The 141,929-nt window shown below is 39.0% G+C and overlaps 12 protein-coding genes across 35 annotated transcripts in view; 9 read left to right on the plus strand and 3 right to left on the minus strand.

The window, feature by feature from the left end:
• Positions 1–17,542: 17,542 nt before the first annotated feature.
• Positions 17,543–23,219, plus strand: tas1r3 (taste receptor, type 1, member 3; the record flags this gene model as incomplete). Its single annotated transcript, XM_079483812.1, has 9 exons — positions 17,543–17,547; positions 17,631–17,834; positions 17,988–18,288; positions 18,387–18,743; positions 20,409–20,834; positions 20,915–21,118; positions 21,511–21,631; positions 22,130–22,500; positions 22,614–23,219. 9 exons carry the CDS (start codon positions 17,543–17,545, stop codon positions 23,217–23,219), a joined length of 2,595 nt encoding a protein of 864 aa, XP_079339938.1.
• A 722-nt stretch (positions 23,220–23,941) lies between these two features.
• Positions 23,942–30,311, plus strand: odad1 (outer dynein arm docking complex subunit 1). Of its 3 annotated transcripts, none has more exons than XM_079482741.1 (15): positions 23,942–24,067; positions 25,137–25,223; positions 25,315–25,414; positions 25,568–25,748; positions 26,580–26,702; positions 27,017–27,130; positions 27,213–27,259; positions 27,366–27,541; positions 27,800–27,928; positions 28,423–28,505; positions 28,677–28,845; positions 29,051–29,214; positions 29,315–29,418; positions 29,677–29,767; positions 29,840–30,307. In XM_079482741.1, exons 2-15 carry the CDS (start codon positions 25,160–25,162, stop codon positions 29,933–29,935), a joined length of 1,641 nt encoding a protein of 546 aa, XP_079338867.1. In that variant the 5' UTR covers positions 23,942–24,067; positions 25,137–25,159; the 3' UTR covers positions 29,936–30,307. The 3 variants fall into 3 exon arrangements, with proteins under 3 accessions (XP_079338867.1, XP_079338869.1, XP_079338868.1); XM_079482743.1 differs by lacking the exon at positions 23,942–24,067 and adding an exon at positions 24,696–24,727 and having other exon boundaries at positions 29,840–30,305; XM_079482742.1 differs by lacking the exon at positions 23,942–24,067 and adding an exon at positions 24,702–24,752 and having other exon boundaries at positions 29,840–30,311.
• An 8,793-nt stretch (positions 30,312–39,104) lies between these two features.
• Positions 39,105–42,256, plus strand: LOC306909643 (uncharacterized protein). Of its 3 annotated transcripts, none has more exons than XM_079483596.1 (5): positions 39,105–39,394; positions 40,600–40,698; positions 41,004–41,067; positions 41,161–41,249; positions 41,364–42,256. In XM_079483596.1, exons 1-5 carry the CDS (start codon positions 39,344–39,346, stop codon positions 41,433–41,435), a joined length of 375 nt encoding a protein of 124 aa, XP_079339722.1. In that variant the 5' UTR covers positions 39,105–39,343; the 3' UTR covers positions 41,436–42,256. The 3 variants fall into 3 exon arrangements, with proteins under 3 accessions (XP_079339722.1, XP_079339721.1, XP_079339723.1); XM_079483595.1 differs by having other exon boundaries at positions 39,202–39,394; positions 41,158–41,249; XM_079483597.1 differs by having other exon boundaries at positions 39,205–39,394; positions 41,164–41,249.
• Positions 42,257–42,681: 425 nt separating this feature from the next.
• slc45a1 (solute carrier family 45 member 1) lies at positions 42,682–52,082 on the minus strand. Of its 2 annotated transcripts, XM_079483594.1 has the most exons (10): positions 51,878–52,082; positions 50,833–51,277; positions 50,569–50,661; positions 49,505–49,729; positions 48,454–49,349; positions 46,193–46,346; positions 45,547–45,723; positions 45,266–45,471; positions 44,295–44,520; positions 42,682–42,983 (listed from the first exon to the last, which is right to left on the minus strand). In XM_079483594.1, exons 2-10 carry the CDS (start codon positions 51,254–51,256, stop codon positions 42,955–42,957), a joined length of 2,430 nt encoding a protein of 809 aa, XP_079339720.1. In that variant the 5' UTR covers positions 51,257–51,277; positions 51,878–52,082; the 3' UTR covers positions 42,682–42,954. The 2 variants fall into 2 exon arrangements, with proteins under 2 accessions (XP_079339720.1, XP_079339719.1); XM_079483593.1 differs by lacking the exon at positions 42,682–42,983 and having other exon boundaries at positions 43,376–44,520.
• Positions 52,083–54,165: 2,083 nt separating this feature from the next.
• Positions 54,166–59,104, plus strand: prxl2b (peroxiredoxin like 2B). Its single transcript, XM_079482738.1, has 7 exons — positions 54,166–54,305; positions 54,733–54,937; positions 55,588–55,639; positions 55,845–55,908; positions 56,094–56,169; positions 56,623–56,741; positions 58,641–59,104. The coding sequence occupies exons 1-7, from the start codon at positions 54,243–54,245 to the stop codon at positions 58,665–58,667; spliced, it is 606 nt and encodes a 201-aa protein (XP_079338864.1). The 5' UTR covers positions 54,166–54,242; the 3' UTR covers positions 58,668–59,104.
• Positions 59,105–62,122: 3,018 nt separating this feature from the next.
• mmel1 (membrane metallo-endopeptidase-like 1) lies at positions 62,123–80,980 on the minus strand. Its single transcript, XM_079483360.1, has 24 exons — positions 80,825–80,980; positions 72,632–72,796; positions 72,428–72,457; positions 72,064–72,126; positions 71,813–71,974; positions 71,240–71,320; positions 70,922–71,017; positions 69,960–70,078; positions 69,757–69,822; positions 69,541–69,675; positions 69,148–69,237; positions 68,700–68,836; positions 68,383–68,476; positions 68,052–68,180; positions 67,475–67,573; positions 67,049–67,132; positions 66,812–66,915; positions 66,672–66,730; positions 64,931–65,050; positions 64,598–64,731; positions 64,317–64,382; positions 64,068–64,163; positions 63,520–63,596; positions 62,123–62,521 (listed from the first exon to the last, which is right to left on the minus strand). The coding sequence occupies exons 2-24, from the start codon at positions 72,786–72,788 to the stop codon at positions 62,422–62,424; spliced, it is 2,298 nt and encodes a 765-aa protein (XP_079339486.1). The 5' UTR covers positions 72,789–72,796; positions 80,825–80,980; the 3' UTR covers positions 62,123–62,421.
• Positions 79,466–84,679, plus strand: miip (migration and invasion inhibitory protein). Of its 2 annotated transcripts, none has more exons than XM_079483361.1 (9): positions 79,466–79,963; positions 80,752–80,936; positions 81,259–81,322; positions 81,446–81,557; positions 81,740–81,816; positions 82,172–82,298; positions 82,494–82,590; positions 82,811–82,936; positions 84,380–84,679. In XM_079483361.1, the coding sequence occupies exons 1-9, from the start codon at positions 79,714–79,716 to the stop codon at positions 84,515–84,517; spliced, it is 1,176 nt and encodes a 391-aa protein (XP_079339487.1). In that variant the 5' UTR covers positions 79,466–79,713; the 3' UTR covers positions 84,518–84,679. The 2 variants fall into 2 exon arrangements, with proteins under 2 accessions (XP_079339487.1, XP_079339488.1); XM_079483362.1 differs by having other exon boundaries at positions 79,466–79,951.
• Positions 84,680–84,913: 234 nt separating this feature from the next.
• On the plus strand, positions 84,914–92,427 carry LOC306909717 (uncharacterized protein). 4 transcript variants are annotated; one of them, XM_079483720.1, is made up of 9 exons: positions 84,914–84,991; positions 86,587–86,623; positions 87,660–87,746; positions 88,085–88,274; positions 88,620–89,074; positions 89,303–89,455; positions 89,855–89,874; positions 90,317–90,470; positions 90,803–92,274. In XM_079483720.1, the coding sequence occupies exons 1-9, from the start codon at positions 84,941–84,943 to the stop codon at positions 90,898–90,900; spliced, it is 1,245 nt and encodes a 414-aa protein (XP_079339846.1). In that variant the 5' UTR covers positions 84,914–84,940; the 3' UTR covers positions 90,901–92,274. The 4 variants fall into 4 exon arrangements, with proteins under 4 accessions (XP_079339846.1, XP_079339847.1, XP_079339845.1 ...); XM_079483721.1 differs by having other exon boundaries at positions 84,920–84,991; positions 86,587–86,669; positions 91,382–92,427; XM_079483719.1 differs by having other exon boundaries at positions 84,921–84,991; positions 91,382–92,427.
• A 240-nt stretch (positions 92,428–92,667) lies between these two features.
• tnfrsf1b (tumor necrosis factor receptor superfamily, member 1B) lies at positions 92,668–99,370 on the plus strand. Its single transcript, XM_079483723.1, has 9 exons — positions 92,668–92,854; positions 95,262–95,361; positions 95,520–95,645; positions 96,150–96,314; positions 96,405–96,495; positions 96,584–96,852; positions 97,038–97,115; positions 97,259–97,293; positions 97,927–99,370. The coding sequence occupies exons 1-9, from the start codon at positions 92,795–92,797 to the stop codon at positions 98,335–98,337; spliced, it is 1,335 nt and encodes a 444-aa protein (XP_079339849.1). The 5' UTR covers positions 92,668–92,794; the 3' UTR covers positions 98,338–99,370.
• Positions 99,371–103,584: 4,214 nt separating this feature from the next.
• Positions 103,585–128,783, plus strand: trim62.1 (tripartite motif containing 62, tandem duplicate 1). Of its 6 annotated transcripts, none has more exons than XM_079482508.1 (7): positions 103,585–103,677; positions 104,536–104,972; positions 119,671–119,766; positions 122,589–122,845; positions 123,517–123,632; positions 126,551–126,946; positions 127,974–128,783. In XM_079482508.1, exons 2-7 carry the CDS (start codon positions 104,565–104,567, stop codon positions 128,033–128,035), a joined length of 1,335 nt encoding a protein of 444 aa, XP_079338634.1. In that variant the 5' UTR covers positions 103,585–103,677; positions 104,536–104,564; the 3' UTR covers positions 128,036–128,783. The 6 variants fall into 6 exon arrangements, with proteins under 6 accessions (XP_079338634.1, XP_079338632.1, XP_079338633.1 ...); XM_079482507.1 differs by having other exon boundaries at positions 103,604–103,770; XM_079482503.1 differs by lacking the exon at positions 127,974–128,783 and adding an exon at positions 122,970–123,014 and having other exon boundaries at positions 103,604–103,770; positions 126,551–127,301.
• A 1-nt stretch (position 128,784) lies between these two features.
• LOC306909109 (uncharacterized protein) lies at positions 128,785–133,886 on the minus strand. Its single transcript, XM_079482509.1, has 3 exons — positions 133,463–133,886; positions 131,891–132,048; positions 128,785–131,796 (listed from the first exon to the last, which is right to left on the minus strand). The coding sequence occupies exons 2-3, from the start codon at positions 132,039–132,041 to the stop codon at positions 130,748–130,750; spliced, it is 1,200 nt and encodes a 399-aa protein (XP_079338635.1). The 5' UTR covers positions 132,042–132,048; positions 133,463–133,886; the 3' UTR covers positions 128,785–130,747.
• Positions 133,887–134,371: 485 nt separating this feature from the next.
• Positions 134,372–141,929, plus strand: part of znf362a (zinc finger protein 362a) — a 9,867-nt gene continuing 2,309 nt past the window's right edge. Inside the window, exons 1-7 of one of the 10 annotated variants that reach the window (XM_079482902.1) lie at positions 134,585–134,704; positions 137,239–137,302; positions 137,386–137,632; positions 137,718–137,843; positions 138,444–138,500; positions 139,376–139,706; positions 140,002–140,226. In XM_079482902.1, coding sequence (XP_079339028.1) covers positions 137,240–137,302; positions 137,386–137,632; positions 137,718–137,843; positions 138,444–138,500; positions 139,376–139,706; positions 140,002–140,226 — 1,049 coding nt within the window. In that variant the 5' untranslated portion in view covers positions 134,585–134,704; position 137,239. Of the gene's footprint in view, positions 135,411–137,238; positions 137,303–137,385; positions 137,633–137,717; positions 137,844–138,443; positions 138,501–139,375; positions 139,713–140,001; positions 140,227–141,929 lie in introns of all 10 variants that reach the window. The other 9 variants (XM_079482897.1, XM_079482901.1, XM_079482899.1 and 6 more) reach the window with 9 other exon arrangements.

Below are 141,929 nucleotides of genomic sequence, written 5' to 3' on the forward strand. Positions count from 1 at the left end.
CAGTCTGTCTGTCCCACATACGATCAAGACCTATAGTTTAAAAGAGACCGCCATAAAAAGTCTCACCGCAGAAGACATCCTGGCCCCTGGATCGAGCACATCTTCCTTCCCTGCAAGATATGATAACGGCATAAGCCAAAACACATTCGTGGGCCGCTTCTCAATTAAGACGTATTGTGACAACATACAAAAATAAGGGCTTTGGGCGTCTGTGTCAAATGGCACGCTAACAAGTCACACAAACCTGAAGACTCGGAAGCTAAGGGCAATTCTAGAGGCTCGTACTTATGGCACTTGCAGAACCAGCTTTGTCGGATGTGTCTGTGTCTTTTCCCCTGTCGCTGTGGGTGAGGTTTGACTGAATCTTGGCTGTTGTTGCAAAAATGGTTTTCGCTGCAGGAAACATGTTCAACGCAATGCACCTGCATTATTACTCACTTTACATAATCGTTGCATTTGCAATCATCCATCACTGATCGCTGGATAATTTATTACCGAGTATATTAGCGTAAAAACGTAATGTTCCCGATTAAGTATGCGCTTGGATGGGTTTTCGTACTTTAATATTTGCGGAGCTGTTAATATTTAGCTCTTGCACCCGGTTACACTTTGCAAGCGTTTATTCTGTAAATGTGTGTGTGTTTGTGTACATGCACGTCTCTCAAGGTGGGTGTGTTTGCATGTGCCTTCTGTGCATATGTGTGCATGCCCTGTTACCCAGTCCTGTCAAAACAGATTAAGACTTTTAAATCCAGATAATTTCTCCAGATTTGTCAGATTCAAGAGATCGTGAGCGGAGATAAGTGCGTGTGTGTGTGTGAGAGAGACAGAGAGAGAAAGAGAGAGAGAGAGCAAAAAAAAGAAAGACAAAATGGTCAAACTGGAAAGTCAGGACTTATGAAAGCAAGAAAAAATGTATGACTGCAAGGATCTGATGAAAAATGAACAGGACGTACCCTTCCTGCAATCTACAGACAGTATCGCTTCTCAGCATATCGAAGAACTATACTTCAAAAGTCTCCTGTTACTGTGTTATTGATCTATGACCCTTCATGACTTCCTACTGTCCAGTCACATCGTGGACATCTCCGGACAGACTTCAAGTGTCAACAGGTCACATTCCTGGAAACTCGTAGCATTCTTCCACAGGGATGTGTTGTGTGGAGTGTACAGCAGGGCTGTATGTGCAATCGATGTGTGACCGTGTGCGTTGCGTGCATATGTGTGAATGTCAACACGTGTTAAAAGTGCCGTTTTTGGTGAACAACATTCCTGCAGAGAGGCAAAAGCCAGCAGTGCATGTAGTTACAGCGCATGCAGCACGGTTCAGACGCGTCATGAATCATTCTAGTTTTCTTTGCACGTTAAACAGACTAATCCTAGCTATACTTGCTTATGTGGCAGACTGGGAAATTCTGGATTTAGTACAATACAGCAGTGTAAAGTGTCTAAACCAGGGCTTTCAAACCAACCGAACAATTAATTTCTATGACTTTTTCTGTCATTCCTGATTAATAGAATTTGATACAGACTGTCCACTTTAGAGACGAGCATTTAGAGACGAGCAAAATAAATTGATTCACTTGTAGGATCTCAAATAATATTTTAAGGCTCGCAACTTTTACCCAATAAAATCTTCTGGAGCTAGAAAGGTGTATCTTTATAATAAAGAAATCAAGAAATAACTTTTTGTTGTTTTAATTAGTTTGTGCTTGTTTTGTCTTAACTTGTAAGTTTGTTAATGCCACCAGTTGAGACTATTCATTTCTAGAAATGAGGCTTGATATTACAATATAAACAAATATAACAACATGGAATATCCAGGGTTTCTATGACAACAAATCAAGTATCTGAATAGGTTGCATAACAAAACATCCTTCAATCAAAGACAAATTGAATCAAAGTGACATCACTGAAACACTTTGGCCCGGTTTCACAGACAAGGCTTAAAGCTGGTCCCAGATGAAAATGAATATGTGATCTGTCTTGACTGAATATAACTTGCCCAGAAATATCGTAAAATATATCAGTGCCATTGTTTTTTCTCGACATGCACACCGGTAATTATTCTTCGAATGCATTTTTATAAAAGCAACATAAATATCTTGATTTAACTAAGGCATCGTCCTGGCTTAAGCTAAGCCTTGTCTGCTCTTTCATTCTGACATCTCCCCAAATCAAAGCATACAATGAAATATCTTTTAGTCATATCTCGTGCGTTTGTCACACAGGTGTAGCCATCACGCTGGGGCGGCACTGTCATAGTTTTCTGCGGTGCAATCTTAAATTACAATGTGAGAAGGAGGAGCTCTCTAATGGGCTCGATCCTCAGAGATAAAGGGTTTCCCCGGCAAGCAGCAGATGAGCCGGTTCTGAGATTTTTAAGGTGGAGCACAGAGCTGGCGAAGCCCCGGCCGGGCCAGGGAGGAGAAGGTCGACGGCCGGAGCTTTTGTTTAGACAACAGAGCAGGCGAGCCCAGGTAATCCAGACTTGAGCACGCGAACACATGGAAGCACAGAGCTATGCGAGCCGGTTTGCAAACTGCATGCGGCTGTGGCCGACGTTTTAGACATGCGAGGGCGTGGCGCTGTACAGCTTGTCTCTTTCAATGGGCCACTTGGGCAATGCTTATGTCATTTCCAGTGTTTGCCACCCTCGAAAAAATAAACAATGATAAAACAGAAAGGTTGATTTTAAGATAAACATTATGGGGAGGGTGCCAGACTGAATACGTCACGTGATGACTCATGTTTAGACTGATGCTCAAATTCAGCACAGCGTTAAAGTGCCATTTCCAGAAAACAGCAGACAGTTACGGGAAATCTAGCACACTGCAATAAGTGAGTTTATGGGGATAAACTGAATCAGCAACGGTCACATTCCATTTTGACCACCGTGATGCCGTACATAGCCACACGCTGCTGTAAACACAAGCATGACCAATATTATTTCTCACCGTCCTGTGTACAACTTTATGCAAAGTTTGTGTTTGGACATCGAGTTTAGATAAGCAAGAATAAAAATCTATTTTGTCTCGGACCACCTAACACGTATCAGTACACACCTTAGCAATGCATAGCAACACTGTGCATAAGAAATATTATTTATAATATATAATAATATACCATATGTCTTCATCATTGTTATTTTTATTTATTTTTAGGTCCTTGTTTGGGCAAAAACACATAAAATAGCAAATACCCATTCTGAAACCTTAATGCTTTTGTGCAAAACCAACATGTTAACAGAACCTTTTTTCACAGCCGTCATTATTTGTGTTAATCCTGGAGGGGAAAAAAAGAATTCAAAGAGAAACCCTAAAGGAAGTGTTCATCACCAGCACTGCTGGGAAAGCCCTTCCTTCATGTTTTAAAACCCCCGGTCTAACACCTTCATGTCTGGATTAGAGGGAAGAGATTGTGACACACTAATGCCAATGGAATCCACTTGAGTCACATCCATACATGCAAGTGTCAGGATGTGCGAGAAGTGACTATGTTTTGTACTATGCTAATGCTGAAACGGAGCATCTCAGGACAAGAGGGTTCCGGTAAGATTTCCAAACGGATCATCAACAGACCAGAGAGAAAAGTGGCCCAGTCCCAGGGGCTGTAATACCAAACATATGCACCCCAGAATGTGCAAGAATCTCTAGCTACATTTACTTACGTGTACTTGTTTGCCCCTCAACTTTGGTGAGGTTTCTTTAATGTTTCTCTCTGTCTCATATGTTTCCCCAAAGGTTTTTTTAAAGAAAAAGAAGATAGTATAAATACTGGATAGTGGATAGCACAGCTCAGATCGTTTGGTTTTACTTTATATCGCAGACCTTGGTAGCTTGTCTTTCAGAATCAAAGCAGTTTGATACATTGTTATCTTCTGAAACTCTAGAGGACACATAAGAAAGAAAAGTCACACATGATACTCCTAGACAGCAATAAATGGAGGGTAAATGGTAACTTTTTTTCTCTGGTCCTGAGATAGACTCAGAAGACATAATCAAAAGACATATATTTCCACTAGAGTTTCAGAAACGATCTCAACAATGTCAGAAAATGATGTCTGGAAAGTCAAGAGTTTTATAGTATGAACTTTTTAGATTCTTTGCAGAGATCCGGAAGCACAACTTAACCCTGTTGTTGCCGTCTATATTTTATAACTCTTAATATTGATAAAAATTTGCTATATCTATTCCAATTTTTCCTATACACACAAAATGAATGTTGCCATATATCACTAAAAGTGGTTCTTTCCTCGTAATCATAGGTGAACCACTTTTAGTTCTTTATAGCACCATATCTTGGTGCTTCAGTGGTTCTTCAGAGGTTCTTTGGGGTGACCGAATAGTTTCCGTATAAAGAACCTGTTAAACCCCTGTATGGCTCTTTAGCGGTTCTGTATATCACCCCAGTCCTTCCAAAGAACCTCTGAAGCACCAACATATGGTTCTATAAAGCACTTAATGTGGTTCCCCTATGATTACGAGTCAAGAACCACTTTTAGTGATATATAGCACAATTTGTTTTTAGAGCGTATGAGAAACATTGAGAAAAAACATCTGACAAATGCTAATACTTAAAAGAAAAGCACAAATAAGAACTCCATCAAACCTCGAGCTAAAAAGAGAAATCTGAAGTACATCAGTTCCCTCCAGCATCTGTTTGAAACCAAATAAATACAGTAATTCAGACAATGCCTTTCCCAACATCCGAAGCCCAACAGACCTTAGAAATACAGATTCCCTTGGCCGGGATCATCATTGATCATTTATAGATGACAAGCTTTCCTGGCATGCGATGAATCAAGCTGTCCCGCGCAACATATTTCAAAGACACAGACTGTTTACTCATTGACTCTCAGCTGTAGTATTTACTAAAACACTTTCTCCAGCGGTTGTGTTATGTCAATGATTCAGGTGATTGAGCTCATTCTGAAACCTTACAAATCGGCAATTCATCGCAAATACATGCACGTGTGCCAACACATACACAACTAACACTGCGTCAACGTCGTGACAAACTCCCATGCAATTTTAATGCGATCGGGATGGCTGAACTGCAAATTACATCATCGTTATTGTCGATTAACTCCTTAATGCCCATGAATACATAGGCTACTTTTTGTCCCCTATAAATGTAAGTTTTCTTCTATCCGCTGATCTTGAGTGTGTGTGTGTGGTTTGTGTGTGTTTGAAGTCTGTCTGTCTCCTTGACATTGCTCCGGGCAGTGGGCGTGGCTTTGGCAGAGGTGTGATTAGCTCTGGCTGACTCAGGTACAGGTGTTTTGAAAGTAGAGGGACGCACCTGTAACATCTTCCTGCTTATTTTAGCTTCAGAGTGCCAGTCAGCTTAATCCTTCACACGCAAACCTCTAACGTGACCTAAACACACACACGCACACATGCACAAACACACATTCGCACAATAGTGAATGGAGTGGACAATAAGACCAAAATCTCATATCATGATACAAGTAATTTTTGCTTGCACTTTATTTTACAGTACGTGTACCTATTGTGTACTTACAGTGTACTTACCTAAGAAAGGAGTATAAGGTAACTACATGGTATAAGTTTAGGTTCAGGGCTAGTACCTAGTTATTATAGGTATTATATTTACTGTAATAAGTACACAGTATATACATGTGAAACAGCACTTTAAAATAAAGCGCTATTGTAATTTTATATCATGGTAAAGATAACAAAAAATTATACTGATATTACTTTCATTTGTGCAACATTCATTGTGTTCAAATTTGTAGATTTATTGTAGTAAAATGAATATTATAAAATCTAAATTAGGTCTAAATTCGGATTGTATGAGCCAAAACAGACAAACATAATCAAAGTAGTTGAATTCTAAAGGTGATGTGTATAAAATGCTATTACTTTTACATCTATTTTCAAGTTCTTTCTCACATGACTGCAAGTTTCTTTATAATTTACGCACGTAAAAAAAAAGATAGTTGCACAGATACTGTATATCTACTGTGGTATTAAAATTGTCTCTGGTACTGATCATCAACACAAACACATCTTTTCTGAGATATCTTAACTTAACGGCAGCTCATTTCAAAGTATAAACCGAGGTTACGGCCGTCGACTCGCTGGCCGAATGACGCTTGTATCATTTTGGCACGGACAACCTGTGAAGTGACATTGAGTGCTATTGTGATCGGCACACAAGTCATGTGGAATTTCCTGTAAGATGGCCATTGTGACGTAAAACGCCTGGAGAGTCAAAAGAACCTGATTGAGTCATCTGGCACTACAAAGTGAAGGGAGGTAAACCGGAGGAGAGACTATTGTTTGAGAAGCGTGCCCGGCTAGTTTGTTTGAAATGTTTGCTGATATTTATCTGTAGTCAATCGAATCATTCATTCACGTTCAGACGTGCATAAACATTCATATCCTAAACATTTCACATACTGAAACTAATATTATTCATGTTAAATAGGAGAATTTGAAGGCCATTACTGGTTATTTGTCGGTATGAAAAGCGTTTTATGTTCCTATAAAATTAAAATAATACAGGTTTAAATTACTTTTTTTGTAAAATGACTTCTCTAAAACACTTTCTTAAAAAAAGTCACAATTTGACACTATATCTTTTCAAACTAACCTCCATGTTTCAGTTCATTTGCCTTCACCTCTGTCTGCTTTCCTCAATCCCTCTCATCCTCCTTCAGCTCTACACGGTTAAAGATAATAATAAGAGTGATGTCATCACTGCTGCAGTCAATGGCCTTTTATTTACAGGGTTTGTGTGCAATAAAGTGAACTGGATTTTCATAAACCTTTTCTGAAAATAGTCAGATTTAGAACATTCAGTCGTGACCAAGAAGCTGCTCTCATGAATCTTAAAGGGAAAGTTCAAACAAAAAAATTATAATCGTACTTATACTGTCCTTCAGAACACAAAAGAATATATTTTGAAGAACATTGATAACAATTAACATTGACTTTTTCTACCACAAATCCCCAGAGACATTTCTCAAAATATCTTCTTTGTGGTCCACAGTTTTGATCCACATGAGGGTGATTTCTTTGGATAAACTATCACTTTAAAGGGATACTTCAAGTGGTGCCTTATTAAATTAGCCTCAGAGGTTCTTCTGAAGACCCTTAGGAGAAACAAAACAGACATACATGAGACAGATATAAAGCTATAAAATAAGCTTTAGCAAGCCGTTCTCGACAGAATTTGATTAGACATGTTAAATCAATGGTTTGTACAATTTGTGATTATATTATATTTGAAACTAGGATTACTCAAAAGTCTCCTGCCATGTCTAAAATGATAATTCAGTACCTTATTAAAACTTCTGTACAGTTATTTAAATATTCTTCTTCTGTGACAACTATACATTGTGCAATTGGGGGATTATCTACAAAGTCAAATACTCTATAATAAATCTATCAAAACTGCTCAAAATACAAACAGAACCTTGTTATTCCAATGTGGCGAATTGCGAAATTAAAGAGATTGTGATTTGTCTCGAGTAGAATCCAAAGGGAAGTTTCCAACATATTCCTCCAAAATAAATGAAACCCTGGCTTATCATTGCACTGAAATTAAAGGGAAAGTTGACCCAAAATGTACTCACCCTCTTCCACAGAACACAAAAGAAGAAAAGCTGGTACCCGAACAGCACTGACACCCATTCACTTCTATTGTATGGACACAAACCAATGCAAGTGAATGGGGGTCATACGGGTTTGAAATGACAAGAGGGGGAGGTGAGTAAAGGACAGAATTTTCATTTTGGGGTGAAATATTTCTTCAAGCTTATAAGAAATTCACAAATTCAATTTCCGAACTATTTCCAAACGACCCAAAAGCGTGATTTCATGTCATCAGTTTTTGAGTCAAATTAAATCAGACAGTAGCACGAAATCACGCCCACTCTCGTGCTACAATTATTCTTTTCAGTAAAATGAGAATATAATTTCTCCATCCATCATAACGGATGCGCCCACACATATGACAAATGACTAACCGCTCACCTGGAGACGGTATAATTAAAATCTATTGGATGCATCTGAGTGGGTATGAGCCATAGAGGGTCTTATGACTCATGACCGGTCACAAATTATCCTGAATGAATGGAAGAGTGGAGAAATCAAATCCAGACCTGCGCTGGGAATCTCATAAAGCCTGGGGTGAATGGTGTTCCGGAATGATTGTTGCTAAAAAAAGCAACACATTACATATTCAGTTTCAACGGTGCAGGTGAGAACCTGGAGGAAGAGATTGTGTGAGATACACAGGGTGAAAATTACTTTCTTCAGGCGGAAACTGGACTTGTCAGGACGGTGGTGAGCATGAACGGAGGACCCAGGTGCAGACAAGGGGCTAAGGGGAGACATTTAATTATAAAAGTAAAACAAAAACCAACGAGGGGGTGAAATCACAAACATGACAGATAAACAGGAACAGGACTAAACTAGACAGGACTAAAGATAACATTGACATAGAATACAACTAAATGGACTGGACTGGACTTTTTCGGGTCTGCATGTGTTTTATTTTTCATTTATTTTCTGAATTTATTTGACATGAACCAAACTAACCAGCGAGTAAGATTAATCACAAAATTGTAAGGCTGAACAATATAGAAGAAAAATGCGATATGCAATGAATTCCTAAAAATGCAATACGTGATATGACAATGCCTTAAGGTTGAACATTTTCATCCAACGTACATTCACATTATTTCTGAAGCATACACATATACTTTGCAGTATTTTAAAATATTTTGGAGCCCCTCCATTCTTTCTTTTCTTTTCTTTGTGTGCTTGATTACATCATCTTAATGTTACACCTGAAATTGTGTATTACTGGCGCTTCTCATTGCTTTACTCTGACGAATCAATTGATGTTTTCTCAACTGTAAGTCGCGTTGGATAAAAGCGTCTGCCAAATGAATGAAATCCAAATGGCTTCACTTCATCTCAGAGCTCACTGTAGATCTCTCCTGTCCTGAAAGCTTTTTCTAGAGAAAAATGAATGAGGATTTTACTTTGGGACCCTAACTGTCATGCTTAATGTGCCACGAAAGAAAAAGAAAAGAGAAAGAAATGCATTAAACTGACTGATGTAGAAGAAAAGTCTGACTCACTTAAATGCTTACATAACCCCATAATTACCCTCACGCACACACATTTCATATATCCTTTGGCTTCACCTGTGCTGAGTACAGTTCTGAATTCACCTAGAACGTTTTGAACCGGTTTACCCAAAGGCTGCTCCAGTTTCCTTCAGCTGAATTAAGTAGTGTTCTCTGCATTACACATTTCCAAGAATAACTATGGGGGTCCATGCAATATCTTTCATACCTCTTGTTTTTTAACCTTGGTACAAGAATTGTTTATATAATATAGTAGATGCAAGACAGATTACTCATTGTGTCTGCTTAGGGCAAATATTTCTAAAATGATAGCATATACTTACAACTAGAGATTTTGACTCCCTAAACATTAAACTTGTCTGTACAGTTAAGGTAAATGCACATACATACATAATTTTAGCATGTACTGATTTTCTAGCCACGGTTCCAAAAGCAGCGTCAGGCTGTGTTGACAATATACCGTAAAATATTTTTTTCCTGTAAAATTATATGATGTAAGGATATAATAAATAGTTTTCCCTGAATTTCTTGTAAAATTGTTGTCTTTTTCTGTCTTTTTATATTTTTTTAACTATTTAAATAACTATAACAAAAACAGACATTTTCTGGCAGCTTGGGCGCCAGAAATAAACTGCAAATTAACAATAAACTGCAAATCGTTTTCCCCCTGTAAAATGGCATCCCTTTCTTTTTCATGTAAATTTGCGGTCTTTTTCTGTAATTTTACGTTTGTTTTAATGCATTTGAGAAAATCAAATACAAATTCTGTGAAAAACTGTACAGTTTCTTTTTTTTACATTTGAAGTGGAAATCATACAAAAACTAACAGAAAAACTGATGTTTTTTCAGCGTGGAAACACCCTGGCAACACTATAGCTCAAAGAACTCCCTAGCAAGTGGCAACATGCTCAACACAAAAACAACATGAAAACCACCCGGAGCATCACATCACCTGAGCATCATCGTTTCAACTTTTACTGAAACTGTAAATAACATTAGAATATAAAGTATACCTCATTGAAACACCAAACATCAGAGTTTACCATTCAACCTAATGTAACTTTAAATAATGCATTAGAAACAATGACAGCATTAAAATCTTTCACACATGGTAATTTGTAACTAGAACCGAGCCTGCTGGAGGTCTCTAATAGTCAGTTAAGACACGGAGGAACCTAATGATTTATTATTTTACGGTAGGTAGCAGCTGAATTATGTTACAGCCGCTTATAATGTATGCTTCATTGCGTCTGAAAACAATATCAAATGAGCAAGGCAGAATTCATTCATGTGTGAGGGCTCAATGGTAAGCTCAGTGCAGTTTCTATGTATACTGTATGTGCTCGAGTGTTTTTGAGCGCATGAGTTTTGAGATTCTTGTTGCAGGCTTAAAATGAGCATCTCCATTTCTATTTTTGTAGGCGACAATTGAGTGTTTAACTCTGAGCTCTACTGGAAACGCTGAATAATTATAACAGGGTGAACCTGGTTCAGACCTCCAGAAAATAAACACACGCTTCACATGTTCCCTCTTTCTTTCTCTCTCTCTCTCTCAGAAACACAGTCTCTTTCTTAAAAGCTGAATGTACAGATCGCCCCTGCTGGCTTCTTTCGGGTGTTGCATTATTAAAGTTGGCCGTTTTGCAGCTGTGTGTTGATTTTTACTTTGCAGAGCTGAAATAGTATAACAATAAAGCATTGTTGCGTATTTATAATCAATATGACTCATGTTCTTGCACTCTGCATAAACTGTCAAAATAAACAACACTACAAGTCACAACAAAGCTGAAATGAACACGGTTGGCACTGTCCGAGAGGGGGACCGACTCGCAGGTTATTCACTTTACGGGGTAAACAAAATTTGTTCCTGCACTTTGGGTTTTATGAAGTGCCTCCGGCTCGCTGTTTCTGAGTATCTGTTAATTTTTTATTTCATTAACGTTCATGCTCCTGTGAGCTTTTATCTGTGTGTGTGTCGGAGGACTAATTCAAAAGATGTCTGATAGACTGGTAGATAAAACATGATATAGTGTTAAATAAGAATATGTCATATCATGTGTTGTGTGTGTGTGTTTTTTATGTATTATTGTATCAGTTCGGAGTCAAAACACATTGTTTAAGCTGTCGAAGTCCTCTGCAGATTTCCTTATTAAGGACAATAAAGTATGTTTCATTTAAATGTGGTGTGTTTCACGAATGAGCATGTTAATGTTTAGTTGTGTTTGAGCCAATGATTATCCATGTGTGCATATGACACACATTCACAATGTGCATACAGTTACATACAGCGCATGTGAACCAGAAGAACAGGTCGGACAGCTGTAGATAAAGGGGGAGAACAGGAAGAGAGGATGAGTTGTGTGTGTGACAGGTTTGGCCCAGTCATACAGTCATCATTAACACACACTGTCATGAGTTCATCTGCAATAACACACACACACACAAAATCATAATGAACACGCATGGTCATGAGTACTCCAATGCACACACACATAGGAGTTTTCTTGCAATAACACACATACTTTTTCTGTCATTCATTCTCCTGCAAAACAGACACACACACAACCTTCACACATTGTCATACATTGGGTTTTCTTACAATAACACACACACACAGTCATGGGCTCTCTTGCAATAACACACACACACACACAAGCATCGACACACACCTTTGTGGATTCTTTGACAATCTCTCTCACACACACACGTTACACAACGCAACACTCATGAACAGGCTCTGTCATGGCCTGTTTCACAATCACACGCACCCACACACACACACACACACACAAGCACACACACCTTAAATTACAGATTAAAATATGACATGCATTAATGCAGGTGTCAAATAGTCACTGAAAAGTTAGTGACGTACAGCAAATTAATTTTATAAACTACTTGAACCTGAATGCCCCTTACCAAATAGAACCTGCTAAATTGAACAATACTAATTTCGCATGCATTCATATTTGCAATCTTATCTCAGACCTCACCGGTGATGCAGCAGGGGAACTTGCTCCTTATAGGGACAGCTCACCCAAAACCTCATTACTTACTTTTACGTTACAAACCCACCGGACTTTCACTCCACGTTGGAACAAAAAAGTGAACTACTAAAGAATGGTTATGAAGTCCTGGTGGATATTTTCATATAATGAAAGTGAAAGAGAACCGGGGCTGTCAAACTCTAGAAGAAGGAAAAAGAAACCATGACAGTACCACACTGTCACGGTATCATAAAAGCTGTCTTGTGTTCTGTAGACATACAATAGCTTTGTGTTCGGCAGCGGGGAAGATTGTAGTCAATGACAATTGAGTTAAATTTCTCTCGAAGCTTTTGTGTGGCTCGGAATGGATATGCGATGAGAGGGATGGAAGAAAAGGGGAGTGTTCGGGAAACCTGTTTGGAAAGTCTCAGCCACAAAAGACACGCCCACAAGCTGCACACAGACTGGCCACCAGACCCATTCAAAAACCTCTCATCTGATTGGCTGACAACCTGATGCATACATTTTTGTTTTAAATAACCCATTGTGGAAACCAATTCACATTTTAAGGGTCCAGACAGTCAATCGTTTTCTGACTGGTTCACATATAAACCTTTACTTCACTCCAGTGACAAAAATGTATTTATGAACAAATACTGTAGAGTCTAGTTTTTCTTAAGTAGGCTAAAGGAGGAGCGTATTTAGGGAGAAAAGCTTTCAGCAAAGCAAGAAGTTGAGCGGCGAGCGAGAGAGTCTAGTTAATCATTTGTCACTGGCCGTGCTGGATCTAGCCAGCGTGTTGACAACGGGCCCAGTGTTCTCTGAGTATACTGATGGAGATTAGAGACGGACCAATACAACCATTCACGGGGGAGACAGAGAGAGTGAGCCAGCGAGAACGAGAGAGAGAGAGAGAGAGAGAGAGAGAGCACGAAAAATGAAGGATTTGGTGACTTATAACAAATGGAGGGTCAGCAAAAAAACAAGACATTGAGTCCAAATAGAACATCAAGATGTAAGATCTTTCATCAGGAGACACACCAGGGATCAACACTTCCCCAAAAGTTCACACACAGTCTCAGAATTGCATCGGTGCCCATTTTAGCATCTTAAACTGATGCTTTCGGGATGCTTTTAAGCTGCAAACCCAACCGGGACATTCTTTCGCAAGCAGTAAAATCTCAGTCACCGAGAAACAAACCCAACGCACATGTTGACAGAGTAATTGTCTGCTGATAACCGCTTACATCACTGTTCCCTGAAAACAGGTACATTTATACATAACATCAGCTGTCCAAACACGCTTTGGCTACAGTGTGTACCCATCCATGGACTCGAGGTCATCCGTGTCCACCCACACACACATCCTCTCGATGCGTGCCGCCATACATGTGTGCATCTGTCACCAATGCCATGAATCAGATAACAACAATGAACTTACAATGACCTCATTAAACTTTGTTACTTTGTGTGTTTTGTTTGTTTACTTGAGCTGAATGTATCAGTATGCTGTTAACCGGTTGTTACATTATGCAAACAGGGCACATCAGGACACCTGCGTTGAAGCATCCTCTACCCACATTCTCCACATGTTGATTTGTAGGCACATTCCTGCCACCTAGTGGCTGTCTTTAGGCAAATAAAGAAAAATGTGTTACTGGTGTGACATGTTGTGGATCATGAAAACATGATCAAATCTTATAAATAAAGAATGAAATTCACTCACCCTCTTGTCATTTCAACACACAGAGCATTTACTTATGTTAACATACTTGTGTTTTTAAAAACGCATTAGTAAATGCTGAAATCGACATGACCTAAGATTAATAAATGCTGTAAAAGTATTGTTTGTTAATGCATGAATTTATGTTAACAAACTAGTTTCTGTTTATTCAATACCATGTTTACATCAACAAAGATCTCTGTTGCTAAAATATAAATAGTGTATTAAAAGCTCAAGGAAAGCCCTGGTTTGTATGCGGTCAAGCTGTGATGCATAATGATGAAACATCTGGCCTGGTAACTAAAAGGCTGTTGGCAAATTGGAAAACCATGACCTGGTTTCACAGACCCAACAGAATGATTCGATCAACATTCTTTCTTTCCTTTGTTTATGGTTTTCCATAAAGGAGGGCAGGAGGGATTAAAAGGTCTCTTTTGTTTACATAAACCAGGCAAAATAGCAATGAGTCGGTGGCAAGCGAGATAAAAGGGAAGGAAATTATCATGCAATCATTTTCCATGTATGTGTTATGTCCGATATGTAAAGCACTTTAGTCAACGACTGTTGTTTTTAAATGTGCAATACAAATAAATTAAGTGAGATATTTTTTATTTATTTTAATCTAAAAACTTTGTTGAACTGTATGTGTGTTTATAGTAGTGTTTATTGTATGGGGAATACTCTCACATCCCTGCAGGCTGAACACGTAATACGCATGCGTATGACGTCATCGTTTTTGGAAAACGCCGCCTTCAGAGTTTACACGGAAACAATAATGCCATCGTTTTCAAAAAACGTGCATTTTGACACTCGTTTTCAAAAGTTTGTGTTTTCAGTCCCCCAAAACCCCGTTCGTGTAAAGGAACGGCCAAAACACTTAGTTAAGAGTCTTTAGTTAAAAATGTCTTGTGTAAACATCCTCAATAGAAAAGTGGAGAGGTGGTGGAGGGAGTAAAGATAAGGAAATGACCAGAGCTGAGTTCAAACCAGAGCACCTTGCACGTGTTGATGCACGTGGACTATCCATTTATCAAATAATGTAGTACACAAAGCATGCAACTGACCTCAAAGCTAACAGAACACAAATCTGCCACAAACTTCTGTTTGCTGTCCCTTTTACTGTAAGTGACCTAACAGTTCCCATATTCCAAGATTGCTTGTCTAGATACCGTCCTACTTTCACTGAGCAAACAGAAACAGTTCAGTCTTAAGAGCTGTCACATTAAAACGATAACGATAACTATTAACTTAATTATTTATGAGTCAGCCAGCTGGCAAAATATATGCTTTACATTACGGACACCTTCAGCCTTTTACAGAGCATCCAGCCTTTGCTGTCATAAAGTTGAGAAAAGACGTTCAGGAATTAAAACGAAAGCATCAGCAGCAGGTCATCTCTTCATTTTAGTGGCTGGGAATACTGCAGCGCACAGGATTAAAAGAACATATCATTGTTATCGTCCGCTGGTGTGGACGCAAATATAGTTATAGTTACAGTTATCGTGATGATGTGACTTCCATATCATTTCATAAAAAACATTTCCATGCACAGAACAAAGCAGACGTGCAGAATTATAGTAGCTTGGATGTATTCACACTCACATACCCAAACCTACGCACACATGCATGTCCACTCCTACGCATGCAGGCAGCATCATCCACCTGCATGCTCAAAACACACACACACGCATCAAACAAATACGTGCTGCTTCCTTTGCAAGTGTACGGCGTAAATCCCCATACAGACAAAAGAACCCGTATGTTGACCTCCACATCTGATTATCAGAGCCAAAGCAATGATGTGGGTTTATCATGCACTAGTGAGTCTAGTTCAACAAAAGCAACGTTGATTTAAATACTGCCAATTTTAGCAGCTAATAAATGTCACCATATATCTTTTTTGTGATCAGCACTACTAATATTTATTCATGATATTTGACTAAAGTCTGGGTGGTGGGTCATTCAATCTTTACACTTTGGGAACTTTGACAGCTTTTACCAAGTCTCCTTGGACATTCAGTGTTTGACGTAGTCAACAAAAAACACAGTGCCGCCGCCTTCCCTTTGAAACTTTTTTTGCCATCCTGACCACGCATGATTACATGGTTGGATGCTTGTTATTATTTGCATTAAAAAAAAAATTGCGAGCCCCACGAGACCCTCGGACCTGTTACACAATCCTACGTTAAAAAGCGATGCTGTAGTTGCACAACTTTCTTTTCAGAAAGCAAATTAAGTAAGCAAAGGACACAGAAGACAAGAACAAAGTTCTAAAGTATTTACCATTTGACATCCAGATCTCCAGGCAGATATAAAGAAGAATTCTTGATCTGTTTCCCAGTCCATGATGGAAGACGAGGTTCTTCGTTTAAAACGTTGTTTTGACCTGCTGGTCACAGATATAATTATTACAATCAAGCAGCTGAATGTAATATTTCTAAGACGGATGGAAATCTAATATCTACTTGCATTCTAAAATGTGAGCTTTGCTTTATTTTATGCAAACAGTTTTTATACGATTTATACTGAAGTAATTCTTTATATCCAGCAGAACCTTCAAATGTTTCATAATTTACAGTAAAATAAAAATGTGTGCATTTTGTTGGTTTTAGTCATTCTTTTAAATGAAAACAATCCTGAGAAAAAACTACACCAAACAAAATGACAGATCAACAAAAATGAAATATGTTTCTATGGGTGTAGCTCCCAATGTATTCAAAGCACTTGTAAACATGCGGTAAGGACAGAAGTTCATCTTACGTTCAAATTAAAGACAGTCAAAATGCAATGCAAATATTTGACCAACAGTTTTGACATTTTACATCTGATGTTATACTTATGCAAAGTAAACTTAACCCCATATAATAGAGTATGTGTCAACCTGCAACACATAAACACATACAGTAAAATATTTGATCATATTACGAGTATAATATAAGTATATACAATAATATATATGAAACGATTAAAATATAATGAACAAATATATATTTTTTAATATTTATTAAAGTGGGTTGGTCATATATAACTATTTGAAATCATAGTATAACTTTACACTGTGTATATTTTTGCCCTGTTGATTTTCTTTTATGTGTAATTCCCTATCATCCTCAGCTAGACCAAAGTTCATCATGAGACACTTAAAGCCATAAACAAATCCTATGTAAAGTAAACAGGGTCTCTATAAATGCATTATGTAACCTGCCACATTTCCATTGAAACATCTTGAGCATACACTGTGTGTTCAATTTAAGTGTTTAAATGGAAAAATAACATTCCGATGGAGGCTGACTAAAAATAAAACACTTGGACGCTGGTTGTTTGCACAAATAATACAGTTCTAACAAATGCATATATCAACCTGTTTATTAATATCTCAACATATTTCATAAGAATTACGTACGTTAATACTTTTTATTAGTTTTACCCTGTGAATTATCAATTTACGCAATTCAAGACGTGCATGAGCATTGAGGTGAAGCCAGCACATTTTCATGAGTAGCCTGAATGGAATTTACTGTACACCCATAATTTACATGGCTGGTACATGAAAGTTAATCTCACAGGGGTAGGGTTGGGTTTTGATTCACGTACATGCGGCGAATGGTGACCGTCGAACCATTCTTCTCACTATCGGCTTCCAGAATCACACTGAAAAACGACACGTCAAAACAGACACGCTAATATTTCAACTGGTATTACATGAGGTGAGTCTAACTCTTTCACTTTCATTTATTAAATATCAAACATTGAATATAAGTGACTTATTTATAATTTTGTGATCGTTCAGCGGGATGGCTATGGAGGGGACGGTTATGGTGCTCTGTGTAATTCTGGGATCTGGCATCGGTGTAAATCCACCGTGGTTCGAGAACATCACAACGGGTCTTTTCAAATCTCCTGGAGATATTCTCATCGGAGGAATTTTCCCAATTAATGAACTTACCAGCAACTTGAGCGAACGGGTGAAGCCAGATGATATTCACTGCAACAGGTAAAATAGAAGAAGAATCAAATGATGCTTTCATGCCATGTCGTAGTCACAGTAATGACAATCCCTGATGTTCCACTCGGACTAGGAATGAGATTACAAGTTTTGTCCACTTGCCTTTCGCTGTAAATCTGCATGCATTTTCCCTTTTTGCAGGATCAACTCTTACGGTCTTTCCATTTCATTGGTAATGAAATACTGCGTGGATGAGATCAATGCTAAACAGGATCTTCTACCTGGAATCAAACTTGGCTTTGAGAACTTCGACACCTGTCAGCAACCGTCCGTCGTCATATGGCCTGTGCTACAGTTTCTCACAAAGGAAGAAACAGAGGAAATGGATATCACCTGTAACTACACTGACTACAAGCCTCGAGTTATAGCTATCATAGGCCCCAACAACTCAGAGCTAGTGCCGGTCATTGGCAAGCTGATTGGATTTTTCCTAATGCCGCTAGTAAGTGTTCATTAGGAGTTTGACATGGTAATTGTAATAGCAAAAAATACATCTTACCAACAGAGCAATTCTTGAAGTAACATTATATCCCATGGTAGATTAGTTATGGAGCCACCAGCGACGTGTTCAGCGACAAAGAGACGTTTCCATCCTTCATGCGCACGGTCCCAAGCGATCGCTGGCAGGCTCTGGCAATGGTGCAGCTTCTCAAAGTGTTCGGGTGGAACTGGGTGTCGGTGGTAGGCAGTGATGATGAGTATGGTCAGAAGGGTCAGCGGCAGTTCTCCAGCATGGCCAATGAAGAATCCATCTGTGTGGCCTATCAAGGTTTGATTCCTGTCTACAGCAACCCAGAGGAAACTATAAAGGAGATACTTGATCGCATTGTGGAGGCCAAAGTAGGAGTAGTGGTGGTCTTCTCCCTTCCCAACCCAGCGAGAGACTTCTTCAAAGAGGTGAAAAGCATTTTATATTTACGCATTTGGCAGACGCTTTTATCCAAAAACCATGTATTATCATATACATTTTTTTGTTTCTAAGTATGCGCCATCCGATGGGATCGAACCCACCACCTTGGCATTGTTAACGCCATGCTCTTACCACTGAGCTAAAGAAAAGCTTGTTCAATGATTCAACATACAGTGAAAATATAACCTTGAGATTGAAGATTGAAAGATTGAAATCATAGTATAATTATAACTGAAATAAAATCTGATGCTCCTAAATTTTAGCCGATATTTCACAGACTGGGCACATACTGAAATGGATTAGGGCTTTCAAACGATTATTTGCGATTAATCCCATCCAAAATAAAGTTGATGTTTGTATAATATATGTCTGTGTACTGTGCATGTTAAGTTTATTTCTATAAACACATACACATACATGCATATACTTAAGAAAAATATGAAACATAAAATAAATATTAAATGTTTATTTATAATTTCAATAATTGGTTAATTAAAGAATACATCTAAATATTTATACAAGTATGTGTATGTTATTGTGTTAGTAAATACAAAACTAACGTGCTAATATATTACGTAAACACAAACTTTTATTGTGGATGCGAATAATCGTGATTAATCTTTTGACAGCCCTAAAATAGATAAACAAGTATATGACCATACTGCTGGTGACAGGTTATCGATATATATATTTAAGTATTTCTTTGAAAAGACTTTCTAACATCTTCCCTAACAAAACAGGTAGACAGTAGCAAAGTATTTTCACTCTTCAGGACATTTTTAGGTATCTGAAATTGATTTTACTTTCCTATATTATAAAATATATTTCGCTGATGTCCTTCTCGTATCGCCATATTAAGTGATTTTAAACACCAAATTCGGACATACAAGATTTTGGAAAGAACAGCGATGATATCATACTTTTTACTCCTCTTCATTTCATAAATGCATGTCATTTTTTACCTTTAATGCTTAAAGGGATACTTCACCCAAATATGAAAATTCTGTCATCATTTACTCACCTTCACTCATTTTCATTTTTGGTTGAAGTATCCCTTCAAATACATCAAAAGTCTAGTGCTTTCTTTTACTCACAAGAAAGTACAAAATTTGTGCGCTACAGTTTTGGTTCTGTGTTGGGTCCCCAATTCAAGTCCAATGTCAAATCTGGAGTCTTTAAACCAAACTAAAATCTGGAGTCTTTAAACCAAACCAGTAGAGAAGCGCTGATATGAACTCAAGTTATATTCACATAATCTAGGAAAATATCTATTTATAACCAGAGCCTACTGGGTCAAAGGTATTTTCTGTTCAACATTATGCCATCCTTTAGTTTTGCTTCACATTCAAGATCTAAAATGATAAGTGACTGTCAAATTCAAGCTTTTACCTGTGTTCACATGTGCTCATACAGAAAATCAATATGACCATAGGCCTATATTCAGAGATATTATGATATAGGAAATCACTTGTTGTTTTCAAATCTTAAATGTCCCCTTTATGAAAACAACCAACTTAGTAGAACTTTAAAATCTGTTGCATATAAGCAGAGGTATATTTACATATATCCACGAAACCCAAAGATATATACATATATATACATACAGTATATGACATTTTATAGGGTGATTCTTGTGATCTCCACCTGTCCAGGTTATCAAACGTAACATGACAGGAGTCTGGGTGGCAAGCACAGCGTGGGCTCTGAACGATGGTGTATCCAGTCTGCCCGGAATCAACACCATAGGCACAGTCTTGGCATTCGCTGACATCACTAGACCTCTCGATCTCTTCACACCTTACGTCCGTGAGCTCTTCACAAAAATCGAGAAGGAGAGACAAACAATAAGCCGTCCGCGGTCAGGAACACCCATCTCCCCTCTGGACAACCCTTGCCCCGCGTGCAGCCAAGTCACCCAAGCCAACGTGAGCATGGTGGAGATAAATCTAGTCCAACGATCAGCTTTCAGCGTGTACACTGCTGTCTACTGTGTGGCACATGCGCTGCATGACCTGCTTGGATGCAATGACAGCAATTGTGCTGTGGACCCCAGAACACAAAAAGTCTATCCATGGCAGGTAATCTGGCTGTAAACCTGTTCATTTGAGCGTTCAAAAGTGCTAACAGGAAAGTATATTGATATGACTCTTTCCTACAGTTGTTACAGAAACTCCAAAACGTTTCCATGAATATATCAGGGATCCCGTTTAAGTTTGATAGTGAAGGTAATCCAAACTTTGGCTACGATATACTGCAATGGAACTTTAATGGCAGCACAGTCAACTTTAAGGTGTTTGGATACTTTTATCAGACCCTCACGATTCAGAAACAAGACATAAAATGGCACACGGCCAATTCCAAGGTACAAACAGCTAACTAAACTAAATATTTCTATATTAAGAATGCTGTAAGCAATGCAAGTTGTATTACAATTTCTGACATTAGAAGTTAGACATGCCCTTCAAAAGATGCCACGATTCAGTTGAAATCAGCACTGAAACTGGAGAAAGGCCTAAAAACTACCATAACAAGACATTCTTGGCTATCTGACATTAGAAAGAAAATAAAATCACATAAAAATAACAACAGCACACTGACATTTATGATATTTCATGACATTTTAGTAATATTTGTCCAGTAAAAGACATTTATTGCATGCTTACAGCACCGTAAATGCTTCACATTTCCTGTTAAATGCCACAGAACCAGCATATCTTATAACTGTCATTAACTGACAGACGGTTTCTGTTACAGGTGCCAACATCCACTTGCTCCTCAAACTGTGAGGTAGGACAGGTGCGCAGGGTCAAAGGTTTTCACTCCTGCTGTTTTGACTGCATTGACTGCAAAGAAGGAACTTATCTCAACAGAACAGGTGCGTGAACACAGCGCCCTAACTCTAAAACAGACATGAATAAACTATGACACTTGTTTTTCAATAAAAAAATCGACACGTCTTTAGTACATTAGTAGCAAAAGGACACAAGATGGGGTACATAGTGTGAAGTAACAGGCCAACTCTTAAAGAGACAGTTCATCCAAAAATGTAAATTCTGTCATCATTTACTCACACTCATGTAATTTCATACCTGGACAAATTACTTTGTTCCAATGAACACAAAGATAGATATCTGGATAAATGTTATGTTATGTTTTCCACAGAAGAAAGAGTCATATACAGGATTTGAGCCACATGAGGGTGAATAAAAGATTACAGAATTTTTCTCAAAGTTAAAACAGTCAACAGATTTGTGTTTACAAACCGATTTCACGGCAGCAGCACAAATAAAATATGGCGATATGTGCGTGTATTTAAGTGCTCCTTGCAGTATGGTACAGACTGACCTTATCTGGCTCTTCTTCTCACTGGCAGATGACATCCAGTGTACTTTATGTCCTGTTGGCAAGTGGTCCACCTTTCGAAGCACACGTTGCGTCTATCCCGTTTATACATACCTGGACTGGCACAACTTTGAGTCGATAGGAATCATGTTTGGAGGAATTTTGTTACTCGCAGCACACGCATGGGTAGGGTTTCATTTTTTCAAGAACAGAGGAACTACCATGGTGAAAATGGCTGGTGGACCGCTGAGCGGCATTACCCTGTTGTGCCTAACGACACAATGCGCCAGTCTGGTGCTGTTTCTGGGTAAGCCGAGTGATATTGCGTGCCGCCTGCAGCAGCCCCTGAACACCTTCTTTCCCTCCGTGGCCCTCTCGGTCATCCTCAGCAGTTCCATTCAGGTAATCTGTAAGGAAAAGTCAAGCGTCAATAAATGTTAATTACTCGCTTCTGAAAACATTTAGTGAGAGATGTAGAGATTCATATTTTGAAAAAATCTTCTTTTACTTGCCAGATTGTCTGTGTCACAGAATTCCCCGAAAAATGCTCAGATCACCTGTCAAACCTGCGTGAGCGAGTAAGCTGGTTTGTAGTTCTGGGTTGCTGCGGGGTCCAAGCGGGGCTGTGCGGTTGGTACGTCCAAGATGGTCCCTCCTTAACCCAATATGTCGCCAGTTTGGAGGTGAATTACGTGACAAGATTTCTGCGCTGTCCAGTGGAGCCCTTGTTGAACTTTGGCTTGATGATTGGTTTCAACGTGCTGCTGGCACTGGTCTCATTCATGTCCACCTTCATGGCTCTAAAGCCACCTGGACAATACAACCTGGCCAGAGACATCACCATCTCCTCATTGATTTATTGTGTAACGTGGGTGATGTTCATCCCCACCTACACAAGTCTAAATGATATGTATAAGTCTGTAGCTCAGGCAGTAGTCAGTTTAGGGAGTAATTTTGGCTTGATAGCAACCTATTTTTACCCTAAGTGTCAACTGTTAGTCAAACAGCCTGAACTCAACACAGATGATCATTTTCGTACATTTTTAGAAGGTCCCCCTCCACCTGAAATTCCACCAGAAACGCCATCTGAAACACCAACAGAACAAACATCAACAGAGTAAATTAAGCACAAAACGAGTGCTAAATTGATCTTATTATCATACAGCTTTGCGTTGTGTACAATATAACACAGCCCAGTCATACATTATTGGTGATCAGGTTTATTTAAAAGGAATATTTCACCTTCAAAATGAAAATTCTGTGATCATTTACTCGCCCTGTTTCTTCTGCAAAACACAGAAGAAGATGTTTTAAAAAAAATGTTGGTAACCAAAACCCATTGGTCTCCATTGACTTCTATTGTATATGGACAATGGGAACCAACGGCTTTCTGTTACAAACATTTTTCTAAATATCTCCTTAGGTGTTCTGCAGCAGAAAGAAAGTCTTGTACAGGTTTGAAATGACAATATAATGGCAGACAAGACAAGACTCTGTCATAAATAATGACAGAATTCTCATTTCGAAGGTGAAATATCCCTTTAAGATAAAAGATGTCTGACTCTACATTATCCCTTGCATATGATTTATATTAGTATTAGTATTAGTAGTAGGATGAGGAGTCATATGAATCATCACTATAATATGTTTTATGTTAATTAAGAAGAATCTATACAAGAGTGTAACAAAATGTAAAATACAAAAGGTTCACATGAATGAAAATAATTAAATGATTGTAAGACATTCAATAATCTTGGTGGTTAAACAGTTATACAACTGTAAAGTGTTTACTTATTTTATATCCAAAGAATGTAATAAAGGTGAATTAAAACGTGGCTCTCTTGTTTTGTAATATGGCGCCCTCTACAGTTCGTTCAGCTGTATTTGCTTAGAAACCGTTGCTAACAACTTGCCCAAAAGAGCCGAAACTAATACACAGCCACCCGGAAAGTGAAAAAGTGCTTTTAAGGTAAGATAACACATGTGAAAATGATTTATTTACCTTACAATATCTCACTGTAAGAGATTTGCTCACCAAAATAAAGTGTATACGTTTACTATCTATATCCAGGTCTTAACTAAAGTTTGTATATAGGGTTGACTAATCACGTGTTATATTGACGTGTCATTTAGTCATATAACGTTTATATTTTATAGTATTTTGAAACTGTTAGATTGTACTACCATCGTGTTTTTATGACTAGGAATGACGTATATAGCATTGCGTTACATTCAGTATATTCATAAACGTCATATTGCAGAAACGCTGCATCTTCACTCACCGAGAAGCGAGTCATTTTCGTCTATGCTTCCTTAAATATTTTTAATATTCATAAACTCTTCAGTGTCATTTTTTATCATAAAAACATCCCACATTTTTTGACGAAGGGTCGCGACCACTGGCAGGTTAATGGAGGTCCCAGGTGCATTGTGGGATGGATAAAATGAAATTGCATTTTTATTGGTTTTATAGAATAACAGCCAGGAGCTACGTTGAAAAAACAGAATTACAATATGAATTAATAAATAAATAAATAAATAAATAATAACCGGGGGAAGGTGGATCGTACGTAATCACGCAACAGAAGAACGTACGTGCGCATGTGCTAATGCTGTTGCGACGTTAAACGTAATATACAGCAGGCTTACATTATGTACATAAGTTACATTACTTCGCCTTTTGAATTACTTTATATCATTTATGAAATAGTTTTATTGTTACGTGACACGGAGTGGTCTATCTTAGGCCTAGCTCTTGGACAGCCGTAACCTCGAGCCATACTGTTTTAATTGGATAAATATGCCATATTCATTCAATATGCTGTTACATATTTGTATTTATTTATGTAAAAATAAGAGTTTTAGATGTATAGAGTATACTAAAGAGCTTTAAATGAGAAAACAAGTTCACTGAAAATTTCTAAAACATTTTGTCAGCATTTAATAATTGAACTTTCTAATTCACACATCTAATAATGTTGTTTTGTAAATACATATAGAAGGTTTAGATTTGAAAAGCTTGTATGATATGTTTTCAGTTGCTGCACTTATCATCATCATCATGCCTCGAGGAAGAGCCAACAGTGCGCTCTCTGACAGCAATGACATGGACTTTGATCGGATTGGTAGGCAAGCTATACAAGTTTCTTTAAACAGCATTAACATTTACTATATAGAGGAATGAGCAGCATATCTTGCCTGTGTGTGTTCATTTAGCTGAGACAGAGTTGGCAAAGCTGCAGAGACAGTATCGTATGATGGAGTCTGATCATCAGGCCCACAAAATCCAGTCGGAACATATTATCCGCAAGCAGAGGTCTGTCCCAAATAAACCCATGGGCCCCTGGTCCAGTCTCTAGAAATGTGTGCTTTTTTGATTCCCACGAAAGGCTTCTGCTTCAACAGAAGTATCAATGTATGTGTATTGTAGAAAATGAGTGTACTTTTGTTTCTTCTTGTGTGGGCACAGGGAGGAGATTTCAAAGCTGCGTGAGAAACAGGAGGAGCTGCATCACAGTCTTCATGTGTCCGAGCGCAGACAGAGCAACAGTCAGGACACTCGGAGTCTGAGGACACTGCTGGAGCGGAGTGACATCCTGGACGAGGAACTGGAGGGCGAGAGAAAGACTCAATCACAGCTGAAGCAGGAGGTACATATTAAAGGGATACTTTCGTCAAAAATGTCATCATTTACTCACCTTCGAGTTGTTCCAAATCTGTAAGTTTTGGGTTCAGATCGTTTTAACCACAGTCATACATCTCTATATAGATGCGTTTGCCAAGCATAATTTGTTCCGACGAAAACACAGAGAAAGATATTTACATTTAAGCATTTAGCAGACGCTTTTATCCAAAGCGACTTACAAAGAGTTCGGGGAGCAATAAGCGATATGTCATACAAAGAGCAATAGTACAATAGGTGCTGATACAAAGTTTCTAGTTTCAACAAAAGCTAGACCACTACCTGTTGAGAGAAGAGGGTTAGTGTACGTTTTATTTTTTTCAGATATTTGGAAGAATGCTTGTAACCAGACAGATTTTGCTCCCCATTGACTCCCATTGTAATTTTTTTAGTTCTGTTGACCACAAAAGAAGACATTTTGAAGAATGTAGGACAGCAAACCGTTCTGGGGCACTATGGACAACCATTGTATTTTTTCCTACTATGGGAGTCAATGGGGCACAAAATCTGTCTGCTTATAAGCATTCTTCCAAATATCTTTCTCTATGTTCATCAGAACAAAGACATTTAAACAGATTTGGAACAACTCAAAAGTGAGTAAATGATGACAGAATTTTCATTATTGGGTGAAGTTTCCCTTTAACCTCTAACGCACTCAGATGTGTATATACTCATACAGCTTTAACAAAGAAATCGCACTAACAAGCATAAACCTGCCTGAACCAGCATGAGAATTCTCACAGGTCCAAGCCGAACTTTTTTTAGCATCGTTGCCTTAATTTGTGTGCATTCTGTTCAGATCATGAATATGGAGAAAAAGCTGGAAGAATTGAGGAGAGGAGAGGTCACGGAGCCACGTCTCACTTTTCAGAGCCGTCACCCTCAGAAAGCCACTCGCACCCTGGAGAACAAACTGAACCTGGTAAACACAGAGTCATACTTTTACAGCATGCCGTTTTAGATGCAAGTTTGTCTCAGACTCTGTACCAACATCACCATAAGGGAGTCCTTCTTTAAGTCTGTGGCCCAAACATAATGCAGTATAAATGCAAACACATCTATATAGAGACCTTATAAAGAACAAGTGCATTGAGAGCACGGAGCAGCTCAACCTCAACAAACAATTTTCAGAGGTTTTTGCCGAAATAACAATTGCTTGTGAGAAACTATGTTAGTATGGTGGTTGTTTATGATCTAGATCCATACAGGAAGTAAACTGTGATTCTGTTTCTGCAGGCTCTTGTGCGCTTTAATGAGTTTATGACTAAGAACAGCCAGCTCAGAGAAGATATCGAAACCCTTCGTATGGAACGTGTCCGATTTCAGCAGCTGCATCGCAAACTGGAGAAGGTTTGAGGATTCTGATCAGCTTTAGGTTCAATGTAGGACTGTGGTTAAAACGATCTGAACACAAATCTTGTTGTTCCATCAGAAACTGCAGGATATTCGTAAGGAGATCAGAACAGCTTATGATGTAAGGTGAGAGATACACTGAGAGCTGGAGTTGCTTTTAGATCAGGTGTGTGACATCAGCCGTGTTTTCTGATGAATACAATCATTTATTCATGTTTGTGTGTGTGTCCAGAGCGGAGGCTCAGGCTGAAATGAGCATGATGAAGGAGATGTCCGGGAAGGATCGCGTACAGTACTCGTCCGAAACGAAGGAGCTTGAAAGAGTCATCACTCACGAAAGGCGACTCAAAGAGTTCATGAATGTCAAATGTCATGAGCGAACTGCATTAGAAGACGGCCGCAGAACTGGTGAGGAAGAATCAGAGATGTTCTTTTAGCTCAGTTGGTAAAGTATTGTGTTTGCACTGCAGAGGTCATGGGTTCGAAGCCTAGGAAAAACACATATGGCTATATAGTTGTATAGCTTTGGATAAAGGAATCTGCACAATGCATAAATGTAATGCAATTGACGAGTAAAATGGATTATCAAAACACGTGGCTATTAGATTTACGCTTCAAATCAAATAATCAACTAATAAACAGCTTGACTTAACATCTGACTGGCAGAGATGAAGGAGCAGAGGAAAACAGATGCTGTTGAAGAGACACCAGATACTTTGGAAGAGGTTTTCCAAAAGATTCAGGACATGACTGGAGAGAATGATCTGGAGATGTTGGTTACAAACTTCATTCAAGGTGAGTTTGTTTGGAGATTTGTGCAGATAAAACATTTAAATCTCAGTTCGGCAGAACTAACATTTCTATTGGTAGGTCAGTGTGTTTCATTGTCAGTAAAAGCTAAAAATACATTGTATGTGTCAAAATCTTTTTTTTATGCCAGAAATAATTAGGATATTAAGTAGTGGTAATGTTCCATCAAGATAATGTGTAAATTTACTACCGTAAATATATCAAACTTTTATTTTTGTGAGTATTATGAAATGATTCCATTTGGATAACTTTGAAGGCGATTTTTTTGTTTTACACCCTCAGATTCCAGATTTTCAAATAGTTTTTTCTTGGCCAAATTTTCCTATCCTATCAAACCATACATCAATGGAAATGTTATTTTATCAGCTTTCAGATGATGTAAAAATATATTTTTTAATAAATTGACCCCTAAAACACATATAATCTTCGGATTAGTTCTATTACGTATTGTGATGCAGCTGATAATGTTTTTTTAACAGTTGAGGACAGAAAATTTGCTCTCTTCAACTATGTGAATGAACAGAACACGAAGGCTGAGATACTGAGAGAACAAATACATAAGGTCAGTTTACACCCAAAAATATCAATACAAAAATTAAATTAAATGTACCCACCCCATGACATTCTGGTCCCTATGGTCTTGATCCCTCCTCCAAAGTAAGACCATAGAGGGTTTTAACCCTTTTTTTCCATTTACCGGAATAAAAAACTGAAATGTAACTTTATATTTCAGATTCATGAAGAATCGGAGCAGTTCCGCTTAGAGGGTCTCCAGCAGGAACAGGAATATCAGCTGGCTTTAGAGCAGGTGAAGGATCAACAGAGAGAGTGCGAGACACAAGCTAAACAGTATGAAGCCCAGGCGGATGATATTAGCCGGACCCTCGGTCAGATTAAAGCAGGTACAAACTCATGTCACATAGTAGCTAGTATTATTGAAAGCAAAGACACCCAGACTCTTCCCAAAGCTGAAAGCTACAGTCTGATGGATTTATACAATTTCTTGGAGTCATTATATACAAAAACATGTTTATCATATTTAATCCATAAAAAAAGATGACAGAACTGAATTAAACCTGAGAGTTGAATGAGTTGGTGTAATTCTAGGGGTGGAGAGTGGGTTTAGTAAGACTGGCTGTGACCGAGCTCTGGTGGAGGATCCGGTGGGTTCCTCCACTGGGATCAGAGACAGTAACATCATGATTTATCTCGCTTTGCTGGAGCAGAAGGCCACCGAACTGCTCGCTATGCAAGCTTTCATAAACTCTAAGGTACAGAAAAGACTCTCGGCACTATCACGACTTTATGCTGGGACACATTAAAACCTTGTTTAGGATCTAGATAAGTTAGATAAATCATACAACTTAACAGGACTTGGAAAAGAATGGTGACCCGGAGATGACGGCCCAGTTCCTGTTGGGTCAGAACCCAGGGACAGAGAGACAGGTGGCTGTCGTTCAGCCTTCCATTAACAGGTAAGAGTAACCAATTAAAGGGGAAGTTCACCTTCAAAATGAAAATGTTGTCATCATTTACACGCCCTCTGGTCATTTCAAATCTGTATGACTTTCTTTCTTCTGCAGTACACAAAAGAAAATATTTTGAAAAATGTTGGTTCAAAATGTTCATTTTGAAGGTGAACTACTCCTTTAAAGTAGACCACAGTAAACAGCACTGTTGATTATTATTGTTAAGCTGCTCCTAAACGTCTCTTATCTATATTCGACGAACAGGGACAATAGTGAGGTTGAGGATTCACCGCTCACAGATGAGGAGGATCGACCTTTGAGTCAGGGAGAGCTCCTTCAGCACATCAGGAGACATGTAAGATAAACACTTTCCTATTGGGATTATGATGGCAATTGCTCACCAGTATTCTCCGGCGTTCTGTTTCAGGTCTCGCACAAAAAGGGTCCAGTGCTTACAGGACGTGGAGATGCTAAAACCCCCAAAAGCAGAACAGTGTCTAGCAGAAGACAACGCTCCCTCTAATATTAAAACACATCCTGCTTTTTCTTTGAAGTTAAACATATTTTTTAAGTTATTTCTCTTGTTTTTGTTTATGTTAGTCTTTCATGTCTGTAGACGAGTTAAAATGAGTGATTGAGTGAGTCAAACGCATTCAGATGTTGTAGCCTCTAAGTAACAGAAGGGGGCAGCATGTAACCATGCTAGATGATGCTTGATTTCCATTCAGTTTTAATTCATATAAAATATGTCTGACCATATCAATAAAACGTATTTCCATTTCTTTTAGTTCTTCGTTTGGTTTAATAACCAGTCAAGTTGTCACTGTCTGTTATTTCATGTTCCTATTTATGGTAGATCTGCAATAAAGTGACAAAAATAAAAGTTTGGCATGATGTACAGTTTCCGTGTATTGTTTTCCAGAGGTCAGATTGTTTTAGTCCATTTTAAAACACAGCATCTCGCAAACAGATTAATGCTTTTGAACATTCATGCACATATTAACATTCATGTTTATTTTATTGTCCATTTGTGTTACTTTGCCAAACTCTGCTTCTAAATATTCAGTTTTAGTAGCCCCTTGAGGATTAGTGTCTTTTTATGTCAGTCATGCTTAAAATACTCCCCTCTCTATTTCATCCTTCCAGCACAAACTCACACAGATAATGCATCTGACGCAACTCAAGACGGAAGTTTAGATGCTATGAAACATGACCCCTTTTTAACCCCCTCCATTTGAGGCTAAATGCTTTTTTGCGCACGGCCCACCTTGTTACCGTAGCAACACTCCTTTTTTTCATTTCCTCATACTGAAAACGGCTTCATCTCTCCCACTCACAAGGACCGCCCACACTGCAGAGCAAGTGGCCAATCAAAACTCATGCTGACACAAAGAAAAACATACAGACTACTAGAAATCGTATATTTACTATCATCGTCTTATCTCATCCTTCCGTCGGTTTCTTCCCATAATGCCTTGGTTCCTTCCGTTTTGTCTTTCGGTTGCTGTGTGTATTTTGGTTTAATTCTAAAAAACAAAGCCCCCCATACATTTCTGGCGCATTAGTGGAGCATCATTTATCATTGCTCATACGTGTAGTTAGTGAGCTAAAGTTATGTAAAGGTGTGCTATTCGTTTTTTTAAAGCGCTCGGATAAGAAATAATTTACGGTTTATTGGTTTGTCTCATACTTTTCTCCAGAAGTGTGTTTGTCCAATGTCACTGAAGTATTAATCAATCATTTGCAGCCAACAAGAAACGGCTGCGACTGACCCAACAGGAAGTGTTTACCATGCCTGGTGAACATTCTGTCAAGATAGACTGAGAAAAATGAACAGGATATGGGGTTTGTTTGGGTGGCTGAGATAAGGTGTGGAACATGTGTGATGTTTGTGTGCCTTCTGTACGTCTGCAAAAGTTATTTATAGTTCTAAAACAAAACCGACAAGTCAAATGGCCAAACGAATTCAAACAAGCGTAAATTTTGTGTAGGAAATGAAATGTGCGTTTTAGGTTATGCTTATGTGTTCCCGGTGGTTTTTAAAGGCACAGTTGATCTTAAAATGAAAAATCTTTCATCATGCACCCTCATAACATTCCAAGCCTGTATGACTTTCTGTCTTCTGCAGAACTCAAAAGAAGATATTTTGAAGAATGTTGGTAGCCAAACAACACCGACACTCATTGACTTCCATATGAACTCAAAACCACTGAAAGTTCACAAATCATTTCTCAAAATAGAGGAAAAGTCATGTACAGGTTTAAAATGACAAATGAGTGAATATATGATGACCGAATTTTCAGAGGTGGTTAAACAAACCTTTAATCTGTTATACTGCATTTCAACCATAAGACTTGCTAGGGCTTAGTCAAAAAGAGTTAACTCCTGCGTTTATGCCATTCTGAATCCTAGAAGTGTATCTATGGATTTGGACAGCATTAATGTCTGAATAACACAAGTTTTTATGTTGCTTTGATTCCTGTTTTATTTCCATGTATTTATTTCATAATTACTGCAATTCCTTCTACTGAATATTGCTTTCACTACATTGAAGTTGTAGAGTAAGGTTGTATTACAAGTGTGTATCTGTATAGGGTAGTTTTTTCCTTAAGGCACCTTTTTCCTGTCAGATCTTATGATTGATAATGCTCTGAACTCTATTTACACCTTTATATGGTCTTCTCTCTCTCTCTCTCTCTCTCTCTCTCTCTCTCTCTCTCTCTCTCTCTCTCCCTCTATCGCTTTATGTGTGTCACTTCTTCCTCTCTTTGTTTATTTTCTTTGGCAAAATTCCAGGTATTTTCTTCTCTCCATCCATAAACTGCGCTGCCAAAAGCCCTCCCCCGATTCTGATTGTGTTGTTAGGCAACCTGAGATCTTGTGCTGACCTGACCAATCAGAGCCTGTGTTTGTGTTTGAATGTAAGTTTTATCATTCAACCTGTAGCTTGAATTTATTGTCATGCCCTCCCTAGATGTTGCCGCTGACAAATCCACAGTTGTTCTCTTTATTTAGCATGATCTTTAATCTTTAATGAGATAATGACTATGAATATACAGGTTTGAATGTCAGCGTAGCTGCTAGTTTACCCTTCATTTATGAAAATTTTTAAAGTTAGACTCACAATTTTGATGTCATTTCCACGATTGAACACATTACACGGTATTTAGTTCAATTACATCAGAAGTAACTGTAATTAAATTACAGGACAAATAAGAGTAATTTATAAATGTTTTATGAGCACAGTTATTGCTTGAAGCAGAATGTTTCTCAGATTTTTCCTTTAGTTTGCCTGCCATGTCTGATCCGAAATGTTATTGAAACCCGCCGTGAAAGGGTTAACTATGTCTGATGTCTCTAATTACCTTCATCCAGTCGTGTTCAGGAAGTATGCTAGTGAAAGATTACAGCAGCCCTCCATTTTCGTGACCATGTGCAGCATTTCGTTCTGTACCTCCATGGCTTTGTGAAAGCCAAAGTGGCTTTACCCTACACCACAAAATTACCCCATCATACATATTTAGAGATTTAAAGGGACAGTTCACACCTAAATTAAAACTCTTTCATAATTTACTCACTCTCATGAGTCGTCCAAACTTGAGATTCTGTCTTCTGCGGACCACAAAAGAAGATATTCTGAAGAGCACACTTTCCAAATCCCTTTGACTCTCACCGTACAAACAAAACTACTGAGACATTTTTCTAAATATCTACTTTTGTGCTCTACGGACCAAAGAGTCATATATAGGTTTTGAATGACATGAACGTGGATTAATGATGACAGAATTGTTATTTTGGGGTGAGTTATCCAACCAATCCTCTTCCGGTCTGTCTTTGTTCTTTGCCTGTTTCTAACTCTTTCCAGAACTGCTGTCCCTCCCCCGAGCAGTCGTCCATGTTTCTCGTCTCCGCTGCGTGCCGTGCAGATGGCTCTTTGTTAGCGCTTCACAAAGAAGCTGAGGTCAGTGTGGCCTAACACATAAACTCAATCACATCAGCTATCTGCCGGCAAAGTTCAACAGAACTCGCTGGGTTAGATGTGTTTGATAAGATGAGCATCACTGTTGCCTTGTGAGGGTTGGAGATTAAAATACACTTTAATATCAGAAAACAGAAACCGACAGAAACATTTTAAAGACTTGATAGGGAAACAGAATTGGCAGATAACACAAAAATCATATCAGGAACCAAATCAGACCAATCTTGGGGTGCATTGGCTTGCTTGTCTTGGGCATGTTTTCCACTCATTTCTATCTTAACCTTTAACCTTGAAGCTTTTTTCAAATAATTCCACTGGTTAAAAAAGAAGTCTCAAATCAAATCCAGCAGGAAAACCGTCATTTGCAACTTGAAAAGAAAAATGCTAATTCACCATCTGGATTATTAGGCATTCGTTTAATTCCCTCGTGCCGCCGTCTGCTGCTAACCAGCACTATACGGGTCTAGTAAGAGGAAACCTCATTGGTCACTTTTCAGACTGTGACATCCAATAGCGTTGCGGCATGCGGCACGTAATCAATTTGAGAGAGTTTCTGACATTTAAACATTCTGCGATCGCATGTAGAAACATGAGGAGTTTTATTTGGACCACAGCTCATTTTGGTTACAGCCTGCTAAGACCTGCAGACTGTCTTCTGAGGAATGGCTTTGATGGTGAGATCCTTCTGAATATGGGTGAAGCACAGCTGCATCTCAGCGTTCACAGGTACGCAGGGATCAGCTAGGAGGGGACTGCTTAGAAGACCCTCCCTGTGGTGAACGAATGGAAATTTCCACTAGAAAGCAATTAGAGATGCAAGCACGCAATCAAGTCTCTTACTGTATGACAGAACAGCCGTAATAAAACCGGACGGGAGAGAGAGAGAAAGTAAACTCATTTCACCAACTCCTCACTACTTTCACACAGTCCTGGCCAAAAGTGACGTGCAACTTTGGAAAATTGACGTATTTGCGAATGTATTCTTAAAGATGTATTAAAAACGTTGTTTTCTTGTTGCAGTGATGTGTTTGAAGCGTAAGTGGAGTTCATCTCTTCAGGCTTGACACAAAGTTACATGATACACACAACACAAAGTTTATTAAGTCAAGACCAAGAAGAATTAGAAGTATTACTAAAAGAGAGGATCAACAAATGGTAATAGCTTTTAAAACTGTAGTCAATGTTTGCTTATATGTTTCTTGTTTCCTGCTGTGTAAAAGACAACTAGTAAGATTTACTTAACAGTTTGTGTTATTTGTGAAAGTTTTTGCAAAAAGTCAATTCTGTGCAAAAACTTGACACAAAAAATTAAGAAAAATATACTTTTTAATAAGTACAAATTATTTGTTATACGTAAAACAAATTTAAGTAAATTCTATTTAAGTCGATTCTATTCCCATATAATTTTCGAAAAACCCCATATATAGGCATGCAGTAGTTTGCATTGTAGAACAAATTTGTCCATCCATCCATCCATTTTCTTCCGCTTATCCGGGGCCGGGTCGCGGGGGCAGCAGTCTAAGCAGAGATGCCCAGACATCCCTCACTCTAGACACTTCCTCTAGCTCTTCCGGGGGGACACTGAGGCGTTCCCAGGCCAGCCGGGAGACATAGTCCCACCAGCGTGTCCTAGGTCTTCCTTCCGTGGGAGGCGTCCGGTAGGCATCCGGAACAGATGCCCAAGCCACCTCAACTGACCCCTCTCGATGTGGAGGAGCAGCGGCTCTACTCCGAGCTCCTCCCGGGTGACCGAGCTTCTCACCCTATCTCTAAGGGATCGCTCAGCCACCCTGCGGAGGAAGCTCATTTTGGCCGCCTGTATCCGGGATCTTGTCCTTTCATGACCCAAAGCTCATGGCCATAGGTGAGAGTAGGAATGTAGATTGACCGGTAAATTGAGAGCTTCGCCTTGCAGCTCAGCTCTTTCTTCACCACGACGGACCGGTACATCGGTTACTGCAGTACACCATTACTGCAGAAGCTGCAACGATCCGTCTGTCAATCTCCCGTTACATCCTTCCCTCGCTCGTGAACAAGACCCCAAGATACTTAAACTCCTCCACTTGAGGCAGGAACTCTCCACCAACCTGAAGTGGGCAAGCCACTTTTTTAGTCCAGCAAAACATTAAACGTTTAACATTTTATCCCTACAACTTATATTTTCTCATAAGAAGCAAATACGGCATAAATACGCCCTCTATATATCACTGTTGGCCACTTCTGTATTTCACGACTAATGTTATGGTAACTGCAGAAAATGCAAATCTTACATATGCTCATATAGGAAGCGTGTGTGTTTGTATTAAAGTTAATATGGGTTTACTTTAACTGCCCTTCCTCTGTTTTTCATTCATCAACACCTTGTAGTCTTTGTTATGTTAACAGCCAGTTTGGGTTACCCATCATGCCTCAGTGAGCGCGATTATTCAATGGCTACATTCCAAAGCATCATCCTCGATAAAAAGTGTGTGCTTGGATTGAGGACACAAAGGATCGACCCTGGAGTCCGACAGTGTGCACACACGGTGAATGAGAGACACAAATAGAGGTCCTTGGAGCACCAGTGTAGGTTAAAATGGACCGTGTCGGATTGCAAGTGATTTGTAGATTGATTTGATTGAACACATTTTGTATATCAAGAATGAAAATTCGGTTAGCTTTTTGCTGACATCGCTATCCACTAGCAAGTGACTCCGAAAAGCTGATCTGTTCAAATTTCTGATAATCAAAAATGTGGTTTTGTGAGAACACCCATCTGATGAGTTCTTTTTCTGCAGGTACGCATAAATCCATGAGAAAGCAGTGATGAGGTTAAAATTTACTGCTGTTTCAGACAAAAGCGCACAGTTTGACCACTGAGCCCTCCCTCTGATTTTTCCAATTACCGTGACCTATTCCCTCCCTAATCCTGACCCCTGATCTTTTGGCAAACTTGCCTAAAGCACTAAAATTCCGAGGGTCAGGTTGCAGCTTTTTTGTCTTGAAATTCAGGTGCAACTGCAAATTACTTCCCGACTACGGATGGCTTAGAATGACCAAAGGGAAAGTCACAGACTCAACATTTAAAAAGGCGACTCAATGCACAGTATGGAGTTATGTAAAGTTACTATTGAAGCAGGAAGTTCATTTGATTTTAAATGAATGAAAAAGTAGCAGTACACCAATAAATGAATAACATACTGTTTTGTTTGTCTGGTTTTAGAAAGTTCCTTTGTGATAACTAAAAATAAAGCAAGCACACTTTGCATCACCTGCATGAAAGGGAGAGAGAGAGAGAGAGAGAGGGGGGGGGAGAGAGAGGGTGAGTGAGTGAAAAGAACAAAAAAAATTAGAATGAGAGAGAGAAAGAAAAAACATCGTAACCAAATGCAGCACATGAAAGAAAATTTTAGGAAAATGTTGGCCCTTTCTCTTCCTCACATCTCTGGTTATTCTGAGGCTTTCGTTCATCAAAGAGTAAACGGAAAACCAGCAGGCAATCGTTGGAATTGTTCCAGTATCCATGGAAACAAATCTAGCTGTGGGCAGGCTGAGAGGGATAAAACGACAGGAAATGACCTAACAAAGACTCCCTCCTCTCCGATTGCTCCCATTTTCCAGTGGCAGGGAATGAGTAATGCTTGGACAAGAAACCTGAAAAAAGGAAAAAAACAACGTCTGCTACTTGTCTGGATTTGTACGGCAGAAAAATTCTGGGCGGCTGTTTCGGTGTGCTGCATATGGTCTTCATTTCCCCTATGAAAGAGCCTCTATGTGCCGTGTTCCACTGAGTTGACGTCCAAGAGCTTTATGAAGATGAATTAATTTTGTAGCACAGCTACACAGCATGTCTCCACCTTTTCTGACAACCTGCCAATCTCCAAACCAATCCGAAGGAGACTAAGATTTATTCAAATTAACAATTTGTGTACATCACAAGCTGCATTCTGTAACTTTGTCATTAAAAAGTAAACAAAAATTTTATTGAGCCAGTACAAAAAAGTCAGTCAAAAACTTATAATAATGCTTATATCTTACAATAATAGTTATAATTTGAGCTGTCGGATCAGATTTTGTTGGTTTGACATAATATGACTTAAAACATGCAAGTACCTAGAGACCTACAATTTTGTTTTAAAGTGTGTGTGCGTTTATATCAACGGTGTGATGTGATGTCATTTAATGTGCTGCTTCTGGTGAGATTTTAAAAGTCATGTCCTCTGAATGTGAACATTTATTTTTTTCATTAAAATAAAAAGGATGCTAATACAATATTATTGTTGTTTTAATTGTAATTCCGTTAAAATATTTTCTCATCTCACGGCAGTCGTCAAGTTTTTAAAATTAGAAGGTAACTTGTTACAGTTCTTTGTTACTGAGGATTTGTAAAAACTTGACTCAAATAGGCCTAACCAACGTGTTTTAGTCCCATCCGAATGGGGCTTTATTCAACTTCTCATTTACATTTAAATCAAACTTGAGGGTTTAAATCAGTGGCCTAGTCCTGCATGCACTCCATCTGATAAAACAAAGACTGCATGCTGACCCCTCACAGCGCACGCCGTATAGGTCCTCACCATCTGTGACCACCAAGTGGGCTTTGTTACCACAGTATGACAGATCTGATGAAGTTCAGATGGGGGGGGTCTTTATCTCAAAGCACAAAGAGAACAAACCTGATAAACCCTGATGTGTAGACATTTCAAAGTAAAACATGAATCCTTAATCCATTTCGATGAAAATTAGTTCCTGACCTGTTTGTGTTCTCCATAAAGGGTACATGAGTGCACATATTACATCGGGTTTGACTCATCTCAGCCCCTGAAAAAGGGAACTAGGATTAAATGCTAACTGTTTTTCCTTGTGCGACAGGTAGGCTACTTTCCCTGTGACAGAGAGGGCCAACGACGACTGTGTGGCTTATCTATCAAGCCATAAATCTGTTGGTTATCTGTGCTTAGATGTTTGACGGTACGGAGTAGACATGTTAGCATCTTAGTGTGACTTATCACTGTGAATGAAACAGCTGCCTGGTGCGTCTCCATCTGGGACACAATGGCCTCTGAATAGAACATGCTAATTAAAGCCGGGCTGTAAACAAAGCCTCCTAAGAAGATTTAATTCATCTTAAAAAGAAGGTCCATAACAGCTACTGGGAGAAATAAGGTCAAAGGAAAGTTTAAGGCAAATTGTTACATATTTTCTACACGTATAACTCTATAATAGTGTAATGCACTAGCTTTTCTACTATTCTATATTTTTGTAACAATACTTATTCATCGATAAAAGAATACAAGACGAGTTTGGATCAAAGCGTATAATACATTATTCAATGTAAATGAATGAATCGAACAATTTCCAAACAAAACAGACATACACACTGTTAACCGATTATTCTGAGTGAAAAGAAAACCAAATGTTGGAAAATACATATAGACACTGAATTTACTCATTCGTTTTATCATCACGTTGATATGCAGATTCCATTAGTTTACTCGTAACAAACTAAATATAGATTCGTTTTAAATTAAACACTCATCTTGCCACGAGAAAAAGGCCCTTAAACAAGTCTCCAACACAAAAATAGTGTAAAGAAATTAAATCGGGGTCACGAGATCCTCCATGTGCCCACATAACATTATTTTAAAAGGCCGGGTAAAAGGTAAACGAACGCCTCCACCAATCAGAAAGCAAGAGCTTATATAGGTGGGACGGACAAAAGGCGGGACTTCGGAAACGATTGGCAGTAGCTCCTCCAATCAAACCAAAGAACGGGCTTACGTTCTTTCGCTCACGTCCAATCAGATGTCGGTGAGGTTGCTGCTGCGGTCGACGCGCCTTTCAGTTCTCAGGTTCAGTCAGATTTGATTCACTCTTCCTCTTCACGTCCGACCGTCTCCTACCTCACCTCTGCCCGTACACTTACCACACTTTATTTGGACATTTTTCTTTAAAGTCCCTCTATAAATTACCATGGCTGATACCGCTGTCGACACAACCACCGCCCCCGAAGTCACCGCAAAGGTAAGTTTAATTGACATGTTAAATTTGAGTCACGTTAAATTGCTCTTTGTCTGGAAACCTGAAAAGCGGTCAGTCAGCGGAGAAAACGTTACCGTTTGAAACGAAAGCGTTATATTTTCCTCACGAATGTACATATGATGTGCGTGAGAAACCGTTTAATAGCTATTATCCAAATAATCCGATATTAGTTCAAAATCGTTCGGCTATTGTCCGTTTGCGGCTCTCTCATAATAACGAATTAAATAGAAATCAAGTTAAACATCGAGTATTTTATTTAAAATAAAGGAAACGGTTCTATATTCAGCATCGTTCCGCTCGGGGTGAGTCAAATCGTGAACCGAATGCTTTTTTCCCGTTTTCTGTTCTTTCTTGGCTCGAGTCGAGGCTCTTGATCTTCGCCGCGCGAATAGGCGGGAACACCGCCGCCGCCGCGTGCTGTACGGTGTTTGCGCCACCCGCCCCCAGTCTCCTCCGAGCACGTTACACCGGGGCGCGCTCCCGCCTCCTCCTCCCTCCTTTTGTTTCCAGCTCGTCTTGTGAGCGCGCATGCGCGACCCACTCGGGGAAAGAAAGGGTTGAGGACGAGTAGGCGCGAAATGACCTTACGTGACCCCGAGATGTGCGCGCGAACAATAGATGCGATATAGTAAAGCGTGGAAGTGATGGGGGGTTGTGGGAAATATTTTACGCGGATTATGACGCTGAAGACGGCATGTGTGGTGTCTTGGAAAATGAAATGCATAACATTTTGAAATGATGTTATGAAAAGTGTTCATGGTTTTATCGTAGTTAAAATGCATTAACTGTGTTTGTTGAGGGTTTTTAATTAGAATTAGCGTAAATTGCGTCGACATCGCGGTTAAACTAGGGCTGCTGTGGTACATTTGAGGTTACTATGGCTTTACTATAAATACTATCTTCTTTCTGAAAGTAGTTGGAGGTTTATTTAAAAACCTGACCTATATATGCTGTTTCTTTCACACATGTGCCCTCCGTGTTGGTTTGCCATTTAATGTATTTAAATAGGCAGCAAGCCAGCTGGTGTGTGTGGTCTGAGGTTCATCTGTGTGTGTGGGTGAAGAAGAAGCTCTAGAAAACAAACTTTCCCCTGTACCAACATTGAAATGCTCCAACGGTGCGCAGTCGACTGCATTGTGATGTCACAGGGTTTATTTATTAACAGATAAACCTTTGCTTCGTTTCAGGAACTGAAAGAAAAAAAGGAGGTGGTTGAAGAGACCAAGGAGGCTGCGGCTGCAAAGGAAAATGGCAGCGACGAGGCACCTGCCAATGGAAATGGAACGGTGAGTAAGCGTTGAGTGTTTCCCAGCAGGCCTTGTGGCTTTTGTCCGCCAGTACTCGCTCGTTGCGCAGGTGTTGGAGGGCCCCTTCCCCCTGCTGCTCTTTGTTTGGGGTTCGAGAAATGACACACATACGGCTTTGGGGCTGCACATTTGGATGTGTTTCTCACAAGCTGGGCTGCACGTGGCTTTAATAGCCGTTTACATAAGTGTCTGTGAAATTATCTGTGATATAATGACTCGACGGATTATCATACATCTTGTGAAGTTACCGTCTTTGAATCACTCTTGTTGTTTTCTGTCTCCAGACTAATGGCGCTTCACATAAGGAAGAAGCTCTTGAAGATGACGAGGGTAAAGAGGATGACGAAGGTGAATATTTTTATTTATGTGGATTTATCACCCAATTTTTGCGCTAATTCTCAAAGATCTTTAATAAAAAGTACTTGTGTATTTGTTAAGCAGCAGCAGCAGAGGAGGAGGAGGAGGAGGAGAAGAACGGTGCTAAGGAAGAGGCAGACGCACAACCCGTGAAGCGTCCAGCAGAAGAGGAGGTGGGTTCGGGTTTAGCTTTCCATTCTTAATGTTTTCATATTAAACAGCATCACAGATGCAGACATGGCCGTTTCCAGCATTCTGACGCTCTTATCTTTGCTTGCTTTTAAAAGGAGGCAGTCGAAACAAAGAAACAGAAGACAGAGGAGAACGGAGACTCCACAGAGGCTGAAGTCAAAGCTTAAAGAGTTCTGTCTGCCCTTCAGTAGCTCTGTCTGTATGGTCAATCCGACCTAGTAGAGTTTGTGCTTTCTGTATATTTCACAGACATTCTTTTGCCGCTACAAGACCTTTTTATTGCACTGAGGCCCATAACATCGCAACCCTGTCCCTTTTTGTACGACCTTATTTATTGGTGTAGGACCAACATGTTAGAACCCTGTATCAAAAGAAACGTTTAAGGATAAGAGTTTACGTTGGCACGAGTTTAACAAGCACACATTCTACTCTGTTATTTGACCAGCGGACACACACACAAGCAACTGAAAGCCGAAGGTTCTGTCATTTCCATGAGTGATGTTTCAGATTCATGAAAGACCAAAGATAAGTTTTAAGCTGGGGCTAATATACAATGTTTAACCTGGTTGTGCTGCTAGAAAGTTATCCCACAATTTGGCAGATCAGATAACATAACAGATGGCTCGTATGTATGAGAAGGTTTCCTCGGACAACACCGATCATACCGCCCCCTTTTCTGACCGGCCTTTAACATGTTAATTAACCCCTTTTTAAATCTTAAACGATTTTGGTCTTTTGTTCCATATGCATTTAAAAGGATTGTATCTTTCTATCCTTGTGTACAGTTTTAGGGTTTTTGTTTTATCATTGTGTTTTATATGGGAAGTGCAAAATGCATCTATATCAGAAAACAGTATGGTGGTACTGGTGTTCCTTCAGTCCTTCAAGCAAAACCTTTTTTATGATTGTGTTTTTGGTTGCTTTTTGACCCCTGCTTTGTATAGTTTGGTTCAGGATTATAAATAAAATCAGTCTCGTCTTTTTCAAACGACTGCCTTCTGTGTTTTCTTGAATAATTTTGAGTTGAAACAAGACTGAACAAGTGCTTGGCTATGGCTTCTTTGCAGATGCATTTACATTATTTGACTTGTAACTGGTGTTCAAAGGTTTCACTTTGAACGCAAAACCACAATAGCTTTTCTACTTTGAGTGGATTTTGACTTGCACAATTCAATTATATACACGTATTTATATTGCCACTACGCCATCTGGTGGCTGGGACCATGTCATTACATTCTCAATAAATAGCGCACTACCCACAGAATATAATTTTTATCCTTTGAACAAATATGACATGTTTTAAGTTCAATGCCACTTTGTAATATTTTCTCACCTTTTCAAGCAAAATACTGTTCACTCTATATGTTTATGTAGATACGACATGACAGAGCAGGAGAGAGTGATGATGTATTTGATTCAGTTCTTTATTTGCTGGAGCTTGCTACCTGGTGAACATGAGTTATTATAGGTTTGATGTTTTGTGCGGCGTGTACTGCACAGCTTCAACATCACCCCTGAGAGGTGTGCAGACAAAACAAAAATAAACGGTGCTCTGCAATACAAGCACACAATTCAAAGTGCTCTGATCAAGAGTCTGTATTTGTTGTCCAGATTTGTTGCTCGTCACCAAACAACATGTTTGGCTTGTTCGTCCACATGCAGCCTCTGTTTCCATATTGCAGTCACTCATACGGCGGCCTCAACGTCCGTTCTGCCTGATGATGACAAGAACGACTGTCATTACAACCATTCTGCCAGACCACAGGGAAGCAGGCATGACAGCGTGCAGTCCATGACATTGCTCAGTAAGGCATAAATGTGGCATTTATGGTTTTCTTATAAATATGTCATTAGAGCGTCCACCGGTGTCAAGCTACGAGCCATGTTGCGTTATGGCAAACATGCGGAGATCTTCGTATTCATAGTGTGGTTGGATTTGTGCATGTATGGAGTATTCTGTGAAGAGTAAATGCAAACCGAGGAACCAATAGACACACACTTTCTCTGTTTTACTGTCATCCAGTTTGAAACAGAGGCCTACAGTAAGGCTTCAATGCGGCTTTCCATGCAAACAAACATCGTAGACATTTGGACAAGAACAGAGCGTACATTTGTTTTGGATATGTGAGAGGGGTTCACTTTTATTAAAAGCATTGAAATTTAACAAGTAGCTAACCAAAAAGACATGATGAGAGCTTAAAACTTTAAAAACAAAATTCCTCCGCTGCGAGGAAGTGACGGTAAAAAACATATCACATATGTACAAGCCGGATGAAATTATTCAGATGTCAAGCGTACACAAACACGTCTCTTTCGACACGCCACAAGCTCGCAGTCATGCAGTCGTCGTTGCAGCATGCTGACATTGAGACTGGGATGCATAGTCGCAGGTTGCAGCTGTTTTAGCCTCTCTCACATCTCCAGCACTGCGTACGTGTGTTGAGTAAGAAGGGGAAATCTGAAGCAAGCGCAAAAACTCTGAACTGTTTGTTTGTGCACAGGGTCCAAAATTTACTTCGAAACACCAGCAAACGGGTGGTTGTGAGACAAAGGATTTGACAAGTTTATTTTAAAATACGCCTGACGGGGAAACCTAAATAATTCAAAGAAATGATGTCATTGTTTTGCTGTCCCATATTTGTGTCGAAACAGGCATGATGTCTCATTTAAGTGAGTCTGGCCAAACGTCATCCAAAAATTTGATTTTGTATCTGATCAATTTCGCTCTGGCGAAATGTTTTAGTGAAAAAAGAATTAGTTTGGCTTCCCATGAACTTACAATAAACACATTTCTACTTAAGTAAAAGTTGTTTAAAGAATAGTGGTTGATCTTTAATTTAGACTCCCCAAGTCTCTATTTTTATTATTTATTTATTAAACCCATGCCATGTTTAACTCATCAAAAAAGTTATGTTTTCTTTTGTTTTACTTTGCGTGTGATAATTTTGGACCCTACGTGTACAGTGTGAGAGAACCGATCTAAATGTGCACCAGTAGCGGTTGGGTCTCGCTCATGGGAGGCTCACCCTCGGGCGGTGGCAGCTGGTACACCACACACAGTGAGGAATACAGGCAGCCCACAAACGACATCAGACTCGCAAAGTACATCACGCCCTGGGCCCCACCCACCAGCGATGTCAACGGGCCCATCGCCACGGAAACCAAAATCTGTGCCAGGAAGTACTGGCAGCTGAGCAGGGAGATGTCCATCCCCATGCCACGCCGGGTCCCATCCTCGGATGAACCGCAGAACTGCAGAGAAGCATACGTGGAGATCAATGGTATAAAGCCACATTTAAGAAGGGCCAGAAATTAACCCCTTTTTTTTTCAATGAAGAGGTAAGTGACAATTACACATAAAGCACCTCCGCATCAAGTTTGGCAATTGGGACAGGCCCTAACAGGATAAAATGACTAACCATTTTAAGAACTTCACAAAACGCAAACACAAACACGGCAGTCAAGTAGAAATTGAAGGGCTTTACAGGAGCTTCATAAACCGCTAAATATTAATTTCTTAGTATTTTGTTTTTTGACCTACAAATATATAAACATTCTTAAATAAGTCTTGTTTTCTGAAAAAAAACAATTATGTGAGTTTATGTTTAAAACATAAAAAAACCTGCCAATGGGGTAAGAAACATAAATAGTTTTTCTTTCAGTCAAGTTTATTTTTATTACCCTTAACCAATTTCCCTTAATTTTAAGCATAAACTCACTTAATTTTGCACAATTATTTAAAAAACAAGAATAGGCCATGTGGCTTCTCAAGAAAATACATCTTGATTTATGAATGTTTCAATATTTTTACTGTAAAACAAGACGAAACCTTTTTTTGCTGTGTAGCTATTGGTCTATATCGTCTATAGTTTGTATGAAAATCAGACTAGTCATTTTATTAACATTTTGTGTTCCACACAAATGAAATAATCTTTTTAGAAATAACACGCAAGCGAGTACATAATGGCAGATCTTTTCAGGCTGTTCTTGTTCTCACCTGAGGGCTCTGGTAGTATTCACAGAGCAGAGAGTAAGGCAGCGTGCACAGAGAAGAGAAGAGGACTCCATACGTCACACACAGAGACAGCACCACATAAAGGTTGGTGGAGAGCGTGGCCAGTCCTGTGCCCAATCCAAAGGCCAGGTAGGCGAAAAAATACAAAGAACGCAGAGAGAATCTCTCCTCCAGCTTCTCAAGAATGGCTGTAAGATGAAGAAAAGCAAATAAATAAATGTTGATGTCAAACAAGATTTCTTGCAGATTTCATGGTCACAGACCTGAATAAAACGCAGCACTGAAGGCATAAATGCACATTCCCCAGCAGCCCATACTGACGCCTGCGTTATAGCGCTCGTACGCCTCGGAATCGTGGGGGGCCTTTGGGTCGCCACCAAATACCACTTCACCCATGAAGTCAGTGTAGAAGAGCAACATCCCCTCGAATGATAACCAACCTACAACACACGTGGAGAAGATCAAACTAGTGTATTTGTGTCTAAATCGATGAGCTATTGAAAACTCATTCCTTTTTATATTCTTTTCACATATCCGAATAACAGTAAACTCATCCGAACAATTGAATACCACAACTGTAATCTCCTCCAGCTTCTCAAATGTTCAAATGTAGGAGCACTCCTTGCCGAAAATTAGCAGAAATGTTCTCTTGTCATTTTCTCAAGCACTTGAGGTCTTATTGACTGCTTTTTCCCTCATTGGTACAAAAATACTTTTGAAGGAAACTATTTGTTTCGCACTAAAATGCGCAAAGGCGCAATTATTATATATTTTTCTACAGAACTCATTTCAAACAGCTTTGTGCTTTTAGATCAAATCATGAGAAACATTTCACTGACGCTAAACTTCTGACATGGTCTTCAGACATTTTGTATACAAGAAGCCAATGAAATTTCAAACATGTATTACCCAGAAAATGGTTGGTGCACAGGCTTCGTAAACAAGGAGGCATCCTGTAGATGGCAGTACAGAGCAGATTTATTGAGATCTGACTGTCTGCTGTCTCTGTAATGCCAATGAGATCACTGTCATATCGCAACCCATTCAGCAATATATTTGCCACCTTAAATAAAAAACAAACAAACAAACACGTTTCAGAGATCAAATACAAACACCTTATATATATTTAAAGGGTTTAAAACATGCATTTGAATCTGTTTCAGAACCTTTATATAGCAATGCACTTCCAAATGATAATAAAATAAAAATGAATTGCATAATTATCAGGCATACTCAATAAAAAGCATTCTCTGTCCCCACTAATACATCCTGCTTTTGACCACCATTGGCTAACAGCTTATTATTGGAAAGCTAATGGCTTTTCCAAATATTATCCACATCTGTTTCAAAAGTCGTATGTCAGCACAGGAAAGACAACTGCATACATTTTAGGGGAATAATGTTATATTGTGATACAAAAAATGTCGATATGCATTGTAAAGAAAAATATGACATCTGTTTAATTCTATTGGTTGAGCGGCCGACAAGTGATCTGCATTAACATTTATGTCTTAAAGTCCCTGTGAAACCGGAAATTGCGATTGTTTTTAATTCCGTATTCTGACACATTTTCGAGTGAAAAGGAATTTCTAAGGGTAAAAGTAGTGGGGGTGGCTTGCATGTTTCACTGCGAATTGATTGGATGTGAAAAAACAGTGGTTTGATTGATTTTTAAATGAAATTTGAAGGGGAGGAGTTAACGGATGCTCCGGCCAAGCCGTCTAATTTACGTAATTTTAGATGGACAGTCATTTCAGGGCGGAAGTATATTTTCAGATTTTCACTGAAGATTATGAGGGTACATGAATTTGAAAAATACCCTAATTGATGAGCTATTTATTATAACCAATGCCATATTTCATGAAAAAATAAGAAAAAACAATTGCACAGCGTAATTTAATGTAATTCTAAATGTATGTATATGAAATAAATTGTAATATAAATGATGTAAATGTTGAATCCTGATTAATCGTTTAATTTACACAGAAACAACGCAGCACCAGAGGTGTCTTTAAACTGATGTGGATAGAGCAGTATATCAGATATAGATCATACACTCATTCCATAGGACTGCAAGATTAAAACTAAATCATTGATGCTGATTGCCCTCGATGTTGTCATCTTGATTATTGCTTTCAGATATTAGAATACATGAAAGCTTTTTACATGCCACTAAACAAGCTGAAATGCGTTTATTTATATTTTTTTTGCCGTTTTGATTCTCTAAGGAACATAAACATCTGTTATTCAAACGGGAAATATATAGAAAACAAAGAACACCCAACATCACTGAATCACTCAATGGCTTCAGGTTAAACAGTAAAGAGTCTGACTACTCTAATGAATCTCTTTCTTACTATTTGAGCGTGAATAATTCACCGGTGAATAATTTGAACGCCTTTGATAGGCCAGTATATTCATACGATGAACTTGATTGGTTGTAATGTTCAAAGCTGAAGCAGAGCAAAAACGCTGTCATCCACATCCGGTCAATTTCACCTATTTTTATTTAGATAGCGACTGTCGAAGTTAGTTTTTATTATGCAGGGACCTTTGTCCCCTTTTATCTTGAATTTGGAGGGCAGTTGTTGTCCTTTGTTAATTTCCGTGATGTTAAAAGTTTATGCTGGGAACAGATACTAGAGGTGATATCTATTAATAGAGCCTAACATTAACACAATGGAAATGTTTAGGAATCCTTAACCCAAGGGTAAAGTGAAACTTATGTAAAATACGATGCTTCCTTCAATTTGTGTTCCTAAATTTTGCATGAGTACACCTGCTTACACCGTGGCTACACCAGACGCGACTGGAAACGCATTAGAACCCATTATAATGTACAATTTTGTCCACACTGGATGCGGTGCGGCAAGACGCGACAAACCCATTAAGAACAATCACATTGTCATGTCGCATCGCGCCAGTCGTAAAGTTTTTATAACCTTAGATCAATATAAACATTTAGGCATAACATAAAGGTGTAACTTTAGAAACACAGGTAGATAGATTAGTTCTATAACAAGTTGCGTGTACAACAAAAAATAGTTGAATTTTTGCTTTATTTGTGTAATTTTGGTTAAAATATTGCAATCCCGCAATCGCATATTGTACCAAATCGTGAGCTTAGTGTACACAGTATATAAGTTGTTTTTTTACATGATACGACACACCTGTTGACTGAAGGTGACAGTGCGTCTACGGCCATTATCCAGCCCACCGCTCGGGCCGATAAGCGGGTCTTCCATTAAAGCCAGACTCTGAGGGCGTTTCAGTATCCCTGAGGTACTTCCTCGATGTGACCCCGAGGCACCCAGCAGGACTTCATTACACTGCTCCGCAGGTTCAATTGCTTGTTTCTGCTCATTAACTTGCAACTCCTCTGTTGCAAATAACTCTCCATTAGGCTGTGAGAGTTTGTTTTGCTGAACTAGTTCATTCGTGCTAGGCGTTTCACTTGATTGGGGCCCCTGAGGTGGAGGCGTGTCCCCTGGTGGCAGAGACTGAGCCATTACGCCCGATTCTAAAGGCAGAGGAGTCTGCTGTCCAGTGTAGCACTCAATCAATACTCTGTCTATATAAGAGGTGCCAAAGCTGGAAGCAAACTCATTGATGCCCGTAAGTGAGTTGTCTCGGCTGATGAAACTGCCGTATTTGGGGGTGAGAGGACTCAGGGGGGAGATGGGGCTGGTGAGGCCGGCATAGAGCCGTGCGTTGGCGCTGCTTGAGCGGCCTAATGGATCCTGGTAGCGGCGACTGGAGAACTGACTGCTGTATAGTGCGTCCTCTTCATCTTCACCGTCCGGGTTTGTAGCTGCTCCGGGAGGCGGGGGCGGGGACGGCGGCAGGGGTAGATTGGGGCTCTTGAGGGTTCGATTGTTTCTCGTTTGAGGCTGAGATGGCCGTAGAGGTCGCTCAGGAATACTTGTGAGGGTCATAGCCGTTGCGGCGACGAGGGTGATGCTGGTGAACAGGTATATGACTCGGAGCTGACCGCCCATTGACTTTCCAAACTCGGTTTGGTCCCAGTTAATGCCACCCACGATGTAGCCGAACCCGCCTCCGAGACCTTCATTACAGAGGCGACAGTAATTTTATAATCTAGACGTATAAAGACGTTGATGTATCACACAGCATGACAGAAAAACATTCAAAGTCAGAAGCGACATGGTTCAAAACTTAAATCCATTGTTGGTAAGTAAGAGGCAGATATTTTACTCTAACCTGCTAGAAGGGCGTGTATGTTCAGTCCTCTGTCCTGGTCCTCCGGGCTACACACATCCATCATGTACGCATGACTGGGGTTATCAGCCGAGTCGGCACTGAAGTCCATCAAAACCACACCACACACCGTCAGCACGATGCCCCACTTATGATCAATGGTGGTATCCGCCACAGCTGAGCCGATATCCCGACCATTCAGTACCAGCGTGAGACCCAACAGAGCTCCTGGAGACACAACATATGTATTACAGGTTACAAGGAAACACCCCCTACAAAAGTATACTTCAAGTTTGTTTTATTAAGTTTACTTAAAATTCAAGTATGTTTTTCAGCATACTTTATGTACTAAGTTTACCAATATCAGTGTACTAGCAATGTAACACTCTTTGATATCTTTGTGAGTTAAAAACAGTAAACACAACTTAGAATACTTCACAATACTTTTAAGTACATCTCCATCAAAAAGTACAGTAGACTAAAAAAGTATTAAACACGTATAGCCTACTAATAGAACACTTGAATAAACTTTGTTTTTACAGCCTTATGCCCCATGTACACCACCAGCAACATCCAGTGACAAAGCGAGGCAATGTCATTCATTTCAACGGAGAGCCAGCGAATTCCGGAGACAGTAACCGTTGGCGACAGGAAGTAGGCGTGTCTAGCGACATGACAAAGTTGAGATTTGCTTTATGTAAATGATGAGCGACTTTCAGAAGCGACTACCAATATGTAGTAAAGCAGCGGAGCTCAGGTCGTCCGTCTCTAATCGGTTACTGCAGGGTTTGTTAATAAATGTTACAAGAGCAACCAAAGCTAGTAATGAATTCTAACCACCTCCTGGCAAGAGACAAGCGACACAGTCGCTGGCGGTCTGAATGCACGGTCAATGATCTCACTGCAAATCTCAACATTGTTGCGTCCCTAGACACGGCCACTTCCTGTCGTCAACGGTCACTGTCACTCTTGTCAAGTTGAAATGAATGACATCGCCTCCCTTTGTCGCTGGGTGTCGCTAGCGGTCTGAACAGGGCATTAAAGCCACTTTGTTTGGAATTGCTCACCTATCGCCAAAGCGAAAATAAAAGGTCTCCTGCGACCAAAACGAGACCTACATCGATCGCTCCAGGCTCCAAGGTAAGGCTGCAGCAAAAATCCTAAAAGATACGAAAGAAAAAAGAACTAAATGTAAGATCATACTGTAGCTTTTACTGTAGGATGAGACAAGCAAAACGATTTAGTAATTGGGTTCTTTTTTCGCCTCAATCTAACTGGTTAACTCCTGGCATAACAAATGAAATGTTTTTCTAGATCGTATAGCCGCTTACCTAAAATTGGACTGATAAACCATACAAGACTGTAGAACTGATCGGGCAGCCCCATCTGTAGAAGTACAGGTGTGACGTACGCCGTCTCCATAGCGTAACTGAACTCAATACCAAACAGAATGCATCCATTGAAGAGAAGCTCGTGGAATGTGCGTCTCGGAGGCAGCTCGCTCAAGTCCAGCTGTTCCAGAGGGCACGGGGTGTTCGGAGGTGGAGGCGGAGACGGTCGGATCAGTTTCCTTCGTTTGGGGTGCCTCTGGAAGTTGTTTGCTCTGTGACTGAGATGCCGTGTTGTAGACGATGGGAAACTAGATGTCTTGGACAGCGTCGGTCTCCAGGTGCCATCCTGGGCGGTCCCAAACTTCCCCCCTGCAGGACTGGACAACAAGGGGTCGCTCGGGGTGCCCATTCCAGGAGATGACATTGCACTAAGCCCTAACTCACACTGAGAAATCCAGAGGGGGGAAAGTGTCAATGAAAATTTCAAGGAAAGCAATCGATCACCTCTTAAGGACACGGCCAGCACAGAGAACACTCAGGTCGTGATGACATTGACTTGTTGTTGGGCATATAAACAAGACAATCATATGTCGATCCGTGCAAAGTGTCAGAAAGGAGGTTTTAAAATTAAATGAGCAAAACGGCATTGAGGTCAGTTATATGACACTTCCCCTCGTGCACGATGTACTGCAACCAATGCGCAGCTCCTCTGTCAGGATGCGCATTGAACATGTGGTCTGTCCATAGCTGAGAAAGCAAAACGCACAACTGCACCTTTTTCTTCACACACTTCTGAGAAAAACACCAGGATTCTGGTTTTCTCTTTCACCTTTTTAACGCATACATGAACAAAATCCTTTATTCATAACAGTGTTTAATAATAGATGAAAGGCTTGGAGAGGTAAACATGTTTACGTTTTCTCTCGGACCAAACTACCCTTCGGAGGAGACCACATAATCTGATCATTTGCATACAGGGTGAAGACTATACGACGCATACTCATTGTTCTTTGAGAAGGCATGCAAACGCAAACACAAATAGTACCTTTGTCGGGAATGCTTTTCATGTGTTACTGCACGAGGTCAGATCGACGTAAGAACGGCACATCGTGTTGACGCTGCTTGTAAAGGTTTCATATTTTTGTGCCCTTTTTGGCGCAGTCATCTCACATTAGTTATCACTCGTCTCTGGTCTTCCCCGGTGCTCGCATCTCTCCACCTCTCGTCCATCGTCTCTCCCTTGTGACGTCACGTCATGGCCCCTCCCGTGCGCCGATCCGCAGCATCAGCAACACTCGAACGAACTTGACTAGGCCTACATGCATTTCTTTAAAACTCATGATGGTGTCTTGAATGATAAATGTAAAACTTAAAGAAAGTACGTGTTTAAGTTTATTTATTTACAATGACCACATACAAATCGATTCAATATCATAGAAAAAAGTACACAGGAATACAACTTAAGGCTAAAATAGACTACAAGACTTTTGCTCAGATTTCGCCTAAATTTTCAGCCTGGACTTGTTGCAGAAAGTCTGTGCCAGATTTGATCAGTTAGTGGGTCTGAAACTTTTAAAAAGTCTACAAGTGTGTCTAAAAAAATATTGTAGTTCAATTTTTTTAATTAAAAGGATTTATCCACTTTAGTAGTCTACAATATAATAGCCATATAAACGTGGCGTAATTATAATAATAAAACATAGCAAAGAGGCATTGACAGAGAGTCAAGAAATTATGATGAGAAGAATTATTATTAATATTTCAGTAAAGTTCATTAAATCTATGTTGTTAGTGTGGTCTTTAAACTTATGAACTGTGTATGGACTGACAAAAGAGTTACATGAGGAAGCAAGTTGACAACAATGCAATAAATATTTTGGGTGCATCAAAAAGCGTGTTCGTTAAGATGCCAGCAGACAAGCTAATCCAGCACAAATTAGTGCATAAAAGGTCACCAAAATGAAGTCTTTGAACCTCATAAATAAATACTACAGGAGGAGAAAAACTGCAAGGTCCACTTTTTGAAAAAAAGAATCTCCCCTTTCAATAGGCTGGCTACGGACCTGTAGTTTGTTCCAGCCATTACAATAAACATATAGACAACATAAATACAATACACATTATATAAATATATCACACGCTTATCCGAGTCAACGAGACAGAGGGAAGTTCTTTTTAGATCCTTTATAATAAGTTATGATTTACACAGAAAGGCAAAATTAACATTCATTAACAACATTAATCAATGTGCATCATAAATTCCACGAATGAACGAAAAGGAAACAAAAAGAAAATAATAATAATAAACGCTGTAAAAATCACACTGTGAAACCAAAATCCATCAACAAAGAATATACAAATTAAGCTTTTGTGCTATTCACCTCGTTTAAACAATTAACATATAAAAAAACTCCTCTTGAAAAACAATCAACCTCGGGGGACTTTAACATTTTTTAATTTATGAATATAAAATTTCAATAAAAGCAGTATATTATTCACCATAAAAGATGTATTTTTGCTTTTAATTATCAAACCAAATTGTATATCCTCCCATGATAATGTTCTGCTGGAGACTGAGGGAAGGGCATAAATATTTGGAATGGAACGCAGCCCCTGATTCCCTCCGTTCACAAGCAGTGCCCTTCGAACTGAACTTCTTCACTCCCTTCGGATTGGAATGTCCCTTAAGATGGCGGAATACCCTGTGAAGTCCACTTCGCAGTCCACTTACGACCAAATGGAACGCACCCGCTATTTATAAACTACAAAATGACGTCGAATAGTGCATAAGTGCGCACCGGGGTATTTCTAAAATCGTGAAAATATTGGGCGTGGCTTTCGTCTTTCTCTGCGATTTGATTGGATGTATAAGAACAGCCGTTGCATTTTTAAATGGAATTTACAGCAGACTGACAGTTGAAAGAACGGATGCCAATTTCAAATGAAAAGTCACTACAGGAGGGAAGTGCATTTTCAGATTTTAACTAAAGATTATAAGCGCACACGAGTTTTTAAAAGAGAATGACCCGCGTTGATAAACTATTTACAATAAACGCTGCAATATTTCATGAAAAAAATTAATTGCAATATTTCATTTTACTGGGACTTTAAGGAAAAAAACTCACAATGCCCAACCAATTAACATTTACAAATATTTTTGTGTAAATTGTACTAAACATCCTGGGTTTTCATTCCTTAAAGGACAAATATAAAGTGTATTGTTGCACATGTAACCCCACAGAACTGCCATTGTCACATTTATGTAATACGCCCCGCCTCCCGACCGCATGGTCTGGCTTCCCGAGTCCGTGATTGGCTGTTACACGTGTCACACGCACCAAGTCTTACACAAGTGGGCGTGTGTGTATATAACTGATTCGTGTGTTTGTGTAAAAGAGAAACATCGAGACATGTCGTCCGTAAATTTGACCAAGTTAGGAGCCAACCTGCTCAAAAACGCCACGTCTGGAGAGGTAATTTACCTTGTTTATGTAGATGATAGTTAACAAAGTGAATGCGGAAATGTATATTGCGAAATATGTATAGTGTGCTTCATTTTATGGTTTCCTGTCGGGACATCATTTTTGTTGGCTGGTGTCTGTACTGTGTCATCATATCTGCATCAGGAAAACCATCAGAAATAGTCTGAGTTTATTTTGTGTTTGCTGTCTGAGATATCTGCATTAAAATGTGTTTTAAACATCTCTTAAGTTGGTTGGGTCACACCCCACATGTGTATCTGTTGATATGATCAGAGTCCAAAACAATCAAAATCATACACACTCAATAAATGAATCTATTCCACATTATCTGTATTGGAAAAAGAGTCTCCATTAATGTTTTTGCCGAAGCACTTTATAAGATGATGTTTATTATTTAGTTTCTCTGTGTTCTCTTCAGATGGTGGAGGTGGGCTCTTTCTGGCGTGAACAGACGGTGGTCCTCTTCTTCCTCCGGAGGTTTGGATGTCAGGTGTGTCGGTGGATGGCCGCTGAGGTCAGTAAACTAGAGAAGGACCTGCAAGCTAACGGTGTTGCTCTGGTTGGTGTTGGACCTGAAGAGATGGGAGTGAAGGAGTTTAAGGATGGAGGATTTTTAAAGGGTGGTGAGTATTAAAGTGTAATTTTGTCATGAATTACTCACCCTCAAGTTGTTCCAGACATGTATACATTTCTTTGTTCGGTTGAACACATTTTGGAATAACGTTAGCAACCAACAGTTATGAAGCACCATTGACTGCCGTAGTAGGACACATTTAAATGGTAGTCAAAAGTGTCTCAACAGAACCAAGAAATTACTAAAAATAGTTTCCTACCATGACAGTCAATGGTGCTTCAGAACTGTTGGTTGCTCACATTATTCCAAAATATCTCTCTTTGTGTTCAACCGAAGTCATTTATACATGTTTGGAACGACTAGAGAGTAATTCATGAAAGAAGTTATATTTTTGGGTGGAGTATCCCTTTAAAAAGAGTGTACTGTCATCATGAGGGACATAACACTTGTGTGCGTATAAAATGTAAATAATTTTACTTCTAATTTTCTTACTTTTGGATTTGGGCTTTAAACCCTAGTAGAGTAGAATTTAAAGATCGTAAACCCTAAACCTTCATTGAATTTGCATTAATCTCTATACATGCTAGTTAATCTGTTAATTTGTTACCCATGCTTGTGTTTACTTTGGGTTTGCCGCTGATAAAAAGGTGTCACAGGTTTCTTCCTGCTGCTGTGAAGCTTTGACTTTCTTTGTTTCAGAAATTTACATCGATGAGAAGAAACAATGCTACAAAGATTTAGGCTTTAAAAGGTATGAGGGTGACCGTGTACCGTGTCATAACTTAAGTGTTTATCACGTTTAACCCAATATTATTTGTATATTATTATTATTATTATTACTAAGAAAACATTCTAAACACATCAGTCAACCAATATTTGAGAAATGTTTTAAAATGAAATGCATGTTATAAAGATGTATTAAAATAACATATTCATTAATACTTTTGCTCATACAGGTACAATGCCATAAATATAGTTCCCGCTGCAATGGGAAAGAAAGTACGAGAAATTGCCTCAAAGGTATTAACGATTCTTTACCAAATAATTGAATATAATTTGACTGTAGATGGATCTCATTTGTTATGAATGTGTGATTTGTCTTTATTGTTTTGACGGCTCACTTGACTACAACAGCCACATTGTTTTCATCAAAGGACTTATTTTAGAAAAATCATGTGATCCCAGTTTATCCTTCTTTTTTGAAGGCCAGTGCAGAAGGAATTCAAGGAAACTTTAGCGGGGATCTTTTGCAGAGCGGGGGCATGCTCATAGTCGCCAAAGGTAACTTTAAGCATTCCTTATCGCGCAGTGTAATAATATTCATAAAGTTTCGCAACTTTTATTTTATTACTTTAAATTGGCCTCATGGTGTAGTTACGCAAGTTGCACGATTATGGACTCATACATTCCTCTGTTTGCTTGCAAAACAGCCTTAGAAGGAAATCATTGAAGTTTGTCACTAGAGGGCAGCATAACTTCACATTTTAAAAACCCAGCACTTGCAAAACTGCAGCTGAGAAAACTGTTAATTTTTAATAAAACGTGCCTGTGGCAAAGATGACATCTTGCGATACTAGTTTTTGGGTCGAGACATGTTTTCAAAACATCCAATTTGGATTAAATAAACTATTGTAGATTATATGTAATTTCCTTGAGTTTGATCACGATCTCAATCTAAATCTTTCTGCAGCATAAAATCTCACAGAGAACAAATGATCTCTTTTGTCTGTTCAGGTGGAGAGAAGGTTCTGATGCATTTTGTGCAGAATACGCCAGGAGACAATGCATCACTTGAAGACATCGCCAAAGCTCTCGGGATTTCAGTCAGTGTTCAGGCTGGTGAGAGACCACAGGTAATAGAGCACGATAAGATGTCAAATTCTGGGTGGGCTTCCGTTGTTTCATAAACCATCAAAAATTTATGTAAATGTATATTTAATTAATGTTAATATTAATAGTTACATTTTATTAGACACTAGCCAAATACAGACCGGAAGTTAACTGCAGTCTCGGCGCGCACGTCTGATGAAACTGTCTATTCTTGCATACTATCCATGTTATTTTAAATTGATGTATTTTTAAAAACCAGTAAAATGTTCCTTGCAATATTTTTTAAAGAAACACAATACAGTTTGGATAAAAAGGATCTGCTGAATGTAAATGCAATACACAAACACAATCCACAATTTTTCAGTGTGTATGTAGATGCTGAACCCGTGAAGTGATTGTGTGGGGTAGAACAGAAATCCGTTTTCTCCAGTGATGATAACATCTCCTGGTTTAGTGTAATGTCAACCGGCCTGAGGCTCAATGATGCACCTGGCCGTGAGCTTTCGGCAGACCACACCGACCACTGTGCCACCCCCCGCCTGCTATTTTTGTTACAGGGGATTTTACGCAGACGCATGGTTCTTAATGTCACGGGCGGTGTGATGTATGGGTTTTACGGCAATGTCCTGCAGGAAATGGCACTGTTTTCTTTCTCTTGAGAAGTTCAAGACCGAATGAACATGTTTATTGTGGGCACATAATGCATTGTGGGTCTTAAAAAAGAATTGAAGAAGCATATTGAACTTCCTCTAAAAATCCCCTGAGAAGAAATGACATTACGAGTAGGAGTATAAATGTGATGCTGGTTAAATGTTTTAGCCCCCATATAGCCAATACTTCATCACACGCTTTTATCAATTGCAGCTTTATTGATGTTAAAATACTTTCCCATAAACCAGTTTTTATTCCAAAACAGTTGGAGATTTAAGATGGTGTAGATTAAAGATGCAAGGTTTAAAAATAGTTTGTGTGTTAATATGAAGAGATTTCATTCTTGCTTGTACTTTCTCATCAAAGTAAGTGGCTTCATGAATAGTACAATTTTAGTATCTGGCTCATTCATGTCGACTTTAGTTCTGTGATTCATTTCTGGTCAAGTTATTTATTTCGTGCTGCTAGTGGAAGAAAGGTAAATGTAAAGATGCCTCCTCAAAATATGTGGCAGGTCTTCGTGAAAGAGTTTGTCGTTTTGTCATTAGTTTAGTTTCATCAGTGCTGCGGTAAAACCTTTTTCAGAAACATTCATTGTGTGGCACCACACCCCGACAACTTCCATCAGATCAAAAGAATAAACATGGTGTCAGTCAACATGAAATCTCAAAGCAGATCGGCCCCAAGAGTCTTCTGAAGTGGGTCATTGTTGTACCACCTCAGGAAGGAAAGAGCCCAAAAGACATGATGACGTCACTCGTGTCAAAAGATTCTCGGATGAAAAGCTTGAACGTTTATATTGACAGATATTATCTAGTTGTAAATGATCAATTCTATCTGCAAGCACGATGCTGAGCGGGTTTGTATTCATGTAGGGAATAAAGAAGCACAGCTTGTGCTTTAGATTCTTGATGTACTTTTAGAGAAGACTTTAATAGCTTTGAAGTTGAATAACAGGACGTGTCGCAGGTCTGTAGATCTTCACCTTTGATGCCACCTCCCGTCTCCTGGTTTTAGACCGGGTGGGAGTGCAAAGGTTGTTTCATACAGACATAAATGTTGTAACATACCCACCCACGAACGCTATTCCGGTTGAAAATCCTGGACCTGATGGACAGTAAAGAGACTCATGAACTTCTATCGATTGAAAACACCCTTTTTTATTTGGGCAAAAATAATCTTCTGGTTGTAATTTTGACCTTTAATGTATAGAAAATTAGTGGACACGCCATCAGCTACTGCCCATTTTTAACAGTTTTTGTCATTTTCAGTGTAACGAAGATGTTTGCACAAGATAGAAGATTCAGTGATCTTGAGGTGATGACAGAAGAACTCAACATTATGATGGATGAAGATCTGCTGTTGAAGATTAATGCATTCTTTTAAATCTGATACTCATCGAATGTAAAGTTGGATTTTCAAAATGTAATTATTTAAGATTTTGATTTATTGATTATTTCTGAATGTATTGATTATGAATCTCATGAATTTCTGTTTGTTAGCAATGAAGCTCTCACGCTCGCTGTGTTATGAGGGCTTGTGTTATTTAACAATGATCTGCCTCGATCTTCAAACTCCTGACAAATGTGCTGAAACTGCTTTAAGATGTTATTAATCACTGAAACAGGTTTACATGTGTGTATTGTGTCATAAACTGTGTATTAGATTATAGATGCTCTGTTTTTTGTGATTTTCTAATCATTTCCAAAATAAAAATGTGACATTTTGACGTATACATGATTTAAATATATATATATATTCATATAATCCGTTTGTCTTTTTGTATTTCTGCAGGAATTTACATTAGAATTTAGTATAACACATCATAACTTGCCTCATTTATAGTTAAAATGATAAAAGTTTATTATTAGGATGTGTTGTGTAATAAAAACATGTTTTATTGTTATTATATGCAAACATTTACAATGTCGCCGAAAGGCACAAATTCCTTTTCACAAAAAAAAACAAATGCAGAAAATTGATTTGGTGCTTTACATAAGTTTATTTTTTAAGCTTACATAGTTTCTTTTAAATATGACAACTACTGTTTCATGGGGTTAAAGAAGCTACTTATTAATATTAAGCTTGAACAATCAGTATTGGCAGAACGATATAATTACAAAGCATTCACTTAGAAAGTATTTCAAATGTATATATTGTATCTTAAATCAACATATAATATCAATAACAGTCAACAAGTCTATGTACAGAATAAGAGCAACTATAGACATATGGAAATAGCAGCATCTGTGAGCATGTGACATCTTAACAAGAATCTGTTCGGTTTTTTTTCAGATGAAGCCAATTTTCATTAAAATGCAGCACATTCTATTCTCCAATTCTCATTACTGTAATGCAAAATAATTTGTATAAGATCATACTATAAGAATATAAACTATTCATGCAGTATTTGTAACTGTCTTTATGCAGATTTTCATAAATCATTGTATTACAGTAATGAGAATCTAATGTGTATCGCCTAAGAGAACACTTAAACAACTTTAAACTGCATAATGAAATACAGAATTTGACGGGGCAAATTTGCTTAATGGTCATGAAAGTAACGCAACACATCTTCATCGTCACATGAATAGGCTTCATTATTCACACTTAATGCATTACTATTTCCTTCGGTTGTGTGACATGTTAACAGGGAAATCACAGAATCTGTAAAACTCAGTTGTGGATTAATCTGGTAAATAAGCATTTCATAAAGTCCTGCAAGTCCTGTACTGAAGAAAGAGAAATATTAAAACATCTATGAAGAATCACTAAATGCACACAAATGTTATTTTACAATTCACACGTGGCAAAAGTGTATCACAGGTTCCTTTTTCAAGTTGTTTTCTTGGCAATTATATAAATCTCAGAAGAGGATTTCATTAAATTCACAATATACAAAATATCCATTTTCTCAAAAGCACATTATCAATCCTTGGCACAGATATATCTCTCATTGAAGTCAACATGAAATTCGCAAATGAAACGCTGATTGCTCATATTCATGTTTGATCTAACGGTTAAAATGATCAAAAGCCTTTATTATGTATTGATCAGTATGGATTTCATGTTGACTTCAATTTTGTATAAAGAGCAGGTAGTTCGTATTATTTGTTCTAAAAAGTTTAACTATTTACAGTCATCATAACGTTTATGCAAGGAAACATGGACTTATTTAGCCAAAGCTGAGCCTTCCCTTCCAATTAAATCTAAATAATGAAAGAAATGACATTTTTCATTTTCAGGCCACTAACAATACTGCATGATTTGTTTTATCAAATTGACAGCTAAAGAAAAAAACTGATGTTCAGTATTATAGGTTCATAATTTCTTTAAATCACTGGATTTTGCAAGTGCCAGTATCTTCTAAAATCCGGCAAATCGTTTTTTCATGAGGCATGGCTGGAGTTCTCGTCTCGTATGGTTTTACAAAATAAAATTGTATTTGGCATTTCATTTCTGTAAAACTGATAATGCTGTAAGAGTGAAATTCTAGTATATACTGTGCATGTTTGCCTGCATCGATACATCACTCGTGGTCCCTTGCATCAAACAGTACGCGCCATTACATTGGTGTCAAGGTTTAGATTGGCGAGCAATGAGGCTTCAAAGGCAAATATGAACATTCACATGATCAAAGACTCTGCTGTGAGAGATAACAGTCATAATCAATATCCCAACCCCATATTTTCCTATATTGACTCCGCTAAGCTTTTCCGAGAACTCTGCGGTGGCAATCTGACGTTTGTTTGATCTTGATCATATGTTCCTCCCTCCTTCACTTCTGCTGTCATTACGGCTTAATCAAGATGGAAAATAACAGTCAGCAGCCTTGACCACATCTCTAATGACCGCTTCCACAACAACTGTCCCCCGCCTCCCCTTCAGTCCCCCTGTTCTCGGCGCGCGACCGATCAATTTATGAAATCAGGAGATGCGACTTCACTTAACTCGTCTCGGTGGCAAGCGCGAGATCCTTTCACCTAACAAATCCTCATGTCGGTTAATGGTACAGTGTAGTACAAAAATACGAAGTCCCTCCTGGAATCAAAGCTGAAAACCTTCTTGGTCTTGGTTGCATGACAAATCAACTACCATGTTTCAAGAACCAACTTGAACTTTGTACAACTGAGTTTTAAAATGTATAATAAACAAAAAAAGTATGTATAAATGCAAATAAGCTCACGCAAATGAAAAACCAGATCAGGAGCATCTGAAAGGTTCAAGTTTTTAACCCAACAAGTCTTGTTAAACAACAAGACAATAGTCTGTGACCTGTTATTTTGTTTCTGTATTGCGGTGTCTCCCTTCCATTTTCTGCTGGCGTACATGAGTCTGTGTCACAAAGCCAGGCATCGATAATCGAATCTATTTATGGACAAAAACATGATGCTTGAAGCATTTTAACAGTCTTTAAGTTGTCAGGTAATAGTTACAGATACACGTAACGTTAAGCCCACGTACTTAACCAAACTGGGTCAGCACATGCATTAGCAAAATTAGGAAAACTGCAATCAATAAGACGCATGGCTGCATGCTTTAAACCAAATATATATATATATATATAACATGTCAAAGATGTCTACTGAGAAAGGAAATGTGCCAAGACACAATGTACGTGGGCTTCCGAACCTCATCTTGAAATCTCCAGAGGCGACAGAATCGGATGCCAGCCGGGGGACTTATCTGTTTACATAATCTGAAAAAGGTTTTTTGCTCCATGTCAGTAAACCTGGGCACAATGAAACCGTTTGGCACCATCTAATGTCATTTTTAATAATGCGTGAGAAGCCTGCAAACAGGCACACAAGATGAAATCTAAAAGTCAAGCGTCTCTTCAACATTTGGTGAGAAAGCATGCCTCAAAACAACACCCTTCACTACATCTGCACATCTGTTGGTTATGCGTGTGCTTTTGAAAGTTCACAGTAAACATCTATGTAGTCACGTATGTTGGCGTCTAACACACATCAGACTCACAGGCAGGTGCCACTGTGGAATAACAGCACAACAGCTGCCGTGTTGGTGAAATATACTCGGGATATCAACGGGTTACCACACTCGACATTTCTCTTCTGGGTTCATGGGGGTTCCTCGTTCACAATGGAAGGCCTTGGAGAACGCTTCAAAGTTCTGGAGGGATCCGAGGACCCTGTTGAAAGAAGCACAGCTCTCAGTATTTCATTATTTGAAGCTTATATATCCACACCCGGTGGACCTGGACAGTAACTGGACAAATAAGCCACTTTACATAAATGTCACCATTTGAATATATGTTGTGATCTGGTCCAAAACTGAAAAGCAGAATAACAAAAGCATAGATCATGAAATGAATACCTTCCCCTAACATTTGACAATCACAAAGCGTTTGAGGGTTCATTGTGGTCCCTTACTCATTCTATAGTTATATTTTTACCACATTTTAGAATAATCAAAAAATTGCTAAATCACTTGGGTCTCAAAGCTTTTTAAACAGCATTGAAGGAATTTTTGTATCCATGCTAGACTATTATTGGCTTATTGGCTGGTCTTTATTCATTATTTGGTCCAAGTTATAGTTTTACATGAAAATGTTGTCTGGTAATACATTTTCGTCAACAAAATAAATTTCAAACTCTCACCTTGAGATAATTGTTTTTGTAAGATAATGAGAAACATTTTTGTGATCCTAAACTTTTTCGGTAGTGTACATTATGTTTAATTTATATTTTGATATCTAATACATTTTTAATGGGGTTCTCTTTAGTGTTTAGGGGTTAGGGTTAAATCTCTTTAGTGTCTCAATTATTTCTCCTAGACATCAATGAGATTAAATGGAGAGCAAATGGAAACTTTTCCCAATCTCACAAATGTATCTGTCATAAGAGTTTCAGTAGATGATGTGTCAATTGAGCTCAGATTTGTCGAGTCTGCAATCAAAAGTCAAACATTTCTCATCAAATGTACCCAAAATTAAGATTATTTTACTTTTACATTACAATCTATATTACAATCTACATTAATTTTACACCTCCATACTCTTCATTTAAGCAATTACATTCTCACTTGTTCCTGTTCTTTTTAGGAGAAATCTGAGAATAAATTGATGCTTAAATGAAACTAGCCATTGATATTTAATTCACAAATACTGTACTGTGGTAATGGTCTTGCCTGTACTCCAAAGGGCTGTGTGGATCTGTCTTAATAGACTGTATGGCGTATTCAGGACGGCAAGCGCCACACCAGACCTATAGAAAACAAGAAATGCATAATAATAATAAAATAACCATTGATGTCTTTATATCTGACAGATACACATCATGGACAGATGAACACATTTACATGAGCGTTGAATCCAGTCATTTATACAACTGCTAAAGAACTGAACAGAACCTTGTGTGCACTTATTATCAAAAGCACAATATCTGCCAATACGGAAATATTTTTCGACCTCAACCTCCAAAAATACTTTTAAAACTGGTCATTTGCCATCCATACGCAACTCGTTGGATTATCAATTACTATTAATGATCAATTTCACGCTTGGAGGATTATATTAGCGGGCCTGAAGTGGTTTATTTTCAGAAGGTTAAGCATCACCTGCACCTTAAATAAAATGTCAGTTTAATTTGATGCGACCGTAGAGAGACTGCCTGGAATCACCCTGCGCGGGCATCAGGGTGAACACATTAAACCCAAACCGATTAATGATCACATACCTGGGCAAAGTTGAGAAAGAAGAGCTGTTTATGATCCATGTCCAATCCGGGAAGACGGAGCTCCTCGCCCTCCTTCTCCACCCACTTTATATACGCCTAACGTCACACACAAGATTTATACATCATCTTTGCTTTAAATATACAGTTTTGGTTTTTATTACCGTCATAATAATTCAGGGGGAGTAACGTGTCAAAAATTCAAATTTAGGCTGAATCTATGTTTATAAAAGGAAAGGAATCACTTTGAACCTTATATGCTTGGCGAACTCCACCGTTGTCTGCAATATTCTCTCCTAATGTTGTGATGCCACTGACCTGCGATAAAAAGTACATACAATGTTTTAACAGAACGATGTGATGAATAAAAAATCATATGTTGCTCTTTGATAGCTCAAGATATTTAACAGAATTCCCAATTGTAGGGAGCGACTTTCTTAGGAATAACAAGACTAAATAAGATCTCATAGGTGTCAGATTTGGGACACTTCACAGAGAAACACTTTTCATTATACTTAACCCAGTAAACTTACATTCTGGCCTCCTGCAAGTTTCCAGCTGAATTTTCCATACTGTTCCACCATGCATTTAGATTGATCTTCAAAGTGTTCGGCAGAATAGTTACTCCACCAGTTATTCATATTCCCGTCTTTATCAAAGTTTCGGCCTGCAAATATAATTGTTGAATGTTACGGTCTGAGCTATATTTGAAAGTCCAATAAGAACCAATTTTATCAGCGATTTTAACAAACTCTACTTTTGCTTTTAATGCATCACACAGAAATGAGATCAAAGATTACAAATGTTTTTTTGCCATCCGAAACTGAACATGATCGGAACGATCCATCAGGTGAGATGTGCATTACCGTGGTCATCAAATCCGTGAGTTATTTCGTGTCCTATAACCATCCCAATTCCTCCAAAGTTTAGTGCCTGAAGTTGTTTCTCGCTGAAGAACGGCGGCTGTAAGATGCCGGCGGGAAACACTGAAACATAGAAAACATCTTATTCAATAATGCTTTTAAAAACAACTTTTTTGTCAAGTTAAATATAATATTTATAGACATTTTTGATATATGGATGTCACATTAAAAAATCCTAATATAAAATGTGAAATATAAAATTTCATACATTTTCAAATGGCCTTTATTTGTTTTACTTTACTTGAAATATAAAAATCCATATGAACATTGAAATTATTTTACACAGTTAATGAAAATTTTAAACTATTTTACAAGGTGGCAAATTTGCTTTTATGACAGTGGCTGTTAGGTTTAGGGGCGGAGTTGGGAGTGGAGCATCATTATCAGTCATATGTTTTTTATTCCAATTCATATGAAATGTATAGAGAAATTGTATATGAAATATAAAGAATTCGTCAGAAAATATAAATTATTCAACAAAAACCCATTTAAATCTCATTCGTTTGCATTTATATTAGGTCATTTAGCAGACGCTTTCATCCAAAGCGACTTACAAATGAGGTAAACAATAGAAGCAATTGGAACAACGTAAGGACAACGTACAAACTAAACAAAGCAAAGGATTTTTCTTTTTAGGAGTAGAAAAGAAATAGAAGTCAGAACTAATTGGTCAGGTGTTAACGGATTATTGACGTTGTGTTGACAAAATAGTCACATTGTAAAACGATTTTATTCAATCCCTCACACACAACCAGTTAAAGAATGAAATGTGTTTTAAAGGAGTTTATTGTCTCAAAGTCCACAGGGTCAGTAACACCCAGTAATGTGATGATAATGTTTTATACTGGACAGTAAAACCCATATTACAACTGGAACACAAACATCACAGCGATGCACGCTCTGTCCTCCAGCTATATAGTTCACAAACCCGTACAGCTGCCTCTCGTCTCGCAAATAGCAATTCAGCGTGAAGTGTTTCCCAGATTGTCCGAGAACATTAAAATGTGCAATCTAAGAGTAATTACGTGGAAATTTCTCCCACAGAAAATCTGCATAATCACCCGGCTTTTGTAATCTCTGTATTAACCCGAGCTGAATAGCGGCGTTCTGTGCCTGAAGCTCTGGAATATCTGAAGCGCAAGCTTCGTGGCCACTGGAGCCTGAAACTAGCTTTGTTTTATCTATAGAAAAATGCACAATGGGCATAAGAGGCGTTATGGCAATGGACTGAGAAAATTGACATTTCTATAAGGAGCTCAGCTTAATATGACCAGAGCAAATGAAGAGTTTGGTTCCAATATCACATCACTAATATCAATCAAACTGCAGTTGGCTTGTTTTGATTTAAGCCATAATAACTAAAAAAATAAAGCTAACTAAAACAAGAAAACACTATAAAATCATGATGACATAATCAAAAACGTAGTCATCTCATGTTGGAACCAGTCTTTGCTGGTTTAGGCTGGTTAGTACTGGTTTGGTTCTGAACTATCTGACAGCACCTGCCACAGAATAGCAAAAATGATATTTTCCACGTCACCTTCATGCTTCAGCTCTGGAAATAACATCCAGACGTGTTTTCAGTCATCTGGTGGACTATTTTAGACTATCGTCTGTCGATCCTTTGAGGTTTATCAATGACGGGAAAGCAGTTAAGTATTTATAACTGTGAGTGTGAATTTACCAATCTGGTTTCTGTTGTGCGAATAGAAAGCGTTGACCACCGCAGCACCAATAATCCACCTAAAAACATTCAGAGAAAAAGATGAACATCAGGGTTCACGGAGGAAAAAGTGTTCATTTGTTTATTTGGTGGTTTCGTACATGTGGGGATCCACCGGCTCTCTCAGCTTCTTATGACCTTTCTGAGCGGATGCTGCCAAGTTCTCCAGAATATTCTCAAAGTAGTTCTCCTGACTGAAGTTCAGCTGTGTGGAGGGAGAGAGAGAGAGAGAGATCAATGTTTATTTCAGTTTAACGTCTGTTCTCATATTTTTTACATTTCTGTGAATGAGACATTATATTGGTTTGATGTTGAAGCTCACAGTGAGCGGTTCATACATGTGTATATTCCTCGTCCAGCTTCTTGTTTTCTTCCTCCAGGATGTGGTCGGGATAACCAATCTGTTCTGATATGGCCATTGCCTGAAATATCAACACAGTAGGAGCGGAGGGAGAAAAATCATCACGTTAAAATAAATAATATCCATTTCAAGAGGAAGAAACTGATCATGTTATCGAAGATGACGTTTATTTTTGTGGTTTTCTTGAATTTCTTTTGTGGGGTATAACATTGTCTACCAGAGTAGATCTAGTCGTTTCACTCAACACAAAGTTAAGATCTCACATGATAGACAATTCAGCTAAACAAAACCATCTGTTATTCACTCGATTCCAAAGTTTATTTTAGAAGCTACCCTACGGCTATAAAAGCTCTGCCTGTGCAGAGCATCTGCTAAATGAAGAGATGTGAATGTCACATGTTACCTTCTCTCTGGCCTTTTCTTTGGACTGCTCATCCATCCATCTTAACTCCTCCAGGGTCTCCACATAAGCGTCTTGAATCTTTTTGATGAGATCTCCCACCTGATCAACAATGAACGCATTTCAAATATATGAGATCAAAATAAAGCCACGGAAAAAAACGAAGAGACCTTGTTTCAGTTCGTTTTAGTTTATAGGGATGTGTTTAGGTACAACTATCATTTTTGTTTCATTTTGTGAACTGTTGATAATCTGTCTTACAAATTTCAAACGCATTTATTTGCAGAAAATGAAACCTCAAATACTGCAAAGAAAACAAGTTCATGTTCACTTTTAAGCGATACAACAGTAATATTTGTACATGTGTTTAGGAAAAGTACATGTGATTTTCATCACAGTTTTCATGTGTCTTGTCATGTTGTCAGTCTTTCACAGTGATGTTGGATGACCTCATGTCACTCCTGAGGTTTGATTTCATTGAAATTCAACAGACACTGGACTGAAATGACCACAATACACCTATAAACGCTGATTAAATGAACTTTTGGAATCTGGTGTCTTAGCTTATGTTTGGTCTTACCATCAGTTTGCTGTTTCCAGAGAAGGTTTCCCGGACATACAAGGCGCCCACGGCGTTCTCCATGTTACCCTGAACGTACCGGACACAATCTCTCCACCTCGCCTCTTCTACCGTTGTGCCATGCAAAGCCTGATATAAAGTTACTGTTTTGTTAATAATAACAAAATAATATATTTAGGAACATCGTTCAACATTTTAAACTCAATACATATAGTTTGACCACAAATTGACAAAGTGTACCAATGGGCATTAGTAGAATAATAGATTAAAAGACTCCAGAGCTAAATGTCACGCAGCCTCTCCTCTGTTCTTCTCTCTCAACATAACTGACCTTTCTGTAATGCGCTCTGACATCTTTGAAGCGTCGACTGAGGCTGCTGACTCTGTCCATGATGAGCGTCCAGACCAGATAGTTCTGTAGAGTCCTGCAGTCACACCAGATACAATGTGAAACCGATTATATTGTACGGTTTCAGATCCTCATTATTACGCATCGAACTGACTTTACTGCTTCTGGCATATCTGGTCAGTGCCCTTCAGAATAATTGAACAGCTTTGTACCTTCTTAGTGATCTGCAGGGACCTTTTTTCATGACAAATCTCTCAAAACCAGTTGTCATGCATCCAGCATGCACATCAGAAACTCACCTGCGGTTATATTTGGACAGAACATCACCGAGTTTCTCGAGGTACGGTGAGCAGTAGACAACAACGGCTTCCTCTGGCTGCACCCCAATGGAAACGCTGGACATGATGCCTTGAATGTAGCGCGTCCAGTTAAAACCCTGCAAGGCAATAGAGAAGCTAATGGAACAAAATCAAACGCATCACTGGTCCTGTTAACATATCTTTCTGGTCCCGAAATTAGTTTTAGGGTTAAAGGTATAGTTCGCCCAAAAGGTTATTAAAAACTTAATGAAACATTCTTTAAAATATCATCCTTTGGGCTCCGTTTAATGATGTTAAAGATGTTCACTGATTCACTTCTGACGAACTCATCATTTACATTTTATTGACTACGTCACACATCACAGAATACATGTAACCTCCTGCCACAATAAAACAGCATGACCAACCTTTACTCTCCTGCACTTACATTGAGATTGAAGGTTTGCTGCAGCTCTACGAGTGTCATTTTGTTGTACAGCACAGTGATGTCATTACGTTCTTCTGCCGGTGAGGAAGCCTATCGAGACACAGGACGAAATTACATATCTATCATGTCAAGATTGTTTTTGACATTTTTGCCTTGATTTGTACGGAACAGTGAGAGGAAGTGACAGGGAGTAAAGTGGGAGAGAGAAGGGGGTGCGATCGGGAAAGGACCGTGAGACGGGAACCAAACCCGAGTTGTTTGTAAACTTTAACGTTTTGCACATTGATGTTGGACACATTTATGTGCATAATGAATTCTGAAATTCATTAGAGTTTGGGTTGGCATTATATGTGGATTGTCGTGCATACTTTTTGTTTCCCTGGTTTAACTCACATTAGCGATGTCTGTCTCAAGCTCCAGCACTTGAGTCATGTCCTCCCACAAACGCTCTTCATCCTGGGTCAGGTTCCTGTCTTCTCGTGCTATCCTTGCCATGGAAACCATGAACTCCAGGTAGGCCTTGCGCACCTGCCCACAAACACAAACAACGGGGGAGTCGTTGATTCATGTAATTATAACACGAGCAATAGAATGTCACTCACAAAGTACCTTCTTATAATTCCCATCGCTGAGGTAATACTCTCTTGATGGCATTCCTAAAGCCGGCTGGTCAACCTGTGATAACAGAACAATGGATTTAATGACTGGATCATCCCGTAGGATTTTGTGACGTACAACCATTATATTATAGTCGATGTCCTAAAAAAAAATTGTAATATGAAAAAAAATGATACAGGGCATTTGCATCTTACATGAATAATATATCGACTGGAGTCACGGTCGTCCGGCCACACAAACATTTCCAGCACCGCTTTCTTGTTGTACACTGCATTCAGGACAGCCAACGTGTCCTCCAAACTCCAGGATTCCTCTGTTAATACATACAGACGTAAACAGGACATCTTTTTATTATTCAAAACTTAAATAACATTCAGACTTCACGCACACCTTACTCTTAATAAGCAAGTATTCAAGATTGTATTATTTTTTTAGTTTTTGAGACGGAGCGTTACTAGTTTGTAAAAAATGTTAATTAAATGTAAACTATTATAAAATTAAAATTATGAATTAGGGCTTGGTGGTTTTCAATTCTGTCCATACATTAATATGTAAATACATGACTTACATTTTATGAAGTCACCCCTACTATAAATAATATAAAACGTTTATAAATAATAATGTACATCATATCACATATTAATATCATAAAACCGAAGTGAACTTTGATTTTTTTAATGTCGACTATAATATAGAAGCAGATGTTAATGCATTCATATACAGTAATGTCTGGTCAATATTGTTCTTCTGAATATTGTGAAAAGAAACTTGTCAAAAATGACCAAGTTATACAAAACTATCCCAAACTTTACATGAATTCCCTTGCCATTCAATGTTCCCACTTCAATAACAACCTACATTAATAAATCAATCATCAATCAATGATCAATGGTTTTTGTTTTGGATGATGTAGCATCTTAAAGTGGCAGTGGGAGTCATCTCATCCTCTTCTTCACGGCTCTATCTCTCTCCACACATAACAGATGAGCCTGGTGGCCGTTGCTCCTTCTATCAGTCTAGTGCACAGGTCTAGCACCTTATCAAGCTCCAGTGACAGCACGGCTGGAGCGATTCTATTTATCCCATTTAGATAAGCTCAGGACCCTGCCATTCTCTGTGAGAGTGAATTAGAGAGGACTGCCGCTATCTGCAGTACCTGATGTGCCGTTCCAGACCTCAGAGGCCACGGGCCAGTCTCCGATGCTGTCGATGAGCCCGAGGAGAGGCTGAGAGTCCCGCTGCTCGATCAAATCTACAGGGGGCGGCAGAGAGACAGGAGAGGCTCCACAAACACATAAAGCATCCGAGGCTCTGATAATATCTTTCTTGTTTCTTTTCTCATTTGAAAGACAATGTTCGGTATAGTTTTAGTCCATTAATGGGAAGTTCTCTTCCTATTGATTCATTGCATGTACACGAAATATAGAATATATCAGTGAGTAAGGTAAAGATTGTTGTGTACCATGGTACTTACTTTCATTCATGCAGGAGCTGTAAAGTGTTTTAGCTTTCTTAAAGGCTTCTCGGTCCTTCTCATTCTCCATCTCAAGCACTCCTGCGAGATAAAGGAAAACAACTCAACACAAACAGACAGACGAGACAAAGGCTGAAAACAAGATAACAAAATTATTAATTTATAAAACACATATGAAACCGCTTTAATCAATTATTCTTTAGAATAAATAGAGAGCAAATGGAAACTTGCTTGAGTCTCATGTTACTCCTGAGAACAGACCACTAAATCTCATAGGCCTACACTACACACAAATAAAGATGCTTAAAAGGTTATTCGAAGCGATGCCATAGGAGAACCATTTTTGGTTCCACAAAGAACCATTCAGCCAAAGGTTCTTAGAAAAATCATCTCTTTACAAACTTTTTTATAATCTGAAGAAACTTCTTTCGTCACAAAGAACCACAGAAAAAACCAAATTTTTTTAGGATAAACATCTGATGCTTAAATCATATTTAAGAGCTCCATTTAGTCTCTCGCGAACTCCGAGCAATAACATGTTGCTTTATGCTGCATTAGTCTGACATAACAAACCCTTGAGTACAATCTCCAGCTCGTCTCTCAGGATATTAAAGACGCTGTGAAGTGAGCTCGTCTCGGGAATGACGTGACGCTCGATCCAGCCTCCACAGGCGTACTGATAGAAGTTCTGGCATGGTTCCACACTGGGGTCCATGTTCTGGAGCAGTCGGGCCGCTGTATCAGAGCAAAACGGGGACATGAGCCAATATTGGCATGTCGAATTCAAGGCATAAATGCATAAGTCTGAGTAAATATTCCCGTACCAGCAGTGACGCACTCTGGCGTTGCACAAACGTTACTGTCAGCGTTTGATCGATATTCAAGTCCTGTGGAGAGATAAACGTCACCAATGCGAGTTTCATTTCTGTCTCAAATATATATGAGATGACACATGTGAAATTAAAACCAGCCATGACGCATGATGTCTGACATTCTGCAGCCAAAACTCAAGATGCATAAATGTTTTTTATTGAAAGAAAGTTCTTAAACATAAAGCAAATCTTTCTCTCATATGCAGGAGGAATAAGACCTGCAAACCCTAAAAATATACCTTAAAAGATGATAAAAACTCGTCTTGTGGTTAATAACAAACTAATGTAACTTTAATATTGACATCATATACTGTACCTTTTGCAGATCCGTTTCTGTTCAAATGCCCTAAAACAAAGACAGAAATGTAAGATCTCAAAGAATCAGACAGATGGATGAACTCAAATGTTAAACTAAGATCTACGTAGATAATAAATAAATCGATATGCCTATCAGTTTATAATGTTTAAATATCCTTAATATTCATTATTTTGCATCATTACAACAATGTTTATAGGTCACCTCTCAGTGCTGAAGTGTAGAGCACTGTAAGTCCAGCCAGCGCGCAGCTCATCAGAAGCACAATGATGGACAATCCGATCTCCACGACGGTCCAGCGATGCTTTCTAGATTTGGTGGTCTTCTCCATGATGTCCATTTGGCTCTCTGATTTTCCCATTCTTGGAGCTGTTGAATAAAGTATTGAAGTGTTGGTGGAGAGTGTGTACGTCTGAGCACGGGTGAAGTTTGTTTGTTCCTGTTCTTAAGGCAGAATGGAAACATCTCAGTCATGTGTTTGTTATGACTTTGGGTTTATAGTGAGACCTTGAAGTGTTCACCCCAATAATGATTAATTATTCCAGTCATACGTCATTGATTTTTTTTAAAGATTCATTTCATCAAATATTCATTTCCATGCCTTACAGGCACTTACAGGTAATTGGGACAGCCATGGTCACCATTGACTTTCATTGCATGGAAAAGAACATGCAGCCTGAAATTTCTCCTTGGTATCTATTTTTGGTCTCCATACAAGAATAAAATGCACACAGGTTTAGAACGACAGGGGGATGAGAATTTCATGACATAACATATTTTTGGGTGAACTTTCCCTTTAATAGCAGTGGTTGCATATTGCAAGTTTAATGCAAATTTCAAATTCACCATTTTGAATCACCATGACATTCATTTAGCTTATAAAATCCAAAAGTGGTGCTTTGAAATTCGCCCGTTTACAGCATCAGCATTTTTTCTGTCTTTTTTCCACATTTAAAATACTACGTCTGTTTTGATGAAAACCACATAAAACACATTGAATCCAAATGACATTACTTAGAATAAAAAGTAAATTTTCTGTCCTAAACGGTATCTATCTGTACATGTTCTACATTAAAACTTGTAACTGGCCATACATACACACTAAACAACGCAAGTTAATAAGACTCACAGATTCTGAACAGCCATCCATGAAACACAAACGTAAAGCTATATATTTAATCACGTGCCAATGACAGGTACATCTCTTCCCTTAAATACTCAGCTTGAAGAACTATTTCAATCTATTGGAGTGTTAAGAATATAGTCGGCTTGATTCAGACACATTAAATAATATTGTTGATTGAAGTAAAAGCGGGCAGCTGATGACAAAACAATCTTACAGAGTAAAAAACAGTTAAATGTTCAATTCATTTGTAATCATACTTCAAGTGAATTATCCACAATGGTTTTGCGAGGGAAATCATGAATCGTATATGCGACGGCTCCATTGATAAAGAAATTTACCGTCATTCAAAATCTAAAAGAAGCTATTTTAGTTTACAGAAAGAATAAATCACTTACAATAAATCTATGAAGAATCTAATTCCTTTAACCGAACACAAACAGCAGTGTACATTTTTAAAAGAGACTGTGCATAACTCTATACGGATAAACTATTTCATGACTTTTCAACACAAACACTCGCATATTCCAGAATAAATAATCGTTCCTACCTCTCTTTGATGATGGAATCCTTTTTGGCCCTTTTAGGACGCCTTTCAATTTCCCAAACACCCCTTCTGAGTTTGCACTCAGAGCTGGTGTGTGGTGAAATGAATCAGCGTCCGGACAGCTGGATGTCAGAGGGACTGTCTGTTCAGATGTGACTCTCAGTGAGTGAGTGAGGAGCAGAAAAGAGAAAGAGTGAGAGAGAAAGAGAGAGAGAGAGAGAGAGCGAGAGAGAGAGAGAGTGTGTTATAGAGGGATGTCGGGGAGGAGGAGCAATGAAGAGCGGCATTAAGCTGGTGGTTATTAGGAGAAATCTAGTTGAGGTTTAGAAGAGGGTGTTCTGAGATTGAATAATATGATTTAATAATGTTATTATTTTAGAAATTAAACATATTTGCATGATGTACAAATATATGTTTGATCAGAAAATTATAAAACCAACCGCCATCCAGGGTTAAATGAATGAAGAAATCAGAAAAAATATATAAAAAATGAGCTAAATTTGCACGGCCAAATGATGCATGTCAGTGCAAAATGATGCAAGGGTGGTTACCAGGGGGATGCTATAGGTTGTTGCTAAGGTGATGCTTAATGGCCCGAGTTATAAGAGCATTGCCTTGACCATAGTCGTTTTATTCCTACTATGGAAAGTCAATGTGGACAATTTTGGAAGTGAACTATTCCTTTAAGAAATAGTTTTAAAACAAATAAAGGCTTTATTGGTTTATTAGATGGCTTCATCTCACCTCACAAAGAGAGGCAGTCCTGCACAAAGACACAGGTTGATGTCTGCCGGCATCTCATCATTCACAGACCAGGTGGACTGAAGATCGCACAGCAGTTGGAGAGCTGGCAGGAACTGACATCAGCTTGGCGGGGAAGTGAGCTTCCCTCCCAGCAGTGTCAGATTGAAATGGCATGATGCCCATACTCATTACCAGGCTGATTAACTGCTGTAATGAACTGATATTAGAGAGAGCGAGAGGCACGGGTGCCAGCCATCAGTGCTGATGCAGAACTGTCCAGCTGTCCATATCAGTTAGCCAATCATAACACAAGTCCAGGGATAAATGCTAGACACCAGAATAGAAGCAGAACAACCTTTCTCTCACAATGGGGAACACGGGTGAACCACTGATAATCATCTCCGTCTATGAAAGATCTTCAGGCTGATGTCTGTTCACGTTCAGAAGCGAGATGAGAAGGTTTGATGTAAAAAAGCAGAACTTGAGGGTAACTAGGCCCAGTCAGCATCCACCTAGCAACACCCTAGCAACCATCCAAGCATCTCAATGCCTGCATTTACTGCCAGATCTGTAATTGCTGCCAGATTTGTATAGTTTTTATCATAAAAATAAAATGCACATTTTGCACATACGGTTGTGCATATACTTTTGTCGGCCTCAGATGTCTGCTTATTATGGGCTTCATGGATGCTGAGGCACCTGGGAAAAGTCTAAGGACTTGGCTCTTCTCTGCAAAATGTGTCTAATTGTGTACCAGTGCACGGAGAACACATCTAGTCATTATAAATGTATTTGTTGTGACCAGGCACGGAGTATGTTCGGTCCAAAAGTAAATACTGCACTCATTGATTAAAAACAAGCTTTAAAAGCTTTTTAATCATAGCTATTAAGAAGAAACTCGTATGGTTAAATAAAACCGTATGTTTATAAAGCAGGTTGGTAGAAATTTTATAAAAGCTCATTCTGTTCTGATAATGAATAAAATATAGTTTTTAATGAACCGGTATTTACTTCAGTGATACTGTGTTCATTTAGAACGGGTTTTGTTATGAGTTTATTGTTATAAGGCAACTGTTGATTACCTGTGGCATTCTTAAAGTTCATTTTCAATTTCTCCAATATATATACTGTATATATATTACTATTATTTACACAAAATGTTCAAATGGAAAGATCAATGCGAGCCGTTGTATAACAGCTTGAGCTAAAGCCGAGAAGCCTGTGTTGTGGGTGTGGAAGATGCATGCTGGACGTGTCCATCTTTCGTTCCAACAGCTCGTGGCAGATTCATGGGCCGTGGTCACGCTGCGGTGACCTGCCCTTCATCACCCAATCATTGCATTCCTGATTGACTGCTATGGTCCCTTCGGGAGATTTACAGCTTAAATCTAACTCATCAGACATGGAAAAAAAGGTACAAAACAGACACAGGCGATCATCAATCACGGCACACCCTGCAATCCAAGCACAACTTTTTGTTCCCCCGTTTAGCTCATGAATAACCCAGAACTACTAGAACCGGTTTGAAATGTAATCTTTTGGTTAAACTCTGTAATGCGCTTAGTGGTCAACCAAAGAAATCCACTATATTTGAGGAATATAAAAATATATATTAATATATACAAGCATACATGCAAAAACACCATCAACAAGAGGAGCATCAGTAATGATCACTTTGACATCTTGGCAATGTAAACCTCGTATGTAAATAAATTATAATAAGGTACTAGACATATTATTGCATTCAGGCTTAAAATAAACCCACAACTCTTGGGTTATTAGCCAAAATCTTCAAACACTGAGCAACATTAGCCCAAAGTGTCTTGCGGTAGCACTGTTAATCACATGCGCAACAAAATAATGATGCCGTACTTCAGGCGCCAACCCATTATTACTGTCTATGTTGCCAAGGAGATGCGGGGAAGTGCATTAATCCTCTTGTTTAGGGGTCGACCTCTTCCACAAAATGTATCTTTCATTACAGTCACTTTTCTGTTGTTTTACATAGTTTGAAATGACGGTGATAATAGAGTTAACGTTAGACGGTCGAGGCCTTGAGCTGCTCGTACGGGGTGGTCTTGCTACATTCTGTACCATTCCTCTCTGGACTTTAGATCCAACTAACTAATCTGTTTTATCTAAATAACATCTGGTGCATAGCCGAAACAATCGACCCAAAAGTCTTCTTTTATCTGTCTATCTGTCCACAGAGTGTTCAATATCAGGCTACCTGCTCTCGAGCCGTGGTACCTGTCTGGATCTTATCAATTTCAGAACAGTGTTTTCTGTTGCACTTATTCTGATGTAGTTTAAGATATAGCCTACGAGGTTATTTCTCTCTGTCATGCTAAACTCAGATTTAACATTTGTCAATAATGAATAGAATTTTGTGACGTTGCTTATTTTTTAGGGACAGTACGCACAAAAATAAACATTCTGTCGTCATTAACCTACCATCATGAAATTCAAAACCTGACTTTTTCTTCTGTGAAACACAAAGGGAGATATTTTAAGAAATGTCTCCGTGGTTTTGAAAGTCAATAGGGGTAAAATAAATATCTTCTTTTGTGTTCTGCAAAAGTGAGTCAAATGAGGATAAGAATGATGAGTTTTTAAAACCCCCTTCTCAAGGCTGACATTGTTTGGTGAGTCAGGTGTTAATGGCTGCTATGTGTCCCACTATATTAAATCCACAAACTATAAAATGTTTGACATGTTGTCATTTCTCAACAACATTGCCCATCATACCTCCTCAATATATTTGCCAAACACTGCCCTCTATTGTACAAAAAAAAAAAAAGCAACTCCATTTGACACAGGAATGTGAATCTTACAAGGTCAAATACAAAGCCACTGACAGTTAAAAGAACCCCTGTTCCTAACTCGCAGCTCACAGACTCTCAGTTCTCGATGCATATTTCAGAACCTCTTTGGGTACCATTCCAGTATTTACATTTCATCCACCTGTTTTTCTTCCTGAAGCCAGAAAGACTGATCCCTCATTAATGTGCTATAAAGTATTCAAGCAGCAGGCTTTAATCGTCCACGGCACAACTGTTGAGAGAGAAATTATAGGGGGCTTGATTTTATGACTAGCAATGGGATGTGACACAACAGTGCAGTGGTCAGTCTAATGACATCGCACTAGCTGGAACATCACAGAATGCATTAGATACGTGCTCTGAATACGGACAGATAATGCGCCTGCATGGGCCTCATCTGAGCTGCAGGGGAGCGTCCATATTATTACTCACCGCACTAGCTGTCACATGCTATGCTTTGATTACTGCCATTATGTCTGGACAGCACTAAGTGAGAGTGAAGCACAACACGTACGGATCAAAACAGAGCGTAAATGAATCCATGTACAAGTAAATTTGAGATCATATATGAGAGATTTGTTTTGAATTAAAGCAAGTATGAAATACAATAATAAGTAGAACATTGGTAATACTGTAGGTGGAGACTTTATCATTATTTTGATTGTGTACAAGTAAATTTGAGATCATATATAAGAGATTTGTTTTGAGTTAAAGCAAGTATGAAATACAATAATAAGTAGAACATTGGTAATACTGTAGGTGGAGACTTTATCATTATTTTGATTGTGTACAAGCAAATTTGAGATCATATATGAGAGATTTGTTTTGAATTAAAGCAAGTATGAAATACAATAATGAGTAGAACATTGGTAATACTGTAGGTGGAGACTTTATCATTATTTTGATTGTGCACAAGTAAATTTGAGATCATATATGAGAGATTTGTTTTGAATTAAAGCAAGTATGAAATACATTAATAAGTAGAATATTGGTAATACTGTAGGTGGAGACTTTATCATTATTTTGATTGTGTACAAGTAAATTTGAGATCATATATGAGAGATTTGTTTTGAGTTAAAGCAAGTATGAAATACAATAATAAGTAGAACATTGGTAATACTGTAGGTGGAGACTTTATCATTATTTTGATTGTGCACAAGTAAATTTGAGATCATATATGAGAGATTTGTTTTGAATTAAAGCAAGTATGAAATACAATAATGAGTAGAACATTGGTAATACTGTAGGTGGAGACTTTATCATTATTTTGATTGTGTCCAAGTAAATTTGAGATCATATATGAGAGATTTGTTTTGAATTAAAGCAAGTATGAAATACAATAATAAGTAGAATATTGGTAATACTGTAGGTGGAGACTTTATCATTATTTTGATTGTGTACAAGTAAATTTGAGATCATATATGAGAGATTTGTTTTGAGTTAAAGCAAGTATGAAATACAATAATAAGTAGAACATTGGTAATACTGTAGGTGGAGACTTTATCATTATTTTGATTGTGCCTGCAACGAAATGTATAATTTAGCAGAACTAAAATATAAATATATATGGGTAGTTGACAAATAAAACGGTGTTGTGACAGCAACTATTAATACAATAACAATGTAGATAAATCTCTATTGTAAGTATAAATAATATAAAATAATATATTATTAAGCGTTTGTTGCTGTTTTCTATGTCACACGGTAGGACCATATTTGTCAATGTGTTAACAGACAGACAGACAGATGTGCGTGTCCCTTTAAGCGCAACAGTAGCACAGAGGCATTATGGGGGAAATCTTGAGCCAATCATATTTCTCCGTGGACGACGGTTTAACTTTGCCACTAGAAGTTGAAAGATACCTATCGTTTGTTTTGTTGTTGTATTTAATATTATATATAACATGAATGATTACATGAATATTTAGTTACCTAAAGATGCGAAAGTAGCAGGTTTTATACGAAACTTTGCGTGCGTTTGTAGTAGTTTCTTCTCGTGTGAGGAGGAGAAGAGATTGCGCTCTTAGGAACGCGTTGCTATGACGACGCCATGGCCGAGCTCAAGCAGCTAGAAGCTCTGCGAAGACAGAACAAACGTTTACTGGAAAAACTCACGAAACAAGCCGAAAAACTACACGATTCGAAGCTTTCTCGCCCGGAAGAGGAGGTCGCGGGTCAAAGCTCCAGCGGCCGACCGCCTTTAGCGGAGAGAAACGGAGATGTGTCGGTGACTGGACGCGCTAGCGTGGCGCGAGCTTCATATAAACCAAAAACAAAGATGGAAAAAGGTAAAACACCCGGTAAGAAAGTGAATAAACCGACCTTATAAATCTGTAGTGATGTGGTTCACGTTACCGACAACATGTGCTAATGCTATGAGGCTCTGCTGACATGTATAATATGAAGGCCCTTTCAGAGCAAACTAATCTCGAATACAAAAGAATTGTTCAATAAAATAAAAAAGTCAACAATTCCACAATCTTAGCTCTAAAAACAACACTTTTAACAACTGTAAACACTAGAACGGGTCATATAAAAACAACGTAGTATAAACTTCTAACTCTATTAAAATTCCTAAATAGGATATTGTTTTTGAACCTTTGCATAGTATAACAAATCAAGTAAACCACTGTATTTAATACAGTTTATGAATTCACTGTAGTTAATGCTACAGGATACTGTAATATATATTTTAAGTGGTCATTACTAGGTATAATATACTAAAGAATATTACAGAGTTTTCTAATGCGGAAATCACATAACAAATAAAAGTCTGAAAACACAATGCCACTTCCAAAAACAAAAAAAATAAATCAAATTCTTTACCACATAGTGTGTAAATTGTGTCCGGTTTGTTTTGTGTTTCGATTAAGACATAATAATTGATATAAAGATCTGTCTGTCTTTTTTAAAATTCTGTATTCTGCTAAATAATAGAGGTTCCTAAAAGGCTCTGTGTTGTGCTGTATGGTTCTATAAAGACCCTTTAACATCCACATAATCTTTCTGGTGGACAAAAAGACAGAAACACTGTGTACGTTTTTTGGGGTCTATAATCGGGATGGTTATTGTGTCCTTGTTTTCTCAGGTGAGCGATTTGATGGAGATTGTAATGTCCCCATGCCATATCAACAAAAACACGACCACACTTCGGCCCTTACCGCCTACAGCACACCGCTACAGGACACGGGGAACAGCCGCTTCCAGGGCCACAGGAGAACCACGAGACCGACACTGCCCGAAACAGCACCTCTTACACAGGATAAGATGCAGGTGCATAGATCTTCCTGCAATACAGTTTTACATCACAGTAGACTGGCTAGATGGCGCCACACTGCCAGTTAACAGCAGGGAGAAAAACAGCACCTGTTTCTAATCGTATGGAAATCAAATAGTGTGTGCTGATTTCCAGTGAAATGATAATCTCTTTTGCGTGTAAATACGCATGTGACTTGCCTTGTTTTGAGTTGCATGAAAAGAAATCCCCAGCTGGTTCAGATTAACCAGAGAGTTTCATTTTAAATGTGTGTGTTTTTATCTCTTCTGTGGACCACAGAGATGTTCTGAAAGTTAATAGTCTTTGTCCCCTGGGCAGGAGAATGAAACTACATCAGAGAGACAACGCATACAGCCTTTACTGGGCTATGATTGGATAGCAGGTATGTCATTTAAATAATATGTTGTTAAATTAACTAATTTATGTTTCATTTGCATAGTTTGAATACACCATGATTTCAACGCTGGGTATGAATCGATAAAGCTGACGGTTTGATTGTTTGTAGGTCTAGTTGACGTGGAGAATTCCCTTTCTGAACGCCCAGAGCACTTCTTCAGTGAACTGCAAAGCTTCCGACAGGTCAACCGAGACGAGTGTGCCCACAGCTTACAGTCAGGGTGAGTATCTTCCTTGAATGTAACACTGCAGATTGTGTAAACTGTTTCACATACATTTTAGCCTGTTAGAACGATGCTTTTAGTTTTTTGGGCTGATATTTCATTTTTAAAAACAATAATTTTATATTATTTTACTATTACTATTCCGGAGATCTGGTCACATAAATGTTCTCTTTCCACAGACCTCCACCTGTTGCTGATCTTGCGTCTTCTACAGTAAAAGGCGAAGAGTCACAGGAGCCTGCAGACATGCATCAGTGTAGGTGATCTGCTGATCTGTCACTTAATATGCTGGTTTAGCACACTTTTTTAAATCATGAAGATAACAGCAATTTAACATGTTCAGTAATGTTCTCTTTTTCTCACCCGTGTGTCCTTGCAAACCTGTACAACTTTCTACTGCAGAAGATTTTTTAATGAATGTTGTTAACCAAACAATGTTGTCCCCGTTTGCCTTGTGTAGTATGGCTACAGAACCACTAAATATTTTTTAGGAAATCTTCTTTCGTGTTCCACAGAAGAAAGAGTCACATACAGGGTGACATGAGAGTGAATAAATGATGACGGAATTTTTTTATCTAGAAGTGTCCTGTTAATTTGTCTCTGATCTTCAGGTACATTTTGCTACAGAATTAACAGTCGCTTATTTGCAACCCCACTGGACCCACAAGCTGCATGTCCAGTGTGCAAGATGCCCAAATCAAATCAACCCCATACTGATGCAGAGCCAGCGATTATCAGGTGAACAACACGTGTACAATCTAATCTGTTGTTCACTTTTTGGAATAATGTCATCATTTTTCAAATCAGTGCTACTTTCAATGTATTGTGAGTACAGTTTCTATAGATCTACTTCATTTCCTGGTGCTGTTTGTTTTAATAATTGTATTTTGTTTGCTGAGCATTATACAGTAAACATCTCTTTGTTTGCCACAGGGTCAGTATTCCTCGCTCCACTCTGTTGCCGTCATACAAATACAAAGCCCATCGGCGCAGCAGTTTTGACCCCTCTGACAGTATGGGTTTACCCTCAGTAAGTTTCTGCATTCTTACTCAAGTCATGAGTGTTCATAAACACATGAACATTTCTATAAATCTGATCGACATAGCTTTCTTAGAAAAAGCCTTTTATGAGAATGCTGCTTTTGTATGATAGTCAGAAAAAGCAAGTGCTTTAGGGAAATACTTTTTTATTGCATTGTTCATTTATTGTTATACTGATAAAAAGCTAATAAACATGCAACTTTTGCCAGCACTGTTTGTCTGGGTGGTCAAATCCCAACCTGAACTCTGGCTCTCTGATGAGCAGTCTGGATCTACGGGGTTCCCTGGCAACACCAGCAGCTGGGTCAACCCTGTCCTCTTCAAACAATAAACTGGTGAGATGCAGTTATAGTAAAGCAATTATTTACTCGTTTCCCCTTCAACATTGAAAAACTTGTCGATTATAACTTTAAGCATTTAAGAGCTGGGGCCCGTTTCAATATGGAGGTTCAACCAACACAGAGTTAAAATGTGAACTCTGGGTTGATTTACACAGAGATGCAAAACTTAAATTTTTTGGGGGTTTCAGCACAGCTGATAGTTTTATCAACTCTGGGAAGACTTACCTTGTGTTAAGTTGGTGCACCACAACTAACACAAGCCATGATCAATGGAGCTCTGATATGATGATTCACCATGGCAACGGCACAAAAAAAAAGCTAAATGTCTGTAGAAAGCACTTGAGAGCAAGGCACACTTTCCGCTCTTACAGAGGATTTACTAATGTGCTGAAAATTACTTGTTTAAATAGATTAATGTACAAATAAATTAATCATTAAATTAATGAAACGACAGAAATAAGTTTTGAGTCGCCATGAGTGCTCTAGTTATGCGAATTAGACGTCAAGGAGTATAAGATACCTGTAGGGTGTCAGTCTCTAATTCATACCTTGAGTAATCGCTGGTTCGAATCCTGTTCTGAGCAGCTTGGAATTGTATGACTGCACCTCAAAATTAAATGTTTTTTTTAACTTTATCGTTCTTTTCTGCATGCATGTCTGTATTTATTCATTTCTTTATTCATGCACTTTTTATAATGTGCAGAATACACGTACAGTGGCTGTTGTTATTGGTGTAATGACGGATGAGATATAATTTGATATATCTAATTCACTGTAAAGAAAAAGGGTACAGTTTTAATAAAAATGCACAAGGAAATGACAACATTCCAATCGGGTCCTAAATTGCTCTCCTGAAATCAAAGTACATCCCTATGAATTAATGCAGCCGTTTCACATACAGGATCCTCTATAAAATATGACATATTAGTCATATTAGACGATGAGATGGTCTCTGTGTAATCAAAATGTGTGCCATGAATGACTGTATTAATGAATGAGGTACACCACTTGCGCTTTAAAAAGGGCGAGGAGATGGAAATAATCTCTGGGTTTACCAAAGAACACCTAAGTTACTATGTCTACTGATGCTAAGTATAAGTTACCTCTCCTTTAGAAACGCGCTTGAGTTACCCCACTTTCTCGGGTTTGACATACCTCACATTCTGAAATGGAAAACCCAGAGTTTCCCCTCATTTCATGGTTATAAATTGAGTTTTCACTAAACGTCATTTATGGCCCTGGAGTGTTCGTACTGTTTTGTTTTGTTGTCATTATTTTTTCACCTTAGTTTTGTTCAATACTTTTATTCTGTGTGACACCGAAGATGTGGTCACAATCGACAGATTTGGTCACATCCGTTGTGTGTATCTGTTTGTCCATAAGTGCTGTTTATATATATATATATTTTAGTAACATAAAATCCCCTTCACATTTTAGGAGATTATATCATCCTTGTCCAAGCAGTCAAGACACCAGCGTTCAAATCAGCACTTTAACGTGTCACGTTTACCACGTTATCACGTTCAGCATTTGGACACAAAGATGCCAGAGAGCCACTATGACTTTAATCATTGAAGGCGTTAAAAAAGTCAAAACTTTGCAACACATGATTGTTTGTTGAAATGAGTGGTGTATGTTAAAAGTTTGTTTGCATGTGTTCTAATGAACAGGACCATTTTGTTTCAATGTAACACATGGGATATTCAGCTTACTTTGTAATATTTAACATGGACACTTAAAACTAAAAAATAAACGAATAAAACATAATATATGTAGTTGTTTCTGTCTGTCCATCCGTCAATATATGTATTATGTTTCAGTTTGCGTTTTACCACCGATATAATGCAAATTAATATGTAAATATAACAGCACTTTTTAAAACGTTATTCACTTGATGTTAAAGTGACTAGATGCGTGACCAATAGGCGTGATCTCACCCACGCGCTAAAATATAAAACTCGAACTGAGAGACACTCAGAAGTGCACACTGCCGGCATCATGAATACATCTACCTCATCCAGCAAGACTGTCATCCTGCTCTTCCATCTGGTGAGTTTAAAAGCACCTCTCAACGTTTTGTTTTGTAGACCTATGTGTAGTCTTTTAAAATATTATCAATAAAAGACTGTAAAGTATGCGCGCGTTTGGAAATGCGCTTTCCAATTTTGCATAGCCTACATATCATTCATTTACATAGAAGCCGTTTTCATCTTTTGAGAACACAAATGCAAATATCTGCATAATAACGAAACACATTTTGAAGGACCCTTGTCACGATTTGATTCCGTCTAGTTGTCATAGTTCGTCCGTGTCTATTAAGGGATCTGGTGTAGTACGGTCGGCTTTTAAGTGTCTAAAATACTAGTTCATTCATTCATAAATATAAAGACATTTGGAATGATGACACTTTTGTTCTTCAACGAACTTTCAAGTGAAACGTTCTTTAATGAACCGGTTTCTTATATTTGAATACTCCTTGAGAAGGACCGTTGCATATAAAATCCTCCCCCGATGCAGACTGACCTCCTAAGAGGCTTTAAGTGCACTTCAAAGTTTAGTCACCAAAAAGTTCTAGTCATTTTTGTGGAAGGACAACTAATCCTGTTTTTTGTACCAGAAGTCAACACTCATTTCACTCCTCAGATGCAGAGGGACAGCTCTTCTTAGTTTAACCTCCATATTTGCTCACCCATGTAAGACAAGAGTCTATAAATAGCTTATTTCCAAACAGATCAATGAAGTTAGACTTAGCTGCATGGAATGGACATGAAATCTAATGTTTTTTATGAGGAGGGTTCCCTTAAGCTTATTCAAGAAAAACATGCCCACTCACAATGCGGAATGTTTGAGTTGTCATTGTGATACGACTCTCCGTACATTTTCTGTGGTTGATCTGTTGACCAGGCCACAGAAATGACATTGATAAGATTCTTATCTGTGGGTGTTGTTGAAGAAACGGCCATGAGATCTGTTTGTTTTGTGGAAAAACACCACGGATACGCATATATTTGTCACTCTTGTGTTTAATCAAGTGACACGAAAACATTCGTTTCTCAATCCAGTAGTTGTTTTTCCTGGAGGTTGACTTGAGTTTTTATTGATTAAATGAGATGTCATGCACTGACGCAACGATATTGTTTTCATCTTAACTAAAAAAGCACTTGCGTAATATTAAGTGCATTTGTTTTAAAGCACTGAAGATCATCCAACAGGTTGACAGAGCTTAAACCCAATGATTTACTTGTCTTCTAATTACAGTGGTTAGACGGCTTTAAAAGCTGTCCACACCCTTATAACTAATTTAACGGAATAGGGAAATTTTGTAACTAAATCGTTTTTGGTCCCTGTTGACTCCAACAATAGGACAAAAGATTATTTTGGGAGTCAATGGTGACCCAAAACATCTTCATTTGTGTTCAGCGCCACAGAGAAATGTTTACAGGGTTTGTAATCATCTTGGTGAGCAAATTATGTCATTCATCTCTTCGTCACGAGCCATGTAACTGTTTTGTAGTTTGTTTAATGTCAAAACAATACAAGTGGGCATTTAGGGGTTTTGAGTCAATCCATTTCCAAAGTAAGACTTTTGATTCATGTCAAAACCTGATTTGTTTGCATGTTCACTATTCTGCTTTTCTTTACAGCTTTTACACGGCAGCTGCCCCAGTAATTGTGCCAGTAGTAAGTACACGCCACTTCCTCCATAGAGTCGTATTAGGCTATACAGGTCAGCGTTTGACTTTTTCTATAACAGTTATTGTATCTGTGTCTGTTTTAGAGACATCAACTCATTATGTCCTGTTGTTATCTCAATTCCTGCACACTTCACACAAACTCTGACTTGTGTGTTATATCTGATCATGTGTTTATCAAGATTACCCATAAAAGTTCCCAAGAAATCTATTAAATGAACACGCGAACGTTGATTTATTGATTGCCAGGGATAATTTACACATACATTTATACTATAATGTAGCGGTTCCTGTGGCCACTGAGCAATTTGCAGACATCTACATAAATGTCTAAAGGAAATGACTTATTTTAGACACATCCTTATAACGTTCACATGACCTAATGTCCTTATACAGATAAAAACTGCGTAATACTTACGTATGCGTGTTTTTTTGGGTATGCGGTACACCTTCTGTGTTTAATATTGCATTATAATTCGTGAAATGTGCATTTTAGTTTCCTGTTGTCACACTAAGATAAGGGGACTCGAACAAAACCTCTACTTGTAAAATGATCGACAATAAAATAAAACAAATTTCAGAAGTTCATGCATTGTCACATGCAGAACAACAGTTCACAAATAAATGATATGATATGATAAATGACACTCTAAACATTACTCCGAGGATCCTAGCTTATCAAATCCTGCGACCGTCTCTATTACTAGCACTGAGTTTTGCATGTAGGCCTGTAGTGACGGATGATCCAAAAGTGTTTGTCCCTTTTAGTACCTAACTGACACATCCAGCACATATCAGCACATCGCAATCTTAAACCGTCAGAGAGATTTTACTCAGCTGTTAACTGAACTTTTTCCTGTGAGTTTCAGAATGTCTGTTTATCTTGGTTTTGTTTGAACGCTTTTGGCCAGTCACATCAAAACCTTTTTGAAAGGTGCTGCAAAATCAGCTTTTACATTTGCACCGGCAGTCTAGCTGTCAAGATGTGCGTTCACTTCTGATATAAGTGATTTTTGGGTTTGTAGGTGGTGCCAAAGCATGCTCCGGTGAGAGGTACATGAACTTACGACAGAAATCCTCAAACTGTGAACGCTGCACAGAAAGATGCTCCGGTCAGTTTCCCAGCATTCACAGCTTTTTCACATTGGAAATTTCACATTGGTCTTCAATTCCAGGTTGATATATTCCTTGCTAGTCAGGAGATTTCAGACCGTATGCCTACATTTGTAAATTCTGGGTTAAAAGGGATGAAATCCCTTATGTAAGGAAAAGCCGGGGGTTAAAAGTGGCCGTAGTACAATGCAAGTAATGAAAAACAAAAAGATTAAGTGTGATTTGAAAACACTTCACAAAGTTCTGTAATATAAAGACATTTGTGCACATAATGAAAGATATACAGTTTTTCATTGACTGTTCTGTATGTTTGTTTTCTATATTTGGGTGAAAACAGCGGAATATAAACAGGTAGAAGTAACTTCATGCACTTCGGCACATAATCGTGTGTGCCACTGCCAACCGGGTTTCTTCTGTATACACGAGAACAATTATGTCACGTATTGCCATAAACCGTGTGTTCCATGTGTGTCCGGCACGTTCTCCAGTGGGCCCTCTTTGAATTCATCCTGCACCCCTTATACAGAGTGAGTATTTTTTATACATATTGATGCCATGCAGATGGAAAGCTAGTGCGAATACAGTTACAGAATATACTTTAACATAAAGATCAACATAAAGAAAAAGAAACATCCAGAGACAGACACTGTGTAGTCATCTAGTTTCACTGTGCTTCATTTCACACTCTCACTTTCTAACTTTTTTTAGCTCTACATTTATTTTAAAGTGTTTCTTTCACTATTCTTTCTGGTATAATACACTAAAGGTCTCAATTAAATGTAATGTAAATTGGACAAAAAAGTCTGACTCTAAATATATAATCAATAATAATGTTTACTTAACCTGCTCATGTGTCATCCTCTCTGCCTCAGTTGTGCCCAATCTGGAAAGATAGTGCTGAAAGAGGGTACAAAGACACAGGACAGAGAGTGTGGGCATGCCACGACCACACCCACAATACTACCCACCCCAAACAAAATCCCCATAGTAAATCCTCGAACCACAGCAAAAACTCCCAGCCCGAGCAATACAGATTTCACAACCATCAATGCCATGACGGCCCCCTTCATCCAAACCAACAAACAGGAAAGAGAGTATGCCATGGCCACACCCACAATATCAGCAACCCCATCCAAAATCATCGCAGCCCTTTCTCGCACTAAACCCACAACCCCCAGCCCCAGCAATACAGACTTCACAACCATCAACGCCATGATGGTCCCCTTCATCCAAACCAGCAACTCCCACCCACTGTCACATTCCAGTCCGGAGGCATCCCCAACACACCGAATGCATTCACGGTCTGCTACTGGGACTACTTCTTCAAGTAGGGGAAACATTGTTGAATTTGTTTATTTTTAAGTTCCTGCGCTCATGGAAGATTCTGGAATTATGAAGGGATTTATCCGATTTAGTCATTAAATTTTAAATGTTTCAGAAAATCTAGCGAATACTCGTTTACATGGTTATGTTTTGTTCTTAAATACATCATTTAATTATAAACATAAACCAATACAGAATTCAGTTTTAAACATATTGTATTACCTTTTCTCAGCACCAGAGGGCAATCAGCAATTGCAGGATTCAGACAGAATGTCAAAAGACGGTCTGATACTATTGATGTTACTGATGATACTGATGCTGCTGGTGGCTGTATTCTGCATACTGAGAAAAAGCACTGCACTCAAATCCTTTTGGAAATGGACAGGTAAGATATCAAGACTGAAAGGCTTTGCAAAGAATTATCCACATAATATGTTTGTCAGCAATGCTTTTTGTAACGGTTAAAGACGAAACATAAATCTGGGAAACTTTGAAGGGCACGTCTGAAGTGCAACCACCTATGAATGAGGCTGGAATCCACCCAGGTCACTTATTACAGTAAAACATACCATCTCACGTGCTCTGATTCCCATAAGGCCACGCTAGACATAAACATTTCATGTGTTTCAGTATGACATTCCTTCAACACATGCAGCCTGAGAAACCACAAAACGCCCAAGCAAGCAACATGCAGCTCACAGTCAGCATGCGCTTATTTGAGCTGTCTGTCACAAAAATGAGGTGACACATTCAATACATTTATTAATTTCTTTTTCCATTTTAGGTTTCATTTCTGGAAAGCATGTGAGTACTTTTCTGTGATTGTGTGTCGCTAAAAGTGAAATTGCCTGCATGTGTCTGCATATTTAATTTGTAATGTTCTTCATGTTTGTTTGTTTTGAAGAAATAGTTCTCCCAAAAATGAAAGTTTTTTTCAACGTGCTGCCATCCTTAAGATATGAAATTGATTTTAACAGCGATTTCCCCCCCCCTACTATTAGCTATCCAAAAAAGTATCCATATAACTCATAAAATAAATACCATGTCTTAGTATCATAGTACAGCCATACAATAGCTCTGGACCAACATTTAAGTCATTCGTCTTTAGTTGATGTAGAAAACTACAGACTCTTATTTTCAGATTTGCTGTCCCTTAAACATGTAGCGTTTTACGCTCATTGCATGAAGATCCAGATTGAGGAAATGTGAAGATGCTCACCGTGTTTTGTCTATTTCCCGATTCTAGGCCATAACACAACTTGGTCGTAGCGTGGAGACCGAGGTACCTCTCTGCAATGAGGTTATAGGTCAGAATATGGGGGTGACGTCCAATTCTGGGGGTGGACAGAGGGTCAGCATGGAGCACAATGTCAAGGGAGAGAATGTCAGTAATACTGTAGGTGAGTACTGCAAACCCCCTTTTCAGCATATATATATATATATATATATATGTATATATATATATATATATGTATATATATATATATATGTATATATATATATATATATATATATATATATATGTGTGTAAAAATAAGACTTTATGATGATAAACTGAGCAGAGGTAAACTAGAGCTATTTATGCTTTTGGAACTGCTGCGTAAAGAACTGCTGATTCACTCTAGCAGGTTTAAGCATGTGCTGTTTACATTTAGACTAAATATATAAACTGCCTGATTTGAGCCTTGACACCACTGTTGTCTTAATTCCCATTTCACTTCCTGTTATTCAGGGGTTTTTGTCTATTACGACATTAATTTCCTTTTAAAGGTCGTTGCCAACGCCATGTCCCAAACAGGAAGTAAGGCAAATGAAAGAACGGCAGACTGATAACACAACAAATCAGCAAAAATCTGGTGAAGAAACAAAGCTTTCACAAAGCTGACACTGCTGGAGGTGACAGGGAACTAAAGAAAATGCAATAAACTTAAAACTTTCATTGCATCTGCAATGCATTCTGGGATTGCGCTGTCTGCAAAGAATATAGTTTAGTTCACCACAAATGATTTTTTGAATCATTTTTATTCACCCTCATGACATTCCAAACCCGTATGACTGTAGAACACAAACAACATTGTCAAGGGAGAGAGTATGAACCACTGAGACATTTCTCAAAAAAATCTTCTTTTGTTTTCCACACTAGAAGTGTCACGAACAGGTTTCGAACAACAAAATGGTTTTGGGGAAGGTATTAAGAAAGCAGTTTAAGCATGTTGCCTGGTATTTGGAAAAGTCTTTGCATCGTCATGAGCAAAAACTGTTCTTATACAGAAGAAAAAGCTGTTTGTCTTTGATCCAATGTTCATTTTAGGGTCCATTTACATCTACTCTCCTGGCACGGTGATTCTGGGCACCAACTCGGGTGATAAAAAGGAAGGTGCAGAAGTCGAACAGGAAGGTGTTCCTCTCATCAGTCCACCTCAGCAGGAGTCGACCCCCCCGTCGCAGGAGGTCAAGATACGAATGAGCGCGCAAGAAGAGGAGGCGACTTTGAGTTTTCCTGTGCCTGCTACTGGAAAGTGAAAATTCAATATATCCAGAAGTCTTGAGTCAAGTTTTTAAATGGACCACAATGCTATCAATTCATGGGCACTTGAGTCAGAGACCAAGAACTTACAAGCCGAAGGATGAAAGATACTTGTAGCCCAACTAAGATTGTGCTGTAACAGTGTCAAGGGTCAGTTAAGGTCGTGGGTCAATTTCCACTCTAAGCCGAATCTACAAAATGTGTAAATGTGCAAGATAGAAAGCGTGAAGTAATGCATTTCCAAACAACCGTTTTGCACATTGAGAAGAATATTTACAGTTTTTAAACGTTTCTAAATGCTTAAAATGTAATATGTGCCTGAAACTGCTGCTGTGGAAAAAATACCAATACAGTGTTCATACACCATTGCAACTCAAAACCAGTTTTTCCTCATTGCAATGTTTTATGTCAGCATACCATCTACAGGGTGAGAAAAACCAGCACATTGGTGTTTTTGCAATTCAACGTAAATGGTATTAAACAGCTGTTGTAAATATATTGTTTAAAATGTTAATGAATGGTGATGTTATTGTATGAGTTTGTGTTTTATTGTGTGGGTGTATAATATGCATGTCTTTAAATATCTCACCCGTGGAAATGTCTTATTTTGCATATGTGGGAGATCAAGGCAACTTTTACCACATATTTTGAATAAAGCTTTGTCTTGTGCTGTTGGTAAAAGTGGCTTCACATCATCTTAATGGAACTGGAATCATTTCACAGTGTGCGTTCGACTGTAGTTATTTTGGGTTGTTTTCGCAAGGCACGACGGTGTTTTGTAATATTGTGTCGATTGTTATTTTATCAAAGTAAACAACGTCTGCTCATTTAACTCCGAGTGCTTCCATATCACAGTATTGACTAATTATGTAACATCCTTACTTCAATGTTAATTGCATTTCAAGGTTAGATTTTAGACCCTGATGAAACGACGTTCACAATTTTAATGTTCGTGCGTCCATGTGTTTGTTACCAGTTGACTCATACCGATATATTATAAATGTCACGCATCACGTGTGCAGAGGGTCTTCGTTCTTTCAGGGACAGCGGAGGTCTCTGTTCAAGCGCACAGACGCGCACGCACACTTCCTGATCATGCACGCGGACTTCTGCTCGTGCAGTGACATTTCATGCGCGCGAGCGCGTCTGTGATGGTCAGCGCAACTTGGCTCGCGCCTGCTCCCGAAGCACCGCAACATGATTTTATCCTTACGGTTTTCATTTCTCGCGGCTGTGTGGCAGGTGTCGGTCATGAAGGTAAGGAACGGCTTTGATACGCAATGATTCATTCTTAAAGTTTTGTAACTCTCGCAAGACAAATCCGAAAGCAATCAACCGAACTGCGGGTTTCTACAGATGACTTAGATTGCTGTTTACGTTCTTGTTCGTATCTTTTGTATACTGGGAATTCCTAACGTAGGTTGCGCTCGTATGCACTGTGTCGTCACAAATCCCAGCCTTCCTTACACATCGTTTCTGGGCATCGTCGGTGAAACAAATCATTTGGGGTTGTTGGGTACGGTCACAACCGAGTGCGCTGACTATCCATACATCTTTGGGCATCTCTGAACTCGAAAAGCTGCAAACAGGCGTTTCAAAGCTGCTTTTATATAAAGAGAAAACTAGGATGCTGTCAATCTTGACTTTTGGGGCATCGCAGGCCACCGGTATCGCCCAACTGTGCAGTTGGTAACGTTACATGATTTGGTTTTGAGACACGTTCTTCTTCCACCGTACCGTCTCAGCACTACGCATGGATGTTGCGGTTTAGTTTGAGAGGGTGGGGGAGTTCACAGATATCACAGTTAAACCATAACTCTTCTGGCTGCGTACTTTACCAGATACCAGGGAACCAATGCAATATGTTAATTTTGTTACTGTCAGTCTGGTGCTGTTTTGCAGAGGAAAGTCCTAGAAAATGAGGTTGCATGGCAGGTTACAGTGTACAGCGAGTGTACGCTGTACTTGTTGATCATCAAGAGCTTAACAGAAGCGGGAAGGGAAACACGAAGATAAGAGTACAGAACGATGACTTGAGCATTAGACAGACAGACAGACAGACATTTTACTGTAAACGGTTGTTACTTTGGTTGATATGCAAGGATGTTGAAAGATCAAGGACAGTCAAGTTCAGTCAAATTATTAGTCACCGTTCTCAAGTGAAATGTACTGCTGTATAGAGGAAGTCTGCTGGTCTATACATGTGGGTCGTTTCCCAGTAACACACCTCAACAATTTCCTCTCAACCAACATCTTCAAGCGTTCGCCCTCTGTCTAAGAACGTCAGTGGTTTAAGCGATGATGCAGTCATTTTTGGTACGCCATCATCACATTGATTATCTGACATCTTTTACTGCAGATTTTTCACACGGAAACCACACTTGCTCACATTTTATTTGGTGGATTCAGACACTTGACTCAAATGACTCATTTGTCAAGAGCGTCACATGAATCATAAAAGCGTGACACAGGATTTCAACATATTTCGTCTTTATGCCAGTCTGTGATGGAAAACGTAGAGCTATAGCTTCCTTGTTTCGTATGCACGGATCTGTCACGGCACATTTTATTGGCTGAATGTATATCATGGCATGAAAATATCTGTATTACAGCAACATGAAAGCCTTGAGATGTGATTATTTGCCATGTCATTTATGGTCACGTAAACCAAAAAGAACCATGAAAAGTTCCAGATGTTTTGCAAAAGTCCCTGGCTTTTCCTCTGAAAGGTTTGTCTAGTTTCCCGATCTGAGTTTTCCCGGCCACACACAGCTATTTCTCTCTCATCGTTTTGCATGTTACTATTTCACTAGTTATTTAACAGTCCTTTCTCTTCCCCTTTTTTAACCTCGTCTCCTCCACATTCCTCATCTCGGTTAATGTGTCACGTTTACTGTAAACGTGACACACAGCAAACACCTTCATTTATGAAATCATCAGTCAAGTCTTTTTCTTTCTATATAACCACTCTCTAGATTAGATTAGATTCAACTTTATTGTCATTACACATATACAAGTACAGTGTAACGAAATGTAGTTTAGGTCTAACCAGAAGTGCAGTTAGCAAGTGCAGGATGTACAGTTAGAATAAATACAGAATACAATATGAGAGAATATAATACAGTGGGCATGGACTATAAAAATATTTTGCAGTAGGAATGTTCTATGAAAATATGGCAGAAGATATATACTATGAACAATATATACAGATGGCTATATACTATGAACATTAATGTACAGGTGGCTATGAACAGATAATAATTTAGACTAAAGTAGTGCAAGTGACTTAGGTATGCATAAATTATTGACATAATAATTTACTTCAATGTTAATTTCATTTCATTTCTAATGCCCTAGTGTATACTTGACTTTGAGGATAGTCACCGTTTGAGAAGCATTTCAATGTCTCTCAATGCCTGGCCCTTACAAGTAATGTTGACCCGCTTTGAGCAGCTGCATCAGCTCGTAGCAGTTACCACCACTGGTTTTCTCTTTTCTCTGAATGCGCAGAAACTAGTCAGCTTCTCTCTGCATTAGAATTTGTACATGTCAATGAACGCTTATGTTTGTAACAGGACAATATGGCACGTAGAGAAGTCGCATAAGCTGATGTCACAGTATCAGTTCCAGATGCTCCATAATAAAGTTTTTGTCACCGTTACAGATATCTCCTCCATATAAATCAGATTCAGGAAAATGTAACAACAGCACTTCTGAGTTTTACAACAAAGCTGCACACATGTGCTGCAGTAAATGCCAACCAGGTAAGATGCTGAATACAACCATGATTAAAAAAATATATTATGTTTATTTTTGCTATATTATAAAATATAGGTGCATTCTTTTTCATCGCTCATTTGCACCAGACAGAATAAGCACCACTTACCATGTCGCCTTTTGCATTTTTGTGGATTGTTTTCAGGGACCCGTTTGCGGACAGCGTGCACAAGTGTTGATAACACGGTCTGTTTGCCTTGCGATGATGGACAGTTTTCTGCAAACAAGAACCATTACCCCAACTGCTTTTCTTGCAAAAAATGTTCAAGCTGTAAGTTGACACATTAAGATTCAAATGTATTTATTTTGGGTTGTTTTCGCAAGGCATGGCAGTGTTTTGTAATATTTACTAAACGTGTGTTGATTGTTATTTTATTAAAGTAAACAATGTCTACTCATTTAACTCTGAGTGCTTCCATATCACACTATTCACTAAATATGTAACATCCTTACTTCAATGTTAATTTCATTTCAAGGTTAGATTTTAGACCCTGATGAAACCATCACATCAATGTAACAGGATAATATGGCACGTAGAGAAGTTGCACGCGCTGATGTTACAGTATCAGTTCCTGATACTCCATAATAACTTTTTTGTCACCATTACAGATATCTCCTCCACATAAATCAGATTCAGGACCATGTAACAACAGCACTTCTGAGTTTTACAACAAAGCTGCACACATGTGCTGCAGTAGATGCAAATGTATTGGCTCTTAAAAGATAAGAATTGTTCTGAATGGACTGGAAATCTTTTTTTATATTTCTTTGTTAGCAAAAGGACTGATATATGCACGCAACTGCTCGGCTGATTCCAACGCTGTTTGTGTTTGCAAACCTGGAAGCTTCTGTGTTCTTTTTTCATCTTCATCTTCATCAGAATGTACGGAATGTAAACAGTATAAATCCTGCAAACAGGGTGAAGGTGTCATTAAAGAGGGTAAGGAGCATCTTTTGAAACAAACATCAGCTTTTTTTTTTAAGTTTAAGAGATAATTTGCATCATTGTATTTTGTGTTCATGAATGCAGGAACAGCTGCAGCTAATGTCCAGTGTAGACCCTGTCCTGAAGGAACATTTTCAAGCCAGTCTGACACTGAGCCCTGCAAACCACACACACCGTAAGTCACAAATTTAAGCGAGCATGTGACACGCTGTATTCTTGCACATACCTGCACGCAGATGCATAATTTGTCTTTGTCATGTTAGATGTGATGGAGGTTTGGTTCTTCGTCCTGGCAACTCCACAGCCGACACACAGTGTAGGACGAAACCTTCAGCGATAATGTTGCTGCACCAGACAACAACTTTAAAAATATCAAATAATCCTAGGCCTCAGAGCAAGGCCAACACACGGACTCCAGCGCACATTACTCCATCTCTGCCTATATTGGCCAGCATGATGTCCAGCACAACTGAAAATCGAAACAACACTGAATCCACCCCTGACCTGTATCCCATGACTTTCAATTACATCGGTAAATATGAGCCCATATTGTTAAAACATTAAACACTGGTAGTTTTTTGTTGGTGAAGTAGCTTAAGAAATGGTGTTCATGTACAGTCGGTATCAGTACATTCATTCTGCATTCCTGTCCTTTACCCTATTAACCTTCATTCTTCTTGTCCATGTCTTTTTCTTTCTCTCTCCTTCTCATGCTAGGCATTGTAGTTGTTTTTTTGCTGGTTGTCCTGACAGTGATAATAATGGTGATAGCCTGCAAATTGCGAAAGAGAAGAGGTATTGTGGGTAATCTTACTTTTATCCTAACAGAGCATACTTGGATATTGCGATTTTGTTCTTTTCTTTAACACCATGTTCTTTGGTGTCATCATAACATCCGTTAGCTTTTGGTGACATGTTTCTGTAACATCTACTTGCAGGTTTAGTAATGGATCCAATGACAGACAGCAAGGAGGTAAGAGTGTGTAGCCTACTGTGTACATCACCACATCCACTGTGTTGATGAGAATGGAATACATCTTACTGTCAGACTAATAAATCATCAACGCTTAACCTTAAACTTCATGTTAAACTAATGCATTTTGGCACAGAGTCAGTTTGAAATAAAGCTACTATGATAAGTATACCTCCATTGAGAAATTGTGTATTCCAAGTATGCATATACCTTGTAGTTGTATTTAATCCCTTGATTGAGTATCATATTAAATGCATTCAAATACTTTCATAATATTAAAAATGTGCTCCAAGTATTGAAAAAGTAAACTATAATTTACAGTAATTTCACCTGTAGTAATTGGTTCCAATTTAGTTTAGTTACTAACACATGGATATAAAAATACTGTACATACTACATAAAGAATAATTGAAATAGTAGCATACTTACTAAAGTTAACTTTAAGTGTACTTATCTTTTAAGGGTAGCAGTACTGTTAAATAATATCCGAAGAAATTCATGCTTGATATTGCTTTCGGTCCTTTTGTCACATTGCACATACAAGGTCAATTCAGTTGCATTGCATCATGGGATGTTGTAGATCTCCCGATCACAATGAGGGCCAGACATAAATGTTTCTTTCCTTGTGTTCAGCCGGCTCTGAGTCCCCCCCCGAGTGCTGCACCTGAACATCAGTGTCTGTTACTCCGCAACTGTGGTCAAAAAGAGCCCTCCATGTCATCATCAGACAGCCAGAGTCAGCCAGACTCAACCCAGAGTCACAGCAATGGTGACTGGTTCGAACGCACCAGCCAGGAGGAGTCTCTACATGAGCAGCCTTCTATCTCCAGCCCTTTGGTCAACCTCAGCATCACGGCTACGATAAACTGTCACCTGAATCCAACAACGGCTTCCTGCTCCATCCCGGTCAGCCCATCCACGCTAGCGCCTCAGGCTGATATTTCAGTGCCACTGTCTCAGGAGGAGGTCTCTATCTCCTGCCAGCAAGAGGATGGCAAGGAAGCCCTGCAGTCAGTTCAGGAGAGCGGTCTGTGTGTGTTCTGATTGGTGGATTTTGTCATTTTGCATCAAGGGTCAGTAAGTGTCCATGTAAGAGTTTTGTAAATAAAACACATTTATGGTGATATTGTTAAGTAAACTGACGGTAATGGTCATATGGTGTTAGTGGTCAACAGATATGGATTTCTCTGTGGCCGCTGATGGTACAAATAGAAATATGCTTTATTTGATAGTACATAGTTTGTGTTAACAATACCAAATGACATGCACATAAAATTGCTTTAAAATAAAAATATTTGTTTATTATATACCATACTCAAAAATAAACTTTATGTTGGTCACGTTTGTTATGTTAACATGTTTTAAGGTGTTCTTGGCTAAAAATATAGATTCAGTCCAGACTGCATGCATTCTGGTTTGTAACACTAGTTGGCCCTATGGAAAATAAAGAAAGAGCGAGAGTAAATGATGACAGAATTACATTTTTGGTTGAACTATCCCTTTAATGATCCCTTAAATAGTCTAAATGTTTGTTTTATAGATTTTATATGTTATTATATATTGTTGATATATTTGTTTCCAATAGCAGCTGATGAGGTTGTAAGGAATGGAACAGAAAGTGCACACACATTGTGATATGAAGCTAGCGCCTCCAAGTGGTTGGTTTTCTCATTCTGCAATTGTTCAAACTCTTTTAGTGAAACAGTAAGTGTTCCTTAAGGAGACAAGTGAATGTGTTCACATTTGTCATTTGAATGAGATAAAGGCAGACTTAGGATAAGCTGGGACTGATATCAGTGTCACAGGTTATTCTAAACTTTCAGAAAAGAAGTAACATGTTCATTTAAGTTTAATGTTATTCTGATTGTCATGTAATGTATATAGTATATTGATACATATGAGTATATTATATGCCATTGGTTATAACAGACGTACTTTTTTTAATTTGTATATTATTGAGTTGTATAGGAATATTGATTATTGTAATATTTTGTACATATAGAAAGTTCATTCAAAAGTGATTTGCCTGTTATTTTTGTAGTCTCCCATGTTATTTTCTATTTTTAAATAAACTCTGTGTAATAAAGTTTGATGTGCGAGTCATTCTGTACCATTTACACCATAGACATGAATAATACCTGAAATTACAGTAATTTTAATAGTTTTTAAAACATAGAAAAATGTCCCATACATTTACTGTAAAGGACGGACTGCAGGGAATATAGACCTTTCACACGAGTCATTTAACAACCTTCTGCATAGCAACACCTTGGAAACGTTCCAGCAAGTTACGTATGTCCACTCACTCACAAGCCAAAAGCCTTATCATAATTCATAAGCTCTCTCTGTGACTCCACTTAAAATATTTCCATTACACGAGTCTCATACTGTTGACGGTGGATTGAGGCCAAACTGTGGTTCTCATACAACCACATCTATTATAAACAGTAAATGCTCTTGGTAGACCACCAGCACAAGAAGCACTGTCAGATAAAAGCATCTTTAATGTGTGGCTGAGACAGGACTGGAGTTCCCCTTCATGGATCAATACAGGTGTTAACAGACTTTAAGAATCACAGAGACTCATCTGCTTAGGAGCTGATTAAATATTGATCAGACCCTCCAAGAGTGTTTTATGCTTCTGATCTCCCACATCGATACTGTGCTGCTCATTTCAACTGTGGAGCGTGTGGCTTTCTTTTCTGAGCATTGAACAAAGTGAAAGAAACCCAGGCCGATTGTTGTGGGATCCGTTCAGGAAACCTGTATGAGTAATCACATTTATTCACGTTTAGAGTATGCGTGTATGAGAAGTTTCATAATTGACAATAAAATGATGACACAATGAATAATATCTAAAAACACAACTTATATATATATTTCATGAAAAATATACTTTTGATTTGAGAGTGACAAATATATAATATGTTATTTCCTATGTTTTATATATATATTTTACATTTCTGCCTTTAAACATATATTTTTATTTCCTAGTTTAATTTGGATTAAAAAAAACACAGATCTTGAATTTGCACCATGCATGAAAATGTTCTTTAGCTGACGGGGTGACTCAATTCAGTACAACATTCTTGCAATTTTCATTCTGGTTCATCTCTGTTGTGAAACCACAGCAATGTGTATGAAGCATTACAGGTGTTGATTATGAATATGATCAAACAAAAAAAATGGAGATGGAGTTCGGTTTGTGGGAAAGATCTTGTTTGCTCTTGTAATCATAAACCCTGTGACAGGAAATCCTGAGATCAATGGTCTTGTTATTAAGTTATGGAAGTTAAAAAACCAACAACCTCTACACACTAACCTAAAAGCATTGCCACTTCACCGGTGTAATGTTTGCGAGCGATGAATGAATTGTGATCACGTTTTGCTGAACTGTTTAATAATGAACGCATTGTGATTGTTCTTGAAACGTAAATTGCATTGCAACTGAGAGATGCAGATAACAAACATAAACCAGACTACCTACGCATGTATCTAACAACCAATAACATTTATGAATCAGCACTTTTCTCATTTCCTGTAAAGTGTCTCAGGTGTGCAAGTATCCTTTTCTGCCCTTTGGGTGTACTAATATGATATTGGTGCCAGTTAGTTGTGAATTTCATATTCTGTTAAATGTGTCTAGACAAACCGTAAGCATCAGAATAACTCAGTGTGAGGCGGAAGGTCAAACGTCAGTTTCAAAGATGAAGTGTGAGGTCAGTGTCAGGAAATGTGGGTGCGTGTGAGAGAAAACGCTGTGCCATGTGTATGGGGTTTATTTAAAACAAAAACTCTTGTTACGCAGTTATGACTTGATGATCAACAAAGGCCAACTGCTGCAGACATATTGAAAATATAATTGCAAGTATTACAGTACTCTAATTCAGAACATCTTTAAATATTTTTTCCTGCACTGAAATGAAATCCATTCTTAACCTGTAGCTTTGTCTATTGTTCAGTAAAATAAAAAAAATCCTTAAAATAAGATAAATGCATTCGACACAAAAACATAGGGATCATTTAAGTGTCTATTCTAAGCGTCTATTTAATCTCAAACTTAAAAGAAAAATGATAAAAACATGTTTTGATAAGAGCATATTTTACATGATGAAACTGACCACCGTTAGAATGTTTATTACATCAATATTATCACATGTTTTTTACGTGTGGCTGCAAATTTGATCATTCTTCATGATCTTTCCCATTCAATTCTTGTTCCTTCATCATTATTCTATTTCCCCACAATAAGCAGATCTCAGTTTAATACCTCTATTATTTCTCAGATTAAATGGGGAGCAAATACAGGTATTTCTGCTCAGAAAAAGAAAGGATCTCACAAATGTCTGTAGTAGAATTTCAAAAGAGATCTCAACAATATCACAAACAGAGCTATGATTTGTCAAGTCTGCCTTCAAAAATCAATAGGCTATTATCGAAGATATGATCTCAAACATTTCTCATCAAATTTACCCAAATCCAGATTACACTACAATTTACATTCATTTTACACCTCCATACATATACACTCACCTAAAGTATTATTAGGAACACCTGTTCAATTTCTCATGAATGCAATTATCTAATCAACCAATCACATGGGAGTTGCTTCAATGCATTAAGAGCTGTGGTCCTGTTCAAGACAATCTCCTGAACTCCAAACTGAATGTCAGAATGGGAAAGAAAGGTGATTTAAGCAATTCTGAGCGTGGCACGGTTGTTGGTGCCAGATGGGATGGTCTGAGTATTTCACAATCTGCTCAGTTACTGGGATTTTCACGCAGGACCATTTCTAGGGTTTACAAAGAATGGCGTGAAAAGGGAAAAACATCCAGTATGCGGCAGTCCTGTGGGCGAAAATGCCTTGTTGATGCTAGAGGTACGAGGAGAATGGGCCGACTGATTCAAGCTGATAGAAGAGCAACTTTGACTGAAATATCCACTCGTTACAACCGAGGTTTGCAGCAAAGCATTTGTGAAGCCACAACACGCACAACCTTGAGGCGGATGGACTACAACAGCAGAAGACCCCACTGGGTACCACTCATCTCCACTACAAATAGGAAAAAGAGGCTTGAAGACTGGAAAAATGTTGCCTGGTCTGATGAGTCTCGTTTTCTGTTGAGACATTCAGATGGTAGAGTCAGAATTTGGTGTAAACAGAATGAGAACATGGATCCATCATGCCTTGTTACCACTGTGCAGGCTGGTGGTGGTGGTGGTGGTGTAATGGTGTGGGGGATATTTTCTTTGCACACTTTAGGCCCCTTAGTGCCAATTGGGCATCGTTTAAATTCCCAAGGCCTACCTGAGCATTGTTTCTGACCATGTCCATCCCTTTATGACCATGTCCATCCCTTTATGACCACCATGTACCCATCCTCAGATGTCCACTTCCAGCAGGATAATGCACCATGTCACAAAGCTCGAATCATTTCAAATTGGTTTCTTGAACATGACAATGAGTTCACTGTACTAAAATGGCCCCCACAGTCACCAGATCTCAACCCAATAGAGCATCTTTGGGATGTGGTGGAACGGGAGCTTCGTGCCCTGGATGTGCATCCCACAAATCTCAACTGCAAGATGCTATCCTATCAATATGGGCCAAGAATGCTTTCACCACCTTGTTGAATCAATGCAGCTCAGTAGAATTAAGGCAGTTCTGAAGGCGAAAGGGGGTCAAACACAGTATTAGTATGGTGTTCCTTATAATCCTTTAGGTGAGTGTATGTTTCTATGATAATAGGCCTACAAAATATAATAAATTCCCCTAAAAGTCATGCCCGCTAGATATTTACTTTACTAAAACCGTGGTTTATATTCCTAAAAGTGTTTTTTCTGTTTTATTTTGAAATACGACAAACATGTTCTTCACATTTTGTGAGAGCCAGATCAAAAAGGCCACAATACACTTCATAGATGCTTTGATTCTAACAATTTCGGTTGCTTTTTTTAAATGCTACAATATGCCAAATACTTAAAAGACCAAAGTCGACATACAATTATTCGCCAGCAGAGTGCGAGCAATCATTCTAATAATATCACGCTCGTTTCTGCCTCCTCGGCTGTGATGAGGAAGCCAGAACTGAACCAACATAATAGTGGGGGGGGGGGGTCGTCCTTAATCTCGATTAAAATCCTTTATTTGTCATTTATGAATCAATTCCAAACAACAAACAGAAATAAACCGTACACACATAAACAATATACACGGCGTGTGTAGGGTCCATAAAGAGTTGCTGTTTTTCGTCATCCACAGCGTCGCCACCCCGCGCGTGGCGATGGTTCGCTCCGTTGCTGTGCTGTTGGATTGAGTCGCGCGCATTGGGATTGTGAGGAGCCGAGCGCGAGGACGGTCACCTCAGCTTTGAAGAATCTGAGGTGATTAAAATGTCTAATTAAAACAGCTTCCCTGTTTTTAAATTAATTGACAAGTCGCTCGTTCTGGTCTTTGACGCGCCGCGAGCGTTCGAGGTAAGCGAAGGAAGTGAAAATGTCATTTTTGACGCGATTCAATTAGATGGAAAATCTGTTTACACGTTTAGCTAACGTTAGCCGGCTAATTATTTAGCAGCCGGCTTTGAGAAACACCATAACAAAAATAGTGTTAAAAAGACGGGTAACATATTAAACGCATGTTTTTTTAGAACAAAACAGTGATGGGCATAACTTTTGGGGGATTGTCATAGTGTACATCCGCTTTCTATTTTAATGCCAGGGATTTAAACGAACTCTCTTGAATTTTGTCAGGCTATGAATGTATGTGAATGACAGTCTGTGTAATAACCTGGTTTAGATCCTAAACGCTATTAATAACCAGGGATCTGCAACATGAAAGGTCTTAAAACCCAGTTTACATTGAGGAATTGAACATGTCCTGTTGAATTAAGTGTAGTCAATGATGACTGTAACTGTAGTCTTTGGCAAGTCTGTGTGCATAACAATCTGTGATTGCGCTTTATAAAATGATCTATGGAAATATTTGGTAGATAAAGTCCTTGTTCTATCTCTGAACATGTATGCGTTTATATTGTTTGATATGCTTGTGTACTTTTACTTTTGTTTTGATCTAGTTAATAAATATTCTGCATCAATACTTGGTGTTCAGGTTGCAGTGTTCCGTCATCATCTGACGTAATTTTTCTTCTCCTATTTTCCAGAACGTGTATTGATTTTCAAACCTATCAAATAGTCCATACATTCATCATCGATTGTTTGTGTTTTCTCCCACCTGCACAGTGCATGATCGGAGTCCTCTGGAGATTCAAATGGCTTGCTGTCTGAAGGACGAGCTTGTGTGTTCCATTTGTTTGAGCATTTATCAAGACCCGGTGAGTTTCGGCTGTGAGCACTACTTCTGTCGTAAGTGCATCACTGAGCACTGGAGCAGGCAGGAACATCACGGGGCGCGGGACTGTCCTGAGTGCAGGAGGACCTTCGCGGATCCCCTGCTGTCCCCGAGTCTGAAGCTCTCCAACATCGTGGAGAGGTACGCAGCGTTCCCGCTGGATGCCATCCTGAACGCGCAGAGAAACTCGTACCCGTGCAAGGATCATGAAAAGGTCAAGCTCTTCTGTCTGAGCGACAAGAGCCTGGTGTGTTTCTTCTGCGATGAGCCTGCTTTGCACGAACAGCACCAAGTGACGACCGTTGACGAGGCCTATGAGGAAATACAGGTCTGTTTTCTTCGGGTTGTTAAATGTCCCCTTGCCATCCTTTTTGTTAAGTTTGATAAACAAGCTCTTACTGTTTGCATTGATCGGCACATTGTTTCATAAGGTCCCACAAAGTTTGACTGTTTTGTAACGGGTAAAGAGAAGCAACTTTAACATACACAAGGTGTCAGCCCTCAAGGAATGTGAGATTTTAGGCAATTTTACCAATATAATAATCGTCCTTGCCGACTAAAAAGTCAGGCTGCTTTATTTTTCACATGTTAAGAATGAGAAGAATGCATCTAAACACTTTGTTGCTGTCATCATTGAGAAGGTTTCTGATCAACAGGGAGTCCAGACCTGTATATTCATATAAGAGATACACATACAGGAAAAAAATGTAATAAAATGATGCTACAGATTCACATAAAACATGACCCGAGTCTCAAAATTCTAGTTAGAAACAACGCTTTTTTAATAAGATGTTTGGTAATCAGGAGCTCTCAAGGCTTTGTGATGCTCTTTGTTAGGTTCTCTTTATTCAAAATGCTTCCTGGTCAGTAGAGCTAGTCATAGCTTGTATGTAAACATTGCTGTAAACGTGCTATGCCTGTCACAACTGGATATAGACTATCGGTTTGCTTGTAAAATCTGCTGCAGTGTGCACTCAGGCCTTCAAGGTTTTCGAGACCTTATTTCAAAGTGTGCTGCTAAAGTAAACGTGCTTTCTAATGTTATCTGCAGCGTGTTCAAAGCTGACTGTTCCTTATACTCAATGAATTTTGTGGATACACATATGCAGCGTTGCATAATAGTAAACTGTGCACTCTGTAAGAGTGTTCTGCTTATTGTGTAACCGTTTTTACCTTGAATTTCTGTTGTTTTTGTATGCACTCAAAACTGCCCATCCGGGTTTGGTGAAACTGAGCATAAGACGATCGTCAGCTTCCGAAAAAGCTATGCAACAAGTCTTCCAAATAAAATATTTTCCTGTTTATATTTATGGATCGGTGTAGTTGTAGACCTGCTCTTTATCTTTACAGACACTAAAGTTTGACATATTGTTGGTTCAACACCTTCATCGAAGTCTTGATAACACACATCAGAGGCGACTAATGGGGAGGCTTGTTTCTAGTGCAATATCATAGCCTTATCTGTAGGACTCATGTTGACGGAAAGTGAGAAGGTACTTGAGGCAGATAGAAATAGAAAACACTAGTGACATGGATGCTATTAAGACAAGCAAATGCAGGGGAATGTTTGAAATTAAAAGATGTCTAATATAGGTCAACAAGTTTGTTATAACACAACGTGTTATAAATGTGTTTTATTATAATTTACTTGTTTTGTAATTATAACAGCACCTCTTTCTGTAGCTTTTTTAAATGACTGAAACTGATCTAAAAGTGTGTAATATTGTTGGGGAATTAATTGGAGCAAGTTTCTGCGGTTGTCGGACAATTAGCAGCCGTCTTCAGAGACACTCTCCAGGGACAGATTTATAGAGCGCTTAATTTCCTTCCATGGCTTTAGAGACGCACGGATCAAGGATCTTCTTCAATACTTTTTACAGTTTTAAAGGGGCACTGCACACAGAAAGCCTCCATCATGAGCAAATGCTCCCCATAAGAAACTGTGGTCTCTAATGCCAAGTGTGTACTTGATACACACACTTTGCCACAATTTGGTTTCACACAACAAAGAGCAAATTGCAAGGGAGTTCCTTAGCAGCTCTTGGGTGATAATGAAACTGTTTATACTCAACAAAGCCCTTTTGGCTAAATGAGGTAATGTGTTTGAGTCTGGATCTGAGCATTGATGTGGTTTTATAAGCTTTGGAATAGCATGGGAATCGATGAAGCACTCCGAAAGGTTTATTCAATAAGCAGAAGAGAACCTTGCTTTGGTTTCTTTTTAACTTCGAAAGTTATCAATTATTAAACCTCTTTTCTAATCCAACTGTACAGTTTTATGTGGAATAATGCTTTTTATATATTTTATACTCTACAAAGTTAATAGTGAATACATTTATTATAGTAATGTTTATAATCTTTTGTTTTCAAGATGTTTGTTCTCTTTAGCTCTCACAATCATCTTGTGTTTATCATGTCTTTTACTCACTTGATTCTTCAATTTCATCTGAGCTCCTCAGTCTATTGCTCTCTCTCCCTCTTTGTCACTCTTCTCATTTATTCCCATCACTCGTTTTGTAATGACACATACAGAGGCCAGACACCTCTGTTTCAGCAGAGATTGAGTAGAGACTGAGAGGATCGGGCTGCTGCGAGGGGAAAATAAAAATTCTGTGCGGGTGTTCCATCACCTCCACAGAAGCAGGGAGCCTTGATTTAGGAGGAATGACAGCGGAACTTGACTGGTTCTCGTTTCATGTGACGCAGGTCTGCTTCTTATGGCATGTTAATAAAGAGTTTTGTTTTAGAAAGCGAGAGGGACTGAGATGTTGCTATTGTCATTGAAACCTTTTTTTAAAGTTAAGACCAATTAGCTCCAGTATAAAATAATCTTCAGTGAATTCAGTAAGGCATCATAACTCTAAATCATTTTGATTCGCATCTCACGAGTTCTCTCATTTGTAATCTGTACCGTGTGGTCTCAGCAGGCTTATACGTTTGTGTTTCGTACGTGATGTTTACGTACCACTGAGGTTTTTACAAAGTATGCATGCAATTTTTTTTGTGCAGGCAGAACTCAGCTGTGTTTTAGCTACCCAGCTTTCCCTTGTTTAGCAATAAACATATGTTCTCTCTGTTTGCCGTGTCCCTCAACCCTGTGAGATTTGGATTTCGCCTGTTGCGGTAAACACGCGCAGTTGCCTGTTTGCATAAGCTCCTTAACATGGCATGTCTCTCACCCCTATGACCTATCAGACTTGCGGGATGCGGCAACAGCATCTGCTGACGGGCATTTGCTCATATTTGCTTTCTGTCCTGTCGTCTCACCCAGGTGCTTATGTTACATTTCTAATGCATCTGAACATTATCCAGCCTGATAGCATGTAACAGTGCTCTCAGTGTGTTTAATGTAGTCGCTATAAAGGGTAGGAATGGATTTGTATGGTGCTCTGATGAAGGGCCGGGTGGAATGACAGAATATGCCCTTACTGCGGAATAAAATGTCAACCCTAAGAGATTTTTCTATTCTGTGGATAGTAAATAAGTAGGTGGGGGTTAACTCGGTGCCCCCAAGTTGGGAGTTATGATGAAAAAACATGTGAATTAATGCACCATAACCAAGTAACAAATCAAATACTCTTTTGACCTTTTTGATTTGTAGTTTTGTGATTCGCTCCAGTTCGGCGCTTTCTCTCTCACCCGCAGGGCTCGTGCAGGTATCTGTGCGTGCATATTAAAAAAATCTCAGATTGTTTGGTAAAGCTGTTTTAATAATATGCAACTTTAGGCGAACCGAGGGCAAAACTTGCCGTGAATTGCACAACGATGCTTGACGTGACACCCCGCAAACCCCCGTTTTGGGAGGCGCGTGTGTTGTCACTAGAGAGTAATAAATCTATTAAATGAATGTTCGAAAAATAAGGTATAAGATATAGAATTTGAATAGCCGATTGTTACAGTGAAATATATTGTTAACGTGAAATAAAATGACTAATTCAGTGAAATTTTTGTTCATTCCGCCCACCCCTACTCTGATGTTTGCTTCAGGGGAAAGTGGGTTTTGACACAAAACGAATGGACTTTTAGTCCTAAAGGGGGCAGGGCTTTTGGTCCTTGGTGCAAGCCCTTGACATATGTCGGCACTAACATGCCGGTTTGCACGAAGATGATGTCTGTTTTAGTTCTGTTTTACGTTGCTAGCAGTTTATAATAAAAGGGGTCGAAAAAGGAGGATCTAAAAACAAGCTTGTGTTCTTGTTTGGGGTGTGATGAGACACTTATCCCATGAGACACTAGACTGAGTTCACGAGAACGAGACTGATGATATACTGTATATATATGTATGTATGTATATTATTTATGAAGACTTTTGTTCCAAAATGAGATAACTTAAATCTTGATTTGAATATGTGAGGAATGAAAATGTTTGATCTGGGGGAGCTAAATGGTTTTTGGTGGAGTCTTTTTGGGGTGGGTTTAGCTGAGGTACTGGTGGGAGAGTTTTTTTGTCTCCTACAACCCCAAGGCCCATTCTGGTTCAGTGATGTATTTGTGGTTTTGGCGGAGGACTGATTCTAAAATAAGATTTTGTGAGTCATCTTATGAAAATAATGTCCACATCTCAACTAGCTGGGCAGTTGCTTCATGATAAGAACTCTTTGCTGTCAGCAGACACTAAATTCAGGAATTTAAGCTAAGAGACATTAACTGTCTTGACTGGTGGTGTTTGTTGTGTCTTCAGATTTCAAAACTAAGAAGTTTCTTCTGTAGTTTAGGTTTTGTCTGTGAGCATCTTCTCGCTTCTGTCCATCTCTTTGGACCTTAAGTGTGGTACTGAAGAGCTGTCAGCTTTAAGATCACTAAGCTTACCAATTCTACACCTCTTCTTCCCTTTTACCCTCCCTGTTTTATCTTTTTTTTCTAGACAACTTGCTTTAAAGAAACCTCAGCTCTTCAAGTCAGTAAGAGTTTTTAGGAGTTTTGAGATTGTTATTGTGATTTCCCTCAGGTAGGCTAACAAAAAACAAATCTACGGGTGGTCCGGCGAGTTGTCACGTCCATGCAGAAACATAGCCGCGGGGAAAGGCAGAACGGTCATGTTGCATTAGACGCATTACAGCCTGTACATGGTTGGCGAATGCCTAATACACTATGACAAAGCATGCAGCTAACATTCTCTCATGTAGGATGCTTTTTACTCCGACTGAGTGTGACCTGTACAGCCTTGAACGCAGCATGAGCTGGCGGTTGTTTTGATTCCTTTATAGGGGTAACACTGATGACTTAATTCCTTCGTATATTATATTTGGGAAAAGTATTTGTCAAGAAAACACATCGTTTTTTTCATAATTAGTTCTGTATCCTAAATGGTCTGACGTTATGAATGTGCTTTTTTACAACGTTCATTAATTGCTAAAAGACTTGATACGGTCTAATCCTAGTTGACTGTATACTTTATGAACAACATATATTTTCTTACACAAATACATAATTAAGCTAGCATACTTGCCAAAAGAATTCCCAATACTGCTGGGCTGTTGCATTAAACATTTCATAATTTTATCGCCTTAAGCGATTCACTTTTTGTTTTCATTCGGATGCATGTTTTTGAGTTTGTAGTTCCCTGGAAGAACATTTCTTTGTTTACAACAGAATTGGATTGTCAGGTCAGTTCCTCCACACAACTGCATTTGGGAAAAAACGGATTTGAATGTCATGTCGGGGAAGTGAGTGTGAAAGTTCTCCTCTAAACCTTTGAAGTCTTTAAACGCAGCGGTACAGTGATCTTTATATGGGATTGTGAGGGTAGGTGGGAATGCCTAGAGTTCAGAGCAGATAAGGCTTATACATTGTCCTACATTTTACATCTTTTTTTCTGGTTTGTCAATGGTTATATCACTTCATAAAATTCTGATGTGAGGCACATTTACTATTAACAGTACATTCAGAAGTTTAACCTTGATCAATATTGTGAAAAACTGTTAAACGGTTGTGAATAACATAAAATAGTTTGAATACAGTTGATCCTCGTGCACAAAATGCCCAGTCTTGCTCTGTACAAGATGCAAGCGTAATTGATTTTTCATTGAGTTGTGTTTGTTCAAACTAGACATCATGCTTTTAGGCTCTCATTGATGGCAGCAGGTGCAGATCTTTTCTTTTCAACAACCCCATTCGGTTTGGGAATTAAGTTCAGTTTATGCTTGTACGTAGGTCCTACACCGTAGCCTACGCAGAGCCGTTTGCCTGACGCGCACCTCTTAAAAAATTTAACAACGTGTCAACTCAACACGGACCCTACTTGGAGCGCAAGCGCTCTGATTGGTCTGTTTGAACCCCTCCCTCAGGTAAAAAAAAAGTCAGCGATAGCGTCATGTTTACTCGAACACATTTCTTAATGAATTATCTATGTAAATGATTTGTTCTTCTGTATTTAACATCTCAAGCTGCAACAAAAGTGACAGTTTACTTGCCGCTATCACTGCTAATGCTTCTCAAACGAGCTGCTTCTTCTTCGGCTCTTGTCTGGGTTACACAAGCAACACATGTGTGGGCACTGACGCCTAGTATAAATGAAAACCGACACGTAGCCTAAGGCGTAGAGGCTAAGGCGTAGGTTGGACGCAGATGTAAAAATCGGGCTTTAACATAGATTACTTGACCATTGTTTTGTGGCCAGCACTGGACTAGGGTGTAATCTGCTCTTAATTGCTCTCTGTGATTAGCTCCAAATGACTCAATTAGACAGTTTGTTGATCACGAGTTAGTGTCTCACATTAAAACATTTTGTATGTTTGCTAAACATCCCTTACTGAGATTTTTTCTAGCAGATGGGTAGCAGAATGAAGTGACGTCTCTTGCCCTCAGTACAGGACCTTTACTCTGCCGTTTTGTAGTGGTGAAGTGTTCCAGGCTGTAGGGAGATCCCGCTTAACCTAGCCAGAATGCATGCGGCAAGCTACAGAGTCTGTGTTTCATCTGTGCCCCAGCTCCCCTTTACCGCTCCACACTGCGCTTTGCCATCAATCCGTCAGGGGCCTAAAGCAAACTTCAGATCCAGGCAGTTTGTTCAATTTAAATGCCCCACCTGGTACACAAACCAGAGATTCATCTTACAATCTTGCTCTAAATACAACTTGACTTAAAAATACAGATTTGAAAGCCAGTTCAAAGTTGGTAGTTAAAATATCACAATACTTTTGAAATTAAGTTTTCCCCACCCCTGATCTTTTGGAGAATGGTGGCAATATTGTCAAAAAAAGATGTGTATTAAATCTGAGACATCCTTCACTTTAGATCCAAATGTAAAAAGATTTGCATATTTATACTTGCGATAAATATTTTTTTTATGAAGAAAAGATTAATTGTCTTAGTTCAGATATTAGAATGAGCTCACTGTCATTTCAGCCTCATTACTTCTTTATTCCCCTCTTGCCAAGCACTAGTGTTGAATGTTGTTTATTGACCTCTGTCCTTCATGGCATACTGATACAAGGAAACTCTTTTTAACACGTTCACTACATAACACTTGATGTGGAGCAGATTAAATCTGTAGTGCTCTACGGCTGCTGGATACAAGGCTCTGTCAGTTTTTTTTTTGTGGTTTACCTCTTCAATGCATTTGCAGATTAACCTTTCCAAAAGGATTTTAACACTACATGATTCTAACACTTACCATCCAGCTTGTCATTTTTTTCTATTCTTAATGTTTTCACTTATCCCTGGTTATTGTGCACAGACAATCTGAAGAAGGGCATTTAAAACTAGGTCACCATCTCTTGTAACATGTATTTTGCGACCTTATAAATCCTGGCTTACAGTTTGGGTTTTAGGAAAACCAATTCTCTGAAATTATCATTGTTTTTTAATTTAGTTTGTCACTGCTTAAATTGACACTTTAAGAATTGATTCATGGTATTGTAGGAAGATTCAGCTTGACTGTGTAACCAGTCTCAGATGGAGCTGTTGATGACCACTGCGAGGGTCACTGGACCGATTACACTCTTCAGCGAGTCAGGAAATGGAGGCTGCTTGTCTAGTTTGATGTCTCCGTTTCAGCTGCTGTTCGGTACTGTTCAAACACCTTTGTTGTCCACTGACTAACACCATTTATTGTGAAACAGCTGTTGAAACCTGCACTTTATCCCCTGCAGTGCAGGAAAAATATATCTCCAGAAAAAGACCGTTTGTAAGAGAGGTTGTGTCAGACATGTGGACGTGTCTTGGGTTCCAGATCCACAAGGTGCTTTTACGTGGCTGAAACGCCGGTTGCGGACGCTTGAACAGCATTATTTTTTCAAGCGGGGGCACGTTGGTTACTATGATATGCTGAGCGTGAAAAACATGCTGTATGCCGGTAGAACCGCCTCGGTGGACACAGCTCCTTAGGTTTGCTTTTAGCCTTTAGTCTAGAAGCAGAATCCAGGGTGAGCACTGCTTAGTTGCATCTACTGCAGTTAAAAGTACACAAATATATGCAAAATTTGTGTATAATCTATATATCTCTTAGGGGCCATATATGTTATGTCGAGAAATCCAATACATTTAGTATTGATAGTGAGGCAATAATCAATATACAAAAAGTAAACAGTAAAGAACTGATGGAACTGTATATTTTTTAAGTTTTTAGTTTGGTGTTTAAAAATGTTTGACTGAGTAGTTTTCTATAAAAATAAAATTACATGATAATTCACTCACCCACATGTCATACAAGCCATCCGTGTGTTTATTTTTCCTTCAAAAACAAATTGTTTCATGAAAGTTTCATTTAACTTGGGTAAAAAAATAACCATGTATTCTGGGTAACGAGTCCCAATGAATGGCGGTAACAGCTCTCTATGATCTCAGTTAGTCATGAAATGGTCTTGAGATTCCATAATTGACTTCCTCCTCACCATCTGTTTTTCAGTCTGAATCTTCTCATTCCTACTGTAAATGACCCTTCACCCCACGCTTGCATCTCCGGTCTGTAGGATCACAAAGATGTCTCTTCCCGTTCACAATGAGTGTCAGGATGCACGTGTTACAGAAAAAGCTAATTACTCTGGATATTCCAAGAAAGATGGTATGTTAAGTTGAATTTGACAAGCATTGATGAAGTGCGCTGAGGACTTTGAGCAGCCTGGACCCGGAGGATGCTGTTTGTTTATATTTTCAGCAGTGCTTTATAGCTACTGTATCAGTGTCTTTCTTTGTTTGTTCAAAAAAGATCTCTCATTGAAAACTAGTTAACATCACTGGGATTAAGCTTTTAATAGTTTGTCATAAAAGGAAAGTTGCCCCCTATAGTTAATCATCCTTTTTTTCAATCTTGTTTTACTTAGTTTTTTAGCTCTTCTTACAGCTCCAGGCACATATAAAAACGTCATTGTGCAGACGATCTGCCTTTCTTTAGGAACTGCTTTGCTGCTTTGTTCCTTGGAAACAATAACACAATCTCAAAATGACATGAGGGTGAGTGTTCAATGTGGTCAACTGATATGTAAATTCTGCCAAATTTTCTGTTTTATTCCTTTTTCCCTGTTGAGCAAGTTTAAACTGTTTGCAGCTCTTTGTTATTTTCTGGTTCATAAAGTGCCATCGCGACTCCAACAAGTCCTCTTGGCAGCTTTCAGCAAAAGCAGCAGGCGACACATGCGCTGCCTGCCAAAACCACGGATTCTCTCTAATGTGTCAAATCAACAAAACGCCCCTCATACCCTCCATGTTTAGTACCTTTTTGTTAATGGACAAATCTGGGTCTTTGGTCTATATTCTGGGAGCCTTCCCAGACACCAAATTCCGAAAAGCTCCCATTATTAATATTAGGATGCTGCTATGTATTTATTTAGTCATGGTTGTAGAAGTCATGAGTTTATTGGAGACTGTTTGCAGGCAGATTCTTTGTCCTGAATGGCGTACATTATAACCTCTAGAGGAAACACGTGAGTTTTCTCATTTGAATTTACCTTGTATCATATATTTCAGAAATGGCTTCCACAGCGTCATCCACTGTCAACTATCGTGACAAGAAAATAGGGAATAACGTGTAATTTCTGTCAAGCTATGAGTCACTCTTAACCACAAGCGAAATGAGGTTGATATGAAATGGCAGAGACGCAGAGGAAGAGGCTGAGGCAAGAATGACAGCTTGCTCTGACATCCCTTGTGATTATATTTCATGAAAACTTCAATTTGTTTTGAAATTCAACCCTTATTATAGTGTGTATAATGTAATGGCATTTCTGGTCCATGTTAGAGTGCGGAAGTCATTTGCACTCCATTATGTTGTTTTAATCTTGTTACAGGAAAGATAATCTGAACCACAACCTTTCCGGGTGGTCACTTCTTTGATGCGTCCAATCACAGTTCTCTGTCAGTTAGAAACCTGCAGGCATCCATCTTCCTCTGTGAGACTGAAAGGAAGGGCTAGAACAGAAGCAATAAAGGTCGGATTCGTCCATTTGCGAGCTGAATGTTTATTTATTTTTGCCATGTAACATTCAGCCTGGACTCTCAGGCTGTCAGACACGACAGTGATTGACACCAACTGTAAGTCACTGTTTGTAGAACCCGCCGCTTGTCTCCAAACAAGGTCACTTCATATTTAATGGTTCTGGCAGTTATTCTATTTTTCCCCCTCAGACTTATGTGCATGCCAGCACGGTAACGTGAACGCAATTGAGATGAGTCCTTTCTTGGCAGTCCCACCTGCGACCAAACAGCACACACTTGCCATTGGTGCATTCAACTCTGTTTTGATACGTTGGTTGACAGCATGCAAATCACGGAGACGCATTCAACGGCGTCCAGGCAATCCGATCAGTGTATGAAATCTACGAAGTACAGGCTTTAGATTTTGTCGCAACTGTATGCCTTGTCAGTGTGTTGTGGCAAAGATTACGTGCTTGGACTGCAGGGACCAGCTCTCTTTCTCTCCACCAACGACTGCAGGCTCTGCTGATAGCATGAGGCAGGAGAAAAGCAGCCATAAGCTTTTGTGGTGCTGCTTGAGCACAATTTCATATGTTGAAAATGAGATCGGAGCTGTGAGGTTTCTAGCCAGACTTGGCAGCTCTGTTTTGCGTTCGGGCATGTTGTGGTTTTTGTCTCGCATTTCCTCGCGCTCATTTTTTATTCGGGTTGTGGTTAATAAATAATAAACAAGGGTGCTCATTATAGCAGTCAGAAGATTTTGTTCCCCTGTGCATCTCCAGGTGAGCACAGCAGGGTGTCCTTCACTGACATCTCACAGTTGTCACACTAATGGACTGTGTAGAGCCCAGATACAGCAGAGTCATCCAACTCATTTTAAGTTTGTTATACAGTGAGGTACCACACATTTGTTAACTGCCAAACAGATGTAGACAAAAGTTAATCTGATTGAACTGAAATTAAAAGTTTTATTTAAATTCATAGCAGCTTTGGAGAACAAGAACAGACACCCGCGCGTATTATTAAGATATTTTCAGAAAGAATCTAGCCAAAAGACGTGTTATGTCTTGTCAAGTCATCCACGGCAATGCCTAAATGATTCACACGTGGCTCTGCCCTCATGATTCACGTTTGTTCTATGTGCTTGAGTTGATTTGATTGGGCTGTGTTCTGGAAGGAGAGCAGATGACACATTTGCTGTCTGCTTCAGATGTGATTTACAAGCTGGTCATAAAGGGGTACAGCTGAACCGGCCTTGCATACCCAGGCTGTTTATTGCTTTGAATCATGCTGCCTTGCAGAATTATGACATAGACGCGCGCGCAAGGTAAGGCCAAAATGTCCTTGGTTGTGCTCCCTTTAGGCTTTGCGCTGATAAGAACCAAGTTGGAAAAAACGTTTCCATCGTGGTAACAATACACTGTTGGACGGCAGTTTGGAAGTGAGCAGGAATAGAAATGAGTAAAAGGATGTTCATCATAACAGCGAGCAACATCTGATTGTTTTATTGACGTTCTCTAATTCAGACTCCAGATTCATTAATAACGACAGAACACACTTCTCCATGTGTGTACTTGATCTCTGGGGTTGAAGTAGTGTGCACAGATCTTTGAGCGTGACTGGTGCTTTTCATTATTTATGCACTCTTGATTATCTCATTCACTCTCATCATCTCCAGCAGTTGGAACGCATCTTTAGCTCTCAGGCAAGTGCTTGTTTAATGAACCTTTCAGAAGGTTTATGGAAAGTAGCGGAATGGAGTTCAGCAGTAGGGTTCTTGAAGTTAAAATGCTACTTAAACTCTCCATTGTGAAATTGAATTTTAGCATCTCTGTGTAAACCTTTCAAGACAGACCTCCCTAGAGCATTGGGGTTGTTAAGTGATGGTTTATGCTCCCGTTAAAGCCAGAACTCTGTGTGATTTCGACTACTTCATTTATAAACATTATATTTTTAAGTGACAAATTCTCAGCGAATCGATACACATAATCCTGAATCCAAATCCACCAATCATAGAAGATGCTTGGAAAAAGGTTTTTTGAAAACCTTTTTTTGTTTTTGAAAGGTAATGTATGCCGCCAATCTATTATGTGGCTGGTTAGTAGGGGATGTTATAGCATCAGACCATAAAAAAAGACTGAATTTGTACATTAAAAAAGGGAAAATCTGATTGATTCATTTAGATCATTCACAATAATTAATGAGCCAATTTCGAATAAAATGTTCAAATGATTAATGTTAGAGCTGTTGGTTTGGTTGAAGAGTTTTGTGAAGTGCTTAGGCAGAAAATAAATTGGAAACATGCTTTAGTAACCCAGGTCAGAGTCGTTTTTTATTTATAATTTTTTATTAAAGCAATGAATGCAATGATTAGGATTGGACCCTCTTCCCCTACCGTGCGAGATCCCGAGGAAATGTCACGTCAGACTTCCTCTAGACTGCTCATATTGATGAAACGTTGTCTCTTTCTGACCTCCAGTGCTCTCCGTGCATCTAGACCCAGCACACTACAGAATAACTGTAGGAATGAATCATTTCAAAGATGTGTGCTGTAAAATAAATCGCACAAAAATGATCGTTTTAGCAGTGAGTTCTCTGGAAAGACTTTGAAAGGTTGAGGGACAGCTTCTTTGTAAAAGGCACATTAAAAATGTATGCGGTATAATAATCTTACAACCGTTTGTGTTCACAGTCAAGTGCACTGGCTGGTTCTGTTGCTTTTACGTGATGCATTTATGAAAGTTCTCATCTGTCAGGTATGCACACAGAAACCAGGAGGTTTTGATGCAGCGAATGACAATTTAGGTATGTTTAAAGCAACAAAGTAACACATTTATGAAAGTAATTGTTTCTTCTGGTTCTCACCCTTGAAAGAGATACTATTTGAATGCCATCCTTGCATTAGAGTGCTAACAATTCTGTGGCTTAGATAATGATGTGGGAAATATTATGCTTCTTAATTTTAAGTGTTTGTGAACTGGCACGTATAAGTACATCACTGTCTTCTTAAGAAATGGGCAGAACCCAGCAGTTATTTTATTGCCTCGTTCATTTTCAGTGAATCTCTGGATGCCTCTTGATGCTGGAATGTTGAATGTATTTGTTTTACAGGCCCGTCTTGTTTATAAAATATGTAACTGGCTTCCTTGGGTTTCACTCCATCAGGAGCAATAAGGCAGACGTCATCATTACTTTTGTTTGTGTGTAGGGCATGATGCTTTGGTTAAGGTGCTAGCAGTGCCATGATCTTATGTCTGTAACGCACTTAAAGTGGCGCATGGGCACCTTTGAGTTGGACCAATTAGCAGTCACCATAGAACCCCTTAGCAACCAGCTAGCAATGCCTTAGTAATCTCCTAAAATACTTTTCTAGTCTAGTTGTTTTGCATGGGCAGGAACCTGATAAAACGTTTAAAATAAAAATATAGTTATTATTTATAAACTTGTCATTGTATTGTTTACATGTGTGCATGTACAGTTTAAATATGAATGTTTGCATGTATATTATAATGGGCAAATTATAATAAGCTTAGGCTTGGGTTAGGAATCGTTTGAATTTTATCAAGTCCGATTTTGCTTATCGATTTTGATTCTTATCGATTCCCAGTTTCGATTCCATAGTTGAAGTAAAACATTTTCATATCAACCTGAATGGTAGTTTAGCCTGCTTAATGACTCGATTGTAAACAATATATATATTTATAAGCACCGTTTTGTGTATATATACACAGAACCATGATTTTTTTCAGATTTATTACAATTTATATTACCATAGCTGAAGTACATTATGGTTAAACTGTAGTAATTATAATGAAACTATGGTTCATTGTGGTTCCTGTGCTTTTAAAATAAAATACTATACTTAAACTATGCTTACTATTGTAAACATATTGTACATTTTCATAAGGGCACTTCATAAGATCACACAACACGTGTAGTTTTCAGAAAATATTCACACAGGAGAATTCTTTAATAATTAAGGTTTAATCTCAATATCCGATTCCTATTCCTTTTGTTTCCGATCCGACTCCAAATTGAAATTGATTTTTGATTACCTACCCTAGCTCTAGTGTGCTGGTACTGTTTGCCAGTTCTGATTCTGCCTCTGGGCATGCAAACATGGTCCTGTCGTCCTAATTCTGCCACGTCCACTGCTACAGAGACCCACTTAACCAACAAGAACCTCTTTTGAGACCTGTGTTATTTATTCATTTCTGCCTTTTCGTTTGCAAATGTACAAAGCCACCTTGCGTCATTAAATCCATGCATAATAGAATTGAATTATCATACAGCCTGTTTTAATCCTAAAATAAATCTTTTGGGATATTATCATCGGGGAAGGTAAAAACAGTTGGTCTGTTACATTGAATCAAACGTCAGAAGAAATGTAAACCTTGTTGCAATGGTTCTTAAACTCTTGCATGATTAGGGAGCTGAAATCAGTTATGTCGTAAACACAGAAGATAGTGATCCTGTCTTAAGCAATCAGACCGTGTTTTGTATAGTGTTGTAGTTGTATCACACAAATTATTGTTCATAGTTTTGGTGCGTCTGTAAGCAGAGAGATTGCTGAATGGCTTTGCAAACTTGCAGCCGAATTACATTGAGTTTAGAGGTTGCCAGATTAATGGTTAATGAATGACGTTTTCTGTTGTGCTGTGGTTTTCTTACAGAGAGAGATGAAGGAGCAGCTGGCAACGCTTCAGGACAGCGAGAAGGGTCACACGGAAGCTCTGCAGCTACTGCAGAGACAGCTCACAGAAACCAAGGTAATGTCAAAACGTACCATATTTACCCCAAATATCATTGGTCTTGTGTGGTACCACGCAGCAGAAGTGCAGAAAACATGTTTTTTTTATTTCTTATTTTTGTTTTTCTTTGTCTCTGGAATAAGTTTGGTTTTCTGATGATGTCACCAGGGCCGCATGGGTGGGGAAAAGTTCAACTTGTCTTCATTTGCGGTACATGTGTGAATGTTACCTCAAATCTTGTACCTTGTTGTGGAGAGCTGTGTTGTCTGTTTTCCAAGCAATTGGACGTATGGAAGAAACTGGTCTTTAAATAATGTCCCGCTCCCTTGTAATCTGGTTCACGCTATTAGTTATAGCAGCATTTAATGCGGTTTCTGTTTTATTGGGAGCTGAGGATCAATTCTAGATTGATGGGCCAGCAGTGATTTATTAGGCAGACATCCAACCAGTCTGCGGACTGATCCGAATCACTGCAACTTAATATTGAAACCGCATGTGCGCTTCACCTCTGATGGGACTCTATTAAAGTAGACCTGGAATAAGGCTGTGTGGAAATTGAAATGCAGCTGACAAACAGCTCAAACTACCCAATGGGGCCATTAGAGATTCATGGCAGCTCTCTCGCTCTGTCCCCTGCTTATTTTCTCACTCTATATCTCTCGTGCACTCTCTTTTCAGATGACATTGAATTTCCAACAAGCAAATTGGTTTATTGAGCAGCTCTCTAATCTTGACACCTTGTTTTCATCATGGGAGCGGGACGCCACAGTCAGCGCCACAACTTTATCTCCCGACGCATGTTTGGTATTTTGGACTTTTGTAGTGAGAGTGTTTTCAGATGCTCTGAACTGTTGCTGCTCATCTCATTTGTCATTTGCTAGCGGTATTAATTTAATGTGTATAAATTTGGTGTATCAATTTAACTTGAAAACAAATGAAGGCATTATAATTGTAAAATATAAAAAGTGAATTGATTTAAATTGTTTCAGAGCAGTCTGATCTCACTGGAATACGTAACTATTTTACAAGATGGATATTTTCTATCAATTCGTATGAAGTGAATTTAAAAAAGCGATACTGTATGAATGTTAAAAACGCAATAAAGAAGCCCCGCTCTTAAAACTTACCGTCACTGGCGTGAAAGCAGATCGCACCAAAACATACAAATAAGACGAAAATAGCCCACGTATTATTCTCATTGATCTTAAGGTCATATTTATCTGAAATGCTGATTTCTTCTTTCACTTTGTTTCCTGTCTGCATAATTTTTCCACAGAAAATGTAGATGTTGACTTTGACCAGCCAATCGTATTCAGTCTGACGTTATTGATGCCGTGTCGCTAGATGCTTACCGAGAGGCAGACGCTTGACATTGACATTCAGAACCATCGATGCGAAATGTCTTCTACAGCCCAGAGCCTCATGCAGAGATAAGGGGACAGACAGTTATTTCAGTTTCGCTGTCTCAAGAGAGCTGTCACAGCTCGACCTTTCATGAGGCGGATTTATGGAGTAAACTGAATGCAGCAGGTTCACCTTTAACTCCGCAACGACAATAAAGTGAACTTGCTTTTAACTTCTGCACACCTGGCAAATTTCGTTGTGTTTCAATTTTGAAGTAGTATTCCCGTTGTTATTTTGATTAAATAATGCTGATGAGAGCAGTCCCGTCATTGACCAGGGGACTATTGTTTGTCTACCATGTTTGATTAAATTTGTTGCATCCTTCCTTTTAGAATGCTCTAGATTTAGCTCAGTGGTGGGCCTGTGGACAGACCCTCTCATATGAAGTGGGAGACCCTAAGGAGAGATGTGTCTGATTAGCAGATGTTGTAGTGAGCAGGGTGCTGGGTGCTGGGAGACTCATGCGATGTGTTTACCGACTTTAAATAGACCCATCCTAGATGGAACAGCCCACGGGGAGAGCACTTTCAATAGACAAACATCATTTTAGTGTTGCTAAGTCGTGAAAATCCATCAGTCGCCACCAGGTGGGCTGACTCAGCCTATGCAAATGATGCCAGTCCTCCTACTGCAAAGAGACATGATCTTAATACGATTTTATTCTCCCAGTGGCAAGAAAATCGAATTTCCTTCAGAAACCGACAGAAGTAGAACAAGATCTTATTTGATTTGTTAATAAGAGCACTCTTACAACCGATGGTTTTTTTTGGTTGTGTATGGATGGCCTTCGGAGAAGCAACTTCCCGTTTTTGTCAGTTTGACCTTGATGTGTCACATCTTTGAAGTGACGACTGTGCGATACACTAATGGAGACAAACGCCTCCTTAAACAACATCTCATTTCAATCTTTTGAATTTTCCTTTCTGGTCATTGCAGTTTGTTAGATCGTCTCTGAATGTTTTGCATTTCCTATCGACTGCTTTTATCTTTGTGCTCATCTGCTGTCTGCATGTTCTATCATGTCCTTATGAAGGCTGCCCTACACTCACTCCAAAATGTGTGGGAGGGGTGACCTAATGCATTTCTGATGACTGTCATGTCAACAGCGCTGCCTCTCTAGTGATGTGTTGTTTTCAGGGGGTTTCAACTGCAAATTAGTTTGTCACAAATACTTAAACGTCAGTTTGTCATTTATGATGATGTTGCAATAAACAGATATAAATTTGGATATAAATACTGCCAAATATAGTGTAAAATTATAGAATGAGTGTTAATGTGAATGTTAAGATGAGTGCATTTCATTTGACATGTTTAAATAGTTTTAAAGAAAAAAGCTATTTTGGTTTTAATGTCTACTCTAGCAAACATCTTTCTTGGCCAAGTACCAACATAAACTTGATAAAAATAAAATAAAATGCAACTTTTCTTATTTATAGTCATCAGCAAAGAGCCTCCGTGCCACAATCAGTGACGCATTCGAGCGGCTGCATCGCTTCCTGCGGGAGCGACAAAAGAGCATGCTGGAAGAGCTTGAGGCGGACACGGCTCGCACGCTTTCCGACATCGAGCACAAGATCCAGCGTTACAGCCAGCAGCACCGTGACGTCAAGGAAGGAATCCAGATCCTCCAGGAGCGACTGAGCGAGACCAGCCGCCACGAGTTCCTGGAAGGAATCGCGCTCACCTCGGACAGGTACTGAGGAGGGCGTTCGGTCTCTAGCGGGATGGCTGAGCGTATGTTTAGGGTGATTTTTAATGGTAGATTGAGATTCTGTGGTCTAAACCGTTTTGTCTTTTCTTCTGTAAATGCTGGTCAGGGAGCAAGTCATTCGTGGAGGGTATTGCTGGTGGAAGCTAACAAGGCAAGTCAGGTTACTTGACTTATAAAGCATTGTGTCAATATGTGACGGTGCTCGGTCATGATGTGAGGTTTCGCAGACCGTAGTCGGAGGTTAGTCAGAGGCTAGAAAGATTAACACGGCTAAATCTGTGTAAATATTTGACGTTTGGCTTAAGCCATCAGTCTGAGAAACACTAGATCTGAACTCAATAGATGTGAAGCAATTAAATAGCAGTTGCTAAGCCCCTCGCCCTTTTTCATTTGGGAATTTAGGAAAGATGAGAGAGGAATGAGTTAGCTGAGTACAAAGACTATATGGGATGTGAACAGGGTTGAACTAATGAAGGCGATCCAAGGTGCTGCCCAGATTGATCTCGCAAATTTGAGCTCTTTGGGCCAACTCTTTCTTTAAAATACACAGTAAGATCTAAAGAGGAATCTGTTCTGGGAGGAAGACAAGGATAGCTGGGGTATGGTGGCATGTTGAATTGAAATAATGTTGTTCTTGTCTTGTGTCTCTGCAGGATCAAGGGAAAAATCCATGAAACGAATCTGACGTATGAAGACTTTCCCACATCCAAATATATGGGGCCGCTGCAGTACACTATTTGGAAATCTCTTTTTCAGGATATCTCACCAGGTAATGCGTGACAAGAAAACATTACAAATATAAAAAAATAAAATACGCTTAAGGTACTGTATATCTGTCATAAAAGCAGCTGCCAATATAGCATCTATGTATAGACATCCATAAGATAAGCCCACGAGTGCATTGTCCTAAGCATACAAGTGGCATGTTTTGCACAGGCACTAGCTGCATTTTTTGTATATGATGTAAAGAATGGTTCTCGTTGATCTGAAGTAATTAGTGGTCTTCAAAGATCCAGTGCTAATCGGTTTGCATCTATAATCGAATCAATTTAAAAAGGATCCAATCAACATAAACACACCCTGCATGTTTGCAGTTCTGTGAATGAGATAATACGCTTTTGATTGAGACGCCCACAAGCAGGCCATTTTAATGTCAGCGCAGCAACGAGGGACAGCAACGGCGGTCTCCATCTGTATTCCTCCGCAGTAACCACCTGAGGCAGAGCATTATTTAAAATAAGGCAGCAGGGAATATCACGCTCTTTCAGTCAAGGCTCCAATTTACCAGTGTCCTTTACACAGACAGAAATAAGCAAGAGGAGTCTCTCCCTCCCTGACTGAGTGTCAAATGAAGCGACACAGATCCGCACCGACTCCGCGCTCGCTTTTATTATGACACAGAGCTTTTGAATTATTTCCGAAAGCTGTAATTTTCTTCTTCCTGAGCAGCATTATCTGTTTCACGTCTTCTGTATCCAAAATGTATTATTGATGCTTGTTTTTGTGTGATTCTGTGCAAAAGAGAGTGAGAGATGGATCGAAATAAAGGCGACTGAGGTTAAATTATTTATAGGTTACCTGAAGCAATGTCAAAGAGTGGAAATGTCGACATCCTATCCTCTGGACCGGCCATCTTCTGACTCTGCCATTCATGGTAGAGGTTTTAAATAGCAAAGATGAAAATATTTCGCCAATTTCACCCGGTCCCCTGACAAGTGTGCCTATCTATGGAGCACGGGAAGACAAGGCAGCATTGTTTCACTCTTAATGTTCCATAAAACTCGGAACAGGGAGGAAAATAGACATAGAGACTCTGATTTTATAAGCACCCTGCAAATTGAGTGCAGTTCATTATAGTTAAACCTCACAGAAGTGATTCATGGGATATTATGTGTTGTGGTGTTCTTTCTATATGTGATCTGTGTTTTTGAGAAAAATTGCCCTCTGTCCAGGGTTTGCTCCTGCTCTGGTCTGTTCCATTGGCACGGTTGCACACCGCTGAACCCACAGCATGCTGGCACCATAATGGGCACTGCAGATTGTGCTGCAGGCATTGCCGGCCAGGCAGCGGTTGATGGATGTTGTTTTATTTATCCTTTTTTGGCAAAGTGCTCAATACTGGTCTGCAGCACTTAAAGACAATGAGCAGGACTCCACAGACCTTAGATCCTTTATGCTATTTGCCCGATAGGCTTAGTCTTGTTCCTAGGTACTCTTAAAGGGCCAGGGTACTGAAAAATGAAATTCACACTTACGGTCCACACCCATATGACCTTTTTTCTGTGGAACAGAATAGGAGAGGTTGAGCACAGTGTTGAAGCTGTTTGCAGAGAGTGACGGTAAGCAGGATAAATGAGGGTATAAAAGTAGTCCATGCAACTTTGTATTTGTTGGCCATTGAGACAATAATGCACCAACAATTAAAGCGAGTAGCACAATACTTATTTTTTCTGTACACATCATCTTGCGCACAGTATGTCACTGCATGTTGGAGGGAGTGTTTGTTCATGTAGGATTAGTTACCATAAAGCCGCAGCACTAAATGATAAGCTAAGGAGGAGTATTATTGCAGCAGCTCAGGTATTAGCTGTGTCAGCACATGTGATTGACAGGAATGACCCCTCTGTCACCTACCCGCCCTTCTGGTGCTCGTGCATTCACTCATTCTGACACTTTTCTTATTGGTGGAGATTGCAGAAAAAGAATAGGAAATAATGGATAAGAGGAGCAAATGACACATGATGGATTTGAGGGTCCCCTTTTGACATGGTCGAGGAAGTAATGTGGCCGTGATGTGAAAAACCTTCACAAAGTTTAAAAAGAACTGGCTGGCCAAATTGGCTTATAACTTGTTTCTCTTTGAAACTCAAAATTGTCATTTAACTAGTTTGACAAATTTGAACGTCAAACTAAAATCTTTTGTAAAATCCGACCTGTCAGCTCAAGTTATAGATCATTATACGTTGACGGTCGTGATTCTCTGTGAGGAGACCGTTTTGAACACTGATTTTTATCTTCTTGCTACAAAAATGTTTTTGTTAGTTACAAATTGCAGCTTTAACATAAAATTCTCATATTACCTTTTGGAATTGATCACTCTTTGTCCCAGTTGACTTTATCGCTGTATATTTTTGCATATTTTAATACTTTACCCATCCGTTATATACTGTAATTTTCCAGATTTGTATTATTGTTTAGATTTTTTTACATTTTTTGTCAAATTGCTCTCTGTAAAGCAGTTTATGTTTATAAAAATATTACAATAATTTATAAAATATGTAATAATTAAATATATATATATATATATATATATAGAGAGAGGCATTTCCGGTTTCAGTTTTCTTTAATCTTACATATAGAATTAAATATTAAAAATATGTATGCAAAATTTTTAATTGGTTATAAATATTCTGTTGGTTGTATTTTGTTCAAACGTCTGTGTAGTGAAACGGGACAATCTTCACGTCAAATGAAGTGGTGTAATAATATTTTTGTCATTTTTATTTAATTTCCATGACCAGTGTCTCTCTCTTTCCTGTTCTTTGCTTTAGTTTGTGTGCTTTGTGTCTCTTTGAAGTTAATTTGAAATGTAACCGTCCAGAGTAAACATTCACCTGCAGTCACCTGTATAGAATATTAACCAGCAATTCAATAATAATTTTAATTCCACTGCTGTTATGTTTCCAGTGCCTGCTGCATTAACCATGGACCCCATCACTGCTCATCAGAGGCTCATACTGTCAGACGACTGCACCATAGTTGCGTACGGAAACCTGCATCCACAGCCGCTGCAGGATTCGCCACGTCGTTTTGATGTCGAGGTATCCGTCCTGGGGGCTGAGGGCTTTTCCATAGGAGTCCACTACTGGGAAGTCATGGTGTCTGAGAAAACCCAGTGGATGATCGGCGTGGCCAACGAGACTGTAAATCGCAAGGGAAACATTCAGATCCAACCCAGCCGAGGCTTCTACTGCATTGTAATGCATGACGGTAATCAGTACAGCGCTTGCACCGAGCCCTGGACACGCCTCAACGTAAAGAGCAAGCTGGAGAAAGTGGGCGTCTACTTGGACTACCCTAAAGGTTTGCTGGTTTTCTACAACGCCGACGACATGTCCTGGCTCTACACGTACCGCGAGAAGTTTCAAGCAAAACTTTTTCCATACTTCAGCCCCGGTCAAAGTCACGCCAACGGAAAGAACGTGCAGCCCTTGCGAATCAACACAGTTCGTTTATAGGAACAGAGTCAGCAATAGTTTTGTGGGGGGGGAATAAAATGGAAAAACTGTATAATAAACTTTATTCTCCCAGCTTACTTACAGGCATTTGGGAGACCGAATGAAGTTATCAGGCTGATGGATGTGCCGTGAGGCTCTGTGAATGCCTGGTTTGGGAACTTGAAGAGTAAATAAAATCGAGGGCCTTGCACTTTTCTGAGAGAGCTGCCTATGGGTGTTTTGTACATTGTAGTGTTGCCGGTCATTTGTAATCTTGCCATGGCCTTCTTGCTTGACCAAGATTTCCCAGCTGCTCGTACACAATACCCCGGCTTATATCCCCACGAGCCCCTGCCGGGTTCAATCGCTCCTATTTTCATTGCTCTGGTCTGGGAAAGAGCTTATCTGTTGTGCAGACAGAAATATAAAATGTGTCGCCCCTTTCATTTTGCTCAAATGGCTTTGCCGTTTTTCGTGCTTCGTGGCCAGCGTTGTACTGACACAGGTTAACTCCTAAAACCAGTGAGGTGGTACAGTACGATCACTTTCTTTCCTGTTAGCTGCATGAATGGTAATGGGGATATTTTGTTCCTCAGGTCACGTTTATTCACAGCTGTGATGTGTTTGACTTTGCAGATGTCCTGCAGTATATTGAGAGTGAGTTCCGTTAGATTTGTCGACATTGATGACACCGTGGTTTTATTTTATGCCCTTCTAGATTCAGAGCTGTGTTAAAGGGGCTCGTATGCCACTACTGTATCCGCTGCTATGATAAAGGGTCATGACTTTGCGCATTTGTATATATGGCACTATATTGGTAATAAGTGCATCCTCTTAATTTTTTCTTAGTATGAATTTTGCTTTTATTTATTCATTCTGATCTTATTTTCTAGAACATTCCAGTGTTCAGGGTCTTCTGCCACTACTGGGACGTCTCGACTCTGGGTTGATGTGATAGCCCGTCCATCGACTTAAACACATCTGGTGATAATTGTGTAAGATGGCGACATTTCCATCGGAAGTGACCACATTATTCTTTTGCGATCAATTTAATTTCCCTTGTAAATAATGAGCGTGGGCAAATATCAGGAAGAGTTTTTAAAAAAATGATATATTACACTTTTACAGTGTTATATATATATATAGTTTTAAATGGAGATGCTTTATTTATGTCTCAGAATGCAATTGGTTATGAACTTTGGCTTGGTTGTATATCCTGGCCCAACTGCGGTAACACCCAACACGCTTTTACTTTTACAACAAAGTCTTTATCACTTTTTCTGGATTTCTCACTGAGCAATACATCTTGACGGGAAAAATCTTCTGACTCCATCTGAAATACTGGACAGGCTTTAAATCCATCCATATTTTAGTCCGGTTATGATGCACTTGTCGTTCGTGGTGTTAAAGGCAGTTTTTTGGACGGGACATTTATGACAGATCTCAGCGCAGTCTGTAGCACACAGGATTGCGAAGCAGACCGATTATTATTAATATTATTGTAGGGTGGTGGGCTCTTTAAGGTATATAGTTACACATTACTGAAGATTGTTGATGTTGTTCATGGTGAAAATGATGATTTGTGTGTTTGGATGGAAGCAACTTTGTCTCATCGTTGTGTAAATGCGCTCTGGTAAGCTCTTGCTGCTAGAGCTTCATGGACAAAATGTTTTAAATGTTCGATTAAAAAAATGGTTCAACCCAAAACATTTCCGAGTCTTTATTGTGTTTAATCAACTTGTGTTTATACAAAATTAACAAGTTTTTGATTTCAAGTTTTCCCATCTTTGTGGAAATTATACATTCAGTGAATAAAAAAAAGCACAAATCGGTTTCTTCCAGAACCGTGAAGACACATCCCTGCCATTAAACCACAGGAACTGTACATTTTGTCCATTTGCAAGTTATTTTGGACTCATGTTCAATTTAACCAGTTTGTCAAATAAATGACATGACGGCTAATACATGTATGCGTGGATTTCAAATGTTTTTCTCAATGCAATCTTCAGCAATCAGGCAAGACTTCTGCTCAGTTTTCTCATTTTAAAACAGTTTCTAAAGATGGCGCGTCATGAGACACAGTCGTTGACAAATCGTTCACTCTGTCTGAAAACAATGTGTTGCGATTTGTCATTGGCACCCGGCCCTCTTGACTGCAGAAAAATGACTTGCGTGCGAGGGAAAGAATTGATTTTTCTTGCATTTTTAATGAAATCATTGCATCAACCTCTGTTAAACATAGCTCAATGAACCACCAGGGAGCTGTACATTTATAAGGCTTGTTTTATGAGTACTTTTGCTTTTCATTGAAACCGATTTTGGGTTCTTGGTGAATTGTGTCATTAAAAATCTCATATTCTTCCTGAAAGCACTTTATCATGTAATGTAGACCGGTAAAGTGCCCTATACATTTTGTACATTGATATCTGTGGAAAAGCGATGCTGTCACGTTCCCCTCCCTGACCGAGCTGGTGTGGAGTTTCAGCTAAGAGAATGGGTTTTGTAAAGGAGACAAAAGATAGAAAGAATGCTGTTTCACTGTCTTGAAGACACTGTTGTTTTATGTACATCACAGTCTCACACTTTATATAATGTCAACCTTGTGAGCTACCTACTGTACCTAGACTGCATTTTTGGTTTTAATATGAAAAAGCATCAGGTGATGCTGAAAATGTTTCTGATTCATGGCACTGTATAGTTTCCTCTTCGTGGTGGTTTGTGTAACGATCAAACTGTAGTGTTTTTCTCTATCCTTACCTTTCTTATATTTTGTACAAATCACAACTAAGAAAACGTCTGACTTGCCCATGCAAGTCATAATTCGTTCGAAGTTGATGCTGTCAATACAGCATTTGCCCTCTGGTACTCTTTGAAAGACCTGAAGTGCTTCTACAGAAGAGCTGAAACGAAACTACTGTTTCAATAAAAGCTTTTCTAAAGATCCCGTTTCAGATCACTTCAAGACACAGCGCAGGGAGACCTCTGGTGTCGAAAGGCTATACTTCAAAAGTCGTAACCTCATCCGACAGGTTAATTCCCTTAAACTGAGATCAGCCGCCATCGTGATCGATCACATTTCAGGGTGCATTCCATTGTACTGATTCCAACTTAATGACAGGTTGGTGAAGATGGTCGATGTATATGCTCGTGACATATCTCCATTGCCTTGAAGCATTTCTGTAGGCATAAATATTTGATTGCATTGTTTTGTTTAATGCCACATCTTGTATGTCACTGTTGTTTCGGTGCCCCAAACTGTAAACGGATTTTGGGTTTAAAAATAACAATCTGACATGAAACCAGCTGGCGCTCTCAAAACACCCAGTTTTTTATTTCCTTGTTGAAACCAAGTTTCATAATCTTTTTACATCTCTTCCAAATATATCAGATTTTACTCGGGTCCCTCCTGGAGTAGCTGTGCATGGACGATCCATCAATGTCCTTGTAAATAAAATATACAACGACCGTTTGCTTTTGCGTAGTTTTCAAGTGACCTCGTACCACCTCTTCTGTAATGTCAGAGATGTTTTAAACTTGTGTCAGACACAAACTAGCAAGTAGTCAAATGCCCAAGTGTATTTGCATGCCATTCTTTTTGTGTAACTCTGTAATGCCCAAAGGAAGGTTTTCTGGACCAGTCCGCTTGTAAATTTCAATGTTTGTGTGATCACCAAGATAACAGTTTCACACTGTGCAACACCAGGTACTCCAAATTTAAAATGAGGAGAATGTTACCACTAAAAACTGTGGGAAATCCACCCACCAGAATGATACACACAAGTCCTCTGAACATTTCTTCCCCCAGGCAGGGATTTTCCCATTCTGACTGTTTTCTTTGACACTCCAGTGTTTCGTTCACAACCAGTTCTGTCTTTTTACAATCACAATGCTCCATTTTACAGTCCTCGGGTGATCTGATTTCTACTAGAGGTTTAGGTTTGGACTGCAAAAATGTTGCACGGTTGGTTGAGAGCTTTTGTTGCCGAACAAAACTGTATGGCAAACCTGTTTGGTAAGAACACAGGGCTACATTTCCCAGACCGAACCATCGTTCCTCATTGTAAAAAGACCCAGCCCTGTAAACTGCACAGCTGTCGTGTGTTTTTTTTGTTTGTGTGCCAGAAGTCTGTGCCACGTACAGATTGGCAGCTTTGTCGAGCACGGGCGGCTGTATTGGCGCTAGTTCGAGGCCAACCGGGTCCTTTTTCCCGCCCCTCTGTGTCAGCGTGTTTTCAGGTGAATGAGTGAATCTATGGGCTGATTTTGTCTGAAGGAGGCCCAGTCCTCCGGTCAGACTCAACAGAAGCACCATAGCGGGAAGAATTAGGGAAAGTTCCTCCATACCGGGAGAGGGGGTCATGATAAAGCCGGGAAGACAGTTTACAAGACAAGAGCCTCTATCCAGACAGGTTTCTGTTGAAATCTCTCCCAACTTCCAATTGTTACTGCAATGAATCCCGCTCACGATCCACACAAGGAGACAACCGAGGAAGCCCATCATTCTCGTGAGTGTATTTTCAATCTTCTTATCGAGCTTTGTGTTTTCCTGAGAGCACAGCAGATGAACCATCAGTTCAACAGTGATCAGAGGTGGGGTCAACATCAGCACCACTCCATAGAGCTGAGACAGAAAGAGGAGGAATCGAAGGGCAATCACGTCCGAAGACACTTGGAAAGAGATTAAGGACTCTGTGATCCAGACGAAGAACAGGAACACTGAAGGGACAGAACGTTTTTAATGGATGAATTATGGCGCTGAAAATGAGGACAGAATTATGATTAGATTCTCAGAGATATTAGCTCGGCTTACGGGTGACAGCGAGGTCGGTGAATAACAGCAGGCACATGCAGCAGAGACTGACGCTGGAGACGGAGCGCATGAGTGCGGGCAGGAACAGAAGAGAGCTACATGACACTTTAAACACACACAGAAAGAGTGCAGCCTCCAGAACACCCTCCATCTTCACACTTCAAAGAGGAACAAACACAGTGCATGTTAAAGTATATCTTGAGTTAATGCACATTCTCTGAAAGGAAGTTTTAATGCACATGTGCAACTGACAGAAGGAAGAAATTTACTGAACCTTTGCAACAAGTAGCAAGTTCCAAACACAGGTGTGAAAGGGATAGTTTATAAAAACAAACATATGTAATTTCAAATCTGCATGACTTTCTTTCGTCTGCAGAACACAAAAGAAGATATTTTGAGGAATGTTGCTAACCAAACAACACTGACCTTCAGTCACTTTCATTGTATGTAAACAACAAAATCACAAAATATCTCCTTTGTGTCATACAGATTTGGATGACATGAGGGTGAATGTACAATTCCAGTTTAAATTGTTGTTTTTTACCACGGTAGATGTTACACAATTCATCAGTGCACATTAATGAAAAAGAAAAATGCTTGTGTTTTCTTTCATCAAAGAACAATATGTACAAAGTACTAGGAAATAGCTTTCATTATGGCAGACTATTTTAGTTGTGATTGGCTTCATCTTTGTTTCCAATTGCCAATCCGAAGTGAATAAAGCATATTCTGACGTGTACAGTAGTGCCCACAACTAATGTCAGGAGAGGATAGTTGTACAATATTTGCATGTCATTTTCCTCACCCTCAGATAGTGGGGTGTATGTTACAAAATGGACAAAACACAGGTATTTATTTCATCAAAAGTATTTGCTAAGAAACAAACTGCAGCATATTAGGGAATATGGGTTTATTATTACAAAACTGCATCGAAAAGCTTACAGGAAAATAAAGTATATTAAATACAATTGTATCGGTTTTGTTCACCCTGTCTTGCAGTCATAGTTTGTAATAAATATTTTGGCTCATGACTCAATAAGCTGCATGTTTTGTTGGTTAAATTCCAATCATATTGTGTATTTTTGAAGATGTCAGTTTTGGCCACAACTGTACATATTCTGAAAATGTATAAATATATGCAACTAGCTTTAGTCAAATAATTCCTGTGAGGTATCACAATCTGACATGCTGAACCAATATAAGTCCTTCAGAACTCCTGGTGCTCCACACCATTGCAGTCAAACAGTTGGCTGTACCATGCATCAAGTTCCCAATATTTGTTATGGAATGAGTCACTCTCACCCCTGAAATTTGCATTTCTCTGTAGCTCAATAGATGTAATGTTAAGTTCCACTTTCAGACACTTTAAACTCAACATCCACGCTGACATATGAAAAGTAGAACAGCATTTGTTTACTATCAGAGCAAAGCTTTAATTACAGGGACCCATACAGAAAACAAAGTTGCAAATGCCTCAACAGGTCTAAGTTGCTTAAAATGATGCAAAGCAGAAAGCTACAGGTTGTCCAGCAGAGGTGCTGGCAGATATGAGAAGAGCACAGGGTTCCTTACCTGCTCACACCACTGCAGTTTGTAGGTCAGATTGTCTTGACAGTTGTGTGCCTTTTTTGTTATTGTCAAAGCATGTGTGCATTTCTCTTCTCCCTCCCCCAGCGGTACGTGTCTAAACATTTGTGCTCTACCTAGACTCTATAACGGCACAAGCACTTGTCAGTGGAGAGGGAGTGTCAGAGTTTCATTGCATCTAACACACAAACCAAACCAGTCCAACTGCTCCCTCGGGGTGAAAAGCACACGTGTATTCACTTGTGTGCGATGCTGCTTCTCAATGCCGTTCGACAGACCTGGTGTAAAGTTTTGGCTGACAGTGGAAAACCATAAGACGCTTATCAAAGAAGGATTTCAAGGACGTTGTGGATCCATGCGGTGATCCTGGAACGGCCAAATAGAAGTCGTATTGGCTCGTGCTGCCATCTATTGTCCATTTAGGATCAAACATAAAAACCGAGATGTCTGTAAAGAAAAACAAGATTAAAACTCCGTTATCAGAATAAGGAAAAAAAATCTTTCATTCAGAGTTTACTTGGAGAAAAAACTCCCCACAATTAAAACCAATTGTTTGCAGAACTCATATTAATATGATTTTATGAACACACACACACACACACACATACACATATATATATATATAAATTCCGAAAGAAATGTTAAGGCTTCAGAAAATACAAACACTATCTACGAATATAAAAAGAAATATAGCCTTCACATATCAGAAATATTTCAATATATCAAAATGAACCAACAGCTATAGATTTTTATGAAATATAATAATACAGAAATATTTGCGATTGAGATATTGCACATTTCTATTGTATTTCCTCAATTATATTGAATCTTGTGGTGTGTTATTTATGCATAGTATAATGGAATATTCGCAGAGATGTTGCTATTTCACACGCTGTTGCAATGGGTTCCCTAACTCGTTAAGTGTGCGGCAGTATATTGCATTATAAGTATTGTCTGCATTCTTCATCGCTATTCATTTCGTGCTATTTCAGTTTTGCTGTTTTGAAACGAAAGACACAACAGCACAAAAACGTTTCGAAATGGTAAGATTTCTTCACGAGAAGGCTGCATTTTGTGGTTTGGATCGTGTGGTTTCGCTATTAAAACATTCAGCCTGCAGCACCCAGAAGTGAACGGCAGGCGACCCGGAAGGTCTGCACTCCCCCTGCACGCAAAGCCGAAAGATCATCTGAACCTTTCATAAAATCTAATAACTCTACAGTCGAGGTGTGTGAGGTACGTATATCACTCTATGGTAATCTTTACCGTTGCAAATACGTTCGAGGGGACGTTTAAACGACGTGTGTAAACGATGCGAGCAGTTATCGCAGTTCATCGATCGAGTGGGCAAAAAAGTTCAAATAAAAGAAAAAATCCAAAGCAGACTTAATGTTACAATGTTGCATCTGCACGCTCGTGCATCCGTGCGTCATGATGGAAACGTTACATTTTCGCGGGAGAATTGCGCGTGATTTGTTCGCGTCGCTGAAATGTTGCACGACATCTATTGTAGGAAGTGTCGTTTTTTCTCTGTCTTTTTTTCCTCCTGCAGCCGGGCTATTCAAACCTGCAGATCTAAGTAAACAATCATTCGCTCCCTTAATGCAAACAATGCGGCATTTAACACGTCGCGCCTTTGATGCGCATTAAAGCGCTTCTCTGTGTAGCAAACATTTTTGAGGTTCTGCAGAATATGGCGCCCCGTCCTTATAAAAATAAGACGGGCTGCCATTTTTGTTTTCCTTTTGTCTAAATTTTTTAATAAAACTGTCTGAGAATGTGGGAGAGGCAGACGCAGGGGAACTGGACATCTACACGCCACGACAGGCGTCTAATCGCGTTATTTTTAAAGACTTTTCGTTTGTCATCGAAGACAACGTGCTTTTATTTGGGAATCATTTCAAGGATGCTGATAGAATAGAAGAAAAGTTAAGTAAGTTTTATTTCGGTTTATATCAAAGACTCAGAAACGTGTCAGTCTTTGCCGGCGTGATCATTTGATGTTGTTTATGCGTGCTTGTCGTTTCATTTGTCGATAAATTGGTTTGATCGCTGTTGTTAAGCAGTATACAAACATGAGTAATTCTGATTCTTACGAATGCGTAATCTTGATAAGTAACATCCTATGTTTTTCCTCTGTTGGCATAGTAATATATAAAAACTATTATTAAATCATTATTGTCAATATTTGTGAAAATGTAGCAAATTTGTCATTTTAAATATACAATAGAAAAAAACTTTATACGGTTTGATGGAGAGCTCATATTCATCTTTGTATGTTCAACCATACACTAAATAAAAAGGAATACATTACGTGTTTAAATACTGTATATGTGTCAAAAGAATCTCACTCAACATTTGTGTGCTGCCTTCTTCATCATATTATAATGTTGTGTAGTTAGTACACAATTGTGTCGTACTTGAATGACATATTAAGCAAGAATGTAGCAGATCAATATTAGATGATGAGATTCTTCTTCTTGTTAGATTTCGCCTTTAGTAATGTTTCCAAACTGTATAATTTCTTTTATCATGTTCATACATTATGTCTATGACACTGCTCTGGGAATGTTTTGGCGGTGCTGGTGGGTCTTAAGAGTGTTTGACTGAGGGGCCTTGTGGAGAAATTCATTTACTGCAGCCAAAAATAACAAAAGTGATATGTCCAAATATATGAGGCCCGAGTCTGCGGAATATTTCCTTAATGATGCCGAGGGAGTGACTGTTTCACTTCCTGCTCAAACTCGAGCCTTGAATTTTGCCATACGAACCCACATTTTCATCTATAAATACATTTTTGGGTCAAGTTACAAGTTTTATTATGGCAATTAAAATGTGTCATTTAACTTTTTCGTTGTGAAAGCATTTGTCGTTTGTAAATAACTCTTAACTATCACATCATGAAAGTACTTCCTTTCAGCAGCATTTTGGGTAGAAATGTGTTCGAGGATCCTCAAACATGGTGTGATATCCTGCGACTGGTTTGAATCATAGTCCGAAAGTAAATATTCGAAGGTTATACGCAATCTTCTCAACAATCTGTCGAGGCCAACTACCCAAATTCAGCAAACTGCAACCGACTGTTGAAAATAACCAGAGACTTGTCTAGACCGCAAATCGGGTCCGGTAGTGTATTTCAGCCTTTAGTCTGCGAATCCTGGCAACAAAACCTATTTACCGTAATAGTATACACAATAAAAAGGCTCCTTCATTCATCTAAACATTCATGTTGAATATATTGTTTCACCAGGCGATGTCACATTACCTAAAATTGGTTGCAAGCGTCTTTTCGGGTTGTCTTCAAGTAGCGTCTCATTGCAGTATAAGGGTTGATTCAGGTAATCTACTTGCACCCGAATCTGCTTTTCTAATCAATAAATAATCAAGCTAGATTAAATCCAATCCATACCATAGTCTGTTCTGCCGTTTATCTCAGCGGTCTCCCTCCATTCAAATAGATAGTTTCTGTGAGCTACCAAGTGCACATAATGTTATTTCAGAGGCTGTGACTGTCTCTGCCGAAGCCAAACACTGTGACCTACAAATTTCTCTTTGATAGCATCCTGCATGATTTCCCTGCCGAATGCAAAATCTCATTTATGGTCCGCCTTACCTCTCTCTGTGTGCTGTCTGTAGCATTGACCCTCTCAGCATTGACACCATCGTGTCCAAATAACAAAGACAAAATGGATCCATTGAAATGACAATTAACTGTGTGAATTGTAATCAGTCAATCAAGCATTTGACTTTCTGTGTTGCAGAATGGCAGAACCTCGATTTAATAATCCGTATTTCTGGCCACCCCCGCCGTCTATCCCTGGTCAGGTAAGAACAAGCAGCTCAGCACTTCTCGCATCATCCCAACAAATCGTGCTGTATGTACATGAATCGTTTTGCACTGTTTTCAGTTGGATAACCTAGTCCTGATCAACAAGATCAAGGAACAGCTAATGGCGGAGAAAATCAGACCCCCACACCTGCCGCCCACTTCTGTCCCTTCCCAGCAGCCTTTGCTGGTGCAGCCCACGGCCACAGAAAGCGGGCAACACAATATGTCCACGCCCAAACTTCAGCAGATGTCCGGACTCCTCGCTCACAGTACCTCACAGCCAGACATCGCTCTGCACGCCAGACCCGCCTCCAGCACGGTAGCAGGTATCTTCTTCTCCTGAAAACGTAGTTGGAAATATTGGACTAAAGAGCGTAATGTTGAGTGTTGGCCTACCCGTAATCTGTGCAGGTCGTATTCTTGGCGACGTAAACTTGAATTTGGATGACAAGACGGCTATCAAAGCACGGGGGTTGTGGGAAGACTGGCATTTGCGCCAAATCATCGACCAGCCATCCAGGGCCAATCATCTGTCAGGTATATACTGTACACTATACACTCACCTAAAGGATTATTAGGAACACCATTCTAATACTGTGTTTAACCCCCTTTCGCCTTCAGAACTGCCTTAATTCTACATAGCATTGATTCAACAAGGTGCTGAAAGCATTCTTTAGAAATGTTGGCCCATATTGATAGGATAGCATCTTGCAGTTGATGGAGATTTGTGGGATGCACATCCAGGGTACGAAGCTCCCGTTCCACCACATCCCAAAGATGCTCTATTGGGTTGAGATCTGGTGACTGGGGGGGCCATTTTAGTACAGTGAACTCATTGTCATGTTCAAGCAACCAATTTGAAATGATTCGAGCTTTGTGACATGGTGCATTAGTAGCCATCAGAGGATGGGTACATGGTGGTCAAAAGGGATGGACATGGTCAGAAACAATGCTCAGGTAGGCCGTGGCATTTCAATGATGCCCAATTGGCACTAAGGGGCCTAAAGTGTGCCAAGAAAATTTATCCCACACCATTACACCACCACCAGCCTGCACAGTGGTAACAAGGCATGATGGATCCATGTTCTCATTCTGTTTATGCCAAATTCTGACTCTACCATCTGAATGTCTCAACAGAAATCGAGACTCATCAGACCAGGCAACATTTTTCCAGTCTTCAACTGTCCAATTTTGGTGAGCTTGTGCAAAATGTAGCCTCTTTTTCCTATTTGTACTGGAGATGAGTGGTACCCGGTGGGGTCTTCTGCTGTTGTAGTCCATCCGCCTCAAGGTTGTGCGTGTTGTGGCTTCACAAATGCTTTGCTGCATACCTCGGTTGTAACGAGTGGATATTTCAGTCAAAGTTGCTCTTCTATCAGCTTAAATCAGTCGGCCCATTCTCCTCGTACCTCTAGCATCAACAAGGTATTTTCGCCCAAGGACTGCCGCATACTGGATGTTTTTCCCTTTTCACGCCATTCTTTGTAAACCCTAGAAATGGTTGTACGTGAAAATCCCAGCAACTGAGCAGATTGTGAAATACTCAGACCGTCCCGTCTGGCACCAACAACCGTGCCACGCTCAGAATTGCTTAAATCACCTTTCTTTCCCATTCTGACATTCAGTTTGGAGTTCAGGAGATTGTCTTGACCAGGACCACACCCCTTAATGCATTGAAGCAACTCCCATATGATTGGTTGATTAGATAATTGCTTAATGAGAAATTGAACAGGTGTTCCTAATAATACTTTAGGTGAGTGTAGTTTACAATATGTGATGTAAAAGTGAAAGTTCACCCGAAAATAAAACTTCTGCCATCATTTATTCATCCCCATGTGGTTTGAAATCTGTATTTGACTCTTTCTTCTGTGGAACACAAAAGAAGATATGTTAAGAAATGTCTCGGTGGTTTTGTGTTTGTACAATGGAAGTCAACGGGGGTCAATTTTGTTTGGTTATCAACGTTCTTCAAAAAATATTCTTTTGTGTTCTGCAGAAGAAGCAAAGTCATACAGGTCTGAAATACATTTTCACTTCAGGATAGATTTCTACTCTATTTTATTCATCAGGACTGTCACTGACTTCTCGAACTGCCAATCACATCACATCCGAATCCACAACGCCAACCACCCCGACCAGCAGCAGTCAAACCCGACAGACGGCACCTTCCCCGAACCTCATCTCATGTCTGTCCGGCGGGATGGGGATGGACGTCATCAAAAACAGCAGCGGGCTGGCGGGACTTTTGGGTCCACCCCCGAAAAGCATAGGACGGGGTCGCAAAAAGATCAAAGCCGAGAGTCCATCCGGTCCCTTGTTAGTCGTTCCATATCCAATCCTGGCCTCTGGAGCCGACCAATCACCTGTCAGCATCACTGCCAAAGAGGGGAAAACCTACAGGTACAGGTGCATTGCTGTTTCTTTTTGATAAAATTCTTTATTTGCCCTGATTTTATTCTAAATAGAATATCGTTTTAGCTTTCAGTTCAAGTGAAAAGACTGTTTTTACAAAGGTCTTTTGAAGCCTCACGATAGTTTTTTGGGGGAGGAACAGACTGAAATGTCATAGCCCTTAAAAAACACTTTTGAAGTCATTTCACTGTCAATAACAGAGTTTGATTCTCACATACTGATTTAAAGCTTGAATTCACTAAAAGCCAAATGCATTAATGTTGATTTGCGTTTCCTCCTGCAGATGTAAAGTTTGCCCGCTGACGTTCTTCTCAAAGTCAGACATGCAGATCCATTCCAAGTCCCACACGGAAGCAAAGCCACACAAGTGTCCTCATTGCACCAAGTCCTTCGCCAACGCGTCTTACCTGTCGCAGCACCTGCGCATTCACCTGGGAGTGAAGCCGTATCACTGCTCCTACTGTGAGAAATCCTTCCGCCAGCTCTCTCACTTACAACAACACACCAGGTACTTCAACACCCAAAACTAAAACATCCACCACTTAAAATTGCGTCATTATCGCCATCTGTTTTTAAAACATAAACTGATGTTTTTGTGGGTTAAAGTCGAATGATACAAAATCTTACCCGTTTAATTTCAGTTGGTATTGAATTTTATCTTAATTATAAACTTGGAAAGTTGCAGACATTTCTAGATTTGTCAGGTGTTTTTAATGCAAAGAAAAACAACTGTATGTTATGACCAGGGCCAGACGGAATCTGCGTCCGCGTGTATCCGCGGATATTTCCGCGGATTTCCGCGGAATAGTACCATGTATTTGATTGAGTACGCATCAAGTACTCTGCTGTTTAGTGTTGCTATCTGACGATTTTATGGCGTGATTGATTACAAAGACATCCACATTCTACTTCTCAAGTGAATCTTATAGATCGTGATCGTTTCTAAAGTAGGCTACAGAACAAGCTAATTTTACCTCACGCAAAGCAAAAGTAAAAACCACAAATGAAGCAGCCTGTCTATATAACTGTCCACACGATATGGTTGTCGTGTTTGTATTGCATCACGTGTTTTTGTTGATAAAAGCAAGCTTAGCCTACACATAAAACTTGGGTTTAAGAAGCGCTGCGTAATCAGACGCAGCAAACTCACACACAACAATGCAATGAGCGAATAAGTTTGTTAAAGTGCTTATGTTTTTTTCCACATTAATTCCTTTCTTCTTCATCTCATGTGCTGAAACAGTATCACTGAAAGATCCATCAAAGTAGTCAAAAACACGACTGAGATCGTCATAGTTTAAAGCTGTGAACAGCGTTTACATGATCATCATTATAAAAATATGTCATTCTGCATGTTAAATGTATATTATAAATAAACAAGTAGGTCTATATTCAATAATGGTGTTTATAAAACATGTTCATAACGTTTTTATTTAGGTTTAATTGCAATTTTGACAGCTGATTTGTAAATGCTTTTATTTTGTGTAGTTTAAAGGCCCATTCTCTCAAATGTTTTAAAACAGTTATTTAAAAACCTTTTTTCAATTTAAAACACATTTCAAGCAATATAAAAACTATTCCACAGAATTCCGCAGATTAAGGAAAAAAATCTGCGCAGAATTAGCAAAAATAGTCAGCAGATTCCGTCTGGCCCTGGTTATGACGATGTGCATTTCATTGGTATCAAACACGTGACCTTGCATTAGCTAGTGCTACTGAGCTACAGTCAAGCAGACTTAAGGTGCATCTCAAATCACGCACTTATGCACTATTCCATGCCATTTTGTAGCATAGTGTGAGTAGTGCGTTCATGATTTAAAAAAGTGCTCTTTAATGATGCACTCATTCAACCGAGAATATGAAGTGTGGAACTCTGGACACTTCACCCACGCGACAGTCGCAGTTGCGCTTACGTAGCGGAAGGAAGGCCGAGCTATCAGACGCTGCTTGAGCAAAGTTCCCCTGCAGAGTGATAGCGCTTCAATTTAATGCTGACTGAATGCAGAGCAAATCAGATTAAAATAACATTAAATGTACGATGTACAAATCGATTTTTATTGACATGCACTGTGTTGTGAGGTTAACGTCATTTGCCCTCGTCTGCGAAACCGCGCACACTTCCGGTTAGTATAAAACCGCTTTGTATTCCATTCGGGACGATACTACTCTTGTTAAATTCATTTGGGACACGACTTCATAAACCGTTAAAAC

Source organism: Barbatula barbatula, assembly GCF_947034865.1.
Source record: "Barbatula barbatula genome assembly, chromosome: 20".
NCBI classification, from domain to species: domain Eukaryota; kingdom Metazoa; phylum Chordata; class Actinopteri; order Cypriniformes; family Nemacheilidae; genus Barbatula; species Barbatula barbatula.

Coding starts and splice junctions, on each gene's coding strand:
- LOC306909717 (XM_079483719.1), top strand. CDS start 84,941: ATGAATACATCTACCTCATCCAGCAAGACTGTCATCCTGCTCTTCCAT. Junction 84,992..86,586: donor TCATCCTGCTCTTCCATCTG/GTGAGTTTAAAA, acceptor TTTTCTTTACAG/CTTTTACACGGCAGCTGCCC. Junction 90,471..91,381: donor GAATGTCAGTAATACTGTAG/GTGAGTACTGCA, acceptor TGTTCATTTTAG/GGTCCATTTACATCTACTCT.
- LOC306909643 (XM_079483595.1), top strand. CDS start 39,344: ATGGCTGATACCGCTGTCGACACAACCACCGCCCCCGAAGTCACCGCA. Junction 39,395..40,599: donor CCCCCGAAGTCACCGCAAAG/GTAAGTTTAATT, acceptor GCTTCGTTTCAG/GAACTGAAAGAAAAAAAGGA. Junction 40,699..41,003: donor CTGCCAATGGAAATGGAACG/GTGAGTAAGCGT, acceptor TTCTGTCTCCAG/ACTAATGGCGCTTCACATAA.
- odad1 (XM_079482741.1), top strand. CDS start 25,160: ATGCCTCGAGGAAGAGCCAACAGTGCGCTCTCTGACAGCAATGACATG. Junction 27,131..27,212: donor TGCATCGCAAACTGGAGAAG/GTTTGAGGATTC, acceptor TTGTTCCATCAG/AAACTGCAGGATATTCGTAA. Junction 29,419..29,676: donor GTTCAGCCTTCCATTAACAG/GTAAGAGTAACC, acceptor TTCGACGAACAG/GGACAATAGTGAGGTTGAGG.
- LOC306909109 (XM_079482509.1), bottom strand. CDS start 132,041: ATGGAGGGTGTTCTGGAGGCTGCACTCTTTCTGTGTGTGTTTAAAGTG. Junction 131,797..131,890: donor CACCGACCTCGCTGTCACCC/GTAAGCCGAGCT, acceptor CTGTCCCTTCAG/TGTTCCTGTTCTTCGTCTGG.
- prxl2b (XM_079482738.1), top strand. CDS start 54,243: ATGTCGTCCGTAAATTTGACCAAGTTAGGAGCCAACCTGCTCAAAAAC. Junction 54,938..55,587: donor TGGAGGATTTTTAAAGGGTG/GTGAGTATTAAA, acceptor TCTTTGTTTCAG/AAATTTACATCGATGAGAAG. Junction 55,640..55,844: donor AAAGATTTAGGCTTTAAAAG/GTATGAGGGTGA, acceptor TTGCTCATACAG/GTACAATGCCATAAATATAG.
- tnfrsf1b (XM_079483723.1), top strand. CDS start 92,795: ATGATTTTATCCTTACGGTTTTCATTTCTCGCGGCTGTGTGGCAGGTG. Junction 95,646..96,149: donor TTGCAAAAAATGTTCAAGCT/GTAAGTTGACAC, acceptor TTTCTTTGTTAG/CAAAAGGACTGATATATGCA. Junction 97,294..97,926: donor CAATGACAGACAGCAAGGAG/GTAAGAGTGTGT, acceptor CCTTGTGTTCAG/CCGGCTCTGAGTCCCCCCCC.
- miip (XM_079483361.1), top strand. CDS start 79,714: ATGGCCGAGCTCAAGCAGCTAGAAGCTCTGCGAAGACAGAACAAACGT. Junction 81,817..82,171: donor GCCTGCAGACATGCATCAGT/GTAGGTGATCTG, acceptor TCTGATCTTCAG/GTACATTTTGCTACAGAATT. Junction 82,591..82,810: donor ACAGTATGGGTTTACCCTCA/GTAAGTTTCTGC, acceptor AACTTTTGCCAG/CACTGTTTGTCTGGGTGGTC.
- trim62.1 (XM_079482503.1), top strand. CDS start 104,565: ATGGCTTGCTGTCTGAAGGACGAGCTTGTGTGTTCCATTTGTTTGAGC. Junction 119,767..122,588: donor GACAGCTCACAGAAACCAAG/GTAATGTCAAAA, acceptor TCTTATTTATAG/TCATCAGCAAAGAGCCTCCG. Junction 123,633..126,550: donor TTTTCAGGATATCTCACCAG/GTAATGCGTGAC, acceptor TTATGTTTCCAG/TGCCTGCTGCATTAACCATG.
- mmel1 (XM_079483360.1), bottom strand. CDS start 72,788: ATGGGAAAATCAGAGAGCCAAATGGACATCATGGAGAAGACCACCAAA. Junction 69,238..69,540: donor TTGAGACAGACATCGCTAAT/GTGAGTTAAACC, acceptor GTGTCTCGATAG/GCTTCCTCACCGGCAGAAGA. Junction 65,051..66,671: donor GCACAACAGAAACCAGATTG/GTAAATTCACAC, acceptor TCTATGTTTCAG/TGTTTCCCGCCGGCATCTTA.
- slc45a1 (XM_079483593.1), bottom strand. CDS start 51,256: ATGTCATCTCCTGGAATGGGCACCCCGAGCGACCCCTTGTTGTCCAGT. Junction 50,662..50,832: donor GTTTATCAGTCCAATTTTAG/GTAAGCGGCTAT, acceptor CGTATCTTTTAG/GATTTTTGCTGCAGCCTTAC. Junction 46,347..48,453: donor CTGTCACCTTCAGTCAACAG/GTGTGTCGTATC, acceptor TTTTTATTTAAG/GTGGCAAATATATTGCTGAA.